The 144,179-nt window shown below is 45.9% G+C and overlaps 4 protein-coding genes and 2 long non-coding RNA genes across 6 annotated transcripts; 3 read left to right on the top strand and 3 right to left on the bottom strand.

Moving 5' to 3' along the window:
* The first annotated feature begins 29,310 nt into the window (after window positions 1-29,310).
* LOC132385919 (gastrula zinc finger protein XlCGF8.2DB-like) lies at window positions 29,311-30,928 on the top strand. The gene has a single exon (XM_059958154.1). It carries the CDS (start codon window positions 29,676-29,678, stop codon window positions 30,651-30,653), a length of 978 nt encoding a protein of 325 aa, XP_059814137.1. The 5' UTR covers window positions 29,311-29,675; the 3' UTR covers window positions 30,654-30,928.
* A 13,919-nt stretch (window positions 30,929-44,847) lies between these two features.
* LOC132385922 (uncharacterized) lies at window positions 44,848-55,725 on the bottom strand. Its single transcript, XR_009509338.1, has 3 exons — window positions 55,671-55,725; window positions 45,682-45,780; window positions 44,848-44,939 (listed from the first exon to the last, which is right to left on the bottom strand). It is a non-coding gene; the product is annotated as an uncharacterized LOC132385922 (long non-coding RNA).
* Window positions 51,994-53,606, bottom strand: LOC132385916 (zinc finger protein 229-like). The gene has a single exon (XM_059958152.1). It carries the CDS (start codon window positions 53,395-53,397, stop codon window positions 52,297-52,299), a length of 1,101 nt encoding a protein of 366 aa, XP_059814135.1. The 5' UTR covers window positions 53,398-53,606; the 3' UTR covers window positions 51,994-52,296.
* A 19,639-nt stretch (window positions 55,726-75,364) lies between the features above and the next one.
* Window positions 75,365-76,536, bottom strand: LOC132385921 (uncharacterized). The gene is made up of 2 exons (XR_009509337.1): window positions 76,261-76,536; window positions 75,365-75,544 (listed from the first exon to the last, which is right to left on the bottom strand). It is a non-coding gene; the product is annotated as an uncharacterized LOC132385921 (long non-coding RNA).
* Window positions 76,537-79,190: 2,654 nt separating this feature from the next.
* Window positions 79,191-95,907, top strand: LOC132385920 (E3 ubiquitin-protein ligase TRIM39-like). The gene is made up of 4 exons (XM_059958155.1): window positions 79,191-79,409; window positions 81,218-81,240; window positions 81,327-81,445; window positions 92,017-95,907. The coding sequence occupies exons 1-4, from the start codon at window positions 79,302-79,304 to the stop codon at window positions 92,607-92,609; spliced, it is 843 nt and encodes a 280-aa protein (XP_059814138.1). The 5' UTR covers window positions 79,191-79,301; the 3' UTR covers window positions 92,610-95,907.
* Window positions 95,908-124,078: 28,171 nt separating this feature from the next.
* On the top strand, window positions 124,079-140,127 carry LOC132385913 (zinc-binding protein A33-like). The gene is made up of 6 exons (XM_059958150.1): window positions 124,079-124,719; window positions 125,410-125,505; window positions 125,921-126,154; window positions 127,431-127,453; window positions 127,541-127,659; window positions 139,464-140,127. The coding sequence occupies exons 1-6, from the start codon at window positions 124,309-124,311 to the stop codon at window positions 140,012-140,014; spliced, it is 1,434 nt and encodes a 477-aa protein (XP_059814133.1). The 5' UTR covers window positions 124,079-124,308; the 3' UTR covers window positions 140,015-140,127.
* The last annotated feature ends 4,052 nt before the right edge of the window (window positions 140,128-144,179 follow it).

The raw sequence follows: 144,179 nt of genomic DNA, 5'->3' as shown, positions 1-144,179 counted from the left end.
ATTAGAGAGGAGTTCGCAGCCACACGCACTTGGGGCGTAAGGTAGCCAGCTCCCAATCTGTCAGGTCACAGAGGTCATATTTATACCCCAAAATGGGGCACTACATTCTTAAATATGGTTACCGAATCAAATTCATCGATTGATTGGCTAAGCACACAAAATACTCGGGAGTAAGTATAGACACAAGCAAAATACTTGGAATAATTATGGACGCAAGCAAAACACTCGACATAGTTATATAGCTCAGATACTTTGCCAGACACATTGTCTTGCAGTGACAATGTTCCCCTTTCTTTGTGGTTGCCATTTCCGTTTGGTACACTAATTTAGTTACACGTTCCCTGTCCTCCTACGCTTCCTCCAGTACATACCGGCTCCAGTCCTCTATGCATATTTTACTACACTTACCCCTCGTTCCCCCCCGCACGTAGCCCTTACCCTCTCCACATTCTCATCACAGGTTGGATTAACATGAGAATAAAATCGAGCGAGTTTATCCTCTCACATGTGACCCCTATGAACAACCTGAAATTGTATTAAGCATGTTTAGCACAAAGAGAGGAAGAATTGACTATTTTTAAAATTTTCTCCCACTGCTCTGTGGGTATAAGACAGTGAAGTTCTTTTTCGCATTCCTTCTTAATTTTTTCTGATACTCCTGGCTGTATTTTCATGATATTACTATAAGTGATGGCTACCTAACCCTTCTGGCAAGGATTCAGAGCCAGAATTTTTTTATGTAATGTCCATTCGACATAATTTCGGAAAAGACTGTAACATTCAAGAAATTTCTAACTTGCAAGTATCTAAAAAATGAGTTTTAGGCTGGATAGCTGTTCAAAGGACATAAAACTGTTATCTAAAAATAGATCACAAAAACATGTTATACCTTTTGTTTTCCATAACAAAGGCTTGGCTGATAAAAGAGGGCTGGACAAAAAAGTTAGATATAATAGGGGTTGATAAGATAAACTCATTCAAGCTGAAGAATTTACGAAATTGAAACCATGTTCTTAATGTATGTTTAACTATAGGATTAGTTATTTGTTTATTCAGTTTAGATAAAGCAAAAGCAGGCAAAGATCCTAAAATAGAAAACAATGAGAAGTCTTGTACAGATTTACACTCGAAATTTACCCATTGTTGGCAAGGTACTATGACCGATTATTGTGTCCATAATATTAACTATCTGATGTTAACTGCCCAGTAGTAAAATCTTAGGTTTGGCAAAGACAAACCACCTTCCTTCTTAGGCTTCTGTAAATATTTCTTACTTAATCTGGGATTTCTATTCTGCTACACATACGAGGATATTTTGGAATCAATAATATCAAAGAAAAATTTAGGAATAAAAATTGGTAATGCTTGAAATAAATATAAAAATTTGGGTAATACTATTATCTTGATAGTATTAATTCGACCAACCAATGACAAAGATGATGGGGGCCACCTGGTAATAAGTTGCTTGATTTGATCAATTTAAAAAAAAATTAACTTTAAATAAATCCTTATGTCTCTTGGTAATTTTAATACCCAAATAAATACAATGATCTGTGACAACTTTAAATGGTATGTGTTTATAGATTGAAACTTGCATATTTAATGGAAATAATTCACTCTTATTAAAATTCAGTTTGTAGCCAGGAAAGCTACTAAACTGAGCAAGGAAGGATAAAATAGCAGGAATAGATCTCTCGGGGTCAGATATGTCTAGTAACAAATCATCAGCATAAAATGATAACATGTCCCTTCCCTACAGGTAATTCCAAAACTGTTAGGTGATTCACGAATGGCAACGGCTAAAGGTTCCAAAGCAATGTCAAATACTAGAGGACTTAAAGGGCAGCCATGTGACAAACAAAGAAAAGGAGATCTTTGATTATTGGTGAGAACCAAAGTCAAAGGTTTATAATATATTAATTTAATCCACGATATAAATTTCAAGCTAAAATTAAAATTCTGCAACATATTTAATAAATATGGCCATTCAACTCTCTCGAATGCTTTTTCTGGTATTTTAGATGAAGAAGTATAAATTATATTAATTAATTTTCTAATGTTAAAAATGACTAACAGTTTTTAATACATCCGGTCTGATACACAGAGATAATTTGAGGTAAAATATTTTCTAAACTAATGGCCAGAATTTTGATAAAAATCTTAGAATCCGTATTCAGCAAGGATATTGGCTGATAGGATGCACATTCAGTAGGGTCTTTATCTTTTTTAAGAATTGGAGAAATGGAGGCATCATAAAAAGATTGCGGTAATTCACCTACAATTAACATATCTTTAAAAATTTTACAAAGCCAAGGAGCAAGTATAGAAGAAAAGGAGTTAATTCAGCAGTATAACCGTCCGGACCAGAGGCTTTACCTGAATTCATTGAAAAATAGCCTCTTTTATTTCGGTTTCCATAATAGATGAGTCTAGAAATACACAATCTTCTGCTGTTAATTTTGGGATATTCAATCTTCTTAAAAATTCATCCATTATGGAAGAATCCTCAACAAATTCTAATTGATAGAAAAATTATAAAAATCTTGAAAGGCTTTATTTATCTCTTTATGATCAATCGTCAAAGTGCCATGTTGTTTATGAATGTTAATGATTTGTCGTTTAACCGAAGCAGTTTTCAATTGATTAGCCAATAATTTGCCAGATTTATCTCTACTTACAGAAAACATGGGTTTTGGATTTAATTACCTGATTTTCAATCGAGGAGGATAATGACAAACTGTGCTCCATTTGAAGTTCAATCCTCTTTTTATGAATTTCTTTACTGGTGGTCACTGAATAAAGAGATGGGTTTCAATCAGTAATTCATCCTTGTGTCGCCATATCAAGCTTTGACTCATTGCGAATGGGAGAGATCAGAAGCTTGAGAGGACCTAATTCACTCAGGTTCGCCAAAGGTGGTTCAGGTTATTTTTGAGCTTTCAGCAGTGGCCACTCAACAGTCAGGATGGATTATCAAGAAAACCTTCATTAGCAGGAGCAAGTGGAGCGGTCGTTGTTGGAGTGGACAGAGTTGGAGCGGAGACTTTGAGGCTTTAATTCTTTGAGGTTTCAGTGGGGAGAGCAGTCAGTCAGAGAAGGCAAAATCATGATGGAGGTAGAATTTTTTTTGCCCCTTCTTTACATTTTTCCAGTTGGAACAGTGGAGATGACAGGCGGGGTGGTGGAAAGCTGCTTTGTGGAATGTGGGAAGGCAGGGGACCCTCCTGTGTCCCTGATAACCACACCTGTGAGAAGGGCATCCGGCTTCAGCTCCGAACAATCCACATTACGGAGTTGGAGCTGGAACTGGATGAACTCCAGATCATTCGGGAGGCTGAAGAGGTGATAGGTAGGACATTTGAAAGGTAGTTGCAACCAAGGTGCACGGCACAGGAAACTGGATGACAGTGACGAAGGGGAAGGGGGAAATAGAGAGTGCAGTTCCACTGTGTTCATCCCTCTGAACAACACAGATATCACTTTAGGTACAGTCGGGGATGGTGGATTGACCTGGCAAAGGAAAGTCACAGCAGTAGGGTCTCTCTGGCTCTGAGACTGAGAAGGGAAAGGAGGAGACGAGGTGAGCTGTGGTGATACGTGGCTTGTTAGCTCAGGGACCTGACTGGATGTTCTGTGGGTGAGAATGAAATTCCAGGATGGTGTGTTCCCTCCTGCATGCTGGCATCTGGGTCATCTCCGGTCGAGTGCTCAGCATTCCTCAGGAGGGTGGACAGTGAGGGTCGTGGTCCATGTGGGTAACAATGATATGGGCTGGTAGAGTAATGAGGTTCTGTAAAGCGAGTTCAGAGAGTGAGGTGCTAATTGAAAGGGCAGCTCCTCCAGGCTTGTGATCTCAGGACTGCCATCAGTGTGATGTGGCAGGAATCAGAAGATTATACAGTTTAACACGTGGCTAAAGAGTTGGTGCAGGAGGGAGGGGATAAGATTTTTGGATCATTCGAGCTGGTGAGGATTGCTGTGTACAGAGGAGTGTGAGTGTGTTGGTGGGGAGAGCACATCGTTGATGCAGTGTGACCATGGGGGGTAAAGGGGGGTCATGCAGAGACAATGGGTACCCACACACACCACACACACACACACACACACACACACACACACACACACACACACACACACACACAGTGGAGTGGCAGAGAGAAGGGAAAAGTGGAATGAGGAGGATGGACAACTCACACAAAATTCTGGTGGAACTCAGCAGGCCAGACAGCATCTATGAGGAGGATGGAGTTAGGAGTCCTTCACAAAGTCCCAAACTCAAACAAACCCTACCCCTCTGGAATTGGTCCCATTCCCTCCCCCAGGCTGGGGGTGAGCGTTAAGTTGCCTTGCCAACAAGAAAAGGAATTATTCGATAACATTTGCTTAACACACTTTGATAATAAATTTACTTTGAACTTGAACATTGAAATGTACTGTTGGTAAAACATGTACTGTTGGGAAATGGTCTCAGTGAAGGTCCGAGAGTGGAAAACGAACCGGTGTTCAGCCCCACTGCTCCGTGCCAGACAAGAACCCCTATCGGAGTCTGTCCCATCTGTCTGTGCTTGACACGTCTCACTCTCATGATTCCTCTTTCTGTACCTGTCCCAGTGTCTTTTAACTTCCTTCTCAACCCCGTTCCCTGCCTTCCCCCCATGACCTTTGACACCTTTACTGATCAAGCACTGATCAGCCTCTGTTTTAAATAAACCCGATGACTTGGCCTCCGAGCCGTCCGTGGCAATAAACTCCACAGGTCCCTCACCTCTCCAAATGCATGCTGTCTGGGATTAGACATTCTGACGCAGAAGGTTACAAATGGCAGCTGTCTACTCTCTCCATCCCTCTTGTAATCTGATCAAGCTCTTTCCGGTCACACTGAGCCTCCTCCACTCCAGGGAAAACAGCCCAAGTTTGTCCGAACTCTCCTTACACAGCAGCTCAGACAACATCCCGGTGAACCTCTTCGTTGCTGCCCTGAACACCAGCGGCGTAACGGGCTTTGAGTAGTACCGGGTGGGTTGTTGATCAATAAAGGTGTCGGAGCTGACGTGGAGAAAGCAGCAGTATGGAGTTGAGAGGGAAATTCCAATGGTGGAGAAGACTCGATGGACGGAATGAGTATTTCAGTTCCTACGCCGAGCGGTACAGAGGTGGGATGGCGAAGCGATGCGGAGGAAGCTGCGGGTGCAGGTAAGAGTGAGTGTCCAGGTAGGAGATGGTGTTCAGCAGCTTTTCACTGCTTCTTCCAACCAACAACAATTAACTCCGAGTGGATCGATCATAAGTGTTGTCATTTTCACTTGCAGAAGGGACGATTAGCAGTGCAAAACAACTGGTAATAGCTTTGTCCAAAAAAATACACAGACAGTACTGTCATTCCTTCAGACACAAGTGCAAGGCCAGGGTGCACTCTGTTGTTTGTGGAATTAGTGTGTTTGGCATTAAACATCTGCAAAATGTTGCACGAAGATTATTAGCAAAGCACTCTGATACAATCCAGGTTCCAGCTCGTTACAGTCAAAAATACCATTTTGGTACTGAGTGTACATTTCCACAGAGGTGGAGTAGCATTCCTACATCCCTTGCCCCCTGTGAAAACTATTCCAACCCAGATACCACTCCCCATTTCTGTTAACACCGCCGATCCTTGCAGCCCCCACCATCTGTGAAAACCCTTCTAACCATGCACTCATCACTATTATGTAAACCCACCTGAACCTTACACAACTCGACATCCCCGTAAAACCCTCCGCCATCCACCCTGGTGCATTCAGGTGACAGCTGACCCGAGAAAGACACCGACCGTGGCAGGTGGCAGAGCTCACAAAACACATTCACACTGGCTGATTCAGTAAACCTATCGATTTGCATGGTAATCTTCACTAAACCTCTTCCTACCTTCCCATCTTTACTTCTCCCCTCCACTTTCTGCTTTCCACAATGATTCCATTCGTCTCTTCCCACTAATCTCCCTCCTGGAACATATCCTTGCAAGCGAGGGAAGTTCTACACGCTCCCATTTTCTTTCCCTCTCAGCTCCATTCGTCCTTCCAGGTGAGGCAACACTTCACCTGCGAGTCTGTCAGGTTGATCTACTCTACCTGATGCTGCTGGTTCAGCCTCCGCTACGTCCGTGAGGCCCAATGTAGATCGGGAGTCCACTTTGTCAAGTACCTTTTCTCTGTCCACAACAAACGGAATTTCCCGGTCACAAACAGGTGAAACTCTGCAGATGCTGGAAGTCCAAGCAACACAGGAGAAATTATTCAATGATTTCAAGTTCCCTGGCCACGATCATCTTACTATCACTGTGGATGATCATTTTCATTCATGTACACCTCCCCCTCCCACCAGGAAAGTCACAGAGCTCTCCGTTTCCTTCTGGACACCAGGCCCAACGAGTCCCCCCCCCCCACCACCACTCTCCTGCTCTTTGTTTCACTTGTATTATTTGTTTGAGCTGAGCTCTACTCTCACTTCTTTCTGTCACCTTGCAGTGAACTGGTGCTGGTCACGGGTGTGAATGATTTGTAAGGGAATGCAGATCGAACAATTAGTGAGATTGTGGATGACACCAGAACTGGTGTGTGGGGGAAGTGAGGGTGGTCTGAGGTTACAGTGGGATGGAGACCAGCTGGGGAAGTGGGCAGCGGAACATGACTGTTACTCAAGTACAGGTCTTCAGGAGGTCAAAAAGACCATCATTCAGATGGAGAGACAGCTTCCCTTGGGTCTCTGGATTCACCAGACAAGACCGGTGCTATGGTTCAGCTCATCAGGTTGGAGGGAACCAGGAATATCAGGTGTTGCTCCTCCCTCCTGAGCATCAGCTCATCAATTAGGGGAGCAATTCGTGGGGCAGCTTTGCACCATCCGTCCCGAGCAGAACCTCCCAGTGCCAAACATTTCAATACTGATTCCCATCCCTGTTCTGACATGTTGATCGATGGCCTCCTCTTGTGCCGGGATGAATTCCCCCGTCAGGGTGGAGGTGCAACATCTTATATTCGGTCTGAGAACTCCAACCTGATGCGTGAATATTGATCTCACCTTCTGATAGACCAAACCCACCACCACCCCTGTCTTCCTCTATTCCACACTCTTACTTCTCACCTGCCTATTACATCCGCCGGCCCCCTCCTCTCTCCCCTCATGTGCACTCTCCTCACCGACCAGATTATTTCTTCTCCAACCCTTGACCATTCCCACCCACCTGCCACCTTCCAGCTAGCCTCTTTCCCCTCCCCATATTTTTATTCTGGCTTCTTCTGGGTACATCCAGCACCCAGGGCATGTCCTTTTCTTACTGACACTGTCAGGTAGGAGGTACAGGAGCCTGAAGGCACTCACTAGGCGATTCAGCAACAGCTTCTTCCCTTCTGCCATCCGATTCCTGAATGGACGTTGTACCCTTGGACAATACCTCACTTTTTTAACATAATGTATTTCTGTTTTTGCAAGTTTTTAAAATCTATTCAATACAAGAATATTGTAATTGGTTTATTTATTTATTACTATTATTTTTATTTCATTTATTATTACTACATTAACAAAAGGAACTTTACTCCTCATGTATGAGAGTACATACATGAGAAGGATGTAAGAAATAAAGTGAATTCATTCATCCGGATCGTGGGGCCGAGAGAGAGGGAAAGGACCCGGACTGTCCCGGGATGCGGATCCATGGTGTGTCGGCATCTCACAGTAATTGCCCTCAGTCGCGGGAAATCTCCGCCCGTAGCGCCGCTCCGACATGCTGCCAGGTCAATGAGCCTTTCATTTACCGAGCGCAGGCGTGATTTTCGGGAAGGTTTCGACCCTTACACTTGCCTATGTGATCTCCTGGTCACGGTGAATCCTGGAGCGAACACGAGAGAGTCTGTGAATGTTGGAAATTCAAAGCCACTCGCTCAAAACACAGAAGGAACTCAGCAGCTCAGGCAGCATCTATGCAAAAGAATAAACTGCCAGCGGTTCGGGACGAGTCCCTTCTTCAGCACTGAGAAGGACGGGGGAAATGCCAGAATCAAATGGTGTGCAGTATAATCAGAGGGGAAAGGGATTAGCTAGAATGTGATAGTTGAAGCCAGGCGGGTGGTAAAGGTCAAGGGCTGGAGAAGAAAAATCTGATAGCAGCGGAGAGTGACCATAGAACATAGTAATCCACAGCTCATTGCAGGCGCTTCTGCCCTCAATGTTGTGCCGACCATGTATCCTAATTCAGAATTTCCCTACCGTATAGTCCTCTATTTTTAAGCTTCGTGTCTGGTACCTATATGAGAGTCTCTTAACAGACCCTATTGTATCCGCCTCTACCACCTTCACTGGAAATGCGTCCCATGCTCCCTTCTGTGTGTAAAACGTACCTCTGACTTCTCCCCTTGTACCTATTTCCAAGCACTTTAAAATGATGCCCCCTCATGTTAGCCATTTCAACAGTGGGAAAAAGCCTCTGGCTATCCACACTATCAAACCCCTCATAATCTTATACGCCTCTGTCAGGTCACCTCTCGTCCGCCGTCGCTCCAAGAAGGAAAGGCCAAGTTCACTCAGTCTACTCTCATTAGGCATGCTCTCCAATCCAGGCAAGATCTTTGTTACGGTGCTCTGCCCTCTCTCTATAGTATCCACATCCTTCCTGCAGTGAGGTGTCCAGAAATGAACAGAGTGCTCCAAGTGGTGTGGAACTAAGGTTTCATATACCTGGAACATTGCCTCATGGCTCTGGAATTCAATCCCACAGTTGATGAAGTCCAGCACACTATACGCCTTTCTAACAACACGTTCAAACTGCGGAGCAGCTTTGAGCTCCTATTGGACACAGATCCTCGACACTGCCAAGGGTTTCACCATTAATATTTGGTTGGTCAAATTTGAAGACAGAATTTGCTAACTTGCAGTCCTCTGGTACTTCTCAAGTCCTGGTTGATAATGCAAAGATCATCGCCGGAGGCTCTGCAATTTTCTCCCTCTCTTCCCACAGTAGCCTGGGGTATATCTCAACTGGCCCCAGCGACTTGTCTAATTTATATCTTTCCAGTGCTCCAGCACGTCCTCCTTCTTAATGTCTATATGCTCAAGCATTTCAATCCGCTGTAAGTCATCCCCACAATTGTGAAGGCCCCCTTCCCTGGTGAATACTGAAGCAAACTATTCATTCAGTTCCAACGCTACCTGATCTAACTCGGGTATCGCATCCTTTTGGTCCTGTGATCACATTGCTCATCCTCTTGCTCTTCACAAACTTGGAGAATGCCTTCGTGTTTTCCTTAATCCTGCTCGCCAAGGGCTTCTCATGGCCCCTTCTGGCTCTAATTCACACTTACACTCCTTCCAGGTAACCTTGTAATTCTCTAGAAATCCATCTGTACTCAGATTATAGGAGCTTCCATAAGCTTTTCTGTTCTTCTTAACTGAATTTTCTACATCCTTTGTACACTGTGGTTCTTCTACCCCACCGTGTGCTCCCTGCCTCAATGGAACATACCTGTGTAGAACGCCATGTCAGTGTTCGCTGAACATTTGCGACATTTCTGCCGTGCATTTCCCTGAAAACACCTGCCCACAATGATTTGCAGGCAGTGATCCTGTGAAATTCATTGTCATGGCCGGCTCGGAGGCCAAGTCATCGGTTTGTCACGTACCCCGTGACCGGGTTACCGAACCAGCGGAAATGAAAAACACTTTGGAGTCTGGTATTACTGTAGCTAATAGTGTTTATTAGTAAACTAAGCAATACAGTACTATAAAATGCAAATATGTGAAACAGGTTAGCAATGATATGTACAGAAGTGTGGAAATAGGAATCAAAACCTAGCTCTTTCAAAGTCTAGATGTAAATGGTTAGTTTTACGATGGTGAAGAGTTCAGTTCAGTTCAGGTGGAGGGAGGAGGGGGGAGAGAGACACACACACGTTACCATCGAACTGTCCGTTGGCTTCCTGTCCTGTTGTAGTCATCGACCATGACCATGTACGACCGTTCTTCAGTGGTTGACCTGTCACGCAGGCAAGGGTGGACACACAAACAAGCCCCCACCGGTCGCACCTTTCACACACTGTGAGCCCCTGATCGATCCTACAAACCCCCACCTTCACATGGGTGCACAACGCTCTTTCAGTGTCCCGTGGTGTGTCTGCCTGTGTCTCAGCAGAGCTGCTTTTTATCATCACTTGCTGGACACCAGCTGGAATCTGGAGACTAGACTGGACAGGGCCCCGGAACCTGGGTCTTGACTTGGGCTCGGACTCCGGATCCAGACGAGGACTGGACGTGGCAAGGTAACAGGACTGGGAAACTCCTCGGAGCCTTGAACATGGAGTGGAAACCTCCTCGGAGACTTTGACCCGGACTGGACTTGACTCGAAGCCTGAGACTTGGACTGGACTTGGACACGGAACGACAAACAACGACAGTCCACTCGAGTAGCGGCAAACAGTCTTCCTACTGAGCATTGGACTCGAGCACAGGAACACAGAACACAGAGCCAGGACCCCTCCTTGGGGACAGGACGTAGGGCCGGGGCTTTACATAGAGTCAGGACCCCTCCTTGGGGACAGGACGTAGGGCCGGGGCTTTACATAGAGTCAGGACCCCTCCTTGGTGACAGGACGTAGGGCCGGGGCTTTACATAGAGTCAGGACCCCTCCTTGGGGACAGGAAGTAGGGCCGGGGATTTACACAGAGTCAGGACCCCTCCTTGGGGACAGGACGTAGGGCCGGGGCTTTACATAGTGTCAGGACCCCTCCTTGGGGACAGGACGTAGGGTCGGGGCTTTACTCAGAGTCAGGACCCCTCCTTGGGGACAGGACGTAGGGCCGGGGCTTTACATAGAGTCAGGAACCCTCCTTGGGGAAAGGACGTAGGGCCGGGGCTTTACATAGAGTCAGGACCCCTCCTTGGGGACAGGACGTAGGGCCGGGGCTTTACATAGAGTCAGGACCCCTCCTTAGGGACAGGACGTAGGTCCGGGGCTTTACATAGAGTCAGGACCCCTCCTTGGGGACAGGACGTAGGGCCGGGACTCATACACGGACACTAAACACGGGGACACAAAGAGACAGTTCCAAGCTCATCGATAAACAGTTCCTTCTGTTGGCATGACAAGGCTCCAGTCTCACTCTAGCGGTTAAACTTGATGGTGATTCAGGCGATGACACAGGCGAGGTTGCAGGCAAGGCTTCAGGAGTGGGTTGCTGAAAGATGGGGAAGGGATGTAAGGGAAGGGAAGGGAACAGTCCAGGGAAGGGTAACGGCAAAGCCGGCCTGTCTTACCCAACGGAGGCGAGGACAGGGAGGGACAGAATCAACCGCAGGGCAATGGCAAAGACGGCCTGACCTACCCCACAGTGGCGAGGACAGGATACTGACAAGACCAACCCGAACCTACAGTCGAACCCAGGGCCACTGATATTCCAGCCCCAATTTGAGAATCAGTGCCTGTGATTAAACAATGAAACAATGGACAGCCAGAAGACCCGGAGTCCAGAGTCCACGGACCGGACCGTGAACCGGAACGCAGACGTCATGGACTGGACCATGACAAGCTGAATGGTAGGAGGCAAAGACTGGGAATAAAGGGAGCCATCTCTGGTTGGCTGCCAGTCACTAGTGGTGTTCCTCAGGGCTCTGTGTTCGGACTGGTGATTTTTGTAATATTCCAATAGTTTGGAAGACAGAATTGCTGGCTTTGTTACAAGGTTTGCAGATGATATGAAGACATGAGGAGGGGCAGGTAGTTTTCGGTAGAGAGGGTGCAGAAGGACTGAGATAGATTTAGAGAATGGGAAAAAAAAACAGCAGATGGGATACAGTGCCGGGAAGTGTATGTTCATGCATTTTGGTAGAAGAAATGAAAGTGTTAACTTCTTCGAAATGGACAGAAAATACCGAACAACTGAGGTGCAAAGGGTCACGGGGAGTCCATGTTCAGGATTCCCTGAAGGTTAATTTGCAGGTCGAGTCTGTGGTGTGGAAGGCAAACGCAACGTCAGCATTCATTTCGAGAGATCTACAATATATCAGCGAGGATGTAATTTGGGAAGTTGGTCATCACTGGTGAGGCCTCACTTGGAGGGCAGGTCTGGGCCCCTGATCTTGGAAACGATGTGCCGAAACTGGAGAAGGTTCAGAGTATGTTCACAAAAACAGATTCCAGGATTGAATGGATTGTCATATGAAGAGCGTTCAATGGGCCTGAGCCTGGATCAGCAGAGGAATTAGGGCTGACCTCATGGAAACTTATCAAACTGTGGAAGGGCTTGATAGAGTGGATGTGGAAAGGATGCTTCCTGTGGTGGAAGAGTCTGCGACCAGGGAACAGAGCTTCAGAATAGAGGGGTGTCCTTTTAGAACGGAGATGACAGAGAACAGACTGACAGTGGTGAATCTGGGGAATTCCGTGCCACAGACAGCTGTAGAGGCCAATTCTTTATGTACATTTAGGGCAGAGGTGGATAGAATCTTGATTGATCCGGGCATGAAGTGATACAGGGACAAGACAGGAGATTGGAGTGGAGAGCAAATTTGGATCAGCCATGATAAAATGACAGAACAGACTCGATGGGGTAAACAGCCTTATTCTGGTCTTAAGTCTTATAGTCTGACGGTCTGTCCCCAGTGTGAACTCGCTGATGTAGCTTCAAGTCAGATGACTAAGTGAATCCCTTCCCACAATCTGAGAAAGTGAATGGTTTCTCCCCAGTATGAACTAACTGGTGTCTCTGTAGCTTGGATGACCGAGTGAATCCCTTCCCACATTCAGGGCCTCTCCCCAGTGTGGATTCGCTGGTGTGACAAAAGGGTGGATGAGTGAGCGAATGCCTTCCCACAATCTGAGCAGATGAACGGCCTCTCCCCAGTGTGGATTCGCTGGTGTGACAAAAGGTTGGATGACTGAGTGAATCCCTTCCCACATTCAGAATAAGTGAATGGCCTCTCCCCAGTGTGAACCAGCTGGTGTCTCTGTAGGGTGGATGAGTGAGTGAATCCCTTCCCACACACAGAGCAGGTGAACGGCCTCTCCCCAATGTGAACTCGCAGATGTATTTTCAAATCCGATGACCCAGCAAACTCCTTTCCACAGTCTGAGCAGGTGAACGGCCTCTCCCCAGTGTGAACTCGCTGATGTATTTTCAAGCCAGATGATCGAGCGAACTCCTTTCCACAGTCTGAGCAGATGAACGGTTTCTCCCCAGTGTGAACTAACTGGTGCCTCAGTAGGCGAAATGACAGAGTGAATCTTTTCCCACAGTCTGAGCAAATGAACGGTTTCTCCCCAGTGTGAAAGCACTGATGTGTGTTCAGTTGAGATGACCGAATGAATCGCTTCCCACAGTGCGAGCAGGTGAATGGCCTCTCCCCAGTGTGAACTCGCTGATGTACTTTCAAGTCAGATGACAGAGTGAATCTCTTCCCACATTCAGAGCAGCTGAACGGTTTCTCCCCGGTGTGAAATCGTTGATGGACGCTCAGCTGAGCTGCACGAGCGAACTCCTTCCCACAGTCTGAGCAGGTGAACGGTTTCTCCCCAGTGTGAACTCGCCGATGTTCCTTCAGTTGAGATGACCGTGTGAATCCCTTCTCACATACTGAGCAGGCAAACGGTTTCTCCCCAGTGTGAACCAGCCAGTGTGTCTGTAGTTTGGATGACTGAGTGAATCCCTTCCCACACTCAGAGCAGGTGAATGGCCTCTCCCCAGTGTGAACCAGCAAGTGTCTCCGTAGTTTGGATGAGTGCATGAAACCTTTCCCACATTCTGAGCAGGTGAACGGACTCACCCCAGAATGAACTTGCTGATGTACCTTCAGGTCAGTTGACCGAGTGAATCCCTTCCCACATTCTGAGCAGCTGAACGGTTTCTCCCCAGTGTGAGTTTGCTGATGTTCCTGTAGTTGAGATGACCGAGTGAATGCCTTCCCACATTCTGAGCAGCTGAACGGTTTCTCCCCAGTGTGAACCAGCTGGTGTCTCAGTAGGTGAGATGACCGAGTGAATCGCTTCCCACATTCTGAGCAGCTGAACGGTTTCTCCCCAGTGTGAACCAGCTGGTGTCTCAGTAGGTGAGATGACCGAGTGAATGCCTCTCCACATTCTGAGCAGGTGAACGGCCTCTCCCCAGTGTGAACTCGCCGATGTACCTTCAGTTGAGATAATGAAGTGAACTCCTTCCCACAGTCTGAGCAGGTGAGCGGCATCTTCTCAGTGTGAACTGGTGACGTTCGTTCATTTGAGATGACTAAATGAATCTGTTTCGACATTCAGAGGTGGGGAAAGGCCATGGCACCATGTGAATTTGCTGGTGTCTCTGTAGTGTGGTTGATGGTGTCAGTGCCTTCCTGCACTCTGAGAAACGTCTCCTCACTGGTGAATTTTTGGATATATCTTCAGCATCAATGACAGAATGAATTGCTTCCCGCTGTCAGAACAGGTGGAGCATCTCACTGTGGTGTGAACTTGCTGATGTATCTTCAGGCTGGTTGACTGAGTAGTTCCCCTCCCTCACACAGAGCAGGTGAATGGCCTCTCCTCACTGTGAACTCACTGGCGTGTCTGTGGGTAGGCTGTGAGTGAATCCTTTCCCACACTGAGAGAAGGAGAATGATATCTCACTGCGATCAATCATCTGGCAATTCAGACAGTCAGATGTTTGAATCCCTTGTACAATCAATGAGTTGAAGAACTGATCTCCAGTGAACAAATGCTGGTATGTTCTCAGCACCCCAGTTCCTGTGGATAACACGGAGTTACAACAGAAATCTTCCCTTCAGACACAGATACAACTCCAACTGGATCAACAACAATGCAAAATACATCAATGGGAGAAGGACAATATCCATCCGACCTTATCTCAAACACATTTACTGAGGTCGCCTTCACTGCTTCATTAGGCAGAGAAATCCACAGATTCACCACCCTCAGGGAAAAGCAGTTCCTCCTCATCTCCGTCCCACATCCCCCAATCTTGAGGCAATGTCCTCTCGTACTAAGCCTCACCTACCAGTGGAAGCAACTTTCCTGCCTCTGGCTTATCTACCCCTTTCATAACTTTACATGTTTCTGTAAAATCTCCTCTCAATGTGAGCGCTGGAATCACAATTTTACCCAATTCAACTCAAGCTGGAGCAACTCAACCTGAGATATACAGTGGGAAGCGAGGGAGGAGATTGCTGAGCCTCTGGCGATGACCTTTATATTACCACTCAGGAAGGGAGATGTACCAGAGGATTGGAAGACCTTGTCCCCTTGTTAGGGAATGGAGTAGAGGGAACCCAGGAATTATAGACCAGTGAGTGGAGAGTGCCCCAGTGGCCATCTCCCTCAGTAATTGTTACCTCACTTTGGATGCGGTTGAGGGGATGACCTGACAGAGGACGACCACGACGATCGGGTCTCTGGCACTGACCCTGGTTCCGTGGTGCAGAAGGGAAAGAGGAAGTTGAGGAATGCAGTAGTCATAGGATTCAATAGTGAGGGGAATGGACAGGAGGTTCTGCACGCCTGATAGAGATACGCGCTTGGTGTGTTGCCTCCCAGGTGCCAGGGTACGGGATCTCTCAGATCGGGTGCAAGGTATTCTGAAGGGAGCAGGTGACCAGCCAGAAGTCTTGGTACACGTTGGTATATATGACACAGGTAGACAAAGAGAGGAGGGCGTGAGGAGAGAATTCAGGGAGTTCGGTAGGAAGCTGAAAGGCAGGACATCTAGGGTAGTAACCTTGGGATTGCTGCCTGTGCCACGTGCTGGTGAGAGCAATACTAGCATGATTAGGTATATTAATGTGTGGCTGAGGGACTGGTGTAGGGGGCAGGGCTTTAGATTCCTTGATCATTGGGTTCTCCTCTGGGGGAGGTATGACCTGTACAAAAAGGACGGGTTACACCTGAACCCAAAGGGGTCCAATATCCTAGCCGGCACATTTAATAGAGCTGTTAGGGAGGGTTTAAACTGATTTGGCGTGGGGATGGGAATCGGAGTGATGGGGCTGAAGAAACGGGAAACAGAAATAAATCGAAGATAGTGTGCAACAGAGACAGTAGAAAGAACGGTCAGGAGATGAGGCTTAATCAAAGCCAGTGGCATGAGGAACAGGGCAACAGAGATGTGGGGCATTGAAAATAGAAAGCAACAAATCCTGGGCTGAGAGAGTTATTTGAATGTACAGAGCAATAGGATTAAAATGGACGATCTTGAAATTCAGCTGCAAATTGGCAAACTGGACAATCTCTGAAACTTGGATAAAAGGTGGCTGCTGATGGGAGTTGAATGTCCAAGAATACACGGTGTATCAGAATGATAGGTGACTGGGCAGAGAGGATAAAAAAATATTAAATCATTGGAAAGAGATGACATAGGATTGTAAGGTGTGACAGTCTAACCATATAACAATTACAGCATGGAAACAGGCCATCTCGGCCCTTCTAGTGAACGCTTACACTCACCTAGTCCCACTGGCCCGCACTCAGCCCATAACCCTCCATTCCTTCCCTGTCCATATACCTATCCAACTTTACTTTAAATGACAATATCGAACCTGCCTCTACCACTTCTACTGGAAGCTCATTCCACACAGCTACCACTCTCTGAGTAAAGAATTTCCCTCCTTAAGCTTTTGCCCCCAACTCTCAAATCATGTCCTCTTGTTTGAATCTCCCCTATTCACAATGGAAAAAGCCTATCCACGTCAACTCAATATATCCCCCTCATTATTTTAAATACCTCTATCAAGTTCCCTCTCAACCTTCTATGCTCCAAAGAATAAAGACCTAACTTGTTCAGCCTTTCCCTGTGACTTAGGTGCTGAAACCCAGGTAACATTCTAGTAAATCTTCTCTGTACTCTCTCTATTTTGTTGATATCGTTCCTATAATTCAGTGACCGGAACTGTACACAATACTCCAAATTCAGCCTTACGAATGCCATGTACAGTTTTAACACTACATCCCAACTCCTATACTCAATGCTCTTATTTATAAAGGCCAGCATAACAAAAGCTTTCTTCACCACCCTATCCACATGATGGGGTCATGGGTCTCTACGGGTTGAGTTACGAAATGGGGAGGGGAATGGCAGTTGTATACAGATCTCCATACAGCAGTCGGGATGTGGATTACAAATTACAGCAGGAGATAGAAAAGGCCTGTCAGAAAGGCAATGATAACATTGATAATCATTGGCAATTTTAACATGAAAGTGAATTGGGAGGACCTCGAGAGAAAGAATTTGTAGAATATCTAAGGGATTGCTTTTTAGAACAGCTGGTTGTTGAGCCCACGAGGGGATCGGCTATCATGGACTGGGTGATCCCAATATGATCAAATTCACATTGAAATTTGAGAGGGAAAAAATAAAACCAATGTGTCAGTATTTCAGTGGAATAAAGGAAATTGCAATGGATGAGAGGGGAACTGGCTGAAGTCGACTGAAAAGGGACATTTGCAGGAAGGACAGCAGAGCAGAATGGGTGGATTTTCTGCAAATAATGAGGGAAATACAAGACAGATATATTCCAAATAAGAAGAAATTTTCAAAGGGAAGAAGGACACTACTGTGGCTGACAAGTGAAGTCAGAGCCAAAGTAAATTTAGATTTAGGACCAATACAATATATCGCTGGACTTATTGTAATGAGAGTTGCTGAGAAGTAAGAGGAACTGAATGCGTACCAGACATTCAGGGAAGTGAAGTTTGTGCACTGACAATTACGACTCAGAAGGTGTTCTGGAAGTTTAATGGTCTGAGGGTGGGTAAATCTCCAGGACCTGATGCAATGCACCCTCCGGTTCTGAAGAAAATAGCTGGAAAGATTGTGGAGGCATTAACAATGATCTTTGAAGAATCAATAAATTCTGGCATTGTACCAGATGACTGGAAAATAGCAAATGTTACTCCGCTATTTAAGAAGGGTCAGAGGCAACAGAAAGGGAACTATAGACCTGTTAGCATGACATCAATGGTTGGCGGTTGATGGAATCGATTGTTAGGGATGAGATTATGGAGTACCTGGAGGCGAATGACAAGATAGGCCAAAGCCAGCATGGTTTCTTGAAAGGAAAATCCTGCCTGACAAAACTACTGCAATTCTTTGAGGAAATTACAAGCAGGGTAGACAAAGGAGATGCAGTAGACGTGGTGTACTTGGATGTTCAGAAGGCCTTTGACAATGTGCTGCACATGAGGCTGCTTAGCAAGATAAAAGCCCATGGTATGACAGGGAAGTTATTAAAGTGGGTGGAGCATTGGCTGGTCGGCAGAAAACAGAGAGTGGGAATAATGGGATCCTATTCTGGCTGGCTTCCTGCTACCAGTGGAGTTCCACAGGGGTCAGAGTTGGGACCACTGCTTTTTACAATACCTGTCAATGATTTTGACTATGATATGAAAGGATTTATGGCTAAATTTGCCGATGATAAAAAAATAGGTGGAGGAGCGGGTAGTGTTGAGGAAACAGAGAGCCTGCAAAGAGACATAGATAGTTTAGGGGAATAGCAAAGAAGTGGTAAATGTAATACAATGTTGGAAAGTGTGTGGTGATGCAATCTGGTGGAAGAAATAAGTGGACAGACTATGATTTCAATGGGGAGAGAATTCAAAATGCAGAAATGCAAAGAGACTTGGGAATCCTTGTGCTAGATGCACTAAAGGTGAACCTCCAGGTTGAGCCGGTTGTGAATAAGGGAAAATTCTAGAGGTATAGGATATAAGAGCAGTGATGTGATGTTGTGGCTTTATAAGGCACTCGGGAGACCACACTTGGAGTATTGTGTACAGGATTGGGCTACTCATTTTGGGAAGGATATATTGACATTGGTGAATGCTCAGCGAAGATTCACGAGAATGATCCCAGGTATGAAATGGTTATTGCGATGAAATCTTAAGTTTTATTCATTATGGACTGTGCCTTTAAGAATCACGCCTGTAAGAGAGAGAGAGAGAAGTACAGTGCAAGTAGAGGGAGAGGGAGTGAGGGGGAGAGAGAGGGGGAAAGGGGAGAGAGAGGGAGTGATGAAGGTAGAGCATTGGATGCAGTGGACGTGGCTTTCAGTAAGACTTTCAATAAGGTTCCTCAAGCAAAGCTCATTGAGAAATTAATGAGGCAAGGATCCAAGGTGACCTTGCTTTGTGGATCCAGAATTGGCTTGCCCACAGAAGGCAAAGGGTGGATGTAGATGCTGTATGAAGGACGGTGACCAGTGCAGTTCAGCAGGGATCTTTTCCGGGACCCCTCCTCTTTGTAACTTTTACAAATGACCTTGATGAGGAAGTAGTGTATAAGATGATGAGAGGCATGATAGTGTGGATAGTCAGAGGCTTTTACCCAGGTCGGAAATGGTTGCCACAAGAGGACACAGGTCTAAGGTGCTGGGGAGTAGGTACAGAGGAGTTGTCAGTCGTAAAGTCTTTTACTCAGAGAGTAGTGAGTGTGTGGAATGGGCTGCTGGCAACGGTGGTGAAGGCAGATATGATAGTGTCTTTTAAGAGACTTTTGGATAGGTACATGGAGCTTAGTAAAATAGAGGGTTAAGTGGGCCGAATGCCTGTATCGTGCTGTAGGTTTCCTACGTTTCTAGAAGGGTGGGTTTGTAAGTTTGTCGATTACACAAATGTTGAGGTTGTTGTGGATAGTCTGGAGGTTACCGCCGGACATCAATAGGATGCAGAACTGGGCTGAGAAGTGACAGATCGAGTTCAACCCAGTGGCTCCTTTCAGTAGGTAACATTTGAAGACAGAATACAACAATAATGTTAGGACTCTTGACAGGGTGGAGGATCAGTGAGATCTTGGGGTCTGTGTCAATCGTGCACACAAAGCTGCTGGGTAGGTTGACAGTGTTGCTAAGAAGGCCTTCATCAACAATGAGACCGAGTTCAAATGCCAGAGGTAACTTTACAGATATAAGGACATAGTTGGACCTCACTTTTGGTACAGTGTTCAGTTCTGGTCCCCTCAATACAGGAAGGAAGTGGATACTATAGACAGAGGGCAGAGGAGATTTACAGATATAAGGCCTTAGTTAGACCTCACTTTTGGTACTGTGTTCAGTTCTGGTCCCCTCAATACAGGAAGGACGTGGATACTATAGACAGAGGGCAGAGGAGATTTACAGATATAAGGCCTTAGTTAGACCTCACTTTTGGTACTGTGTTCAGTTCTGGTCCCCTCAATACAGGAAGGATGTGGATACTACAGACAGAGGAGATTTACAGATATAAGGACTTAGTTAGACCTCACTTTTGCTGCTGTGTTCAGTTCTGGTCCCTCAATACAGGAAGGACGTGGATACTATAGACAGAGGGCAGAGGAGATTTACAAGGATGTTGCATGGATTGGAGAATATGCCTCATGTGAATAGGTTGAGTGAACTTCGGAGCGAAGGAAGATGAGAGGTGACCTGATAGAGGTGAATAAGATGATGAGGGGCATTGATCGTGTGGATAGCAAGAAGCTTTTTCCCAAGAGTGAAATGGCTGACATGGGTGGGGGGCATAGTTTTATGGTGCTTGGAAGTAGGTACAAGGGTGATGTCAGAGGTATGTTTTTCACACAAAGGGTGGGTACAATAGGAACTTTTCAGAGACTTTTAGATAGGTACATGGGCGATGTGGTAGGGAAATTGTAATTACACTGTGGATTTCTGTCTCTATATGAACTCCTCATCTTCTAACAAGGCACGGATCAGTTATCCTGGCTGACCATTAAATTCTCTGTATTCCTGTCTGTACGAGGATGTTTCTGCGTTCAATCAACCTATGACTTGGCTCAATTTGTCTCTGTCCTTTGGGATTATTTCAAGTTCTGGCCATGCTCCACAACACTACCAAGATCACTTGTCACAACATATAGAATCCCAGAGATTACCTAATTACTCAGATCCCCACCCCAGCTGATTGATAGTGATGAATCCATTAATGTCAATGCCAGCAATCCTGAATGGGAGGGCAGCAGTTATTCTCATTGGAGTGTGGCACTTTTGTGATGTGAAAGCCACAAGTCACTTGTCCTCGAGGACAAAGGGGTTACTTACCCAGAGGGAACTAAATCTGACGGAAGGATTTTTTTTTGCCATACAGCACTAATTGACAATTTAATTGATTGGAAGGCAGGCTTTTCATCCAAGATTAACTAGAAAACATATTTTTGTTCCGAATTACTAATCCTTGCATGTATACAGCTGGACCTCGGCAGAGTTTGAGAGAGACATTCGCTCTCATTTCCTCCGACTGTACTGGGACAACGCTGGCAGAGTCACACATGGCTGCCGCTTTACCCAGAAGGCCGCACGAACGAGAAACCGGTCTGTCAGCCACCGAACGTTCTCGCGATGCGCATGCGCCGCAGAGATGGCGGCGGCTCCAGCGCTCGTCAGCTCCCCGAGGCCCGGGTACGGATCGTGGGGCTGAGGAAGAGGCACCGGACCGGGGCTGTCCTGGGATGCAGGACCAGTGCGGCAAGAGCTCACAGTAATAGCCCTTCAATCGCGTTTCAGACACGATTAATTCCCTCCCGGAGACCCTCCTACCTGCAGCCGGTCCTTGTGAGCCTCACGCCGACTGAGCGCATGCGCGATAGGTCGTACCGCCTCAGACCTCTGCGCATGCGCATTTGAGCAAACGAGAAAATCTGCAGATGCGGAAATCCAAAGCAAAAGAGGGGAAATACTGGAGGAAATTCAAAGGGGCCGGCAGCAACTATGGAGAGGAGAGAACAGTCGGCGTTTCAGACCGAGACCCTTCTTCAGGACTGGAAAGGAAGGGAGGGAGTAAGAATCTGGGGGAAGGTGAGGTGATAGGGTAAACAGGGAGACGGGGAGGAGTGAAGAGCTGAGAAGTTGATTGGTGAGAGTGATAAAGGGGTGGAGAATTATTATTATTAAATACTATTAATCCAGAGTGGGGAATTCTTTCGTTACAGCAGCAACATTTAAAAACATACTTAGCACTGTGCAGACTTTACTAAAAATAAAGATTTACAATATACACAATAATTATATATTAAATAATAACGCAGAGACTATTGAACTACGATGTGTGTTCTCCTGTTGCAGTAAATGAACGGTTGTATTCTGATTACATTTGGTGGGAAAGAGTTTCTGTAACAATCCTTGTGATGTCGTGGTTTTTCGTGCCTCACAAGTGACCAGGAGACGCAGAAGATTCTTCAAGAAGGGTTAAACTTTAATTTGCAAATCAAAACTGAGACAGTCATTGAGCTAGTCGCTGATTGCCCACCGATCCCCGGACACAGCATTTTTATATCAATCCCCTGGTCCAGTTTCACACGTACTAAACGTACGTCCCATTGACCCAATCGTGTTCTAATCTACATCTCTTAGCTGCCTCTCGTTAACACACCATTGTCTTCTACATTCTTAAGATTTCATTCTCCTACTAAATTGGGTACATGTATAGCAAATAGCAAACTCAGAACGGACCAATGTTCTAATCTACATCTCTTTAGCTACCTCTCATTAACACACCATTGTCTTCTGCATTTTTAGGATACATGCATAGCAATTAGTCGTCCTAGGATTATGTGACTTAATTATGTTCGAATCTACATCTCTTTAGCTACTTCTCATTAACACACCATTGTCTTCTACATACTTAAGATTTCATTCTACTAGGAGAATAGCAAATAGCAAGTTTCAAAACTGACTTCATAGTTTTGGTTACACAGCAAAATTTATACTTTTATACTCCAATAGTGACATCGGAGCTGAGTACATGTACCCAATTTAGTAGGAGAATGAAATCTTAAGAATGTAGAAGACAATGGTGTGTTAATGAGAGGCGAGCTAAGAGATGTAGCTTAGAACATGATTAAATCAATGGGTAGAAACAATAGTGGTGGACGTACTTGTGATACGCAACTGTAGACCGATCGGATATGCTAATGCAACTAAACCAAGAGATTGCTATAAAAATGTTATGTACAAGGATCGGTGGGCAATCAGCGACTAGCTCAATGACTGTCTCAGCTTTGATTTGCAAATTAAAGTTTAACCCTTCTTGAAGAATCTTCTGCGTCTCTTGGTCATTTCTGGGGCAGGAGAAACCACGAAATCTCCTACCCTGAGCTGCGGTCACTGTCAGATGGGTCAGTAGATGTAGTCTCTCCGGCTGTCTCCTACCCTGACCTGCGGTCACTGTCAGACGGGTCAGCAGATGTGGTCTCTCCGGCTGTCTCCTACCCTGACCAGTCACTGTCAGACGGGTCAGCAGATGTAGTCTCTCCGGCTGTCTCCTACCCTGACCAGTCACTGTCAGACGTGTCAGCAGATGCAGTCTCCCCGGCTGTCTCCTACCCTGACCAGTCACTGTCAGACGGGTCAGCAGATGTAGTCTCTCCGGCTGTCTCCTACCCTGACCAGTCACTGTCAGACGGGTCAGCAGATGTAGTCTCTCCGGCTGTCTCCTACCCTGACCAGTCACTGTCAGACGGGTCAGCAGATGTAGCCTCTCCGGATGTCTCCTACCCTGACCAGTCACTGTCAGACGGGTCAGCAGATGTAGTCTCTCCGGCTGTCCCCTACCCTGACCAGTCACTGCCAGACGGGTCAGCAGATGTAGTCTCTCCGGCTGTCTCCTACCCTGACCTGCGGTCACTGTCAGACGGGACAGCAGATGTAGTCTCTCCGGCTATCTCCTACCCTGACCAGTCACTGTCAGACGGGTCAGCAGATGTAGTCTCTCCGGCTGTCTCCTACCCTGACCAGTCACTGTCAGACGGGTCAGCAGATGTAGTCTCTCCGGCTGTCTCCTACCCTGACCAGTCACTGTCAGACGGGTCAGCAGATGTAGTCTCTCCGGCTGTCTCCTACCCTGACCAGTCACTGTCAGACGGGTCAGCAGATATAGTCTCTCCGGCTGTCTCCTACCCTGACCAGTCACTGTCAGACGGGACACTCCAGGCTACTCACACTCTAAGATGGTGCTGCGCTTGTGACGGCTCGTTGCTGCAGCTCCTACGTTTCGCCGTTTTTTTTCTGTGTTCTGTGAGTCATTCTGGATTACTGTGTGTCAGGAGTGGACAATCCCATGTGCTGGAGCTTTTGGAAAGCATCTGTTGGATAAGTCACCGGCACCCAATGGGATGTACCCCAGGACACTGTGGGAAGTGAGGGAGGAGATTGCTGAGCCTCTGGCGATGATCTTTACATCATCAATGAGGACGGGAGACGTTTCAGACGATTGGAGGGATGCAGATGCTGTTCCCTTTTCCAAGAAAGAGAGTGGAGATCGCCCTGGAATGTCACAGCTTACAACGGGACATTGATCGGATGCAAAACTGGGCTGAGAAGAGGCAGATGCAGTTCAACCCAGAGAAGTGTGAGGTAGTTCATCTGGTAGGTCAAATATGATGGCAGAACGTAGAATCAATGGTAAGACTCTAGGCAGTGTGGAGGATCAGAGGGATCTTGGGATCCGGGTCCACGGGACACTCAAAGCTGCTACACAAGTTGGATTTGTGGTAAAGAAGGCACGCGGTGCATGAGTTTAAGAGCTGAGAGGTAATGCTGCACCTATATATGACCCTGGTCAGACCTCACTCTGATTACTCTGCTCATTTCTGGTCGCCTCACTACAGGAAGGATGTGAAAACCATAGACAGGGTGCAGAGGAGATTTACAAGGATGTTGCCTGGATTGGGGAGCATGCCTTATGAGAATCGGTTGAGTGAACCTGGCTTTTCTCCTTGGAGCGACGGAGGATGAGAGGTGACCTGATGGAGGTGTACAAGATAATGAGAGGCATTGATCATGTGGATAGTCAGAGGCTTTTCCCCAGGGCGAGCACGAATGGAGGTATTCTGAAGGTGCTTGGAAGTAGATACAGAGGAGATGTCAGGGACCTGTGTTTTTTTACGCAGAGAGTGGTGAGTGCGTGGAATGGGCTACCGGCGACCGTGGTGGAGGTGGAAACGGTAGGGTCTTTTCAGAGACTCCTGGACCGGTACATGGAGCTATGGGCAAGCCTAGGCAGTTCTACGATAAGGACATGTTGGGCTCAGCTTTGTGGGCCGGAGGGCCTGTGTTGTGCTGCAGATTCTCTTTGGTTCTGTGTTCTGTCATCCACCTGTTGCTGTGAGCTTACTCCCACCGGAATGATGCTGGTGGCATTGTGAGAATCATAATTTTAAATCGCTCTAGTGCCTTCAGTGTAATCCATCCAGTCTTCTGAGCAAGAAATTGCAAAGAATGGGTGTACACAAATCCACTCTCTCCTGGATCACTGCCTTCCTGGCAGACAGACCCCAGTTTGTACCGCTGGGTGTTCTGTGCCTGAGGTGGAGGTGAGTGTCACTGGAGCCCCACAAGGGACTGTCCTGTCTCCTTTTCTGTACACACTGCACTCCTCAGACTTTCAGTCCAACTCTGAGTCTGGCCAGTTGCAGAAGTTCTCTGATGACTCTGCGGTAGTTGGGTGCATCAGAGATGGGCAGGAGTCGGAGAACAGAGGACTGGTGGACAGGATTGTGGAATAATGAGGGAGGAATCACCTGCTCCTGAATGTGGCCGAAACCAGGGAAATGGTGATTGATTTTAGGGGGAAGAGGACAGTGACGAGTCCTGTACACATTCTGGGAGAAGAGGTCACTGTGTTGGAGGACAATTAGTTGGGTGTTCACCTCGGGTAAAGACATGACTGAAAAACCAACAGAAAGGTTGTTTTGAAGAAGGGGATGAGTAGACTTTGTCTTCTATGAAGCCGAGATGCTTTAATGTGTGAGGCAGGTTGGTGCAGATCTTTTACCAGTCTGTTGTAGCGAGTGCAGTCTTCTTTGCTGCTTTCTGTTGGGGGAGCAGCATCGGTGCAAAATGACAAAATAAACTCATCAGGAGACATGGATCCATTCTTTGATAAACTTACCGATTATGGACAATCTGTCATATCCTCTCCATCACCTACCCGACAGGCAGCAGATTCCCCATCCCTCTTTCTAACAGACTCACTCAACCCCGCCCTCTCAAGCATAGTTACAGAAATTGTTTCTTACCAAATGCAAGAGTTCATCTTTCTGCGATAGGTGAACACACATCTTAGTTCAATAATCCCTGCATTATTATTTTATACAATATTATTGCACATTGGTACAGTATTACTGTGTATATTATTATTTTCTACTTTCTTATTAGTAAACTCTGCACACTGTTAAGTGTGTTTCTAAATGTCGCTGCTGTAACGGAATGAATTTCCCACTCAGGATCAATAAAATATTATTGTTCTCCAGCCCTTTATCTCTCTCACTCATTAACTTCTCAGCTCTTTACTCTTCCCGTCTCCCGGTTTACCCTATCACTTCATCTCCCCCCACATACTGACTCCCTACCTTCCTTTCCAGTCCTGAAGAAGGGTGTGGGTCTGAAACGCCTACTGTTCTCTCCTCTCCATAGTTGCTTTCTGCCCCCCTGAGTTCCTCCAGGTGTTGCTTTGGATTTCCGCGTCTGCAGATTTTTTATCCTGTTTAAACCAATGCGCATGCGTGGGCGGCACAGCCCGTCGTGAACATTGCGCATGCGCTCAGCAGACGCGAGGCTCTCGGGGATCGGACGCAGGTAGGAGCGGGGCCGCGGGTGGGAACTTAATCACCGGCGTCTGAACCGCGATTGAAGAAAAATTACTATAAGCTCCGTCCACACTGGTCCCGCACCTCAGGACAGTCCCAGTCCTTTCCGTCTCTCTCAGCCCCACGATTTACCCGAGCCACGGGGAGTTTACGGCGGTTGAGAGCTGGCGGCGCCGCCATTTCTCCGGCGCATGCGCATCGCTGGGTCCTTCGATGGCTGATGGACAGGTTTCTCCGCCGTGGTGTCTTCTGGGTAAGGAGGCAGCCATGGTTGACAGGCCAGCGTTGTCCCCATAGAGATTGTCCCTAACGCAGCGACTTCCAGCCATGCAAATCCGAGGATCAGAACCTCGGAACAAAAATATAGTGTCCAGTTACTCTCAGATAAAGAGTCTACCTCCCAGTCAGTGAGAATGTCAATTACTATTGTATAGCATAAAAAAATCCACCGGTCAGCTTTAGTTCTCTCTGGGTAAATAACGATATGAAACACCTTTGTCCTCGATGACAGGTGACTTGTAGCTTTCACATCACAAAAGTGCCACACTCCAATGAGAGTAACTACTGCCCACCCCTTCATAGTCATTGGCATTGCCATCGATGGGTTCATCACTGTCACTCAGCTGGGGGGAGGGGATCCCAGTAATTAGAAAATCTCCAGGATCAGACATGTAGTAACAAGTTCACTTTGTCGTGTTGTGGAACATGAACTTGAAATAATACCAAAGGACAGAGACAGACTGAGCCAAGTCATAGGTTGATTGAAGGCAGAAGTAGAGCCCTTTCTCATACAGACAGGAATACAATCAGAGATTTTGTTGGTCAGTCAAGATACTTGATCCATGCCTTGTTAGAAGATGGGGAGTTCACATAGAAACACAGAAACATAAGTCTGCAATTCATTACAGGCCCTTCGGATGACAACCTCATGCCGACGATATAACCAACATCTAGAATCTGCCTAGAGTTTCACTACCAAATATCCCTCTATTATTCCCAGCTCCACGTACCTACTGAACAGTCTCTGAAAAGACCCTTATTGTATCCACCTTTTCCACCGTCGCTGGCAGTGCATTCCATGTACCTGACACTCTCTGTGTGAAAAGAGAGTGAAAAAAAAGCTTACCTCTGGTATCCCCCTTGTACCTACTTCCAAGCACCTTAAAACTATGCCCCCTCATGTTGGCTCGTTCAGCCCTGGGGAGAAACCTCTGGCTATCCACACGATCAATGCCTCTCATCATCTTATACAACTCTCTCAGGTCCCCTCTCATCTTCCATCGCTCCAAAGTTTACTCAGCCTACTCCTGTAAGGCATGCTCTCCAATTCAAGCAACATCCTTGTCAAACTCCTCTGCACCCTATTTAGAGTGTTTTTTCCTGTAGTGAGGTAATCAGAATTGAACACAGTGCTAAAAGTAGGGCCTAACGAAGGCCTTTTATATCTGTAGTAGTACCTCACCACTTTTGAATTCAGTCCCATGGCTGATGAAGGCCTTCTTAAAAACATTGTCCAGCTGCGTAGCAGCTTTGCATGAACTATTGACACAGATCCCACGATCTAGCTGCTCCTCGAAACTGCCAAGAGTCCTATCATTAATATTGTATTCTGTCTTCAAATTGGACCTACCGAAATGAACCACCAGGTTGAACTCCATCTGCTTCCCACAGTCACCTGTGGTATATCTCAACATGAGATGAACTGGGTGATATTCTGATGCCAGAGCTCACATTGAGAGATGATCTTATAGAAACATGCAAAATTATGATTCAGATAGTTAAGGTAGAGGTAGAAAAGTTGTTTCCACTGGTAGTTGAGAGTAGAACTAGAGGACATCACTTTAACTTTCGGGGCATTTGGGATGGAGATGAAGATTTCCCCCAAGAGTTGGGAATCTATAGATTTCTCCGCCCAATAAAGCAGTGGAGGCTACCTCAGTAAATGCATTTGAGACGAGGTTGGATAGATGTTTGCAAAGAAGGGGAATGAAGGGCGATGGGGAAAAGGCAGGTTGGTGGAGACGGGCCAGATGATGTTCTCCTGCTCCTTTTTCTTATGTTCTCACCACAGACCAAAATCTCACCTGAAAAACTGTCCTTCACCTATTGATGTCCTTTCAAATATTTTTACAGGTTTGAAATGGCAGAACACTTGTGCATGGGCTGTCTATTTACGGATATATAAGGATTGGCCAAATATTTTCTTTGCAAGACGGACACATCTATTGTCAATCCTTGGAGATGAAGAATTATCTCATCCCAGCTGGAAATGTGTTTTGTGTCTGAAATGAAGTTTTCTGTTGTAACTCAGTGTTATCCACTGGAACCGGGAGCTGAGAACACACCAGCATTTGCTCACTGGAGATCAGTTCTTCAACCCATTGATTGTAGAAGGGATTCAAACATCTGACTGTCTGAATTGCCAGATGATTGATCGCAGTGAGATATCATTCTCCTTCTCTCAGTGTGGGAGGGGATTCACTCACAGCCTACCCACAGACACACCAGTGAGTTCACAGTGGGGAGAGGCCATTCACCTGCTCTGTGTGAGGGAGGGGATTCACTCACAGCCTACCCACAGACACGCCAGTGAGTTCACAGTGGGGAGAGGCCATTCACCTGCTCTGTGTGAGGGAGGGGATTCACTCACAGCCTACCCACAGACACGCCAGTGAGTTCACAGTGGGGAGAGGCCATTCACCTGCTCTGTGTGTGGGAGGGGATTCACTCACAGCCTACCCACAGACACACCGGTGAGTTCACAGTGAGGAGAGGCCATTCACCTGCTCTGTGTGAGGGAGGGGAACTACTCAGTCATCCAGCCTGAAGATACATCAGCAAGTTCACACCACAGTGAGATGCTCCACCTGTTCTGACAGCAGGAAGCAATTCATTCTGTCGTCGGTGCTAAATATACATCTGAAAATTCCCCAGTGAGAAGACAGTAACCTGTTTACATGGTGAGAAGGCATTCACACACTCAACCATGCCACAGTGACACCAGCAAGTTCACACCGGGGAGAGGCCAATCACCTGCTCTGTGTGCGAAAGGATTCACTGAATCATCTCAACTGAATGAACACCAGTGAGTTCACACTGAAAAGATGTCGTTCACCTGCTTAGACTGTGGGAAGGGATTCACTCGTTCATCCACACTACAGAGACACCAGCGAGTTCACACCGGGGAGAGGCCATTCACTTGCTCTGAATGTGGGAAGGGATTCAGTGACTCATCCAAACTTGTGAGACACTACCGAGTTCACACTGGGGAGAGGCCGTTCACTTGCTCTGAATGTGGGAAAGGATTTGCTCGGTCATCTCAACTGACTGAACATCAGCGAGTTCACACTGGGGAGAAACCGTTCAGCTGCTTTCAATGTGGCAAGGGGTTCACCCAGTCATCTCATCTGAAAGTACATCAGCGAATTCACACTGGGGAGAAACCGTTCAGCTGCACTGAATGTGGGAAGGGATTCACTGATTCATACTCCCTTGTGAAGCACTGCCGAATTCACACTGGGGAGAAGCCATTCACATGCTCTGAATGTGGGAAGGGATTCACTGACTCATCCCACCTTGTGAAGCACTGCCGAATTCACACTGGGGAGAAGCCGTTCACATGCTCTGAATGTGGGAAGGGATTCACTCAGTCGTCTCATCTGAATGTACATCAGCGAATTCACACTGGGGAGAAGCCGTTCAGCTGCTCTGAATGTAGGAAGGGATTCACTGATTCATACTCCCTCGTGAAGCACATTCGAATTCACACTGGGGAGAAGCCATTCACATGCTCTGAATGTGGGAAGGGATTCACTGACTCATCCCACCTTGTGAAGCACTGCCGAATTCACACTGGGGAGAAGCCGTTCACGTGCTGTGAATGTGGGAAGGGGTTCACTGCGTCATCCAACCTGCTGAGGCACTGCCGAATTCACACTGGGGAGAAACCGTTCACCTGCTTAGATTGTGGAAAGGGATTCACTCGGTCATCAGGCTTGAAAGTCCATCAGCGAGTTCACACTGGGCGATGCCAGTCACCTGTTCTGATTGTGGGAATGAATTCGCTCAGACATCTCAACTGACTGAACATCAACTGCTCAGACTGTGGGAAGGCATTCACACACTGATCCACACTGCAGAGACAGTGGTGGGTTCACACTGTGGGGAGGGTGGTCACCTGCTCAGACTGTGGGAAGGCATTCACACACTGATCCACACTGCAGAGACAGTGACGGGTTCACACTGTGGGGAGGGTGGTCACCTGCTCAGACTGTGGGAAGGCATTCACACACTGATCCACACTGCAGAGACAGTGGTGGGTTCACACTGTGGGGAGGGTGGTCACCTGCTCAGACTGTGGGAAGGCATTCACACACTGATCCACACTGCAGAGACAGTGGTGGGTTCACACTGTGATGAGGGTGGTCACCTGCTCAGACTGTGGGAAGGCATTCACACACTGATCCACACTGCAGAGACAGTGGTGGGTTCACACTGTGATGAGGGTGGTCACCTGCTCAGACTGTGGGAAGGCATTCACACACTGATCCACACTGCAGAGACAGTGGTGGGTTCACACTGTGATGAGGGTGGTCACCTGCTCTGACTGGGATGGGTTTCAATCAGTCATTCATCCTTGTGTCACCGTATCAAGCTTTGACCCAACGTGAATCTGAGAGATCATAAGCTTCAGAGGACGTAATTCACTCAGGTTCACCAATGGAGTATTAAAGGCAGTGGTTCAGGGCTGGTTATTTTTGAGCTTTCAGCGGTGGCCACTCCACAGTCAGGATGGATTATCAAGAAAACCTTCATTAGCTGGAGCAAATGGAGCTGTCACTGTTGGAGTGGACAGAGTTGGAGCGGAGACTTTGAGGCTTTAATTCTTTGAGGTTTCAGTGGGGAGAGCAGTCAGTCAGAGAAGGCAAAATCATGATGGATGTAGAATTTTTTTTGCCCCTTCTTTACATTTTCTCAGTTGAAACAGTGGAGATGACAGGCGGGGTGGTGGAAAGCTGCTTTCTGGGATGTGGGAAGGCAGAGGACCCTGCTGTGTCCCTGATAACTACACCTGTGAGAAAGGCATCCAGCTTCAGCTCCGAACAATCCACATTACGGAGTTGCAGCTGGAACTGGATGAACTCCAGATCATTCAGGAGGCTGAAGGGGTGATAGGTAGGACATTTGAGAGGTATTTGCACCCAAGGTGCACGGCACAGGGAACTGGGTGACAGTGAGGAAGAAACTGGACTCTCTGTTTCCCCCTGTGCCCATCCCTCTGAACAACACAGGTATCACTTTAGGTACAGTCGGGGATGGTGGGATGACCTGGCAAAGAAAAGTCACAGCAATAGGGTCTCTGGCACTGAGCATGGCTCTGAGACTGAGAAGGGCAGGGAGGAGAAGAGGTGAGCTGTGTTGATACGTGGCTTGTTAGCTCAGGGAACTGACAGGATGTTCTGTAGGTGAGAATGAAATTCCAGGATGAATGAAATTCCCTCCTGCATGCTGGCATCTGGGTCATCTCAGGTTGAGTGCTCAGCATTCCTCAGGAGGGTGAACAGTGAAGGTCGTGGTCCATGTGGGTAACAATGATATGGGCTGGTAGAGTAACAAGGTTAAGTTAAGGGAGTTCAGGGAGTGAGGTGCTAATTGAAAGGACAACTCCTCCAGGCCTGTGATCTCAGGACTGCTGTCCGTGTGATGTGGCAGGGATCAGAAGATTATACAGTTTAACACGTGGCTAAAGAGTTGGTGCAGGAGGGAGGGGATAAGATTTTTGGATCATTTAAGCTTGTGAGGATTGCTGTGTACAGAGGAGTGTGAGTGTGTAGGTAGGGACAGCACATCACTAACGGAATGTGACTGGGCACACAGGTCTCTCTGTCTCTCTCACAAACACATCAGTGGAGTGGGAGGGAGGGGAGTGAGAAGGGGAAGGGGAATGAGGAGGATGGAGTTCGGACTCCTTCACAAAGTCCCACACTCACCCAACCCTCCCCTCTGGAATTGGTCCCATTCCCTCCCCAAGATTGGGGGTGAGCATTGAGTCACCTTGCCAACAAGAAAAGGAATTGTTCGATAACATCTGCTTAACACGCTTTGATAATAAATTTACATTGAACTTGAACATTGAAATGTACTGTTGGTAAAACATGTACTGATGGGAAATGGTCTCAGTGAAGGTCCGATAGTGGAAAACGGTGTTCAGCCCCACTGCTCCGTGCCAGACAAGAGCCCCTAAATGAGTCTGCCCGTGTGTCTTTTATTTCCCTTCTCAACCCCATTCCCTGCCCTCTCCCCATGACCTTTGATGCCTTTACTGATCAAGCACTGATCAACCTCTGCTTTAAATAATGACTTGGCAACTGTGCCGTCAGTGGCAATAAATTCCACAGGCCCCTCATCTACCTAAATGCATGCTGTCTGGTATTAGGTATTTTGACCCGAAGATTTACAATGGCAGCTATCTACTCTATCTATATCTCTTTTAATCTTATCAAGCCGTGTCGGGGCACCCTGAGCCTCCTCCACGTCAGAGAAGCAGCCCAAGTTTGTCCGAACTCTCCTTACACAGTAGCTCATGCCTCTAATCCAGCCAACATCCTGGTGATCCTCTTCTGCAATCTCTCTAAATGCATGATCTCTGCTATTGGACATTTTGACGCAGAAGGTTAAAAGTGGCAGCTCTCTACTCTGTCTATACCTCTGGTAATCTGATCAAGCTCTCTCAGCTCACCCTGAGCCGCCCCCACACCAGAGAAAACAGCCCAAGTTTGTCCGAACTCTCCTTACACAGCAGCTCATGCCTCTAATCCAGACAACATCCTGGTGAACCTCTGCATTGCTGTCCTAAACCCAGCGGAGTAATAGGCTTTAAGTAAATAAATGGTGCGTTGTTGATTAATACGAGTGTCGAAGGTGACGGGGCAGCGGCAGCAGAACGGGGTTTAGAGGGATAATCCAATAGTCGTGATCGAATGGTGGAGGAGACTCAACGGACGGAATGAGTATTTCAGTTCCTATGACTTGTGGTATTGTGGTGAGATGGTGGAGCGGTGGGGAGTAAGGTGAGTGTCAAGTCAAACTTGAGTTTCTAGAAAGCATTGGGACACAGAGGCAAAAGAAAATAATATTTAAATGGTTAAAAGCAAGAACAAGAATTTACTGATAGACCAGACAGAACCTACTGCCTGAAACAGTTTGGCGGACCCTGCATCATCACGCCGGCAGTCCGAGAGCAGCGTTGGAATCTGCGGTAAGATGCCGAACTTTAAATAACTGGAGCCCGTTTCATGGAAAAGAGCACCGCTGTCACTGCGTTTGAGTTAACTCCGACACGGGGCCCATCGCGCGCAGGCGCTTCTTGGAGATGACGTGGGGCTTAAGAGCTCGCGAACCTTCGAGAGAGTTCGCCCGGTCGGAGGCCATAGCGGTTCAGTAGAGAAACCGAGGTGCAGGTCCGAATTCGTCTACAAAATCCGAGAGGCAGCCAGTTTTTCACCTCAACCTTAACCTTAACCTAATGAAAACTTATGACTGATTACTTATGACATTTTTTATGACTTATGACTAAGAACTAACGGAACTTTAAAACTGCCGCAGTTGCGAAAAATATAAGGAAACGTTGTTTGGTCATTGAGTGGAATCCAGTTAAAAACCTTTAGGTAGGCGCATTCAATCTCTTTCAAGTGGGGAAGCTGCACATGTTCAAACAACAGAACAAGAACTCCGACTTGACAGTGAAAAACTGGTTGACAGTGAAAAGGCAAACACGAGGAAATCTGCAGATGCTGGAAATTCAAGCAACACACAGCGCTTCTCCTTATAGTTGCTGCCAGGCCTGCTGCGTTCCACCAGCGTTTTGTGTGTGTTGACAGTGAAAACACTGCTTTACAGTGAAAATGCTGCTTGTCAGTGGGGAAAAATAAAACTTTTTGACCGGGAAGCTGGAGGACCAAGAAACAGAAATCTGGGAGCCTTGAGCTGGAGCAGTAGGAGCAATAACTTGGAATCCTCAAAAAGGAAGAAAATCAAGTTGAGATAAAACAACATCAAAGCGCCATTAAAAAGTTGTACTTGCCCTTTCACCTGTTATCAGCCTGCAGGTGGAATCAAACATGGCTGATCAGGCTATTGGGAAATCAGTTGAGCAACTCAAGGTAATGCGAACGACAGCAAAATGAGTATTTTCTCGTCTGGCCAACAGTATTACCAGGGCCCATCAAAACATGTCTGAAGAGGATCTCAGAGTCAGTTTCAATAAACTCACAACAGAAGCCGAGAAAGTCATGGAAGCCAATGATGATGTGGAGGCCGGATTCATTGTGGAACGGGAGGCGGAGCTGAACGCAGAGAAAGTAGCCGTGTTAACTGAACAGTAAAAAGCCGACCTGGCAAAGACGGCAAATGAGTCTGAGTTGAAACTGAAGGAGATCAGAAACGTAATCCAGGAGACTCTTTGGAATAACTTTGGAAATGTTGAACTGTTCACAGCACTACAAGCAGCAGAGGATGAATGTGAAAACGTCGCTGCTGTACAACCCGATGGCCACTAGGAGGCGTATGACATCTTGCTTAACCACCTGCAAGGACTGGTACAGACAGCGAAGGAGGTGCATGGTCGGTGGAAATGATGGATCCCGCCAGGTGATCGGAAGCACCTTCTGAATCGCCTAAAGTGGCTCGAACTCCACATCCCCAAGTTGGTTTCCAAGAAAGAAAGGAGAAATGAGGATGCTGAAAGACTAACCCCAACGGCGTTGGGCTTTTCCTCCTATTTTCCCACGCCCGCCAGCAGACTGAAACCGACGGCCCTTCCCAAGTTTACTGGGAGAAAACGTGATTTTCACAGATGGAAAAAGGGCTGGGAAGCACTGCAGAGGCAGGGAGAGCCGACCTGTTCAAGAGAGGTGATAGAGATTCAACCACCGGACAGTCTTGACCACAAAATCAGAAGAGACCTTCGCCTCTCTACTTATCACACTGCTGATGACATCTTCCGTGTTCTCGAAAACCGCTATGGGAATCGAACGCGCATTGCTGTTGAAATAGTGGAGGAGTTACAGAAAATGCCAGAAATCGTCAGCCACGGAAAATATTGGAATTAATTCAAACTGTGGAGTAGGCACGACAAGACTTGAGTGGCCTTGGAGACACGGGTGCTATCAAAAATCCACTGGTGACAAGTTCAATTGAAAGTAAACTTACAGAAACTGTCAAAAAGGAATAGCTGGTCTATGTCGCTGACGGGGGAAATGCTGTGGCACCTTATAATCGGTTTGACAGTCTCTTGGAATTCCCCAAAGAGCAAGAGAGCGTATATGAGCAGCTGCAGCAACTGAGGGATGAAGATCCGAGTAGAAGAGAAACCAGGGCTGAGCCAAGTCTACCAAGTCAGGCGACGACCATGCACGGTGTGTCGTCTGCGGTGATGGAAAGCACAAAAGGAAGCTCCACTTTTGCAAACGGTTTCGAGCGCCAAAGCTACGAGAGAAAAAGGCTGCAGTAAGAAAGGTGGCGGCATGCAAGAGGTGTCTCGAGGTCCATGATGACTGTTCATACTGCAAACCCGCCTGTCTGTGTAAAGACCAAGACTGCAAGGATGAGCGTACTCCCGAGCATCATTACTATCTGTGCCCCAATGCTGAAATAAAGAAAAGCAGCGCAGGTCAGGGAAAGAGCAGATTCGTTCCAGAGGAAGATAAAGGCAGGAAGAAATATAGAGAGGATCAAGAGGAGTTCTTCAGTAAACTTTCACCGGAATTGGCCAAACAGTGTTGCGATGTATTTTCAAACACTGCATCCTGAGCCTTCAGCACTGTGAAAGATAAGCCGGGCCTTCCGGTGGAAAGTGGATTGTAAGAGATGCCAGTGACTTCTCGAAGTCACAGCTGATGCTGGACAAAAAATAGGGACGTTAATTGACTTGGCTTCAGACAGCAATTATACAACCCAGAAGGCTGCAAGTGGACTGAACCTCAGGAGTGAGGAAATCACTCTCGTCGTCCATGGGGTTGCGGGGATGAAGATTCAGGTGGAGACAAAGCGGTACCTTCTAAACGTCACACCCAAGGGCACTCTCAAATCACAGCAATCGGTTTGTTATTGTCTAGACTCCACAAATCTCCACAAACTTGTGACACCGAAGCAACTGCAGAAATTCTTCCCAGACATACCGCCTGATGAACTTGTGCGACCCAGAGAAATAGATTTACTCATAAGCCATAGAGAAGGTCAGCTGGCGTCTCAGAGAGTCGGAGCTGTTGGAGACCTCGTGCTGTGGGACGGACCCCTGGGGAAGATGGCCAGAGGAGCACATCCTGCCCTCTTTGAGGAGCTGTCTGTGTCGGTCCCCATGTCCAAGTCACAGTTTGCAAGGTCAATGAGAGCGGCTGCTGTCCAGTACGAGGAGCTCACCAGCAGAGTCTCAGAGCAACTTCCACCAAACAGACAGGATGGCATCAAGCTCCAGGAGTCAGGTACTTCAACCACCAACCGGGACTTCCTGGAGTGGAGGAAGTGGGATCGTATTGGCGCAGCATGCGAGCCAAGATGCCGGGGTTGCCGCTGCGGAAACTGCCAGCCGGGCGGCAAAGGAATGAATGACTCTGGCTGAAGAGAGGGAACCTGAAGTTGTAAGAAGAGGCCTCACCTATGTCACAGGTGACCGCCACAGCAAGGAACCACGTTGACACGCCAGGTATCCTTGGTTGGAAGACCCAGCTTCCTTGCCAAACAATAAAAGAACAGTCGAAGCTACGTTTCTCCGGACGGAAAAGCAACGAGCCAAAGAACCGAGTGGAAACCTAAGTACACTGCTCAAGTGCGCGACATGGTTGATCGAAGGGTTGAAATGAAATTGTCCGAGGACACGGTGTTCAGCTGGAACGGGCCAGTTCCAGTCACCTTATTGCTCCGAACCCGCCCTCTGTCACGACCCCAGTGAGACTCGTGTGGAACAGCAGCCAAACGTTCAGAGGCGTGAGCTTGTACGACCTGCTAATGAAAGGTCCAGATGTCCTCAACCAGATTCGATCTGTCCGACTCGGATTTAGGGCTGGAATATACGCTGCTCTGGGTGACATTAAAAAGATGTACAATTCGATTTGGTTGGAAGACCGGGAAGTGCACCTGCATAGATTCCTCTGGCGAGACTCCGAGGACGAGGAGCTGGGAGAATATGCAAACACAAGAGTGAACATCTGAGACAAACCAGCAGGGGGCATTGCGCAGCTAGCAATGCGCGAAACTGCTAACCTCCCTCCTTTCACCCAACTCAAGGAGGAGCGGCAGGTGCTCCAACACGACAGATACGTCAATGACATTCTCACCTCCCACAACAACCTTGACCAGCTAAAATCCATTACGGCGAATGTGGAGCAGATCCCGAAGGCCGGAGGGTTGAAGCTCAAGCCTTGGGTCTTTTCTGGGCAAAGTGGGAGGAAAGAGTGCAATGACAAGCTGGGCCAAGGCAGGAACCATGGTCATGTCAAACTTGGAGGCGACGCTACGTTGTATAAAAACCAACAACCCATCTACCAGCAGTGACCACCTCGCGTGGGTTGAGTACGCCCACAACTCTCTGGTTAATGCGGCCTTCGGAAGATCTCCCTTCGCGTGCTCCTTTGGGAAACAACCCCCGCTGTTCCCCGAGCAAGATCGTGGTGCCGTCTGTTCCGGCCCATATCTATAGGTGCCGCGACTTTGGGAGGACACACGCACGACCCTGCTCAGATCAGCCGATCGCAAGAGGAGGATTGTCGATCGATACCGGACTCCTGCGCCTGAGTATCGACCTGGGCAGATGGTGTGGCTTTCATCCAAAGACATCCCTCTCAAAAACGAGGCTAAGAAACTCGCCCCTCGCTTCCTGGAACCTTTAGGAGTCTAAAGTATCATCAACCTCACAGCGGTCCTACTTAAACTACCAAGATCTATGCACGTTTCCCAGTTAAATCCACTTTCCGTCAGCCCCTTGTGTCCTCCGACTGAAACCCCTACACGATCCCGGATCATTGCCAACCATCCGGCGGCTACTAGATGTGAAACGTCGGGACAGGGGTCGACTGGGCCCAGTGTTCCTAGGTTTCCAGTTCCTTTATCCTGGACACTTCCCTCATCCAACACTTCCACCGGGACCATCAGGACAATCATGGAGGAACTTGTCTGGAGGCTTCCGTTGAGGGGAAGGGTACTGTCATTGTTCCTTCGGGTAATTCCCCATCTTGCTACTACCTCCTTAATTGGGCCTGATCGCTATGTATCCGTCTGGGGCGGCCAGAATGAGCATAACACTGACCACGGTCGATGCCCTCTGATCCTTTGTATGGAAGGTTTGAGCACATCCGGTGTGGTGTTCAGTATTAACCAAGATCGCCGTGTTGCTGGAACCAGACTCTATTGATAGGAAATCCATACACACCAGAACAAGTGGCCCCACTCTCTGCAAATGAGATAACGGAATGGGCCTTGTAGGCAGCGTCTTCCTCCGAACACATCGAATGCGCGGTTTACACAGTCTTTACGCAGTCACGGGTTACAGTTCTCTTCGACCATAGTTTTCATTCGGGGTCAGTAGAAACGATCCAATCCCTAGATCTTTTCAACCCCCAATTAACCTGAATTATCATCAAATGACTTCAACACAATCCTCGATACTTCCCAGACTGAAGCAACTGGGAACGCGGAGAACTTTCTGGAGCAGACGTGACCCGGCACAGAATCTGGTTCCTCAACTGCCGTTTCGGCCAGTCTCTCCGCAGTAGAGATACGGCAGGGTGTTTCTTCATTTCAGCTTGGGCCATTTCCGCTTCCGCAGCAGCCGAGCAAACAGTGATTACACAAGGGTCATCTCGCTGAGCGGAGGTCACTCCCTCTGGAAGCAGCTCAGAGAACTGCTTTGCATCCAGAGTGGTCAGGCTTGTGGAATGGCGCAACCAGAAGTTCCCAAATGACCCACCGCTCAAACCAGCCCCGTGATGAATCCAGGCACGGGAACGCCCATCCACTCTCAGTCCATTTCCAGACCTTCATGCACACATGGGAGAAAACAACTGGATCAATGTTCCGGCCGCCCGGCCGGTACTTCAGGCTGAAATCATAGGCAGACAACGCGACGAACCAACGATGAACTTTGGCATCCAACTTTGCCAAGGTCAGGATGTAAGTCAATAGATCGGCTTCACAGACTGCCTCAATGTCAGAAACTCTAATTTTTGCGTGAAGCGCCCCCTTTCTGCCCGGGCGTCTCAGGAAACATCTCGCTGGCAGAACCCCAGTTCAGGACGTGCATGTAAATGAATTTAGGGGTGTCGGTAGATTTGGTTGAGTAATAAATATAAAGGTTGTTTCCTGTACGTTGATAATGAATGTACACAGCTTTTTGAAGGTGGTGGAAGCTATTCTGAGAACTGCTTGAAACCATTCTAATGTGCGTGTCAGATTTTTAGCGGGTTTGTGGTGCCCTCTTGGTGATGTGCACATATTTGAGGGTGCGCACCCACATGTTCGCAGATTTAGTGTGCGTTGTCGAACATGGGAACACGCGGATTTAGTGATGTCCGCTTTCAAATATCGGGGTGCATACGTGGCAGCACGTGATGGTCTTGCACATCAAGATTTCCACACGGGTTTTGGACTGGGTTCGGAGTTTTTACGTCGAGGCAGATTTTCAATGCGACTCATTTTTTGTTCTGAGATAATCTCATGCACATATGGGGTTGTCAGCAGGTCTGTTGTGGGGACTGATTTGGAACGACAATCGTGGTCCTTGGTGGTGCGCATGCGTTTAGGGATGCGCACGAGTTCATGGCTGTATTCCCGAACATGTGGGGGCGCACTTACCTGGGGACCAGATTTAGCGGTTTGTCGGCAACTATGGAGGGCACACGGCTTTGGGTGGGGGGATTTGGATTTGGGGGTGCACGCAGATTTAGGGTTGTGCTGTCGGAGGTAGGACTGCACACGGATTTAAGGTTGCATCCAGATTTGGGGTTTCGGCCGATCTGGAGGTGCAAACAAACAACTGGGTGGCTGGGGATTTTTTTTTAATGTTGATACAGCCATTTTCTAAACTGTTGAAATGATTCTTGCTCTGAGACAAGATATTATGCATGTGAGGTGTTTGGGTGCGCACTGATTTGGGGCTGGCACAGATTTTCATTACTTTCGGGCTTTATGGCGATGTTTACCGATTTCGGTGTTCTCACAGATTTTTTGGAGACTGCGGATTTGGAGTTGTGACGGGTTTTAATTTCCGATACGTTTATAACCCCTGTACTTTGTCCTTTCAACGGGTGCACATAGATTTTGTGGTGCTCTCTTATTTCTGTGTTGTCGAATATGGGATCAGCGTACGCCAGCGGATTTGGATTTACACAAGAATTGTGGGTTGCGTGCGAGTGCTTATTATCGAGTCAGCCGTTTTGTGTACTGTTTGAAAATGATGCTTTGGGATTAGATGATCTGCATGTGGAGCTTTCACCTGGTTGGTGTGCAAAATGATTATGGAGTGCGCTCCTGTTTCAGAATGTGCGCAGATTTGTGGGTGCACACGGATTTGGGTGTTCACACTGATTTGCGGGTTGCTTGCGCATTTGGAGGGGCACACAGATTTGGGGTTGAACATGGATTTGGGATGTACACAGATTACGGAATGCGTCGCCCAATATGGGATGCACAGTAATTTGCAGATGTACACAGTACGGGGTACACACCGATTTGCGGATGTGAGCAATTGTGGTTCATTTGTCGAATATTGTGGTTCACTTGGATTGGGCGTCCATTCAGAATTGGGTGTGAATGAACGGGTTGACTATTTCGCTGCAAAAGCTGTTGAAGATTCAACTGTAGATTCAAACCTTCCACTTTGCAAATCAGGTTTTGAAAGGTTAAGAATTAAGGGCTTATTATAAATTTCGTGGGATACTGGGCACAAGGGGAGGCACCTTTAGAGAACCCCTGTGTTCGGTTCATGGGAGATCCGGGTAAAAACAAGAAGGGAAGGAATTATATTGATACGAGCTGAATTAGCCCGATTATAATGAATTATTCCTTATGTCGTGTTCGAAAACTTCATACTGGGTCATGTAGTTTTTGTCATTATGAAGCACTTGAACACACACTATTCAGGGTGAAGGTGATCAGGTAGACAGAAATGAAATACAGATTTCATTCCAATCGTTGGGGGCGGATATCTTTCATTTCAGTAGTGGGAATGAGTTTAATTTGATTCTCTCTATTGGGCTTCACGTGATACAATCTGTAGGATTTTTGGACTGTAATTCAGTTTTCATTAGAACAAAGAAGCAGCAAGGGTTTTATTTCCCAATCCTCTACACCATATTCCAGTCCAGTTAGTGGCGGGAACGTGCATTAGTTTGGAGTACCAACCACAATGTATCCAATACCCGCCCTATTTATATGCACGTTAGCCAATCATTCAAGCGGAAGGCGGAAACTGGTGTGTTTGACATTTGATTATCCTACCAGCATCAGACTAGAACACCAGCTGTCTTGTGGGAAAGTCGGTCTGTGAGGTTGGTGGGCGGGAATAGGGATAAATGGACATATTCCCAGACCAATGGATAGCTGGCATTTCAAAGTAGTTCGTTGACTAACATCTGGCGAGTCCAGGACAGTGCTTTGCCCCTCCCCAGAAACACACTATCCTAATGTCCCAGACCTGCTGGTCAGTCGGACAGTCGGCCCCGGAATAACAACTGCGAGATCAGGCGGTGAATGTGAGAAGTTTGCCTCCGGACTGGAGAAATTGTGGTCGCGTCCGGCTTGGGCTCAGGACGCAGCTTTATTAATAAAATGAAGCACCGAGGGGACAGAATATTTCACCAACCTAATTATCTGTTCCCTGAATTTTGACTGAGTCACCGCGTAAATAAATGTGTTGGTGCAGCAGCTGAAATCACTCAGCAAAACCCCGACGTAGATAAAGATCCATTCAGAATCATTGAAACTGAATCCTTCCCCTGAGACCTGATAATATATAAAATTTACAACCACTGTCATCCACAGGAGGATGAAGCTGCCGGAGATGGTGAAGAGTAAAATCACAGACCTCCTCCTGCTCTCCATCTCCGGGTCACTGCAGTTCTCCCCCTTGCTCTGACCCTTTAGCCCCTTACGGACCCGACTGGCCACTAAAATGTGTCTAACTGTCAGAGCGTTGAGCAGCAGGATCCCAGCGAAAGGGAGGAATGGAACTAAAATCGTATCGACCCAGTCATATCCTATCCACCTGGGGTCAGTGAAAACATTGTCCCTGAGATCACAAAACCACGGTACATTGTCGATGATCACCCTGGGTTGCCGTGTGAAGTATCGGGGAACATTTTCCAGATAGAACAGTGCGCCGATTGTTGTTAGAACCACAGCTGCAGTTTCCCCGGTGCAATATTTTGTTTTCAGCTTCTGACAGCAAATGGCGACAAACCGGTCAAAGGTGAAAGCGACGGTGAACCAGACAGAACAGTTTGTGGCTGTGAACAACAGAACATCGATAACACTGCACACAGGAGTGATGTCCAGAAAACTCCACCGGAAGTAATAGGATTTGATTTGCCACAGAATGACCGCGGTGACAATGGACAGTAGATCCGCCGCTGCCATGGCCACCAGGTAGCGAGTGGTGCAGGTAGAGAGGCCGCACTTTCCCCGAGACAGGATCACAATTGCCAATAAATTCACTGCGTGTGGGAAAGGGGGAGAAAAGGAGGGAGAGGGGGAGGGAGACCAGGGAGAGGGGAGGTGGGAGGGCGAGGGAGCAGAGAGAGTGAGGGAGAGAGAGATAACAGACAGTGGGCATTACTGAACGCATTCCTCAAGGGATCGGGTTTCAGCTGAAGACCAGGCGTTGTGGAGTCAGTGCACGGCTGCTAACCTAACATGGAACACTGGTCACACTGTCTCTGACCTGCCTTCTTCAGTGTGGTGATAAGACAATGTGTGGACAATCGTCGGCGATAAAAGCGATCTTCATGAACAACATAGGTCGGTGCTGATCCCGATTCCTGTCCCTGACCTGGCCGGTTTCACTGATTTAACCGTGACTGACCTGGCCCCTGGGAACTCGAAAATGAGGGGGGCGATAAGGCATACAGAGGACAGGAACAGACACAAAACACTGGAGGGACTCAGCAGGCCAGGCAGCATTCTGTACATGGAATTGAACAAACTTTGGTATTGGGCCGAGACTTTTCTCCAGGATGAAGAGGTGTCCTGGTGAAAATTTACGACGCGTCTCAGAGGGAAAGCAGGAACAACTGAGCAACCTGAGGCTGAGCGGCTCCGTTAATGGATTAATTCCACAGCGCAGTTCAATTCGATAACTATCGTCAGCAGATCCGTGGACCCTGGTTCAGATGATCAGACCCAATTATTGACCGACAGGCAGTGAGATCCGAGTGTGACAGACTCCACAGGGAGACATGAAACACAGGACCAGGGGTTCTCTCTGATCGATAACTCAGAAACAGTGAACTTTACAATGTAAACACATCCCAGTCACAGCTTGCGGGAGAGCTGCCTGTCCCCACACTGGGACAACTCCGGACAGGGTGTCATTGAAGGCAAGAACAACGTTCGAGTCGATCCCGTGAGTTTGATGAGAGACAGGAGTTTAGCTCCGCTTGTCATTAAATATGAAAAGTCAGAGTGTTGAACTGACAGGATCAATATCTCTAACGGATATTTCTACAATGATCATCAAGTTAGAAGCTTGTCAGATTCACATGGTTAACACACAGAAATACCAGACATGAATTGCTCTGTTCACTCACCAGGAACTCCAATGACGGCGATGAACACGTACAGTATTTTCTCCACACTTCTGTACCTATCCAAAATTGCCGGCATTTTCTCTGTCCAATGACCTGTCCCCACTGTGCTACAGGCGATCTCTTGGAATGAAATGTAAAGGCAGCCATGCCTACGGTTTTTAATACCATTTAGCGACTCCACAGGGACACATTTTAACAGATTTAAAAATAGCTGTTTTAAAATTATTTACAAACCAATTACGTCAGGCAGATGCAATCTCCGTGGTGACAGATTGCGATTAAATAATTAACTAGTGCAATGTTTGGACTGTTTGTGTGAATTAGTTTGTCCCAACAAAGGTGACTGAACCTTCAGTGGTTTCTTATCAATTCAATATTCTCCCACTCTAAATATGTACTTCAATGGAGCCAATTGAGAAACATTATACTGAAGTAAATTATGTCATTGTAGCTTGTCAAATTGTATTGAATCACCTACTATTATCATTCTCCTCGAGAGTATGAACTCTTGGATTAGTTTGTGTTTGGGGGACTCTAACCAAGTTGTCAAAAGTCTTGAACATCTTTTCTGTTCTATAAAAGAAAAATATCTTGTTAGTTAAGCAATTTTTAGGATTGCTCTCAAATTATTCCAGTCTTAACAAAATTGTTAATTTCAAATTCCCAAACGTAACGGTACACCAATGAGTAACTTTCTCCTGAAATGTAGGCATCTATCTCTGAATACAGATGCACGGATTTCCATCTGCTCAACCAGGATTTCACATTGCCAGTGTGGAATTCGGGTGTCCTTAATATCAATTACATGGAAAACAAATAAGGAAACACAACGAAACACACACGCACGCGCGCGCGCACCCACCCACCCACACACACACACACACACACACACACACACACACACACACACACACACAAACACTCTCTCTCTCTCACACACACAAGACAGTACAAAAATCCATGTTTGTATCATTCTTTCATTCCTTCATTTCATTATATTTATTATCAGAATATGTATGCAGTACACAATCCTGTGATTCTTCTTCACCATATAGCCTCGAAACCAAGAAAAAAACATCAACAACTCCTCTTCCGCACGAAATGCACAAAAACAAATAAAAACGCAACAGAAATATTGTCCCCAATTCCACAGCTGTTTCGTGCCACAAAATAATTGCAAAACTTAAAATAAACAGTGCACTTTCACACGTTACAAAGAAACGTGGGGGTGGGGGTGGATACAGCTGCGTGGGAGACTGACACAAAAATGCATTTTCAACACAAAAGTGAATTCAGGTCATAATAACATATTTACTTTGATCATCTTATTTTTTGTCCTTCGAAGCCAAAGTCACACGCCTCCTTCCACGTCCTCAGTTAGCATACAGCAAAGCAATCTGGGATAATGCAGGGTCTATTGAGCACATTACAAGATTAAATATATTAAAAAATCTCAAAGTTTCGAATGTATATCAACGGTACTCCCACACGTGAGTGTCACGTAAATTCATTCATAATAACTGCATCTTCTGTTTCCCAATGTGTTGCATTAAAAGCCAATTTAGGGTGGTTCGAGACTCTCCTGCATTATTAACCATATGTATATATATACACTACTATTTCTACTTCTACAGGAAGCTCATTCCACACAGCTACCACTCTCTGAGTAAAGAAATACCCCCTAGTGTTACCCTTAAACTTTTGTCCCTTAACTCTCAAATCATGTCCTCTTGTTTGAATCCCCCTTACTCTCAATGGAAAAAGCCTATCCTCGTCACCTCTATCTATCCCCCTCATAATTTTAAATACCTCTATCAAGTCCCCACTCAAACCTCTATGCTCCAAAGTGGGGGTCGGCAACCCGCGGCTCCGGAGCCACATGTGGCTCTTTTACGTCTGTGCTGCGGCTCCCTGTTGCTTTGGGAAATAATTGGTTGTGGCGACCCTTTTCCTGGCACATCTGAACCGACTCACAATTAGATAGTCTACGGGGGTTTGCGAGCACAGAGCTTTGGAGCCTCTGCGCCATGGGGGGCAGGTTGAGGGAGGCTTAAAAGTGAGGCTGAAGTTTTCGAATAAAGTTTTTTCCTACGACTGCAGTTACCGACTCCGTGTCGTAATTTTAGCGCTGCGTGTAGCACACCGCTACATGGTCAGTATTTAATTAAAATGTATTTTATGTTAGTTTGTTAGTTTTTGAAATGTAATTCTAAATTTGAAGATTATGGTGATCTTGTACAATCTAAATAAGACGTTGTGGCGACCCATTTCCTGACACATCCGAACCGGCTCACAATTAGCCAGTGTTCAGGCTGAGGGAGATAGCCTACGGGGGTTTGTGAGTACGTGTCTTTTGCAGCATCCGCGCCCATGGGGGGTGGGTTGAGGGAGGCTTAAAAGCAAGGCTGTTTAGTTCGAATAAAGCTATCTTTGACTGCAGTTTACTGACACCGCTACAACGTGTTTTTATCGCTGGCTGTCCAGAGGGAAGGTGCTGAAACGCTTTGTCGCGTGTCTGGAAGAAGTGAAAACTTTCCTGGGCAGCAAAGGGCTCAACTTTCCTGAGCTGGAACAGCCAGAGTGGCTGGAAAAGCTACACTTCATGGTAGACATGACAGCGCACCTGAACACGCTGAACACAGCTCTTCAGGGGAAAGGACGTACAGCCCTGCACATGTTGGAGGATGTTTTGGCATTCGAGCGCAAGTTGACGTTGCTTGCCAGAGATTTACAGAAAGGCACATTGTCTCACTTCCCCAATTTGAGAGAGTTCAAACAAGGTCACGACATGATAAATTCGGAGTATTTACATTCTGCAATCATCGCAATGCAAACATCGTTTGGGAAACGCTTTTGTGAGTTCAGAGAGGAAAAAAACACATTATCCTTCCCGGTCACTCCCCTAAGCATCGATTCATCTCTACTGAATACGACTGCATTGTCAGGTGTGAGTCAACCTGAACAAGTATGATAAATATTTTAATTGCCTATTATTTTACGTATATTCATATGTTTTCATTGTTCAGTGAAATAGTCCTTTTATTTTTCAGGTTGACAGCTGGCTGACGTTATTTTTGGTTTGCTGCTGGCGGCAAATTTAAGTTTGGCGTTTTTCATAAATACAAGAAGGACTCAAATAGACGTTGAGTATTTTACTTAAAAGTAACCTTCAACCCAACGTCTTTTTTTCGGAGTTCAAAATGTTTTTGTTGCATGCAGAAATGTAATTTCGTTTTCTCTGCAGGAGTTCATCAATTTCATAAATGCAACACATTATAGTTTGTTTATACATAGCATAAAGGCAAAACAAAACTTTGTATGCAGTGTTATTTCATTTTAAATGTCAAACGGGTTTTGCGGCTCCCAGTGGTTTCTTTTCTGTGGGAAACGGGTCCAAGTGGCTCTTTCAGTGGTAAAGGTTGCTGACCCCTGCTCCAAAGAATAAAGACGTAACTTGTTCAACCTTTCCGTGTAAATAAGGTGCTGAAACCCAGGTAACATTCTAATAAATATGCTCTGTTCTCTGTCTATTTTGTTGATTTCTTTCCTATAATTCGGAGACCAGAACTGTACACAATGCTCCAAATTCGGCCTTACTAATGCATTGCACAATTTTAACATTACTCAATGCTCTGATTTATAAAGGCCAGCATACCAAAAGCTTTCTTCACCACCCGATCCACATGAGATTCCACCTTCAGCGAACTATGCACCATTATTCCTTGGTTCTACAGGTTCTACTGCATTCCTCAATGTCCTGCCATTTATCATTTATGTCCTATTTGGATTATTCCTACCCAAATATAGGATCTCACACTTATCAGCATTAAACTCCATCTGCCATCGTTCAGCCCACTCTTCTAACTGACCGAAATCACTCCGCAAGCTTTGAAACAAGCTTTCCACAACGCCATCTACCTTATTATCATCTACAAGAAATTTTATGGGGCGGATTCCTACTTTAGTTTCAACAAGGGGTCCAGCTGCATCATCCGACCATGTGGTGAACACACATGTAACTTGGAGACCCCGTAGGTAACTCTGGATTCAAGTCGTGGCTTTTCGTCAGCACCATGGGCATTATATTAACACAATTGACCTTCTTGGGGCAATAGGCCATCGTTACATGCTGACAAGTCCCAACCCACCTGGGTTGTGGGCAATCAATGCCAAAATAAACTTCGTGTCCAGAATTGCATCATTTCTTTGTGGATCCAGTATTCACAACAGGGGGAACGTAGATATTCCAACCACGTCTTTGACTACTCAGCCATTAGATGGCGTTGTTGAGCTCATCCTGATTGGCCATCCCCACCCCCTTCTCCCTTCATTCTGCCACTGCAAACTTTGTTCTGTTATCGGGTCGTTTTCGAACCCTGTTTCCCCTTATCCTCCTCAGTACCTTTCTCCCTCACTCCCTTTCCCTCATTCGCATCATCCTTCTGAGAGCCCATGCTTCAGCATGTGTGGGATTTGAATGGATCAATCATTTCACACACCCTTCTGCTTTCCTCGGTACTGTGCGATACCAAGTTCCTCGGCCAGTTCCTACTCTGTCACGGCGTCAAATTCTGCGTATCCAAAGTAGGACCAAAAACATTCGAGAAAACCGGCCACAACCTCATCACAAATATAGAAGGTTCCTTCCTTTTCACTGTCTGCAGTTATGCAAAACCCCCACTGTCACCTCTATTAGTCCAGCAGCTTCTAATGGTGCCTTCTGAACATCACCCCGTGTCCCCTGGGAGGGTGCCTGTTCCTCCGGCAGGGCTGAAGGGAAAGCTGAAGTTAGACAAAGAAGGGTTAGCTTCCCTTCCTCCGTTTCATACAAACCGTGAGCTATCCTGTCTGCTGAATGCACTGGAAAAGTTTCCGAGAATCATCTCATTCACCACTCCAGCACTCAATTGGGCCACGTCAAAGGGTCAGAATACCGTGTCACACACGCCCCACACCCCCGGCTCTGGTGTGTCCTGCAGTCCCTCCATTACTACAGGTACCATTGGGGCACCCACTCTCGGAAAAACCTGCTGGGAGGCGGGCCACTTCCCCAGTAATCCTGGCTTTGACACTGTTAGTCCCGGAGTGCAGGGACAAAGGATGGCGGACGTGGCTGTTCCTCATGGAGATCGACTGTAGTGGGTTCCCAGCACGGCCAGCATGGAGGTTGCTGTCTGTGCTGGGCCTTGATGAAAAGAACAACAAGGAAGCAGGATGGGGGAGGGAGCAGAAAGAGCCCCATACTGGGTATGGAGCTGGAGAGAGGGGTTGAGCTCGAGGTCAGGAACAGATGGGAGGAATGGACAGGAAAGGAGTGGAGGGTTATGGGCTGAGTGCGGGTAGGTGGGACTAGGTGAGATTAAGGGTTCAGCACGGACTAGGAGGGCCAAGATGGCCTGTTTCCGTGCTGTGATTGTTATATGGTTATATGGTTATATGGGCAGTGACTTGGCCCTGACTTCTGATCCACCAGCTGAACAGTGTAGAGGTTAAGGGTTGAAACACTCTATGAAATTTGGACACTACCTGACCATATCTGACCCAGGCCAAAGGCTACGATTACCTCATCAGGTGACTGAAGTAAGCAATCCGGTGTGTGATACAAGCGTCTCTTCATACGTTAATTCACCCCAATCTGCATCACCATCATCGTCAATCCTCGCAGATATCACTCCTCTCCGAGCTGAGAGTTCACTTTGCAGATTTTCCATCTGCTTAAACACTTGCGATCAGCGCAGCCTTTCCTCTCATCTGCCGATTTCTTCATGACATTCACAACAGCCGTAAATCCCGACCCTGACTTTTCCTTTCTCTACTTCTGTATCCGCCTGTTTATACACCTCTTCAGTTTTCTCATTTTCTCTTGTTAATGTTCTCATGTTCTCATGTGGATCAAATTCCCCTGATCCTACTCTGTCAGAATTTCTAACTCTTCCCTACACTTGCACAATTCCTCCGCCAGTTTCAGTTTTTTCTCCCTTCACTTCAATTGGATCATCCAACAAACATCACATTACAATATTTTTAATCCCCTGTAATTTCTTTAATTTATTTTCACTAACTACTTTTCACAATTCTTTCTCCACAGTCCCGGACCCTTGGCTGTCAAACTTTTCTAACCACTCCTCATAATCTGACCAGTTCCTTCATAATTAACCATGAAAGTAATCTCTGAAATCCTCTGAATCCCTGGGTTCTGCCTGTCCTTTCGCTTTCACATTTTAATATCCTAACCTACTGTGTGGTTCAACTCGTCACCAGGGTCCCAGACCACTTTTCTTTCTTTTCGAGTTCACCCAGGGCGCGAAAATATGTTCACTGTTCATCAACTGAGATCAGTTTGGAAACTCACCAGGCAACTCGTAATTAATGACAGCTCGCATTTTATTTTTCCTACACAAACAACAAAATAACTACGTTGACCCCAGGCTAACATCTTAAAACATGAATACCACTGCTCCCTCTGTACTAATACACACCCTGACCACTTCTCAAATTCACAACACTGAAACAGGAGATCCCACTGTATCCAAATGATCGATCATTTCTTCTCCACTCCCTTCCTTGGGGGTTCTTCCTTGTGATAGTTAGTCTCAGGAGTTATCACACCTTTGCATTTGAAACTCTTTACTTGTTTTGAACCAAGTCTTATTTGAAACATTTGCAATAACTCTTATCAGTTCAGAAGACGCGTCTCATTCTTGTTGGCTGAGGTCCATCAGGCTGATGACTAACAGATTTCCATTGGATGTAGTCCAAGGGCTAAACAACTTCATGCCAAAGGTAATTTCTTTTGTTCTCCTCCACTATGGTTCCAAACAGACAAACTGTGTCGCTCAGACTCTCAGCAGAAATATCGAGATTCCTTCTGCAGAACTGCCACTGTACGTAATACACACCTTATCTCAGAGAGACTTCAGGTTCAGAGATAACGAGATTGCTTCTGCAGACCTGACAGTGTACATAATACACAGATTATGTGAGAGTGATTTCAGGCTTACAATGGGAATACCAGTAACTTCTTGTGTAAAGTTGATCTGATCAGGTTATCCCATAGCAATCAGTTCACAGAATGGGGGTTACAGAGCAGCTTCACAAAATGGCAGCCTCTATTCCTTCGACCTCATGGCAAAAACACAGACAGTTGAAAACTATACTTCCACTGTCATTGACCCATTCACGTTCGATGTTTTCTTGCATATGTTAATTCATTCAGACAGTGGTGTATTTTGGTGCAGAGCAGTCAGGATGGGATGCTCCCCCAGTCAGATGTGGGAACTCTGGACATCCGACAGTTTTCCGATGACTATTTGCAGTAAGTGCACCCAATCACAGCGCCGGACTGACTGGTTCAGGGAGTTGGATGTACTCAGGATCATTCGGGAGCCTGAAGATACTATCAATGAAACATCTGAAGAGATGGCCACACCCAGAGTACAAGCTTCGGACGGGAGAAGCGTGACCACCAGCAGAGGTAAGGGTCATTAGGAAGACAGTGCAGGGCTGTCCTGTGGGCGGTCTCCTCAACAGAACACCTTGTTGGATACTGCTGAGTGGGTGGGAGTTGATCCATTGGGGCATGGAAGTAACAGAAAGGCCGGCAGCACTGTCCACTCTGATAGGGAAGTGTACATTTTGGCCTTGTGGCAGTTATAAGAGATGATATTCTGGGGAGAGAAAGGAGATTCTGTAGGTGTGGACAGGATTTAAATTAGAACTGATTTCTGCGTCACAGATCCAAACCATTAAACTCCAGTCCCATTAAACGGGAACATTAGCCGAGGAATACCTCCCACGCCCAGTGACCAGAGTGCAGAACTGGGTTTGTTAAATAGCAGCAGTTATTGCCGAGTTCGGCACCAACAGTCACTTTTGAACTTGATTCAGCAACTGTGATGGTGAAATATCCAGCCTGTAGCCTGTCGCCTGTTTAAACAGTTTCCCCAGTGTGAACTCGGTAGTGCGTCACAAGGTGGGATGACTGAGAGAATCTCTTCCCACATTGGGAGCAGGAAAATGGCCTTTCTCCAGTGTGGACTCGTCGGTGTGTCTGTAAGTCAGATGACTGACTGAATCTCTTTCCACAATCAGAACAGGCGTACGGTCTCTCCCCAGTGTGAATACGCTGATGTATCATCAGTTGAGATGACTGAATAAATCCCCTTCCACAGTCTGAGCAGGTGAACGGTCTCTCCCCAGTGTGAACTCGTTGATGCACCTTCAGTTGATATGACCGAATAAACCCTTTCCCACAGTCTGAGCAGATGAACAGCCTCTCCCCAGTGTGAATTCGCTGATGTGTCTTCAGTTCAACTGACCGAGTAAATGCCTTCCCACAATCTGAGCAGGTGAACGGCCTCTCTCCAGTGTGGACTTGCTGGTGCACCTGCAGGTCAGATAAATGAATAAATCTCTTCCCACATTCAGAGCAGGAAAATGGCCTCTCCCCAGTGTGAATCCGCTGATGTACCATCACTTGAGATGACCGAGTAAATGCCTTCCCACAGTCTGAACAGGTGAACGGCCTCTCTCCAGTATGAACTCGCTGGTGGGCCTGTAGCCTGGATGAGTCAGTGAATTTCTTCCCACAGTCTGAGCAGGTGAACGGCCTCTCCCCAGTGTGAATTCTCTGATGCACCTTCAGTACAGATGAATGAGTGTATCCTTTCCCACAGACTGAGCAGGTGAACGGCCTCTCCCCAGTGTGAACTCGCTGATGTACCTTCAGTTGAGATGACCGAATAAACCCTTTCCCACAGTCTGAACAGGTGAATGGCCTCTCCCCAGTGTGAGTTCGCTGATGTATCTTCAGTTCAGATGACCAAGTGAATCCCTTCCCACAGTCTGAGCAGGCGAATGGCTTCTCCCCAGTGTGAAGTGACTGGTGTCTCCGCAGTTGCGATGACTGAGTGAATCCCTTCCCACAGTCTGAGCAGGTGAACGGCTTCTCACCAGTGTGAACTCGCTGGTGTGTCAGTAGGCTGGATGACCGAGGGAATCCCTTCCCACAATCAGCGCAGGTGAACGACATCTTATCAGTGTGAACTCGCTGTTGTGCATGCAGGTGAGATGAGTGAGTGAAGAGTGAATCCCTTCCCACAGTTCTTTGTCAATTCATAAATCAAATATCAGATGTAGTAAACCCCTTGCACAATCAATGTAGTTGAAGAACTGATCTCCAGTGAACAAATGCTGGTGTGTTCTCAGCTCCCCGGTTCCAGTGGATTTCAGTGAGTTACAACAGAAATCTTCATTTCAGACACAAAGCACTTTTCCAGCTGTGATGACAAAATTCTTCATCTCCAAGGATCAACAGTGGTACATTGTTAAGTATCTAGTAACTCCTTAAATATCTGGGCAGAGACAGCAAACTGACATGTTGTTCTGTTTAAAATTCCCGTACACAATTTTTGTCATTTCTAACCTGTAAAAAAGATTTACAAAAGACATCAATGAGTGAAAGTCATCATTCAGAGAAGTGTATGGTCATCCACTTTGTTAGAGGCAATGAGAGTGCAGACTGTTTTCTCAATAGAGAGGAAATAATGTTGAAGAGTAGGAGAATATAAAAGCAAGGATGTGATGTTGAGTATTTATAAAGTGTGGCCTCACTTGGACTGTTGAGAGCAGATTCAGGCCCCTTAAGTAGAACAGATGTACTTACATTGCAGAGCGTTCAAAGGAAATTTACAAAAATATTTCAGGATTCATAAGGTTTGTCTGATGAAGAACATTTGAATGCTCGGGGCCTCTACTCACTGGAGTTCAGAATAATGAAGGGGCCCTCATTGAAATCTATCGAACATTGAAAAGTCTCGATAGAGTGGATGTGGAGAGTATGTTGACAAGAGTGGGGGAGTCGAAAACCAGTGGACGCAGCATCAAAATCGAGCTTTGTTCTTTCAGAATGGAGATGAGGAGGAATTTCTTTAACTGGAGTGTGGTGACTCTGTGGGATTTGCTGCTATGAGTTGCTCTGGAGTCCAAGTAATTGGGTCTATTTTTGGGAAGAGGGTGATGGATTCTTGATTAGTTAGGGCAGGAAGGGATATGGGGAGAAGGCAGGAAAGTGCGGCTGAGATGGAAATGGATCAGCTGTAATGAAATGGTGGAGCAGACTCGATGGGCCAAACGACCTCATTCTGCTCCTGTATCTGATTAATTTTCACAGCCGATATATTATGAAATAATTTTAATCTCCTTTCTGAACTCTGACATCACACTGTTACAGCGAGGATCAACCCAAGTTGGGGGAAAAACTCTCCTTCCAACTGCTCATGATGCCGGCAACTGGTCTGTCCATCTAATTCCCCAACAGTTTTCCTGTCTGTGTGAGAATGGGAATTTCAATCTGTGACTTAGCTCAGGCTGATTCCTTCCATTAGTATTATTCTCTGTCCCATATTATTCTGAGCTGCGCAGTAACTGAAATGTTCCCACACAAACAGCCTTTGCTGCTGCACAGCTGGTGTTTTGTTGATGCCGTGCTGTTTTCATGATGTTTAAACATTTAACTTTCAGACAAATACTCGGTCCATACGTTCTGAGAAAAATAAATTAGAGAAAACATTGGTATTATTTCAAGTTCTGGTCATGTACGACAGCACTACAAAGAGCATGTGATGTTACATGGCAAACCCTGGAGAGTTTCAAATTACTCTGCCCCTCCGCACAGGTGATTGACGGTGGAGAGCCCATCAGAGGCAATGCCAATGAACATGATGGGGAGGGCAGTCCTTGTTCTCATTGGAGTGTGGCATATTTGTGATGAGAACGCTACAGGTCACTTGGCACCCAGACCAAAGGTAATTGGTATCATTATGTACCCAAAACGAATGGTACTAAACATGTTCTCACAGGTAGAAAGGTCCAGATCAAGATGGAACAAAGGTGATTTCCACAAGGACTAAAGCTGATGTAAGGATTTTGTTTCCTTCTTTTCATACAGTAAAAACTGACATTTTCATTGACTGGAAGGTCAGCTCCTCAGTGCTCGGTGGTGCCCGAGTGATCCATCTACTCCCCTTTCCTCCCCTTGCGATTCCAAATACGGCCTACGGACTAACGGGGAAAACGCTGGCCATGTCATCAATGGCTGCCTCTTTACCCAGAAACCGACACGAAGAAGAGACCCATCTATCCGCCACGGCTCCAGCGTCTGCGCTCCTCAGCAGCAAGTTCCCCGGAGCCCGCGTAGAGAGAGGGGTAAGCACTTGGACTGTCCCGGGATGCGGAGGAAAAGTGTGGCCGGTCGAGGTTCGGACGCCGGTACCGATAATAATCCGCCCGGATCCCCGCTCCTACCTGCCGCCGAGTCACCGAGCCTTTTGTCCACCGTGCGCACGCGCGAAACCCCTGCGACCCTTACGCATGCGCATGTGTGCGCCTGGTCGCCGATGGCGATTTCTGGAACAAACAGGTGAAAGTCTGCAAATGCTGGAAATCCAAAGCGACTCACACAAAACGCTGCAGGAACGCAGCACCTCAGGCAGCATCTGTAGAAAATCATAAACAGACGGCGTTTTTTGGCAGAAAGCCTTCTGCAGGGCAGAGAAGCACGGGGGAAGATGCCAGAATAGAAATATGGTGGGGGAGAGGAAGAGGCGAGCTGGAAGCTGATGCCGGGTGGGTAGGGAATGTCAAGAAAGGGTGGGCTGGAGAATAAAGAATCTTATAGGAAGGAGGGTGGACCAGAGAGAGGGTAGGAGGAGGGTTCCGGGAGGAGTGGAGGAAGGTGAGAAGTACAAGGTCAGAGTGAGGCATAGAGGAGGGTGACGGTAATTTGTTCTCCTGAGTGGAAATTGATGTTCATGCCATCAGATTGGAGGGTACCCAGACAGAATAGCTCATCTTGGCATAAGAGGAGTCCACGGATCGACACGGCGGAACAGGACTGGGAATGAAGAATTAAAATGCTTGCTGACTGGTAAGTCAGACTTGTGGAAGATGGTGCGAAGTTGCTCCTAGTTGATGACTGCACCCTCAGGGTGGCGGAGCAACAACTTATATTCTGCCTTGGTACGAGTGCACCAGTCTTGTCTGTTTGAATCCAGAGCCCAAGAAAAGCTCTCTTTCGTGTCTCAGTCGTCTTTGACCCCCTGAAGAACTGTTTCTGAGTGACAGCTAAGATCCACCTGCAATTCCTCGGCCCACTTTCCCAACTGGTCTCGATCCCACTGGAACCTTAGACAACCCTCACTTTCTCCACACACCGGTTTTGGTGACATCCACAACCTCACTAATTGTTTGATCTGCATTCTCCAAATAATGAACACATATCATTGTCCAGTTGTAAGCGGATGAATTTAACTTCTCTTTCATCTCCCAGGGGGACGAGACTGCCTGGATCCGGGGTGGGGGGGGGGGGGGTGCAGGGAAACACGGTCTGAGCCGGTGAGGAAGCCGTAAGTGGCCAGTTCACAAGACAAGACAGCAGATCCCCTTGGCAATTAAACCGACCCTCATCAGGCCTGTCCCTCCGTGTCCAATCCCCCTCTCAGTGCGAACTCAATCGCCACTGCCACTCCTTCAATGGGGCGACTGAGTCGTGCAGACGGTGTGAAACCACCTCATTTGCGTCGGGACCATTTCCATTCCACCCATCCCCAGGCAAAGGAGCTGGTTTTAAATTTGTTTTTACATTGGTTTATTTCTGATTTTAAAAGTTGTCATTTCTGTTTGTCATCCTGACCAGTTCTGCCTGAAGTTGTTTGGCCTGATTGTTTTTGGTGAAATTTGACACTGGCGTCACCCCGGATTTGGACCTTCATGTCCGTAACCCAACAGGAACCGTCCCTGCTCCCACTCCAGGCTCAGCTGAGAGTGACTGTACTGGCACTGGAGACGGCCCAGTCACTGACCTCCCAGACGTCACCGTCGGGTAAACCCCGTTACAACTGGTACCAGGACCTCCCAGAATAAAGGACGAGCCCTTGTGTGGAATCTGCTGGCTCTGAGATATCTCTACCCACCCGTACAAGTACAACGCTGACACACCCACCCCCCCCCCCCCAGCGCCGACACCTACCGTCAGTGTGTCCATCACCAGGGGCACACATCATGTTCTCTGGTGGCAACAAACCAGCCCGAAGACCCCGGTCTCCGGTTGGCAGCAGCTCATTTGAGGGACCCGCCATTAGGGCTCCACCTCATTCGGGGGCAGACGTTGTGGGTGGGTGAAGCTCATTTCACACTCCTGTGACCCTCTGAGTGAAGAGGTATCCCCTCATGTGCCCCATAAACTCCCCACCTTTCACACTTAACCCCCCCCCCCCCCTGTCAAGTATCTCTCTGCTGAGACTCACAGAACACAATCCCAACACTGAGTGTTTCTTCATCAAGCAGCTTTATTCTTTATTACCTGCCGGGGGTAAGTCCACCTCCATTCTCACCACGGATGGGAGGGGACTTCAAACACAGCGTTTACAAAATATTCCTTCTGTCCCCTCGTTTCGGTCACATGTAAGAGTAAAACAATCATAATCTGATTATTATTACTCTAATGGTTATTCCATAATGTAAAACCGTATTCTCTCATCCAGATTCCAAAAATGGCTTCCTGAGGGGTTATCATTGCGGAAATGTACAATGTAAACCAGTATCCCACCATCCTCCCAGAGTCCCAAATGGCCACCGGCTTCCTGAGGGTTTATCATTGTGGAACTGTACAATGTAAACCAGTATCCCACCATCGTCCCAGAGTCCCAAATGGCCACTGACTTACTGAGGGGTTATCATTGTGGAACTGCCCTCCGACTTCTCTCATTCTATCTGCTGCCTCTCAAATATAGTCCATCAGATGAGTTACATTTTCAGATTTGTCTGGTGTGTTGGTGCAACATTCTTGCCCAATTAAAGCACACGCACCCACTTTTTATCTAATATAAAGTCTCGGGTGGCTGGAAAACGATGCTGGAGAGGCAGTGACGGGAGACAAAGAAATGGTAGACAGACTGAATAAGTATGTTGTGTCTGTCTTCACAGAGGAAGACACCAGCAGAATGGTGGAACTTCCGGGTGTCAGGAGTCAGAAGTGTGCAAAGTTACCAGAACCAGAGTGAAGGTTCTTGAGGAACTGGAAGGCCAAGTTAGATAAGTCACGTGACCCAGATGGTGTACACCCCAGCTTTCTGAAAGAGGTGGCTAAAAAGATTGTGGCCCCATTAGTAATGAACATTCAGGAATCACAATGTTCCGGAATGGTTCCTCAAGAATGTAATATTGCCAATGTCACACCACTTTTCAAGAAGGGAGAGAGGCAGAAGAAAGGAATCTATAGGGCAGTTAGTCTGTCCGCAGTGATTGGGAAGATGTTGGAGTCGATTATTAATGATGAGCTCTGAGAGTACCGTGTCACAAGATAAAATAGGCCACAGTCAGCATGGTTTCCTGAAGGGACAACCTTGCCTGACCAACCTGTAGAAATTATTTTAAGAAATAACAAGCAGGACAGACAAAGGAGAATCGATTGATGTTGTTCACCTGGATTTTCAGACGGCTTCTGACATGATGCCACACACGAAACTGCTTTAACAACCCACGAGCCCATGGTATTACCGGAAAGATTCCAGCATGGACAAAGCCGTGGCTGACTGAGAGGAAGCAAAGAGTGGGTATAAACGGAGCCTCTTGATGAGTGGGTTCCACAGTCGTCTGTGTTGGGACTGATACTCTTTCTGTTAAATGTCACTGATGTGCATGATGATATTGATAACCTTGCTGCAAAGTTTACAGGTGCTATGAAGATGGTTGAGGGTCAGGTCGTTTTGAGGAAATAGAGAGACTATGGAAGGTCTTCAACAGATGAGGAGAATGGGCGAAGAAGTGGGAGATGGAATACAGTGTCAGCCAAGGGTATCAGCTTGCACTTTGGTAGAAGAAATGAAAGGGCTGACTATTTTCCAAATACTTCCTAAAGGTCAATTTGCAGATTGAGTCTGTGGTGAAGAAGGCAAATGTAATGTCATAATTCATTTCAAGAGGAATTGAATATAAACGCAGGGATGTAATGTTGAAATTTTTGTAAGCACTGGTGAGGCCTCACTGGGAGTACTGTGAGCAGTTTTGGACTCCTTATCTGAGAAAAAGATGTGCTGAAACAGGAGAGTATCCAAAAGAGGTTCACGTAAATGATTCCCAAATTAAATATGTTGTCATATGAGGAGTATTTGATGGCTCTGGGCCTGTGTTGAGTGGAATTCAAAAGAATGAGAGCAGACCTAATTGAAATATATCAAATAGTGAAAGGATTTTAAAGTGAATACGGAGAGGATGTTTCCTATTTTGGGACAGTCTAAGACCAAAGGACACAGCCTCAGAATAGAGGGGTGTCTTTAGAATGGAGATGAGGGGGAATTTCTTTAGCCAGAGAGTAATGAATCTATGGATTCTATGGATAGTGAATCATAGGCAGCTGTGGAGGCCAAATCTTCATGTACATTTAAGGCAGAGGTTGATAGTTTCTTGACTGGTCAGGGCATGATGGGCTACCAGAAGAAGGCAGGGGATTGGGGCCAAGAGGGAAATTGGATCCGCTAAAATGAAATGGCGGAGAAGACTCGATGGGCCAAATGGCCTAGTTCTGCTCCTATATCTGATGGTCTTATGGCAATCATCAGCAAGAGCCAGGAGCTAATTATTGACTTCAGGAGGAGGAACCAGGAGATCTGTGAGCCTGTCCTCATCAGAGATCAAAGGCGGAGAGGGTCAGCAACCTTAAATTCCTCAGTGGCATCACTTTCCAGGATGTGTCTTGAGCCCAGCATGGAAGTGTAATTACGAAGAAAGCACAGCAACATCTCCATTTCCTTAGAAGCTTGCAAAGATTCAGCATGACATCTACAACCTTGACTAACTTCTGCAGGTGTGTGTGGAGAATATGTTCAGTGGTTGCATCATGGCCTGGTATGGAAACACCAAAGCCCTTGAAAGGAAAATCCTGCAGAAAGTAGTGGATACGGCCCAGTACATCACGGGTAAAACCCTCCCCACCACTGCGCACATTTCTCTGGTGTGCTGTCATAGGAAAGCTACAACTATCATCAAGGAACCCACCATGTGAAACATGATCTCTTCTCACTGATGCCATCAGGAAGAAAGTGCAGGAGTCTCTGGACCCACACCACCAGGTTCAGGAACTGTTATCACCCTTCAAACATCAAGTTCTTCAAACAGAGGAGATAATCTTACTCAAATTCAATTGCTCCATCACTGAACTGTTCCTATAACCCGTGGACACATTCACAGATTCTTCATCACCTGTTCATGGTAATTATTTATTACTTTTTTTTTTCTTTTGTATTTGCACAGTTTGTTGTCTTTTGCACATTGTATTTTGTCTACAATGTTGGGTTCGGGCTTTCATTGATTCAATCATGATTCTTTGAGTTACTGAGTTTGTCCGAAAAAAAAATATCTCAGGATTGAACATGGTGACATGCGTAAAAATCGATAATAAACTTACTTTGTAAATTTTGAATTCTACATTTAAATTACTCTCTCAAACACACATGTGCTTTGTAATTTCTAAAGGTTCAGCATCGACTGGCTAAATGATTTGGCTCTGATCAGAATGATCGTCCCATCACAATGACCCCTCTTCTGAGGTACCCCAGCTACAGGAAAGATTCCTGAATCAAACTGGGATCACTGTTTCAAGCGTGTACGCACACACACAGACACACAGCTGTGATGAAGAGCTTTGAGGGGGTTGGTCCTGACTGGAATCAACTCCTGTCTGTGCATGGACCTGGACCCACTGCAATTTGCCGATCACCACAATCTGTCTACAGCAAATGCAATCTCACAGGCTCTCTTCTCAGCCTTAGATCACCCGGACAAAAGCAATGCACAAGTCAGGCTGCTGATTACAGCTCAGCGTTCAACACAATCAGACCCTCAATTGTAATCAACAAGCTCCAAAACCTGGGCCTCTGCACCTCCTTCTGCAACTGGATCCTCACCAGGAGACCCCAGTCTGTGTGGATCAGAAATAACATCTCCTCCTTGCTGACAATCAATACCGGCACAACTCAACAATGCGTGCTCAGCCCACTGCTCTACTCTCTCTGCACCACGTCTGTGTGTCTAGACTCATCTACAAACTTGCTGACAACCCAACTATTGTTGGTGGAATTTCAGATGGTGACGAGGAGGAGTACAGGAGTGAGATAGATCAGCAAGTTGAGTGGTGTCACAGCAACAACCTTGCACTCAGCATCATGAAGACAAAGAATTGATTGTGGATTCAGGAATGGGAAGTCAAGGGAGCACACACCAGTCCTCATTGTGGGATCAGAAGTGAAAAGTGTGAGCAGTTTCCATTTCCTGCATGTCATCATCTCTGAGGAACCATCCTGGGACCAACATATTGATGCAGTTACAATGAAGGCACAACATCCGCTATATTTCATTCGGAGATTGAGGGGAATCGGTCTGTCACTAAAGACACTTGCAAATTTCTACAGATGTACTGTGGAGAGCATTCTAACTGGTTGCATCACTGCCTGGTGTGGAGAGGCCACTGCACCGGATTGGAAAATCCTGCAGAAAGTTGTAAACTCAGCCAGCTCCTTCATGGGCACCACAGCATCCAGGACACATTCAAAAGATGAGGCCACAAAAAGGTGGCATCCATCATTACGGACCCCCATCACCCAGGACATGCCTTCGGCTCATTGCTACAGGACCGTGAAGAGACACTCAATGTCTCAGGAACAGCTTCTTCCCTCCACCGTCAGATTTCTAAAAGGACAATGAACTCTCGAATACTTCCTCAGTATTTTCCCTCACGTTTGCCACTACATTTCAAATTTAATTTTATAAATACTTGTTCTAATTTATAGTTTTTATTACTATGTATTGCAATGTACTGCAGACACAAAGGAACAAATTTCACCACATATGCGGATGATATTAAACCTGATTCTGATACACCAACACACACAGCTGGGCTCAGAATACAACACTCCCACATTCCTCCCTTTGTGACACCCTGCTTGCTCCATGGCCCCCGGTATGAAGCTCAAACTGTTGCAACACCTGCCCTTTAAATTCATGGCTGAGGCTGTGTTGTGTCTGTTCACTGTTTGAGTTCGATATTAAATGAAGAGCATTGAATGGGAAGTAAGGTTTGAATAGAAGAATAACGATCTCCTCTGAAGGTATATGGGGTCCTGGTGAGAGCGTACATGGAACACTGCACAGGTCTGGTCTCCCTCCCGGAGTCAGCTTGTGGGATGAAGGGAATGAAGGGATTTCCCAGATTGATTTAGGAGGTGAGGTAGTGTCCTTGGAGAGATTATACTAACCGGGCCTGTCTCAGAATTAGAGAAATAAAAGGCCGTCTGACTGAGACAGACAGAGTCTCACAGGGTATTGACAGTGTTGAGGGAGAAATGATGTTTCCTTTGGCTGTGGTGAGGAATGGGGGTCACAGAATCCGAGTACACCTCAGCACGACTGAAATGAGGAGGAATTTCCTCATCCAGAGGGCAGTGAAACTTTGGAATTTTCTCCACAAGGTTTCTAAATTTGAAGGACAAATTTTAGGGCTCTGCGATGCTGGGAACGTTGCGTGAAAGTGGCGCTGAGGTCAAAGATCAGGCATGTTCTGTGTGAAAGGCGGAAAAGACGGAAAGTCTGTTTATTTGTTCCTAAAGTCCGAGTTTACCTTTGCGCCTGGTTCTCCCTTGACCTTCAGCCTGTCCTTTTGCACAGGGGAGCGCTCACACACCGGAGTTCCATCGGCAGCCGCTGCGGGCCAGCTCCCGGATCCCAGCAGCAGGAGATAGGACCGGGAGGAAACTCCGGACAACAGGCCCCGATCCACGGCGGGTAAAGACCGGGCACCCCCTGTGTGATTGAAACATCTCACGGTGTCTCCGCCCGAATCTTCACCTCCACCATCGGAAGGATTCAAAACTCCGGCCGCTGTTGCAGCCTTTACCCGGGGATCTGCTCCCAATCTCGGGTCTCTCACCGGGTCCACTCGTTCCCGGTTCCAAACTTCGGTCCGCCCAGCATCCCACCCACTGACACTCCTCAGCCAATGGAGGCAAGAGTCTCTCAGGGGTGTTCTCTGATTGGCTGTGAGTGTGTCCGAGGACGGGCTGCTGCCGGTTGCTGGATATGTCAGTCAAGGTTTGATATCAGAAACAAAACAAGTTCCCAAAGGCTCAAAGTTCAAAGTAAAATTAGTAAACCCAGATAAGACATTTTCAAAACAGAAAGTAAAATCCACATTAATATAATGATCTATAAATTGACAAACATCAACCCAAAATGTTTTAACATATTCACAATCCCAAAACAGATGAAAAAAATCCTCTGGTTATAAACCACAAAAATAACAGTTAGTTTCAATATCAGAATTAACCCGTCAGATAAACACTATTTGGATAATATCTATGCATAGTTTTAAATAAGCCCCAAATACTCCTCCACCTCAGATTACCCAAGCGACTGTTCCAAAAACTAACAGTGTACATATAAGTCACCACATACAACACCTACAAACATACAGAGCAAAGCTACAGAACGGTAACTATATCTGGATCACTGAAAGATCAGCCAGAGTGCAGAAGACAACAAACTTCGCCAATGCAAATAAACAACGAGAACATGAAATAACGGCAGCGGCTGCCGATAGATGTCCGGTGCTCTCAGCACTCCCTGTTCAACCTGACAGGACAAGAAATAGTGAGGCGCAAAGGTAAACTCGTGTTTCAGAAAATAAGAAATAGAGAAGGTGTGGCCATTCGGCCCCTTGCGCCTCTTCTGCCCTTCACTCAGAACATGCTTGACTTTTGACCTCAGCACCACTTTCCTGCAACTTCCCATCACCGCTGAGCCCCAGGATATGTCCATTCAATTCCGAAACCTTGTGGAGATAATTGCAGTGATTCACTGCACTCTGGGTGAGGAAATTACTCCTCATCTCAGTCCTGCTGAATTGTTCTCGGATTTTGAGTCTGTGCCCGCTGGTTTCACACCTTATGGGAAACATCATTCCAGCCCTTCCGCTGTAAATATCCTGTGAGATTGTATTTCTCTAATTCTGAGACAGGAATGCGATCTGTCTCTGTCAAACCACCTCCTATTTCACTCATTTTGAGACAGTCCCAGTACGATGATTTGTTGTGGGAGCCTCTCGATGGACAGCAGGTGAGTGCAGTTGTCCTGTGTTGTTCCACACCCTGATGGTTGAGGGGTAGTAACTGTTCCTGACCCTGGTGGGGCGAGTCCTGAGGCTCTTGTACCTTCTACCTGATCACAGCAGTGAGAAAAGAGCCTGCCTGTGTGGTGAGCCTGATCACAGCTGCCTGTATCACCGTCCCCTCTGACCTGTCCTATCCGGGACCAAAGAGATTGTGGAGAGTAAATGTGGTACTCTGTCGAGTATCACTGTGATCCGTCCCCTCGGGCCTGTCCTATCCGGGACCAAAGGTATTGTGGAGAGTAAATGTGGAACTCTGTCGAGTATCAGTGTGACAAGTGTCCTCTTCATCTGCACCATACGCACGATCCTGTTACCCGTTCTGGGTTATTCGTCAGGACCCGAACTCCATCTCCTCTCTACCGGATCTCTGTGCTCACTCTCACTTTTCCCCAGTCCCGTTAAAGAGTCAATTGTGCTCCATATTCATCAGAATTTATGTCACCCGGGGCCAGGTCTGACATGGCGAATTGAGATTAGTTAACTTACAGGAGTGGGCAGGCTTGGGTCTGAGAAGGTTTAGAAAAGTCTGCACTGCCAGCAGGACACACTGATCTGTCCAGGGGTTTGCCGGCATTGGAATCTCACGTATCCTTAAAACGAGCTATAAAGTATGCAAGGGATTCTCCTTTTTTCTGTAGTTATCGGGTAAATTCACCAAAATCCGCTTCCAGTCGTGCTGTCATTCAAATGGGTTCCCTTACCTCAGCGACCCACCGTGCCAGGGCTTGTATTACATCAGCCCCACTGGTGGCTTCCGGTCACCTTCGGGCGTCTGCCTGGGAAAGGGGAACCCACTCCCTGTCCCTGCCCGAGAGTTTCCATATACAACCCTGAGGAGTGGCACAAGTCCCCTGACAGGGTCAGGAAAGGGGAACCCACTCCCTGTCCCTGCCCGAGAGGTTCCATATATAACCCTGAGGAGTGGCAGAGGACCCCGGGCAGGGTCTGGAAAGGGGAACCCACTCCCTGTCCCTGTCCGAGAGGTTCCATATATAACCCTGTGGAGTGGCACAAGTCCCCGGGCAGGGTCTGGAAAGGGGAACCCACTCTCTGTCCCCGTCCGAGAGGTTCCATATATAACCCTGAGGAGTGGCACAAGTCCCCGGGCAGGGTCTGGAAAGGGGAACCCACTCCCTGTCCCTGTCCGAGAGGTTCCAGATATACCCTGAGGAGTGGCACAAGTCCCCGGGCAGGGTCTGGAAAGGGGAACCCACTCCCTGTCCCTGTCTGAGAGGTTCCATATATAACCCTGAGGAGTGGTACAAGTCCCCGGGCAGGGTCTGGAAAGGGGAACCCATTCCATGTCCCTGACCGAGAGGTTCTATATATAACCCTGAGCAGTAACACAAGTCCCCGGGCAGGGTCTGGAAAGGGGAACCCGCTCCCTGTCCCTGTCCGAGAGGTTCCATATACAACCCTGAGGAGTGGCACAAGTCCCCGGGCAGGGTCCGGAAAGGGGAACCCACTCCCTGTCCCTGCCCGAGAGTTTCCATATACAACCCTGAGGAGTGGCACAAGTCCCCTGACAGGGTCAGGAAAGGGGAACCCACTCCCTGTCCCTGCCCGAGAGGTTCCATATATAACCCTGAGGAGTGGCAGAGGACCCCGGGCAGGGTCTGGAAAGGGGAACCCACTCCCTGTCCCCGTCCGAGAGGTTCCATATATAACCCTGAGGAGTGGCAGAGGACCCCGGGCAGGGTCTGGAAAGGGGAACCCACTCCCTGTCCCTGTCCGAGAGGTTCCATATATAACCCTGTGGAGTGGCACAAGTCCCCGGGCAGGGTCTGGAAAGGGGAACCCACTCTCTGTCCCCGTCCGAGAGGTTCCATATATAACCCTGAGGAGTGGCACAAGTCCCCGGGCAGGGTCTGGAAAGGGGAACCCACTCTCTGTCCCCGTCCGAGAGGTTCCATATATAACCCTGAGGAGTGGCACAAGTCCCCGGGCAGGGTCTGGAAAGGGGAACCCACTCCCTGTCCCTGTCCGAGAGGTTCCATATACAACCCTGAGGAGTGGCACAAGTCCCCGGGCAGGGTCCGGAAAGGGGAACCCACTCCCTGTCCCTGCCCGAGAGTTTCCATATACAACCCTGAGGAGTGCAGGCAAGTCCCCGGGCAGGGTCTGGAAAGGGGAACCCACTCCCTGTCCCTGTCCGAGAGGTTCCATATATAACCCTGAGGAGTGGCACAAGTCCCCGGGCAGGGTCTGGAAAGGGGAACCCACTCCCTGTCCCTGTCCGAGAAGTTCCATATATAACCCTGAGTAGTGGCACAAGTCCCCGGGCAGGGTCCAGAAAGGGAAACCCACTTCCTGTCCCTGTCCGAGAGGTTCCATATATAACCCTGAGTAGTGGCACAAGTCCCCGGGCAGGGTCCGGAAAGGGAAACCCACTTCCTGTCCCTGTCCGACAGTTTCCATATATAACCCTGAGGAGTGGCACAAGACCCCGGGCAGGGTCTGGAAAGGGGAACCCATTCCCTGTCACTGCCCGAGAGTTTCCATATACAACCCTGAGGAGTGGCACAAGTCCCCTGACAGGGTCTGGAAAGGGGAACCCACTCCCTGTCCCTGTCTGAGAGGTTCCATATCTCACCCTGAGGAGTGTTACAAGTCCCCGGGCAGGGTCTGGAAAGGGGAACCCACTCCCTGTCCCTGTCCGAGAGGTTCCATACATAACCCTGAGGAGTGGCACAAGTCCCCGGGCAGGGTCTGGAAAGGGGAACCCACTCCCTGTCCCTGTCCGAGAGGTTCCATACATAACCCTGAGGAGTGGCACAAGTCCCCGGGCAGGGTCTGGAAAGGGGAACCCACTCCCTGTCCCTGTCCGAGAGGTTCTATATATAACCCTGAGCAGTAACACAAGTCCCCGTGCAGGGTCTGCAAAGGGGAACCCACTCCCTGTCCCTGTCCGAGAGGTTCCATATATAACCCTGAGGAGTGGTACAAGTCCCCGGGCAGGGTCTGGAAAGGGGAACCCACTCCCTGTCCCCGTCCGAGAGGTTCCGTATATAACCCTGAGGAGTGGTACAAGTCCCCGGGCGGGGTCTGGAAGGGAGAACTAACTCCCTGTCCCTGCCCGAGTGGTTCTATATGTAACCCTGAGGAGTGCAGGCAAGTCCCCGGTCAGGGTCTGGAAAGGGGAACCCACTCCCTTTTTCAATGAATTCAGGTAATGCCCCTGGTCCGGACGGTTATACTGCCGAATTTTTAAAATCCTTTTCTTCTGTACTTGGTCCTTGGCTTTGTAAAAATTTTAAAGATGCGTTAACTGTAGGTAAATAACCACAAACTTTTTATGATGCCTCCATTTCTCCAATTCTTCAAAAAGATAAAGACCCCACTGAATGTGAATCCTATCGGCCAATATCCTTGCTGAATACGGATTCTAAGATTTTTCCTAAAATTCTTGCCACCAGATTAGAAAATGCATTACCTCAAATTATCTCGGAAGATCAGACCAGATTTATTAAAAACTGTTATTCATCTTTTAACATTAGAAAATTTATTAATATAATTTATAGTTCTTCATCTAAAATACCAGAATGTCATTTTTTTAGATGCTGAAAAAGCGTTTGATAGAGTTGAATGGCTATATTCGTTTTATACATTGCAGAATTTTAATTTTAGCTTGAAATTTATATCATGGATTAAATTAATGTATTATAAACCTTTGGCTTTGTTTCTTACCAATAATCAAAGACCTCCTTTTTTTCAGTTGTCCCGTGGGACCAGGCAAGGTTGCCCTTTAAGTCCTCTATTATTTGACATTGCTTTGGAACCTTTAGCCGTTGCCATTCGTGAATCACCTAATATTTTTGGTATTACCCGTGGGTAAGGGACTTATAATTTATTATTATATGCTGATGATTTGTTACTATACATATCTGACCCTGAGAGATCTATTCCTGCTGTTTCATCCTTGCTTGCTCAGTTTAGTAGCTATTCTGGCTACAAACTGAATTTTAATAAGTGTGAATTATTTCCATTAATTATGCAAGTTCCAATTTATAAACACTTACTGTTTTAAGTTGTCACAGATCATTTTACTTATTTGGGTATTAAAATTACCAAGAAACATAAGGGTTTATTTAAAGTTAATTTTTTACCTTTAATTGATCAAATCAAGCAACTTGTTACCAGGTGGTCCCCATTATCTCTGTCATTGGTCAAATTAATACTATCAAGATGATATTATTACCCAAATTTTTATATTTATTCCAAGCATTACCAATTTTTATTCCTAAATCTTTTTTTGATATTATTGACTCCAAAATATCCTCGTATGTATGGCAGAATATAAATCCTAGATTAAGTAAAAAATATTTACAAAGCCTAAGAAGGAAGGTGGTTTTGCTTTGCTAAACCTGAGATTTTACAATTGGGCAGTTAATATTCAATATTTAATATTTTGGACACAAGAATTGGTCGTAGTACCTTGCCCACAATGGGTAAATTTGGAGTGTAAATCTGTACAAGACTTCTCATTGTTTTCTATTTTAGGATCTTCGCTTCCTTTTGCTTTATCTAAACCAAATAAACAAATAGCTAATCCTATAGCTAAACATATATTAAGAATATGGTTTCAGTTTCATAAATTCTTTGGCTTGAATAATCAAGCCCTATTATATCTAAATTCTTTTTCCAGCCCTCTTTTATGGACTAAGCCTTTGTGTTATGGAAAACAAAAGCTACAACATGTTTTCGTGATCTATTTTTAGATAACAGTTTTATGTCCTTTGAACAGCTATCCAGACTAAAACTCTTTTTTTTTCAGATACCAGCAAGTTAGAAATTTCTTGAATGTGAGTATTTTCTGCAATTATGTCCAATGGATATTATAGAAAAAATTCTGGCTCTGAATCCTTGCCAGAAGGGTTAAGTAGCCATCATTTATCATATGATCATGAAAATACAGCCAGGAGTATCAGAAATAATTAAGAAGGAATGGGAAAAAGAACTTCACTCTCTTATACCCACAGTGCAGTGGGAGAAAATTTTACAATTAGTCAACTCTTCTTCTATTTGTGCTAAACATGCCTAATACAATTTAAGGTTGTTCATAGGGGTCACATGTCCAAGGATAAACTCGCTCAATTTTATTCTTATGTTAATCCAACCAGTGACAGATGTCAGTCTGAAGTCACTTCATTGACCCACATGTTCTGGTCTTGCCCCTATTTTCAAAATTACTGGAAAGATATTTTTGGTATTATTTCAACAGTTCTGAATATCAAATTGCAACCGCATCCTATTACTGCAATTTTAGGTTTACCAATGGTGGATAATAGTCGTTTATCCCCCCCCCCCCCAGCTTGGTGGATAATTGCATTTGTTACATTAATGGCGAGAAGATCTATCCTACTGAATTGGAAATAAATTAGTCCTCCAACTATATTTCAGTGGTTTTCTCAAACTATTTCTTGTTTGAGTTTAGAAAATATTACAAGTGTTGTCTTTGACCCTTCAGTTAAATATGAAGAAACTTGGAGACCATTTATTCAACATTTTCATATAAGCTAAACTGACTTTTCCTAAACCTTACTTTTAATATCCTTAATTATTTGGATGGAGGTGCGGAGTTATTGACGCTACTGTGTATAATTGATATAATGCAATGGCCCATGTCGGTTAGGATTTTTTCCTTTTTTTTGGGGGGGGGGAGGGTTCCTTATTTTATCCATTTTTTGTAACCACTATGAGTTTGGGAGGTTAATATCATGTATTTATATTTATACCTTAACCTATTATGTACTCTCAAGCTCATGTATTCATGTTTCATTTATGTCTGTTTAAAATCAATAAAAAGATTTAAAAAGAAAGGACTACTCTGAGGAAAAGGTGGAATAGGCGCAACGGGCCGAGTGGCCTGCTCCTGTTTCCTTTTTCTAAAGTCCGAGTTTACCTTTGCGCCTGGTTCTCCCTTGACCTTCAGCCTGTCCTTTTGCACAGGGGAGCGCTCACACACCGGAGCTCCATCGGCAGCCGCTGCGGGCCAGTTCCCGGATCCCAGCAGCAGGAGACAGGACCGGGAGGAAACTCCGGACAACAGGCCCCGATCCACGGCGGGGAAAGGTCTGTGTGGCTGAAACATCTCACGGAATCTCCGCCCGAATCTTCACCTCCGCCATCGGAAGGGTTCAAAACTCCGGCCGCTGTTGCAGCCTTTACCCGGGGAGCTGCTCCCAATCTCGGGTCTCTCACCGGGTCCACTCGTTCCCGGTTCCAAACTTCGGTCCGCCCACTGACACTCCTCAGCCAATGGAGGCAAGAGTCTCCCAGTGGTGTTCGCTGATTGGCTGTGAGTGTGTCCGAGGGCGGACTGCTGCCGGGAACTGGAGATGTCAGTCACCGTTTGTTCTCAGACTCATAGCAAGTTCCCCGAGGCTCAAAGTTCAAAGTAAATTTTATAATTACTTTTTAATATTTTAAATTTTTATTGAACACAAAGACAGAAACACTAAACATATGCTAACAAAGCCAGGGAATCACATAAAAGCAGCAACGAATATATAACCATTAACTTTAAATATACAAATAAACAAGGAAATCCGCTCTAAATACTGTTGGACAGAAGGGACTGTATCTAAGAGGAGTCACAAAACAAGAACGTTTACAGAGATAACACAAAATATTGACAGATTTGTACAGTCTTTACAGGTTTCTGGTTAAGGGAAGTGTTCAGAGTATAAACGTATAGTTTGAAGTCTGAGGTAAAAATCTAAATGAAGGTTTCTTATTGCTGTGTTTGCATTTATGGATACAAAATTTGCTGTAAATTAACAAAAGATTTATGATAGAGAAATGATCCCTGTGAGATTTGGTATTACTAGTAAACCCAATAAGACATTTTCAAAACAAAAAGTAAAATCCACATTAATAAATTAATCTATAAATTGACAAACATCAAACCAAAATGTTTTAACATATTCACAATCCCAAAACAGATGAAATAAATCCTCTGGATATCAACCACAAAAAGAACAGTTAGTCTCAATATCAGAATTAACCCTTGTCAAATAAACATTATTTGGATAATATCTATGTATAATTTAAAATAAGCCCCAAATACTCCTCCACCTCAGATTCCCCAAGTGACGATTCCAAAAACTAACAGAGTACATATAAGTCGCCACAAACAACTCCTGCAAACATGCAGAGCAAAGCTACAGAATGGTAACTATATCTGGATCACTGAAAGATCAACCAGAGTGCAGAAGACAACAAACTTCGCCAATGCAAGTAAACAATGAGAACATGAAATAACCGCAGCGGCTGCCGATAGATGTCCGGTGCTCTCAGCTCTCCCTGTTCAATCTGACAGGACAAGAAACAGTGAGGCACAAAGGTAACCGAGTGTTTCAGAAAACAAGAAATCGAGAAGGCGTGGCCATTCGGCCCTTGCGCTACCACTGTCCTTCAACTCAGAACATGCTTGACTTTTGACCTCAGCACCACTTTCCTGCAACTTTCCATCACCGCTGAGCCCCAGGATATGTCTATTCAATTTCGAAACCTTGTGGAGATAATTGCAATGATTCACTGCACTCTGGGTGAGGACATTTCTCCTAACCTCAGTCCTGCTCAGTTCTCCTCGTATTCTGAGTTTGTGAGTGCTGGTTCCATACCTTCTGGGAAACATCATTCCAGCACATCCACTTTAAATATCTTGTGAGATTATATTTCTCTAATTCTGAGACAGGAATACAATCTGTCTCAGTTAAACCACCTCTTGTTTCACTCATTTTGAGACAGTCCCAGTACGATCATTTGTTGTGGGAGCAACTCTATGGACATCAAGTGAGTGCAGTTATCCTGTGTTGTTCCACAGCCTGATGGTTGAGGGGTAGTAACTGTTCCTGACCCTGGTGGGGCGAGTCCTGAGGCTCTTGTACCTTCTACCTGATTACAGCAGTGAGAAAAGAGCCTGCCTGTATGGTGAGCCTGATCACAGCCGCCTGTATCACCGTCCCCTCTGGCCTGTCCTATCCGGGACCAAAGGGATTGTGGAGAGTAAATGTGGTACTCTGTCGAGTATCACTGTGATCCGTCCCCTCTGGCCTGCACTATCCGGGACCAAAGGGATTGTGGACAGTAAATGTGGTACTCTGTCGAGTATCACTGTGATCTGTCCCCTCTGGCCTGCCCTATCCGGGATCGAAGGAATTGTGGATAGTAAATGTGGTACACTATCGAGTATCACTGTCACCCAGAATCACTTCCTGCCCCTTATTATTCTTGTCTGTGATTCCAGTGCGACAGTCTCCGGCCTAATGTCCCCTCTTTCTACAAACTCCTTTTCTGTCCTTAGCCAAGTGTCCTCTTCATCTGCACCATCCGCACGATCCTGCCACCCGTTCTGGGTTCTTCGTCGGGACCCGAACTCCATCTCCTCACTACCGGTTCTCTGTGCACACTCTCGCTTTTCCACAGTCCCTTTAAAGAGTCAATTGCGCTCCCTATTCATCAGAATTTATGTCACCCGGGGCCAGGTCTGACACAGCGAATTGAGATTAGTTTACTTAATGGAGTGGGCAGGCTTGGGCCTGAGACAGTTTAAAAAAGTCTGCACTGCCAGCTGGACACACTGATCTGTCCAGGGATTTGCCGGCATTGGACTCTCACGTATCCTTAAAACGAGCTATAAAGTACGCAAGGGATTCTCCTTTTCTCTGCAGTTATCAGATAAATTCTCAAAATCCGCATGCAGTCGGGCTGTCATTCAAATGGGTTCCCTTACCTCAGTGACCCACCGTGCCAGGGCCTGTATTACATCAGCCCCTCTGGTGGCTCCCGGTCACCATCGAGCGTCCGCCTGTGAAAGGGGAACCCACTCCCTGTCCGTGTCCGAGAAGTTCCATATATAACCCTGAGGAGTGGCACAAGTCCCCGGGCAGGGTCTGGAAAGGGGAACCCACTCCCGTTTTCAATGAATTCAGGTAAAGCCCCTCGTCCAGACGGTTATACTGCTGAATATTTTTAAATTCTTTTCTTCTATACTCGCTCCTTGGCTTTGTAAAATTTTTAAAGATGCGTTAACTGTAGGTAAATAACCACAATCTTTTTATGATGCCTCCATTAATCCAATTGTTAAAAAAGATAAAGACCCCTCTGAATTTGCATCCTATTGGCCAATATCCTTGCTGAATACGGATTCTAAGATTTTTACCAAAATTTTGGCCACTACATGAGAAAATGTATTATCTCAAATTATCTCTGAAGATCAGACCGGATTTATTAAAATCTGTTATACATCTTTTAACATTAGAAAATAAATTAAAATAATTTATACTTCTTCATCTAAAATACTAGAATGTCATTTCTTTAGGTGCTGAAAAAGCGTTTGATAGATTTGAATGGCTATATTTAGTTAATACATTGCAGAATTTTAATTTTAGCTTGAAATTTATATCATGGATTAAATTAATGTATTATAAACCTTTGGCTTCACTTCTTACCAATAATCAAAGATCTCCTTTTTTTCAGTTGTCCCGTGGTACGAGGCAAGGCTGCCCTTTAAGTGCTCTATTATTTGACATTGCTTTGGAACCTTTAGCCATTGCCATTCGTGAATCACCTAATATTTTTGGTATTACCCGTGGGTAAGGGACTTATAAGATATTATTATATGCTAATCATTTGCTACTATACATGTCTGACCCTGAGAGATCTATTCCTGCTGTTTCATCCTTGCTTGCTCAGTTTAGTAGCTTTTCTGGCTACAAACTGAATTTTAATAAGTGTGAATTATTTCCATTAAATATGCAAGTTCCAATTTATAAACACTTACTGTTTTAAGTTGTCACAGATCATTTTACTTATTTGGGTATTAAAATTACCAAGAAACATAAGGGTTTATTTAAAGTTAATTTTTTACCTTTAATTGAACAAATCAAGCAACTCGTTACCAGGTGGTCCCCATTATCTCCGTAATTGGTTGGTTGAATTAATACTATCAAGATAATAGTATTACCCAAATTTTTATATTTATTCCAAGCATTAACAATTTTTATTCCTAAATCTTCTTTTGATATTATTGACTCCAAAATACCCTCGTATGTCTGGCAGAATAAAAATCCTAGATTAAGTAAAATATATTTACAGAAGCCTAAGAAGGAAGGTGGTTTTGCTTTGCCAAACCTGAGATTTTACTATTGGACAGTTAATATTCAATATTTAATATTTTGGACACGAGAATTGGTTGTAGTACCTTGCCCACAATGGGTAAATTTGGAGTGTAAATCTGTACAAGACTTCTCATTGTTTTCTATTTTAGGATCTTTGCCTCCTTTTGCTTTATCTAAACCAAATAAACAAATAACTAATCCTGTAGTTAAACATACACTAAGAATATGGTTTCAATTTCGTAAATTCTTCAGCTTGAATAAGTTTATCTTATCAACCCCTATTATATCTAACTTTTTGTCCAGCCCTCTTTTATGGACTAAGCCTTTGTGTTATGGAAAACAAAACGTATAACATGTTTTCGTGATCTATTTTTAGATAACAGTTTTATGTCCTTTGAACAGCTATCCAGCCTAAAACTCATTTTTTTTTTTTAGATACTTGCAAGTTAGCAATTTCTTGAATGTTAGTCTTTTCTGAAATTATGTCCAATGGACATTACAGAAAAAAATTCTGGCTCTGAATCCTTGTCAGAAGGGTTTAGTAGCTATTATTTATAATATGATCATGAAAATACAGCCAGGAGTATCAGAAACAATTAAGAAGGAATGGGAAAAAGAACTTCATAGTCTTATACCCACAGGGCAGTGGGAGAACATTTTACAATTAATCAATTCTTCTTTTATTTGTGCTAAACATGCCTAATACAATTTCAGGTTGTTCATAGGGCTCACATGTCCAAGGATAAACTCGCTCGATTTTATTCTTATGTTAATCCAGCCTGTCACAGATGTCATTCTGAAGTCGCTTTATTGACCCACATGTTCTGGTCTTGCCCCTGTTTGCAAAATTATTGGAAAGATATTTTTGGTATTATTTCAACAGTTCTGAATATCAAATTTGCAACCACATCCTATTACTGCAATTTTCGGTTTACCAATGGTGGATAATAGTCGTTTATCACCTCCCCCCCAGCCCGGCAGATGATTGCATTTGTTACATTAATGGCTAGAAGTTCTATCCTATTGAATTGGAAAGAAATTAATCCTCCAACTATATTTCAGTGGTTTTCTCAAACTATTTCTTGTTCAAGTTTAGAAAAAAATTACAAGTGTTGTCTTTGACCCTTCAGTTAAATATGAAGAAACTTGGAGACCATTTATTCAACATTTTCATGTAAACTAAACTGACTTTTCCTGAACCTGACTTTTATTGTCCTTAATTATTTGGGTGGAGGTGCGGAGTTATTGACGCTACTGTGTATAATCGATATAATGCAATGGCCCATGTCGGTTAGGATTCTTTTTCATTTTTTTCCTCTTTTTTTGTAACCACTATGAGTTTGGGAGGTTATTATCATCTATTTCTATTTATACCTTAACCTATTAATTACGTACTCTCAAGCTCTTTGTATTCGTGTTTCATTTATGTTTGTTTAAACTCAAAAAAAAGATTTAAAAATAAAGGACTATTCTGAGGAAAGGGTGGAATAGGCGGAACGGGCCGAATGGCCAGACATGCTCCTGTTCGTTATTTTCTAAAGCACGAGTTTACCTTTGCCCCTTGTTCTCCCTTGGTTTTCAGCCGTTCGGATTGCACAGGGGAGCGGTGAGAGCTCCGGAGATCCACCGGCAGCCGCTGCGGGGCAGCTCCCGTCTCCCAGCAGGAAGGGACGGGTCTGGGAGACAACTCCAGACAACAGGCCCCGATCCTCGACGGGGAAAGGCCGGGCGCCCTCCGTGTAGCTGAAACATCTCACGGAATCTCCGCCGGTCGCTTCAGCTCTGCCTTCGAAAGGATTCACGACCCGCCGGTGGTGCAGCCGAAACCCGAGGCTCAGCTCCCGGTCTCCGGCCCACTCGGTCCCGGTCCAAACAGCGTCCCGCCCACTGACACCCCTCAGCCAATGAGAGCATCCCTCTACCAGCGGTGATCGCTGATTGGCTGTGTATGTGTGAGAACGGGCTGCTGCTGGGAGCTGGAGATGTCAGTCACAGTTTGTCCCCAGAATTAAAGGAAAATCCCCGAAACTCAAATTTCAAAGTAAATTTTATTATCAGAGTACAGATAAATCACCACATTCAACCCCGAGAAGCATTTTCCTGCGGACGTACTTAGAAAAAGTATAGAATAGTAACCATAACAGAAGCAGGCAGTGAAAGATCAGCCAGAGTGCTGAAGGTAACAAACTGTGCAAAAACAGAGAAACACCGATAAAATAACGAGAGCATGAAATAACCGCAGCGGCTGCTGATGGATCTCCGGAGCTCTCACCGCTCCCCTGTGCAATCCGACAGGCGGAAGGCCAAGGGAGAACAAGGCGCAAAGGTAAATTCGTGATTTAGAAAATAAGAAACAGGAGCAGGCGTTGCCACTCGGCCCGTTGCACTGTTCTGCCCCTCACTCAGAACATGTTGAACTTTGACCTCAGCGCCACTTTCCTGAAACGTTCCCAACATCGCCGAGCTCCTAAATATGTCCGTTTACTTTAGGAAACTTGTGGAGAAAACTCCAAATATTCACTGCACTGTGTTGGGGAAATTTCTCCTCATCTCAGTCCTGCTGAGGTGGCCTCGGATTTTGAGTCTGCGATCCCTGGTTCCACTGCCCAGCCAGGAAAAACATCATTCCTGCCCCTACCCTGTAAATACCCCATGAGACTGTGTCTGTCTCAGTCGGGAAGCTTCTCCATGTGAACCTTGTGTTAATGAAATTGGTGACAGTTCTTTCAGACCAGCAGCTTTGACCACAAGAACACCAGACAGTGGTCAGCACGGAATGTCCTGCAGTTACTGCAGGAGAAGGACTGGATGGACACAGTGGAGTGGTTCCCTGAGCAGACAGTCCAGACCATCTGGCAGAATGCCTCATCACCAGATCTCTCCAACGGGCAGCACGATTACTGCTGTCCTGATGAAGGGTCTCGGCCCGAAACGTCGACAGTGCTTCTCCCTACAGATGCTGCCTGGCCTGCTGTGTTCCACCAGCATTGTGTGTGTTGTGTGATTCCCCGAGTCTGCAGCGCGCGTAGTGGACAATCCCGGTACTGCAGGGGATCAGCAGCTCCCCGAAAGTGAAAGCATTCTGAATCAGGAAGTGCCGGAGTTAACATGGCTTCGAAAGGAGAGACCGAGAGTTTGAGCGAGGAGGTAATTTGCCCCGTCTGCCTGGATTTCTTCACCGATCCGGTTATACTGGAGTGTGGACACAACTTCTGTCGCTCTTGTATCACACGGTATTGGGAAAGGGAGCAGAGAAACTCCTGCCCGGAATGTAGAGAGGAGTTTGCTGACCGCACCCTCAGGGTGAATCGGGCCTTAGCAAATCTGACACAAAAAGTTCGGAATCTAAGCCTGAATCCGAAAGGGAAGGAAAGTAAACGTCACTGCGAGGAACATGAGGAAGAATTGAAGCTGTTTTGTGAAACGGACAAGACACTGATCTGTCTGATCTGTAGAGACGCGCAGGAGCACAGAGAGCACCGCTTCAGGCCGATTAAAGAAGCTGTTAAAATCTACAAGGTAAAAACTAACGTTAACTTAACATATTTCCTTTGTCCTTTGCTACACCTGACTCCTAACCTCCTCCCTCGTCACCATTCAGGGCCGCAAACAGCCCAGTTCCATGGTCGATTGTCCTCTCGTATTAGATTCCTACTTCTCCAGCCCTTTACCTCTTCCACCTGTCCCCTCCCAGTTTCTCACTTCATCACCCTCCCCCACGTCCCCCTCACGCTATCTCACCCGTCACCTGTCAGCTGGTTCTCATCCCCAACCATTTTATTCTGGCTCCTGTCACATTCCTTCCCAGTCCTAATGAAGGGTCTCATCCCGAAACACCGACTGTTTATTTCCCCTGAATAGATGATGCCTGACTCACTGAGTTCCTCCGGCATTTTGTGTGATAATCGGGTTTGATCACCTGTTTATTTTGATGCATCTTTGTTTCTATTTCCTTCACTCTCTGACTTCCAGGATCAGCTAAAATCTTCCTTAGACTCTCTCACAAAAAAGGAATCAGACTTCCAGGAAAAGGAGCAGCAACAGAAAGAGAGTTCAGGTGAGGCTTCCTGAGCGGAATTTCTGATTTTACTGTCGAGTTTTGCTCCCTTTAATGCAGAATAGCCGAGTGTCGCAGCTCCAGTGACCTGGGTTCGATCCTGACCTCTGCTGCTGTCTGTGTGGAGTTTGCATGCTCCCCCTGTGACCACGAAAGATTCCGACACGTCCCAAGGACATGCCGAATGAATGGCTAATTACCGTTAACCCTGTGAAGGTGGGGAGGGTGTGTGTGAATCAGATGGGAGTTTATGGGTCAATAAGTGAGAGTAGGTTTCAGGAAAACGTGAGGGAATGGTGTTGACGGGAATGCTCTCAGAATTAGCATAGACTCTAATAGACCGAACTTAACGACAAAAGGAAACAGAGCACAGCAATGCAGTATATTAATCTTCACCTTTCCTTCGACAGGAACAGTCACACAGCCTTCAGTCCCACATCACATCCCAGTTTGCTGAACTGCGCCAGATTATCACTGAGAAAGAGCAGAGCTTACTCAGGGATCTCAGGGAAGAAGAGAAGAGGATTCTCAACCCAATGGAGAAAAATCTTCTAGCACTTCAAGAGAATATAAGGAGTATTCAGGAGGAAATCACTAAGTTAAAGGAACAGATGGATCAGAAAGATGGTGTGATATTTCTCAAGGTGAGGGATTATATTTCAATTTGTTTCTGTCAAAGGGCACGAAATAAACAGTGGTATATTTGAAATAAACACAGCACAGCGGCCAATTCTAACAAATCAATTGCCGCTGCTGGCGACCTCACACAAGCTGTTATACCTGCATGATGCACCCTCCCATCACTCCAATAATGACATTTCAAAATGTCCACGATATGCTTTCAGTCCTTCATTAGCAAAATATAATCTTGAAGCGATGAAACTTCAGGGTAATTCATTGTAAAGTAAGCTGCAACACAGCGGTCAAGAACAGAATGACATCCACCCGTCCCCAGCTCAAAACTGTGCAGAACAAAGTACAGATACGGAACTTTTTCCCTTCGCTTTTACCACGTCCCCACTCACGTGACGAGTTACCATAATAAACACGTAACACAGAATACAATGCAGACAGAAAACAGACGTGTTGCTCCTACACACAGCATTTACAAATGGCAGTAAACTGTTTCTCACCAGACCATTGATGTAACTATTCAGGGTTGTTGTTGTCCCATAATAATATTATTAAGGGATTGGACACGCTGGAGGCAGGAAGCATGTTCCCGCTGATGGGTGAGTCCAGAACTAGAGGCCACAGTTTAAGAATAAGGGGTAACCCATTTAGAACAGTGATGCAGAAAAACTTTTTCACGCAGAGAGTGGTGGATACGTGGAATACTCTGCCCCAGAAGGCAGTGGAGGCCAAGTCTCTGGATGCTTTCAAGAGAGAGTTAGATAGAGCTCTTATAGATAGCGGGGTCAAGGGATATGGGGAGAGGGCAGGTACGAGGTACTGATTGTGTATGATCAGCCATGATCACAGTGAATGGCCGTGCTGGCTAGAAGGGCCGAATGGCCTACTGCTGCACCTATTGTCTATTGTCCCAAAACTCAGCTTCCACAACTTCTGTACATCCCAGGACAGAATGCAAATCTCTCTGAAATTATTTACTCCGATCATAACACAGAGCTGCTGACTGTTTCCTTAAATACCGCATTAAATATCCTCCAAAACTCCCATTAACACCCGGTTCCAGTCACAGGCTGTGAGTGTGTCTGATGCAGTGGGTGTGAGGGTCTCTCTGTCAATCAGTGAGAACAAAGAATTTGACCCACACATCAGACTTATCTCCTGTATCCGGTTTCCGTCAGATTATGGAAACTTTCACTGTCTCTTTATTTTTTGGATACATTTCACATGGGATTATATCCCATTCTCTATCATAAACAGGCCATTAGGTCCATCTTCTATCAGTATCCCTGCTTCACAAGCCCCCTGCCACCTACTCACCGCACCCAGCAACAGTGCCCCGAACTCCCTAGTCCCTCAACTGTTTATCCAGCCTCCCCATTACAGTCAGTCTCTGCTGTTCCATTTCATCCACTCCTGTGACAGCGAGTTTCACATCCTCCTCACTAAATTTCTTGTGGAATTTGTTAAAATCCATCTGGAATTACATCTCCCCACGAGTCTCCCCATAAATAGAGGTACTTCCTCCACCTGCACACAATCACATACATCACTGATCTTAAATTCCTCCATCCTATCACACTGACGTCATATCCAGATAATAATGCACAGCCTGTCCTGTCCTCCCTGTAAGTTTCTTCCTCTCAGTAATGGTCTGACATTCATAAACTTTCCCTGTCATTTACCCCATGGTTCTGTATTGTCCGTGTGTCTGAGTGATTGTGGGAGTGGGAATTTTCAACACCTTGTAATGATTTGGATGAAATTCAGGATGTGGACAGTAAGTCCAAGTCTAATCAGATTTGTGTTTTATTTATTTCAGGAGGAAGCTCGTCGGAACAGAAGGTAGGACAGGCTCTTTACTGAAACCCTGAATGGATTTGAAAATAGTTCAGAATAGCAATTTATAACCAGCAGTTTAATATTTACAGGATTAATGACGATGTCCAGGAATTGTCAGTGACAGATGAGACCCTACCGGTTGAAAAATTCGATCACCTCTATTTGTTGAACACAGTGCTGAGAGAAATGCTTGATGCTATTAATCGAGGTAAAACTTACAAAGATTCATTTCTCCTTGTTTATGAAGATCAATTTACTTCCAATTTGAGGCAAAGATTGTCTATAATACTGGGGTGCAGGGGAACTGAAGTTTATTCCACATCAACCCCACTGACTGGGAGGCATCACTGTCACATGGTCAGCTGGAGATGTCAGACCCCTGGACACACCAGCACAGGGTCACAATACAATCAATACACGGGACTGGCAGATGAACCACTGTGTTCCAATCCCAGGCGAATGCACTAACACACCAGTACATAAGTTTGGATCTAACCAGAGGAACTGGGAATTTAATACTGACAATAATATTGTAGGGAATAAAAATGAGTATCAGTGTGGTGACCGGGATTGTCAGGAAAATACACAAGTCCTTCATGTGCCCTGTGAGTGCAGACCCTGACTGACACAGGTCTTCCCCCTTCCGGATCAGCAACTCTCACTGTTGTTAGAGGCCGAAGAGGGGAGTGGTCGTGATCGGGGACTGAATCACCAGGGGAACAGACAGGAGAATCTATTGATGTGAACGGGACACCCGAATGGTATGTTGCCTCCTGGGTGCCAGGGTCAGGGATGCCTCGAATCGTGTCCGCAGCATTTTAGAGAGGGAGGCCAAAGAGCCAGATATCTTGGTAAATTTATGACAATGACATTGGAAGTAAAAGCAAAGAGGTCCTGAAAATAGAATTTGGAGAGCTTGGTAGAAAGCTCAGAAGCAGTACCCCCAGTGTTGTAATTTCTGGATTGCTGCCTGTGCCACGTGCTGGTGAGGGTAGAAACAGGATAATGTGACAGATAAACATGGCTGAGAAGATGGTGCTGGGGACAGGGATTCAGGTTCTTGGATCATCGGGATCTGTTCTGGTGGAGGAACGAACTGCTCAAAAGGGATAGGTCGCACCTCGACCCGAGGGAGAACAATATTCTCACAGAGAGGTTTGATAGAGCTGTTGGGGAGGGTCTGAACTAATTTGTTGGGGGGGAGGTCGGGAACTGGAGTGAAGGGATAGGACTGATGGTAAAATGCAAAGATAGCGTGCAGTCAGACTGTCAGATATGGCGGACAGATGCGAGGACAAAATGTCAGCCAGCAGGGTGAGTGTCAGTGCATTAGAGATGCAGATTTAAAAAGGGTAGCAGATACAGTACACAAAGTGTTATATCTCAATGCATGGAGTATGAGAAATAAGGTGGATGATCTTGTTGCACTATTACCGATTGTCAGGTGTGATATTGTGGCCATTACAGAATCATGGTTGTAGTTGGGATCTGAATGTCCAAGGTTACACAATGTATCGGTGGTGTAGGAAGGTCGGGTGAGGGGGTGGTGTGGCTCTGCTGGCAAATCAGCAGCTAGATGTGACATAGGATTGGAAGATGTTGAATCCTTGTGGGTTGAGGTAAGGAACTGCAAAAGTAAAAATGACACTGACACCAGTCATATACAGGCCTCCCAACAGTCAGTGGGTTGAGGCCCACAGATTACAACTGGAAATAGAAAAAGCTGATGAAAAGGACAATGTTATGATAATCATGGGAGATTTCAACATGCAGGTCAATTGGGGAAATCAGGTTGGTAAAGGATTTCAAGAGAGTGAGTTTGTTGAATGCAATGTGATGGCTTTCTAGAGCAGTTTGTCGTTGAGCCTACTCGGGGAACAGCTCTACTGGATTGGGTGTTATGTATTGAACCAGAGGTGAGTAGTTAAAAGAAACCTTAGGAGGCAGAGCTCACAACATGACTGAGTTCAACTTGAAATCTGATAAGGAGACAGTAAAGTCTGACTTTGTAGTATTTCAGAGGAGTAAAAGAAATTACAGTGGTCTGAGAGAGGAGTTGGCCAAAGCAAATTGGAAGGAGATGCTGCCAGGGATGAGAGCAGAGCAGAAATGGTGTCAGTTTCTGGGAAAATGAGGATAGATGTACTCCAAAAATAAATAAATACTCAAATGGCGAAATAGTACAACCATGGCTGACAAGTTAATGTAAAGGCAAAGGAGAGTGCATACAACTAAACAAAAATTATTCGGAAGAGAGAGGATTGGGAAGCTTTTAAATATCTACAGAGAGGAACTAAAAGGTGGGAAAAAATAAACAAGAAATTGATTTGAATTGAACTGGCCTGGTTGAAGAAGCTGTCCCGGAGCCTGTTGCTCCCGGCTTTTATGCTGCGGTACCGTATCCCGGATGGCAGCAACTGGTACAGTTTGTGGTTGGAGTGACTCTGGTATCCAATGATCCTTCTGGCCCTTTTTACACACCTATCTTTGGAAGACAAGATAGCAAACAATATCAAATTATTTTTCAAGTATTGTAAAAAAAATAAAACAGAGATGAGAGTGGATATAGGACAGCTAGAAAATGAGGCTGGATGCATAATAACAGAGGATAAAGAGATGGCAGATCAGCCAAATATTTTGCACCAGTATTCACCGTGGAAGACACCAGCACTGTGCCCGGTGTTGAAGAGTGCGAGGGAAGAGAAGTGAGTGCAGTTACTGTTACAAGGGACAAGCTGCTCAAAAAGCTGAAAGCCCCAAAGATACATAAGTCACCCAGACCAGATGAACTGCACCCCAGTGTTCTGAAAGAGGTCGCAGTAGAAATTATGGAGGCATTCCAAATGATCTTTCAAAATCACTGGACCCTGGCATGGTGCCAGAGGACTGGAAAATGGCAAATGTCACTTGACTCTTTAAGTAAGGAGGAAGGCAGCAGAAAGGAAATTATTGACCAGTTTGCCTCACCTCTGTGGTTGGGAAGAAATTGGAGTCAGTTGTTAAGTATGAGGCTATGGAATACTTGGTGACACTGGACAAGATAGGACAAGTCAGCATGGCTTCGTTAGGGAATATTCTGCCTGACAAACCTGTTGGGATTCTTTGAGGAGATTACAAGCAGGATCGATAAAGGGGATGCAGTGGATGTTGTATACTTGGAATCTCGGAAGGCCTTTGACAAAGTGCCACGCATGAAGGTGGTAACCAGGTTAAGAGGCCATGGTATTACAGAAAAGTTACAGGCATGGTTAGAACATTGGCTGATTGGTAGGAAACAGCGAATGGGAGTAAACGGAACCTTTCCTGGTTGGCTGCCAGTGACTCGTGTTCCTCAGGGACACAGGTGTTAGGACACCTTCATTTTATGCTGTATATCAAGATTTAGCTGATGGAATAGACAATAAGATATAGGAGCAGAAATAGGCCATTCGGCCCATTGAGTTTGCTCCAATATTCAGTCATGGGAAGACCCAATTCTTCCGGACATCCCCACTCCCCTGCTTTCACCCCATACCATTTGATGCCCTGGCTAAATGAGAACCGGTACATCTCTGCCTTAAATATGCCTTGGCCTCCACAGCCACATGTCGCAACAAATTCCACAGATTCTCCACACACACTGACTAAAGTAATTTCTCCGCATCTCAGTTCTAAAAGGACGTCCTTCAATCATGAAGTCATACCCTCTTGTCCTAGAGTAAATGGCTTTGTTTCCAGGCTTTGCAGATGATACGAAGATTGGCGGAGGGGCCGGTAGTGTTGAGGAAACAGTTAGGCTGGACAAGGACTTGGATGAGGAGAATGGGAAAGAAATTGGCAAATTATATACAATGTTGGAAAATACATGGTCCTGCACTTTGGTCGTAGAAATAATGTGCAGATTTTTTTTTCAAATGGGGAGAAAATCAAAAAATCTGAGCCGAAATTGGATTCAGCAGTCATTCTGCAGAACTCCCTAAAGGTTAACTTGAAGGTAGAGTCACTGGTGAGGAAGGCAAATCCAATGTTAGCATTGAATTCAATCGGTTTAAATAGCATTCATTTCAAGAGCAGGGATGTGATGCTGAGGATTTATAAGGCACTGCTGAAGACTCACCTTGAGTATTGTGAACAATTTTGGGCTCCTCGTCTAAGAAAAGATGTGCTGGCATTGCAGAAGGTTCATTTCATAAGGATGATTCCAGGAATGAAAGGGTTATCATACGAGGAACGTTTGATAGCTCTGTGTCTGCACTCGCTGGAATTTAGAAAGATGAGGGGGAATCTCATTGAAACCTTTCAAATGTTGAAATTCCTAGAAACCTTTCGAATGTTGAAAGTCTCAGACAGAGTAGATGTGGAAGGGATGTTTCCCATGGTGGTGGAGTTTAGGACAAGAGGGCACAGCCTCAAGACAGAGGGGGAATCTATTTAAAACATGCGGAGAAATTTGTGCCAGCAGCTAGTGAATTTGTGGAACCTGTTGGGTGTATTTAAGGCAGAGCTTGATAGGTTCTAGATTGGACACAGCATCAAAGGTTACGGGGAGAAGACCAAGTAGTGGGGCTGAGGAGGGAAAAAAAGGATCATCAATTATTGAATGGCGGAGCAGACTCGATAGGAAAATGGCCTAATTCTGCTCCTATGTTTTATGGTGATCAGACCACTTCATTGAAGCATTGTGAGAATCAGCTCGGACACACCAACAAGCATTGACATGAGTCAAGATTTCATCTCGGGAGAAGCACACACAGCATAACCGGCCTGGCAAAGCTCCCTCACACACATACACAGGAAGGACTGGCAGATTGTAGTCAGAGCCTCAGCAATGTACATTGTTATTTCCCTCAGTAACCTGGAAACCAGTCTCTTCAGAGACAGTAATTTATTCATTTAAACAACTCAATCACGTGTGACACATTGTCAACACACACCAGACATGTGATGACACACTGTAACATACAAATTCTTCAATGTGCACACTATCCTTCAATGTGTATACACACCACACGGATATTTACCACAATCAACACACACACACACACACACACACACACACACACACACACACACACACACACACACACACACACACACACACACACACAGATATACTATTAGAGTGTGACACACGGCCACAGTTATAGGCACAAATTCCCATTTAGGATTGAAATCTGCCGTCCTTACCCAGTCTGTCTGTTCTGTGTCACTGAGCTGCCCTCTGACGTGACGTCACATCAACACTTCACAGACAGACTCCAGGGTGAGATTCCTCAGGAGGATGATCTGGGAGGGTTTGATGGATGTTGAACTCACGGCCCACTTCATCAATCTGCAAGACTAAGATGTCTTCTTGAGCATGGCCCATTTGTGTGTTTGCCCCCCCCCCCATCCCTCTAACCATTCCCCATCTGTGTATTTATTTTAAAATATGTTATTTTTTACCTGTTTCTACAGCGTCTGAGGGCAAATTCCGTTCAACAACCTCCCTCTCTCTGAGAATGTTACCCGATTTCCCATCTCACTTTCCATCTGAGGCCTCTGGTTCTGTACTCCCATTTCTTGGAAAAAGAACGTTATTTAAGCTCCTTAGAATTATTTACCTTGATAAGGGGTCACACCTGAACATCCTACACTACAGCTGAATAGCCCAAGCTTACCCACTCTCTGATTTTAACCCAAGCCCCCAGTCCTGGTAACATCCTCCTGAAGCCTCCTGTCCAGTGTAATGACATCCTCCCCATATTCGGGAACCGGAAAAGCAGACAATACTCCAAGTATGGTCTGACATCGACATCAAAGGCCTTGCTGAATTTCATGTGGACAGTGTGGAATAAGCTGATGAATACACGACTGAAGGTGTTTTTTTAGATTGGGACAAGAAGGGCGGCGTGGGAGCTAAATTCTGAAGGAAGACAGTGTAAAAAAAAAACTTTGTGTACAAGAACGGCGAGACTGCACAGGACAGCGCGGAGAGTTTAAAAAGATGACCACCCTATACAGCGGGCAGCGGAGTGGGTGGCAGCAGAGTGTAGGGCTTTGGCTCAACGGGCTTAGGCGGTAACGGGAAGAGCTGAGAGCGAGGAACCGACTCTTTTTCTCCCCTTGGCAAATCGGCCTGGACGGACGGGGGAACAGCAGGGCACATTAGTTAACCGTTTAAAAAGTCCGTGTGCTTGGTGAAGTAAGTGGGTGAGTAGACCCATCTTTCTTTGTGTCATTCCTGTAGAATTAGGTAGCATGTCTGCAGGGTCTGTGCTTTGTTCAGGGTGTCAGATGTGGGAATCCTGGGAGACCTCCAGCCTCCCTGATAGCCACATCTGCACCAGGTGAACCGAGATTCAGCTCCTCGGAGACCGTGTTAGGGATCTGGAGCTGCAGCTTGATGACCTACTGCTTATTAGAGAAAATGAAGAGGTGATAGACAGGAGCTACAGGGCGGTAGTTATCCCTAGGCTACAGGGGTCAGAAAACTGGGTGACTGTCAGGAGAGGGAAGGGAAATGCCCAGATAGTGGAGAGCACCCCTGTGGCTGCCCCCCTCAGCAACAAGTATATCGTTTTGGACGCTGTTGAGGGGGATGACCTTACAGGGGACGGCTACGGTGACCGGGTCTCTGGCACTGAGCCTGGCGCTGTTGTGCAGGAGGGAAGGAGGGAGAAGAGGAATGCGGTAGTCATAGGGGATTCCATAGTCAGTGGAACAGACAGGAGATTCTGTGCGCCTGGCAGAGATACCCACATGGTGTGCTGCCTCCCAGGTGCCAGGGTACAGGATGTCTCGGATCGGGTCCAGAATATCCTGAAGGGAGAGGGCGAGCAGCCAGCTGTCTTGGTACATGTTGGTACCAATGACATAGAGAGGAAAAGGGAGGAGGTCCTGAAGAGAGATTTCCGGGAGTTAGGAAGGAAGCAGGGAAGCAGGACCTCCAGGGTAGTAATCTCAGGATTGCCACCTGTGCCACGTGCTAGCGAGGGCAAGAATAGTAGGATCAGGCTGATGAATGTGTGGCTGAGAGACTGGTGCAGGGGGCAGGGCTTCAGATTCTTGGATCATTGGGATCTCTTCTGGGGGAAGTATTACCTGTTCAAAAAGGACGGGTTACACCTGAACCCGAAGGGGATCAATATCATCGCAGGAATGTTTAATAGAGCTGTTAGGGAGGGTTTAAACTAATTTGGCAGGAAGGTGGTAAACCGGAATGATAGAGTGGAGGAGAGGGAATCTATAAATCTAAGATAGTGAGCAGTAAAGATGTCAGGAAGGACAGGCAGGTGATGGGGCAAATTTGCAGCCACTGGGATGAGTTGCAGTGCAATCAAAGCAAAACTGACCAAATACTGGACTTAAGGTGTTATACTTAAATACACACAGCATAAGGCATAAGGTGGATGATCGTGTCGTACAGCTACAGATTGGCAGGTATAATTTTGTGGCCATCACTGAAACGTGGCTAAAGGATGCATGGCTGTGAGAGCTGAACATCCAAGGATACACGGTGTATCGGAAGGATAGGCAGGTAGGCAGAGGGGGTGGCGTGGCTTTATTGGTATGAAATGATATTAAATCATTAGAAAGAGGTGACATAGGATCGGAAGTGCAGAATCTTTCTGGGTTGAGCCAAGAAATCGCCGGGGTAAAAGGACCCTGATGGCAGTTATCTACAGGCCTCCTAACAGCTGCAGTGATGTGGATTACAAATTACAACAGAAAATAGAAAAGGCTTGCCAGAAGGGCAGTGTTATGATAATTGTGGGGATTTTAACATGCGAGTGGATTGGGAAAATCAGGTCGACACTGGATCTCAAGAGAGAGAATTTGTAGAATGTCTACGAGATGGCTTTTCAGAACAGCTTGTTGTTGAGCCCACTAGGGGATCAGAGATACTGGATTGGATATTGTGTAATGACCCAGAGGAGATTAAAGAGATTGAGGTGAAGGAACCGTTAGGAGGCAGTGATCGTAACATGATTGAGTTCACTGTGAAATTTGAGAAAGAGAAGCCGAAATCCGATGTGTCGGTATTGCAGTAGAGTAAAGGAAATTACAGTGGCACGAGAGAGGAACTGGCCAAATTTGACTTGAAAGGGACATTAGGGGGAAGGACGGCCTAGCAGCAGTGGCTGGAGTTTATGTGAGGAGTGAGGAATGTGCAAGACAGATATATTCCAAAAAAGAAGAATTTTTCAAATGGAAAAAGAGAAGTCAAAGCCAAAGTAAAAGCAAAGGAGAGGGCATTCAAAGAAGCAAAAATTAGTGGGAAGACAGAGGATTGGGAAGTTTTTAAAAGCTTACAAAAGGAAACTAAGAAGGCCATTAAGAGGGAAAAGATGAACTATGAAAGGAAGCTTGCAAATTATATCAAAGAAGATACGAAAAGCTTTGTCAAGTATATAAAGAATAAAAAACGGGTGAGAGTGGATATTAGACAGATAGAAAATGATGCTGGAGAAATTGTAATGGGAGATAAGGAGATGGCTGAGGAACTGAACGAGTATTTGCATCAGTCCTCACTGAGGAAGACATCAGCAGTATACCGGACACTCAAGGGTGTCAGGGAAGAGAAGTGTGCGCAGTCACAATTACGACAGAGAAAGTACTCAGGACGCTGAATAGTCTCAGGGTAGATAAATCTCCAGGACCAGACGGAATGCACACTTGTGTTTTGAAGGAAGTAGCTGTGGAGATCGCGGAGGCATTAGCAATGATCTTTCAAAAGTCAATAGATTCTGGCATGGTTCCGGAGGAGTGGAAGATTGTACATGCCACTCTGGTATTTAAGAAAGGGGCAAGGAAGCAAAAAGTAAATTATAGACCTGTTAGATTGAGAAATGGTTGTAAAGTTTCTGGAGTCAATTGTCAAGGATGAGGTTACGGAGTACCTGGACGCATATGACAAGATAGGCCAAACTCAGCATGGTTTCCTTAAAGGAAAATCCTGCCTGACAAACCCATTGAAATTATTTGAGGAGATTACAAGTAGGCTAGACAAGGGAGATGCACTGGATGTTGTGTATTTGGATTTTCAGAAGGCTTTTGACAAGGTGCCACACATGAGGCTGCTAAACAAGATAAGAGCCCATGGAATTATGGGAAATTTACATTTGTGGATAGAGCGTTGGCTGATTGGCAGGAAACAGAGAGTGGGAATAAAGGATCCCATTCTGGTTGTCTGCCAGTTACCAGTGGTGTTCCACAGGGGTCCATGTTGGGGCCACTTCTTTTTACATTGTATATCAACGATTTGGATTATGGAATAGATGGCTTTGTGGCTAAGTTTGCTGATGATACAAAGATAGGTACAGGGGACGGTAGTGCTGAGGAAACAGAGAGTCTGCAGAGAGACTTGGATAGATTGGGAGAATGGTCAAAGAAGTGGCAAATGAAATACAATGTTTAAAAGTGTATGGTCATGCACGTTGGTAGAAGAAATAAACGGGCTGACTATTATTGAAATGGAGAGAGAATTCAAAATTCTGAGATGCAATTGTACTTGGAAGTGCTCGTGCAGGATACCCTTAAGGTTAACCTCCAGGTTGAGTCGGTGGTGAAGAAGGTGAATGCAATATTGGCATTCATTTCTAGAGGAATAGAAAATAAGAGCAGGGATGTGATGTTGAGGCACTATAAGGAACTGGTAAGACCTCACTTGGAATACTGTGTGCAGTTTTGGGCTCCTTATTTACGAAAGGATGTTCTGACATTGGAGAGGGTTCAGAGAAGATTCACGAGAATGATTCCTGGAATAAGAGTGTTAACATGTGAGGAATGTTTGACCGCTCTTGGACTGTACTCCGTGGAGTTTAGAATGAGGGGGAACCTCACAGAAGCATTTCGGATGTTAAAAGGCATGGACAGAGTGGATGTGGCAAAGTTGTTTCCCATGGTGGGGGAGTCTAGTACGAGAGCATGACTTAAGGATTGAAGGGCGCCCATTCAGAACGGAGATGCAAAGAAATTTTTTTAGCCAGAGGGTGGGGAATCTCTGAATTTCTTGCAGCAGTGGAAGCCAAGTCATTGGGTGTATTTAAGACAGAGATTGATAGGTATGTGAGTAGACAGGTCATGGTGAGAGGGTGGGAGAGTAGGACTAAATGAGAGAATGGGAAAATGGATCAGCTCATGATAAAATAACTTCTGCTTTAAAAATCAAACACAAGAAACTCTACAGATGCTGGTAATCCAAGCTGCACAGGTCCTGATGAAGGGTCTCGCCAGATCTCTCTGACACCTGTCTGGAGAGAGTTGATGTTGGGAGGATGTGGGTGGGTCGAGAACGGTAAGCACAGCCTCCGACTATAGGGATGTCCATTTAGGACAGAGATGAGGAGGAATTCCTTTATCCACAGGATAGTGAATCTGCCACAGGCAGCTTTGGAGTCCAAAAAATTGAGTATATTTAAAGCAGAGTAACACACACAAATTGTTGGGTGAACAGCAGGCCGGTAAGTTTCTATGGAAACGAGTAAACAGTCTCGGGTTCAGACTGAAATAATTCCTCAATACCTGTGTTGCTTAAGGGTTCCTGCAAATTCATCCCCAGTCCTAATGAGGGGCTGTGGGGGATGGGGTTGTGGGAAAGGGGACAAAGTCATCCTCATCTGCCATCTTTGTCCCCTCCAGCTTCTCATTACGTCTACACACACAGTTCACCCACAGGGTTTCCACCCCTCCCCCTCCTGGTCCAATCTGCCATTCATCTCTCCCCCACTGGTTCCCATTGTCACCTCCTTTACTGTCTCAAACCATCACACTGCCCCCTTCACACTCACAGATGAAATTCTCTGCTTCTCCCCCCAGTCTCTGTCACCCTGGATGTGGAAACGGCGAGTCCGTGGCTCGAGGTGTCTGAGGATCGGAAGAGTGTGAGACGGACCCGGACCTGGAGAGATCTCCCTGACACCGGGAAGAGATTCACACACTGGGCTTGTGTGCTGGGATCGGAGGGATTCACATCGGGGAGACATTACTGGGAGGTGGAGGTGACGGGGAATCGGTTCTGGTGTCTGGGAGTCGCCGCAGAGTCTGTGAAGAGGAAGGGACCGGTCAGACTGAGTCCGGAGACCGGATTCTGGGTCATCGGGCGGGTTGGTGACGTGTTACAGCGGTTTGGTGACGTGTTACAGCGGTTTGGTGACGTGTTACATCGGGATTGTGACGTCTCCGGTCGCCCCTCCCCCGGGTCCCGTCTCCCTGCCGGTCCCATCCCCGGGAGGGTGGGAGTTTATCTCAGTTACGAGTCCGGGACAGTTTCATTTTACAACGAGGAGACCAAGTCCCATCTCCACACCTTCACTGGGAATAAATTCACGGGGAAACTTTATCCTTTCTTCCGGACCTGGGGTGTGAACCAGTGGCTGAGAATCTGCTCCGGTTCCGCTCCGGGTCTGTAAACGGGTCGGGTCCCGGGACCGGCGTCAGGAGTAAAGTCCCTGTAAATATAAATGTGCGGAGAGTGCAGCTAAATACGTGGCTAAGGGGATGGTGCAGGAGGGAGGGCTTCATGTTTCTGGACAATTGGGCTTTGTTCCCGGGAAGGTGGGGCCTGTTCCGACGGGACGGTTTGCCCCTAAACTGGAGGGGGGGGGGCAATAACATTCTTGCGGGTAGATTTGCCAGTGCTGCTCCGGGGAATTTAATCCAGATTTGCAGAGGGAGGGGAACCAGAGTGTCAGAGCAGATAGTGAGGTGCAGGAGGATAAGGAACATGAGAGGACTGCATGTATAAACGGAAATGAAAAAAAAGCAGATGATATACATATTCTCAGGTACATCTATTTCAATGCACGGAGTATTGTCGGTAAAACAGATGAGTTTAGGGCTTGGGTTGACACGTGGGATAACGACATTACTGCTATCAGTGAGGGGCAGAACTGGCAGCTTAATGTTCTGGTAAAATTGGAGAACGGCCAATTTTGTGGAAATGAAAAAGGATCTAGGAAGAGTGGATTGGGATAAGTTTTTTTTCTGGCAAGGATGTGTTCAGTAAGTTCACAGGCATAAGAAATTAAATAGAGATTGGGTTGGAAATGTTATAGCAACTTCATTTAATTCAAAATCGAGAGGAGTTGCAATTTCGGTTAATAAATCTTTACCAATTAAAATACAAAATGTAATAATTGATTCTGTGGGGAGATACGAGATTATACATTGTCAAATTTTTTCAGAATTATGGAATTTTATGAACATTTATGCACCAAATGAAAATGATGCAAAATTCATACAAGAAGATTTTTTGAACTTGGCTGACGCAAATGATAAAATATTAATAGGCAGAGATTTTAATTTTTGTTTAGATCCAGTTTTGGAAAGGTCAACTACAGTTGTTACAAAATTAAAAGAAATAAAACTAACTTTATCAAAGAGATTATTCATTTTATTCAAATAGACATAAAGCTTAGATGGAGATTTAATACAATTTTATTAAAACGTCAAGATTTTTGTGATTTTATGAAAAAACAGATTCAATTTTTTTTGGATACAAATTTACATTCAGTTGAGGGTAAAATTGTATTATAGGAAGCGATGAAAGCATATTTAAGGGGTCAGATTATAAGTTATACATCTAAAATTAAGAAGGAAAATTGGGAAAAGATATAAAGTTAGAAAAAGAATCTCAAAGATATATGACAGAACAAAAACAAAGACAACTTGTTAATAAAAAACTACAATATAATATCGTACATATCGTACAGAAAAAGTAATTATGAGAACTAAACAGAAATATTACGAATTAGGTGAAAGATCACATAAAATTCTTGCTTGGCAGTTGAAAACAGAACAGGCTTTTAAAACAATAAATGCAATTAGAACAAGTGTAAATAAGGTTGCTGATAAACCTTTGGAAATTCATGAAACTTTATTTTTTTTTTATATACTGAACTATATCAATCAGAATCACAAAATAAGATTACTGAGATGGATAAATTTTTATCACAAATAACCCTTCCGAAATTTAATTTGGAAGAACAGAAAGGATTAGATATGCCCTTTACATTAAAAGAGGTTGAAGAAGCTGTAGGATCACTTGAGAGTAACAAATCCCCAGAAGAAGATGGTTTTCCTCCTGAATTTTATAAAAAAAATTAAAGATATATTAATTCCTCCCTCTATGGAATTAATATACCAAGTGGAAAGAATGCATAAACTCCCACAATCTTTTTTAACAGCGATCATAACTGTATTGCCAAAAAAAGAGATCCTCTAAAACCAACATCATATAGGCCTATTTCTTTGTTGAATACAGATTATAAGATAATAGCAAAAATTTTATCTAATAGAATATTTAAATATTTACCAAAATTAATGCATATGGATCAAACAGATTTTATTACAATCAATGGATAATCTAACCTGGTTACTTAGTATAATTCATCTGGCACAAAAAAGAGAGGAAATGAGTGTGGCATTTGCTTTGGATGCAGAAAAAGCATTTGATAGATTGGAATGGGATTTTTTTGTTTAAGGTATTGGAAAAATATGAGCGAGGAAAATCTTTTATACAATGGATTAAAACCTTAAATACTAATCCTCAAGCTGAAGTAGTTACAAATGCTCAGATTTCAACACCATTTTGCTTAACGAGGTCAACTGGACAAGGCTGCCCGTTATCACCTGCTTTATTTGTATTGGCAAAAGAACCATTAGCTGAATTAATTAGAACAGATTCAGATATTGGCGGTTTTAGAGTTAATCAAGAAGAATATAAAATTAATTTATTTGCTGATGATGTTTTGATTTATTTTACAAACCTATTACAATCTTTGCAAAGATTATCTTTTAAATTGGAAGAATACGGGAAAGTATCAGGGTATAAATTAAATTGGAATAAAAGTGAAATTTTACCCCTTACAAAAGGAAATTATAATCAATGTCGATTAGTAACTCAATTTCGATGGTCAATAAATGGGATAAAATATTTAGGTATCAGAGTTGACAATGATGTAAAAAATTTATATAAACAAAATTATTTGCCATGATTAAAAAAAAATAAAAGAGGATCTTGATAAATGGATGATGTTACCAATAACATTAATAGGTAGAGTTAATGCTGTAAAAATGAATATATTCCATAGATTGCAATATATATTCCAAACTTTACCAATACAATTACCGCAGAAGTTTTTTCAAGAACTAAATAAATATGTAAGGAAATTTCTTTGGAAAGGAAAGATGTCAAGAATATCATTGGAAAAATTGAGATGTAAATTTGATTTAGGAGGGTTACAACTTCCAAATTTTAACAATTATGATAAAGCAATTCAACTTAGATTTATTGCATCTTTTTTTGATGAAAAAAAAACCCGGCATGGATTAGAATAAAATTAGATAAGATAGGAGAAAACATACCAGAAGATTTTACATATAAATGGGAATCCAAATTGATACGGGAAAAAAAAAAGAATCTCCTATATTAAGACACTTGAATGATTTATGGAATAAGGTAAATATGGACGATAAGATAAAGAAATCTTTATTAGCAAAAATAAACTTTAATTCAAAATAGGCTTATTCCTTTTACAATGGATAATAAACTTTTACATAATTGGTTCCAAAAGGGGATTAAATATATTCGTAATTGTTTTGAAGGAGGTATATTGATGTCGTTTGATCAATGAAAAAATAAATATAAAATATCAAACAACACTCTTTTCTCTTATTTTCAATTAAAGGACAATTACGAGAAAAGCTGGGTCAAACAATGTTGATGCCAAAAATAGTGAAATAGAAATATTAATTCAAAAAGGAAAAATTTAAAAAATTACATCTTGTATGTACAATTTGATTCAAAAACAGACTGAATCTGGAATTCATAAATCAAGACAAAAATGGGAAACTGATTTGAATGTTAAAATTGTTGGAAAAAGTTGGTCAAGATTATGTTCTGATAGTATGATAAATACAATAAATGTTCAAATTAGATTAATACAATATAATTTTTACATCAATTATATATAACACCACAGAAAATAAATAGATTAAATTCAAATATGTCTGACCAATGCTTTCGATGTAATCAAGAAATTGGTACTTTTTTACATTCTACTTGGTCTTGTTTTAAAATTCAACCATTTTCGATATATCTGACTTTTATTGGAACAAAGTACTGGAGTTCAACTCCCAAATAGTCCAATATTATTTTTATTAGGAGATATTGAAGGGACAATACCGAAAATTAAATTGAATATGTATCAGAAAAAAATTATAAATATTGATTGGCAGTAGCTAAAAAAGTTATCGCAATTACTTGGAAATCTGAGTTATATTTAACTATGGATTATTGGAATAATGAAATATATAGTTGTATTCCACTTGAAAAAATTACATATAATCTAAGAAATGAATATGATATATTTTTCAAAATTTGGCTCCCATACCTACAAAAGATAGGATTAAATATATAGGTCCTTTGAAGATAAAATTATAATGTAATTGGGGAAAGTAAGAATAAATATTAAAATTATTTTGAACTCCATGGAGCATGTGGGTATCCTCCAATATCGAGGCAATCTTTTTCTTCTTTATTTCTTTCTTTAGATAAGGGTTAAGGTGGGGATGGGGAGGAGGACTAATATTATTTTTCTTTTTCTTACTAATTTTTCATTACATTTATTCTTTGTAATTTTCTAAAAAATTAATAAATAAATAAAAAGAGCATCTCAGTAATCCAACAGCCCACTCACCTTTGCTACCCTTTATGTTATTTCCTTACGTTTAACACAATTATTACGTGCCTTTTCCAGCTCAAACTGTGAATTGATTTAAAGTCAGTCCCATAATTTAATAGCTTTTATTTGAAAACTATCTACCCTCGCAAAGATTGTACTGAAGACTGCATTTGATTTTTCTTCAGCCTTGTACGCTTCACATTGAAATAGTATGTGTTTCGACGGTTTCATAATGACAAAATGTACACGACACAGAATGAAGTTTTCCAATTAGTTACAAGGCATAATTAAGCATAGTGTGGATATTTCTGTCATGTGAATATCATTCCTTCCCTTGTTTTAAGCCCTTCTTCTATAAACCCAACAGGTTTATGTATTCTGGAAAGGTGTCTGTCTTTACGTCCATTATCCTACGTCTTGCCGTAAGCCCCTAATTCTTAACACTACCAACCCTTTAGCTTCTAATTTGCTAAGTGGAAGGTCTATATCCACAGCTTAACATTTAACAGCTTTTGGTGCTAAACAGTCAACATCATCATTTCCCTCAACAGTGTGATATGCAGGCCCCATAATGTGCAGACATATAAATCAAACTTTATATATGAAATACCGTTTGTCAAGTTTCCAACAGTCAATCTGACCTACTGCCAGAATGACCTGTTTAAGACTCATCAAAACTGAAATGTATTCTGAGCAAATTATAAGGACCAATTTCCTCCATCCACTGTAAGCCTAAACTGTTGGCAAAGAATTCTGCTTTCTATGCTGATAAATGGCTATAAGTCATTTCTTTATCATTACCTGCTATTCAGGCACACAAAAACAGCCACACCAACATCCCCAATTAAATTATCTTTTGATTCATCTGTAAAAATGGTTACTGTATGATAATAACTTTCATTAATATACTGATGACCAACAGACTCTCAGGCAGAACCGAATCCGATCGTGTAAAAAGTAAAATCACCTGAAGTCAATGGAAAAAACAATGTGGGGTTACAGAGAACGCTACAGTGGGACATACTGTGTCATCAAATACACCCATATTCGCAGCATGGTAAGAACCCAGCCACCCAAAACAAAAAACACTCTTCTAGTGATGTTCCCAACCGTCCTCTAGCACAACTTTAACAGGATGATCATTTCCTTGACCCGCAAATTAATCCAGTATGTTGACATCAACTTGAACCTCTGTTACTTTGAGGGCAATTGTCCCATTGCAATCAGTAAAGCCAAAGCAGGAGACAACATTACCGCACCAGAACACAATTAAAAGTCTGTAATTGTATCACATACAAACACTTTTAATTTGAAGATGAAGGTGATCCACAAGCCACACAGACATAATCATGAACAGATCAAATTAAACAAATATAATTGGTCAACAAAGATTTTCATGTTGCACCCAAGAATACCCACATAGATGTCTGAGGAGATTTAAAGCTCCTTTATATTTATCAATTATTTTACTGACAGGTGCTTCCCCATCAGCTTATTATTCATCCACATACTGAGAAATCTTACCACTGACACTTCCTCGAGACATTAATCCCATAAGTTAAAATCAAGTGCAAGTCTATTAATGCTGTTTGTAAACCACGTAATGTGTTTTAACGACTGAAAGCTTACAATCCTCATCAATCTGCCCACTGTTTGATCTATTAATTGTAAATTGCAGTTAATACCTCAAATCCATAAAGCTAAGTCATCTGTATATTGTGATTTACCCAGGGAATCCCATTTTCCCATCTCACAGAAAATATCATTAATCATAATATTAAATAATGAAGGGCTACAAATACTGCCTTGTGGGATTCCATTCTCTATCTCATAGACACAAACATGCCGACCGTTACTTGGACAGTCCATACAAAAAAAAACTCAGAAAAAAATACAATGACCCCCTTACTCCTAATTTAATCAAAAGTCCTTTCTTCCATATCATTTCCCTTTTCAGTCTCAATACTGCTATTACAACATCTTTATTTAATTGTGCTTTCCGAATATCATCTTCCAAACCTAAAACTGAATCTAATGTCATTTCACACTTCCAAAATCCACTCTAATAAAACACTTTATCACCACTCTTTCCAAAATATAACTCAAGCGCTTGATTACCATACATTCCATAAGTTTACATAAATGAGACTTTCACGATATAGGCCCTTAACTAGAAGGATCAAATGGGGATCTACCAGGTTTTCAGGCACTACTATTTCCATTTTCCATGAGGAAAGTGGATGCACAATTCAAATATTTAATATTTTACAAATGCAAATTATATACAATTACAATTTCAAATATCACTCTTTCCTGGAGACACCTGACCTGCATTATTAATAGACTTCTTAAATTCATACAAAGAAATCTCTCCATCTGTGATACTATCATTGCTGCAGCAGACTTCCAACACATCAGGGTATTCACTGAAAAAACATATCCCTACATTGTTTAACTTCTTAACTTAAATTATCCTGATTATGAATCTCATCAAATGACCCAGCCAGTAACACAACCTTCCCTGTTTCAGTAACAATCATTTTGCCCTCAATAATCAACACAGGAATATTATGATCCCCACAAATCCCCCCATTTTCTAAATCATATCCCAAACAATTCCAAGTTTGATATCCCTTCCAATATTATCTCCATATAACCTCCAGTAAATCACCTCCTTCCTCACCACGGCCTTGGCCCTTTTATTGTTAATAATGTCACTCGGAGACTGATGCACCATCACATAAAAATTCACATTTCTCCCAATTTGCTTCCTGTCCCGTTATAAATCCAAATCCAAACTCATAAAGACAGGAAGGCTGACTGACGTTCACATAAACTAATCACCCTCCGAGTTCCCATTTGAGCGACAGGCACTGCAGCCAATGACAGCAGGCGTCAGTGTTAGGTCTGAGCTGCGATAGGCTGGAGGAAATCGGCCCATGACCAGCCCCTCCTCTTCCGCTCCGTCGCCATGGCGGAGATCAGCGAGTCGCTTCTGTCGGTGTCGCCGGCCTCGGCGCCCACAAGGACGGGTGTGATTCCCCTTCGCGCCTCGGTGGGTCTGTTTCGGTGGCGTCTGTGGTGGCTGACGAAACATGCTTTGTCAGAGAGCGAGGAACAATGACTACAACTCCCAGAAGGCCCCACTGATGACGTTGTGGTGTTGTTTAGGGGTAAGGTATAAAACCAAAATGGAGGAAAATGTAATGCATTACGTTTTCTGGACTGTGTCGTGCCTTCAATAAACAATTAAACTAAAAGAGAGATTCCAGCGAGAAATAGATAGAACATAGAACCCTTCGGCCCACAATGTTGTGCCGACCCTTAAACTCTGCCTCCCAATCTTAACTTCCTCCATATACCTGTCTAGTTGGCACTTAAACTTCACCAGTGTATCTGCCTCCACCACTGTCTCGGGCAGTGCATTCCACGCACCAACCACTCTCTGAGTATAAAATCTTCCCCCTTGAACTTCCCTCCCCTTACCTTAAAGCCATGTCCTCTTGTATTGAGAGTGGCGCCCTGGGGAAGAGGCGCTGGCTCTCCACTCTATCTATTCCCCTTAATATCAACTATACCTCTATCATTTCTCCTCTCATCAGCCTTCTCTCCAGAGAGTAAAGCCTTAGCTCCCTTAATCTCTGATCATAATCCATACTCTCTAAACCACACAGCATTCTGGTAAATCTCCTCTGTACCCTTCCACAACATTCTTATAGTGAGGTGACCAGAACTGGACAGAGTACTCCAAGTGTGGCCCAACCAGAGTTTTACAGAGCTGCATCATTACATCGCGACTCTTAAACTCTATCCCTCGACTTATAAACGTTAACACCCCATAAGCTTTCTCAACTACTTTGTCTACATGTAGCCCCAGATCCCTCTGCTCCTCCACACTTCCAAGTATCCTGCCATTTACTTTGTACTCTGCCTTGGAGTTTGTACTTCCAAAGTGTACCACCTCACACTTCTCCAGGTTGAACTCTATCTGCCTCTTCTCAGCCCACTTCTGCATCCTATCAATGTTTTTCTGCAATCTTTGACAATCCTCTTCTCTATCTGCAACATCACCAACCTTTCTGTCTTCTGCAAACTTGCCAACCCATCCTTCTACTCCCACATCCCGGTCGTTAATAAAAATCACAAAAATTAGGGATCCCAGAATTGAAACTTGTGGGACACCACTAGTCACAACCCTCCAATCCGAATGTACACCCTCCACCACAACTCTCTTTCTGCCGGCAAGCCAATACTGAATCTACCTGGTCAAACATTCCTGGGTCCCATACCTTCTGATTTTATGAATAAGCCTACCGTGTGGAACCTTGTCAAATGCATTACTAAAATCCATGTAGATCACATCCACTGCACTACCCTCATCTATATGCCTGGTCACCTCTTAAAAAATCTCCATCAGGCTTGTTAGACACGATCTGCCCTTCAGAAAGCCATGCTGACTGTCACTGATCAGACCATGGTTCTCTAAATGCCATCCACCTCTGCGTGTTTCCCATTCCCCAGTGTACTATGACAGGTATATGTAGCCTCAGGTCCCCCGGGCGGGAGGGGGCAAGAGAGCAAATGCTCCGGGGGCCCTGGCCTTCATCCTATGGGGGGGGGGGGGGAGAAGGTCTGTCACCCCTGTGGTGAGGCGCCTTGGTGGCTGAGGTGGGGCATTTCCTGTCTCAGGAAATCTCTGAGTTCTGCCCTCAGGCAGTTTCAGGTAAGGAAGGTGCAGAGGGTGGGTTGGTGTGGGCATAATCTGGCTGGGTGGGGCGGTCTGGGTGGTCTTGTTGCAGCTAGATTTGCCCCTGTAATGCAGAGAACGAAGTGAGATTGGGGAGAAAGACGGGGGAGTGGGGAGAGGAAAGAAGGGGGAGTGGGGCCTGTGAGAGAGAGGGAGAGAGGGCAATAGAAGGGAGTGTGGGGACCGGGAGAGAGACGGGGAGTGGATATGAAGAGACGGGGTAGTAAAAGAGAAAAGGGATTGTAGGGGGAAAGAGAGAGAGAGAGAAGGGAGAGTGTGGATTGAAAGAGGTAGAAGTCCGAGTGGGGAGATGAAGAGAGATAAGGAAGAATAGGGAATAAGTGACGAGTAAGGGCAAGTGTGTTGTGGAAGAGGGATTCCGGAGAAAGGGGAGTACAACAGTGTCACTCCACTCTTCAGGAAGCGAGAGAGGCAGAGGGAAGGAAACTGAAGGCCAGTTGGTCTGACCTCAGTGTTTGGGAAATGTTGGATTCGATTGTTAAGGATGATGTCTCAGTGCTCTTTGGGCAAATGATAAAAAGGGCCGTAGTCAGCATAGTTTCCTGACAAATCTGTTGAAATTCATTGAAGAAATAACAAGCGGGATCGACAAAAGACAATCGGTTGATGTTGTGTGTTTTGAATTTCAGGCCTTTAAAAAGGTGGCAGACATGAGGCTGTTTAACACGCTACGAGCCCATGGTATTACAGAAAGAGCCCAGCACAGATAAAGCAGTGGCTGATTGACAGGAGGCAGAATGTGTGAATAAATGGAGCGTTTTCTGTCTGGCTGCAGATGTCCAATGGCATTCCACAGGGGTCTGTGATGGGACCCATTCTTCTCTGCTATATGGCAATGACTTGGATGATGTATTTGATGGTTTTGCTGCAAAATCTGCAGAGGACATGAACAGAGATGGAGGGAAAGGTAGTTCTGAGGACGTAGAGAGGCCACAGAAGGAGCTAGACAGATTAGGATTGGAAACGGCAGATGGTATACAGAGCATTCATTTCATGAGGACTAAAAGGTAAAAGTAGGGACGAAATGTTGAAACATTAAAAAGCTCTGGTGAGGCCTCACTTGTAGTATTTTGAGCAGGTTTGAGCTGCTTGTCTTAGAAAGCATGTGCTGAATCTCGAGGGGGTTCAGAGGTGGGGCACGAAAATGGTTCCAGTATTGAACAGGTTGTCATATCACCATTGATGTCTCTGGGCCAGAATTCAGAAAAATAAGGGGTGAACTCGTTGAAGGAGGAGCCTTGATAGAGTGGATGTGGGCAGGGTTTTTCCTGTGATTGGTGGGTCTAAGACCGGATGAGACATGAGGGCATCCTGTTAGAACAGAAATGAGGAGGAGTTTCTTTAGCAAGAGTGGAGAATCTATGGGATTCTTTGCCACAGGCAGTGGTGGAGGCCGAGTCTCTCTGTACATTTACTACAGATGGTCATATATTACTGATTGTTCAGGGTGTTAAAGGATACGGGGAGAAGACAGGAGATTGGGTCTGTTGCGAAATTGGATCAACCAGGATGATATGCTGATATATTGAAACAGAGTGGATGGGCCGAATGTCCTAACCTGCTCCAGCACCTCATGGTCTTATGGACTTTCTGCCTTTTGAACACTTCTGTCTCTTTGGGATGTGTATATCCTGCGCTTTCTGAATTGCTTCCCGAAATTCCACCCATTGTTGCTTTGACGTTATCGGTGCCAAAGGTCTTTTCCAATCACTTTTGGCCAGCTCCTCTCTCAGGCCTCTGCAGTTTCCTTCATTCCACTGCAACACTGCATCTCCGTTGTGCTTCCCCTTCTCAAATTGCAAATTCAATCCCGGTTCATTGCATCACACCCTAACCAGAATAGCAGATCCCTTAGTGCAGTGGTCCCCAGCCACCAGGCCGCAATGCATGTTCTACTGGGCCGCGAGGAACCGAAATGATTTGGCGATAGTGGGTTTAACCACGAGCTGCTCTCTGAAGCCACCTCGCAGGCATTCTAGAAATTCTCCCCCGGGGCATCCAGCAGCAACCGGGCTTTCCCAATCTATTTGTGTACTGAAATCCCACATGACTATTGTAACGTTGACCCGCTGACTTGCATTTTCTATCTCCCGTTGTAGTTTGTAGACTACGTCCTTACTACTGTTTGGGGGTCTGCACATACCTTCCACCAGGATTTCTTTGCACTTGCAGTTCCTCAGCTCTCCCCACAGCGACTCAGCACCTTCCGACCCTATGCCAGCTCTTTCTGATGGTTTGATTTTGTTATGTTTACCAACAGGGCCACGCTGTCAGTGATGCCCACAACCTCATGTATGCCAGTCCGCAGCTCTTCCTCCACGTCAGTTCGCACAATGCGTGCATTCAAATGTAATGTGTTCAGCCTTTTAGATTCTGTGTGTCTTTTCCATCGCAACTCATCCTGTCGACTGCCAGGTTGCCCTATCAGCAGCCTTTCATTGCCAGCAGTCTCACAACATACTGTCTCTGTCTACAAACCAACGACCTCATCCTCGGCGGTAGCACATCGGTTCCCAAACCCCTTACCTAACTCACAAAATATCTTTTTTAGGGCCTGCTGACATTTTTAACTGTCATTGGTGCCAATATTTACCAACAAGTCTGGTTGCTCGCCCTCCCCCTTTAGAATGCCAGGGGCCTGATCGGAGTCATCCCTGTCCCTGGCACCTGGACACATCTCACCATCCGGGTGACTCTATCGCCAGCACAGAACCGCTGGTCGTTGGTTGACAACAGGAGGAACTCTAACCCTGTTACGGCGGAGGGAGGATCGGGTGAGAGTTAATGTTCTGGAAATGGAGGGGTTGTCTCATGGATCAGAGGGAATGAAAGGTTGGAGAGGCTTCAGTTGTTTGCTCTGTAGCGATGGGGGCTGAGGGGAGACCAGAGGCAGACTGACGCTGAGTAGAGATCTGAGAGAAGAGAACCAACATTGTTTGTTCACCAGGTGAATATCTCAATTACCAGAGGATGTGATTTCAAGGTGAGCGTGGGACAGTTCAAAGATGATGTTTACCTGTGTCCCGGTACTCTACTCTGCTCCACAGTCCTGTCCTCTTTCTCTCCCTTTCTCCCTCCCTCCCTCCCTCTCTCCCTCTCCCCCCTCTCTCTCTCTCTCTCTCTCTCTCTCTCTCTCTCTCTCTATGTATATATATATACATATACAATTCCTCAATTTCTCTGTCTCCTCTTATCCTCATCCGTACTCTTTTACACCCTCCCACTCTTTCCTCCAAACATTCTTCCCTACACAGTCACTAACCTGCATCTTTCCCTTATTGTCTCTTACTCCGTTTTTGCCTAACCTTTCGCTTGCCGATCTTTCTCCCCAATTCCCCCTTTCCTGTAGCTGGCTGTCTCCGCCACCCACCCGTCCAGACCAGCACCACTCCCCCACCCGCCACTGTGATGACGGTTTTACACACTCAGTGGATTACACATGTTGTATAATTTCTCATCGGTTGGAAAGATTCAATGTTCTCTCAGAAGATAAAGGCTTGTGGTTTCCAGGAGAGGCCTGTATGTTTCCGTTTAGTGTGCTACAGAACAGGCGGTGGAGGAGTGTGGAGAAGGGGGGAGAGAGAGGGTAAGTGAGGACGTAAGAGAGGGGGAAAAAGAGGGGAAAGGAGAGGGGTAGAGAGAAAAGGAAGAGAGAGAGGGAGAGAGAGCGAGAGAAAGAGAGAGAGGATAGGCACAAAGAATGAGAGAGGGGGGAGAGAGAAGAGGAGAGGTGAGGAGAGGACAGTTGCTTTCAATGAATCAAAGTACAGTGATAACCTTTGATTCGCAAGCCGCCCATAAAGATTAATTCTTCACCTCGTGACTGGGAGTGCGGGGTCGCGAAATGTGAGGGCCAATTAATTAACTTAACGAATCATACATCCATGAGGTACTGAACTTGTTCACAGCTCTCTGCAATGTTTCCGGTGGTGGCCAGTGCTGTTGCCGTGACAACACGACTAGTTTCCGCACAGGATGTGTTCTGTAAAAACAGATGATGGTCGTCCAGGAGGCGCCGATTTTCTTCAGCCTCTGGAAGAAGCAGAGAGGCCGCTGAGCTTTCTTGGCGATAGTGTCCTTGTGGCTGGACAAGGACAGGCTGTTTGTGGTGTTCACTCTCAGGAGATTGGAGCTCTCAACCCCCTTATCCTCTGCCGTTGATGTAAACAGGAATGTCTGCATCGCCCCGGCTGACTTCCTGTTGTCAGTAACCAGCTCTATTGTGTTGGTGAAATGGAGGGGGTGGGGAGTGTTGATACCAGGTCACAAAGCTCTCCAGCTCCGACCCGACACGCGGGTGGAGAAGGTTTACTGGAGTAAATTCCAACCGTGTGAAAACAGCACTGGCTCTGTGAACACGGGTGGAACTGTCCAGACGGACTGAAGGGTCTATTTCCGCGCTTTCCCCGAAACTCGTCCTTCTCTCTTACTTTTCTCACTCTCACCTTCCTCTCTTTCTACTCTCTCATCCCAAACTCTACTATCCCTCCCCTTATTCTCCTCCATTACTCCCCACTCCCTCCGCCTTACACCACTCTCACACTGACCCCTCACCCTCTGCTTACTCCCTCCCTTCCTGAATCCTACATCACTCATATGAAACATATTCCTCCCGCGCCCTCCTCATCCAGCCGAAAGGCTTTATCTGCTGTCGCTTCCGCAGGACACGGATTTAATCAACTTCCGGTGACTCTGATTCACTGTCAAACCCTCAGCTGATTTACTGTCAAAGATAGAACAGGTAAAGAGCTCGGGGGAAGTTGAGAGGCAGCAGTTACTGGGAAGTTGGAGAAACAGGACTGAATGGAACCAGACAGGAGAGGAATTTCACTCTCACCCTTTCCATCTCCCTATACGTCTCCATCTCTCTCTCTCTCACTCTTTCTCTCTCTCTCTTTCTGTCGCCCTCCCTCTCTCTCACACTCTCTCTACTCGCTGTCGCTCTCTCTCACTCTCTCCACACCCTCTCTCTCCCCTCACTCTCTGTCTCCGTCTCTCACTCACTCACTCTCCCCATCTCATTCTCTCTACCTTTCTGTCTCTCTCCCTCTCTGTCTCTCCATCTCTCCCCCTCTCACTTTCTGTTCTCTCCCTCTCTTTCTCTCTCTCTCTCTCTCTCTGTCTCTCCCTCTCTCCCCACCATCTCTCTGTCTTCCTCTCTCTCTATCTCTCTCACTTTCTCCCCACCCTCTCTCTCTGCCTGTCTCTCTGACTCTCCTCTCTCTCTCTGTCTCTCGCTCTCCCTCTCTCCATCTCTCCCTCTGTCTCACTCTCTGTTCCTCTCTCCCTCTCTCTCTCTTTCTGTCTCTCTCCCTCTGTCCCTCTCTCTCTGTCTCACCCTCTCACTCTCTGCACCTCTCTCTTTCTCACTCTCTTACTCTCTCTCTGTCTCTCTCCTGCTCTCTCTCTCACTCCCTCTCTCTCTCTCACTCCTCACCCTCTGTCTCTCCGCCCCCCTCTCTCGGTCTCACTCTCTCACCACACCCTCTCTCTCTGCCTCTCTCTCTGTCTCTGTCACTCTCTCTGTTTCCCACTTTTTTTCTCAGTCACTGTCTCTCTCACTCTGTTCCTCTCTCTCCCGCTCTCTTTCTGTCACTCTGTCTCTCCCTCCATTTCTCTCAGTCTCTGCCCACCCTCTCTCTCTGTCTGTCGCTCTCCCTCCCTCTCTCTTTTCCTCTCCCTCTGTCTGTCTCTGTCTCTCGCTCTCCCTCTCTTTCTCTTTCCATCTCTCCCTCTCTGTCTCTCCCTCTCTCTGTTCCTCTCTCTCTCCCTCTCTCTCACTCTGTTCTCTCTCTCCCCCGCTCTTGCTGTCCCTCAGTCTCTCTCACTCTTTCTCTCTCACTCTCTGTTTCTCTGTCTCTCTCCCTCTCTCTCACTCTCCTCTCTTCTGTCTCTCTCTCTCTGTTCCTCTCTGTCTGCCTCTCTCCCGCACTCTCTCTCTTGCTCTCCCTCTCTGTCTCTCTCACTGTTCCTCTCTCTCAATTCCTCTCTCTCTTCCACTCCCTCTCCCACCCTCTCTCTCTCCCTCTCTGCCTCCCTCCCTCTCTGCCTCTCTCTCTCACTCTCTGTTTCTCTCTGCCTCTCTCCCCCTTCTGTCTCACTCTCTCTCCCCCTCTGTCTAGCTCCCTCTCTCTCTCTCACACACTCTCCCCACCCTCTCTCTCTCCCTCTCACTTCCCACCCTCCCTCTCTCTCTCTCTCCCTCTCTTTCTCTCTCTCCCGCTGTCTTTCTCCCTCACTCTCTCCCACCCTCTCTCTCTGTCTGTTTCTCTCTCTCTCTCTGTTCCACTATCTCTCTCCCTCTCTCTCTTGCTCTCCCTCTCTCTCTCCCCCCTCTCCCTCCCTCTCTGTCTTTCTCTCTCACTGATACTCTCTGCCTCTCTCTTTCTATCTCTCTCTCACTCTCGGTCTATCTCCCTCTCTCTGTCTCTCACTCTCTCCCCACACTCTCTCTCTCTCTGCCTGCCTCTCCTTCTCTCCCTCTGTCTCTCTCCCCCAGTCTATCTCCCTCTCTCTCTCACACACAATCTCCCCACCCACTCTCTCTCCCTCTCACTCTCTCACTCCCTCTCTCTTTGTCTCTCCCCCTCTCCATCTCTCCCTCTGTCTCTCTCTCTCTCTCTCTCTCCCCCTCTCTGTCTCTCTCACTCGGTATCACTCTTTCTCTTTCTGTCTATCTTCCTCTCTCTCTCTCTCTCTCTCTCCCTCTCTCCCGCTGTCTTTCTCCCTCTCTCTCTCACTCTCTGCACGCCCTCTCTCTCTGTCTCTCTCTCCCTCTCCGCCCCTTTCTCTGTCTCACTCTCTCCCCACACCCTCCCTCTCTGTCTTGTCTCTCTCTATTCCTCTCTCTCCCTCTCTCCCCACCCACTCTCTCTCTCTGTCTCTCCCCCTCTCTCTCTCCCTCTCTGTTCTCTCTGTCTCCCTCTCTCTCTTGCTCTCCCTCTCTCCCCTCTCTCTCTCTTCCTCCCTCTCTGTCTTTCTCTCTCTCCCTCTCTCTGCCTCTCTCTTTCTATCTCTCTCTCTCACTCGGTCTCTCTAACCCTCTGTCTATCTCCCTCTGTCTAACTCTCCCCACACTCGCTCTCTGCTTGTCTCTGTCTCTCCTTCTCTCTCTCTCTATCTCTCCCTCTCCAACCCTCTCTGTCTCTCTGTCTGTTCCTCTCTGCCTCGCTCCCCCTTTCTCTATCTCTCTCACTCTCTCTTTCTCTCTCCCTGTCTCTCTCACACTCTCCCCACTCTCTCTCCCCCTCACTCACTCTCTTCCCACACTCCCTCTTTCTCCCTTTCTCTCTGTCTCTCTCCCTCTCCATCTCTCCCTCTGTCTCTCTCTCACTCTCTATCCCTCTCTCTCTTTCTGTCTCTCTCCCTCTCTCTGTCTCTCCCACTCTTTCTGTCTCTCTCCCTCTCTCTGTCTCTTTCACTCTTGGTACCTCTCTTTCTCTTTCTGTCTCTCTTCCTCCCTCTCTGTCTCTCTCTCTCTCCCGCTGTCTTTCTCCCTCTCTCTGTCTCGCACTCTCTCCGCACCCTCTGTCTGCCTCTTGTCTCTCTCTGTTCCTCTCTCTCTCTCCCCCTCTCCCTCTCTCTCCCTCTCTCCCCACCCACTCTCTGTCTCTCTCCCCCTCTCTCTCTTCCTGTCTCTCTCCCTCTCTCTCTTGCTCCCTTCTCTCTCCCTCCCTCTCTCTTTCTCACTTCCTCTCTCTGCCTCTCTCCCCCCTCTCTCTCACTCTCTCTCCCCCGCTCTGTCTATCTCCCTCTCTCCCCACCCTCTCTCTCTGCCTCTCTCTGTCTCTTTCTCTCAGTCTCTGTCTCTCTCTCACTGTTCCTGTCTCTCCCTCCCCACCCTCTCGCTCTGCCTGCCTCTCTCTTTTCCTCTCCCTCTGCCTGTCTCTTGCTTTCCTTCTCTCTCTGTCTCTCTCCCTCCCTCTCTCTGTCTCCCTCTTTCTCTCACTCTCTCGCCACCCTCTCTCTCTGTCTATCTCTCTCTGTCTCTCTTTTCCTCTCCCTCTGTCTCTCTTGCCCTCCCTCTCTCTCTGTCTCTCTCCCTCTCTCTAGCCCTCTCCCTCTGCCTGTCTCTCTTGCTCCCTCTCTCTTTGTCTCTCTCTCTATCTCCCTCTCTCCCTTGCTCCCTCTCTCTCTCTCCCTCTGCCTGTCTCTGTCTCTTGCTCCCTCTCTCTCCCTCTCTCTGTCTTTCTCCCTCTGTCTCCCTCCCTCCCCCTCTCTCTTCCGCTCCCTCTGCCTTTGTATCCGTCTCTTGATCTCCCTCTGTCTCTCTCTCTCTCTCTCTCTCACTCTCTGTTCCTCTTTCTCCCTCTCTCTCCGTCTCTCTCACTCTCTCTATACATGTACAATTCCTCAACTTCTCTATCTCCTCTTTTCCTCTTCCGTATTCTTTTGCACCCTCCCAGTCTTTCCTCCAAACATTCTTCCCGACACAGTCACTAACCTGCATCTTACTGTTCTCTTACTTGTCTCTTACTCCGTTTATGCCTAACCTTTCGCTTGCCTCTCGTTTTCTCCCCAATACCCCCTTTCCTGTAGCTTGCTATCTCCACCACCCACCCGTCCAGACCAGCACCCCACCCCCACCCCGCACTGTGATGACGGTTTTACAAACTCAGTGGATTACAGATGTTGTATAATTTCTCGTCGGTTGGAAAGATTCAACGTTCTCTCAGAAGATAAAGGCTTGTGGTTTCCAGGAGAGGCCTGTTTGTTTCCGTTTAGTGTGCTACAGAACAGGCGGCGGAGGAGTGTGGAGAAGGGGGGAGAGAGAGGGTAAGTGAGGAGGTAAGAGAGGGGGAAGGAGAGGGGTAAAGGGACGTGAAAGAGAGGGGGAAGAGAGAGACGAGAGAGACAGAGAGAAAGAGACAGTGACAGGCATAGGGGGGGGGGGAGAGAAGAGGGGAGCAGAGATGAGCGTAAATTGGGACATTTGCTTTCAATTAATCAAGGTACAGTGATAACTTTTGATTCGCAGCCCGTCCATAGAGATCAATTCATCTTCTCGAGACTGGGAATTCGGGGTCGCGAAATATGAGTCGCTTTGGGCACCATGTGCAGGGGGGAAGCCCAGGGGCTGTCGGACCGCCGGATGATCCCCAATTCCTCCATTCTCTGGAACTCCTCCTTCGCCAGTCGGAGCTTGTCCGGGGGAAGCCGCCGAGCACGGGCATGGAGGGGTGGTCCCTGTGTCGGGATGTGGTGCTGTACGCCGTGCCTGGGCATGGCTGCCGTGAACTGCGGTGCCAGAACCGATGGGAACTCCGCCAGGACCCTGGTGAAGTCGTTGTCGGACAGCGAGATGGAGCCGAGGTGAGGGGCTGGCAACTGGGCCGCGCCCAGGGAGAAAGTCTGAAAGGTCTCGGCGTGTACCAGTCTCTTCCTGGGCAGGTCAACCAGCAGGCCGTGAGCTCGCAAAAAATCCGCACCCAGAAGCGGTTGGGCTACGGCGGCCAGTGTGAAGTCCCACGTGAACTGGCTGGGGCCGAACAGTAGCTGCACCTGACGGGTGCCATAGGTCCTTACTGTGCTGCCATTCGCGGCCCTCAGGGGGGGACCCGGTGCCCTGCTGCGGGTGTCGTAACTCGTCGGAGGTAAAACGCTGATCTCAGCCCCAGTATCGACCAAAAACCGGCGTCCCGACCTTCTATCCCACACATACAGGAGGCTATCCCGATGGCCAGCCGCCGTAGCCATCAGCGGCGGCTGGCCCTGGCGTTTCCCGGGAACTTGCAGGGCGGGCGGCAACGGCGGGCTTCTGCGCCCCACCGCTGGTGGTAGAAGCACCAGTGGTCATTGGGCCGGGGGTTAGTGGGCTCTGCGGCCGGGCCTGGACTGGTTTGCTGCCGGGAGCGTGGCTGGGAGATCTGTGCGATGGACGCCCCGCTCACCTTTTTGGCGTTCCACAGCAAGTCCGCCCGGGCTGCCACCTTCCGGGGGTCACTGAAATCCGCGTCGGACAGCAGCAGGCGTATGTCCTCGGGCAGCTGCTCCAGGAATGCCTGCTCAAACATGAGGCAGGGTGAGTGTTCGTCGGCCAGAGACAACATCTCATTCATTAAAGCCGATGGAGGTCTGTCGCCCAAGCCATCCAGGTGCAGTAAACGGGCAGCCCGCTCGCGCCGTGAGAGTCCGAAAGTCCTGAGGAGCAGGGCTTTGAATTCCGTGTACTTGCCGTCTGCCGGGGGCGACTGTACGAACTCCGCGACCTGGGCAGCTGTGTCCTGGTCGAGGGAGCCCACCACGTAGTAGTAGCGGGTGTCTTCTGAGGTGATCCGGCGAACGTGGAATTGGGCTTCGGCTTGCTGGAACCATAGGTCCGGACGCTGTGTCCAGAAACCCGGCAGTTTCAACGAAACCGCATGAACAGAGGCGGCGTCGGTCATTTCTGGTTCAAAAATCGTTTGGACCGTCGGGGTCACCAATTGTAGCGGTGCGCTACAAGCAGCGCTAAAATTACGACACGGAGTCGGTAACTGCAGTCGAAGGAAAAACTTTATTCGAAAACTTCAGCCTCACTTTTAAGCCTCTGTCAACCGGCCCCCCATGGCGAAGAGGCTCCAAAGCTCTGTGCTCGCAAACCTCCGTAGGCTATCTAATTGTGAGTCGGTTCGGATACGCTAGGAAATGAGGCGCTACAAGGGGACAATTAATTAACTTAACGAATCATACAGACCATTTAATCACAACACTGCATTAGGGAGATTGTGAAGTTAGTGGCCCATCTCTCAGGAAGTCAGGATGTTTGACGTGTGTGGGGTCTTTGATAACGTGGACTGTTTTATTGAGGCAGAGAGATGTGTAAACAGTGTCCACAGTTCCCATGATGTACTGAACTTGTTCACAGCTCTCTGCAGTGTTTCCGGTGGTGGCCAGTGCTGTTGCCGTGACAACACGACTAGTTTCCGCACAGGATGTGTTCTTTACAAATAGATTATTGTCGTCCAGGAGGCGCCGATTTTCTGCAGCCTCTGGAAGAAGCAGAGAGGCCGCTGAGCTTTCTTGGCGATAGTGTCCTTGTGGCTGAACAAGGACAGGCTGTCAGTGGTGTTCACTCTCAGGAGATTGGAGCTCTCAACCCCCTTATCCTCTGCCGTTGATGTAAACAGGAATGTCTGCATCGCCCCGGCTGACTTCCTGTTGTCAGTAACCAGCTCTACTGTGTTGGTGAAATGGAGGGGGTGGGGAGGAGAGAGACTAAAGGATGATGAGATAAGGGGAGAAGTAAGTGTGTAGAAGGAGGAGAGATAGAACAGATAATGAGCGGGGGAAGTTGAGAAGCAGGAGATACCGGGAGGATGGAGAAACAGGACTAAATGGAACCAGACAGGAGAGGAATTTCACTCTCACCCTCTACATCTCCCTCTCCCTATCCGTCCCCCTCCTCTCTCTTTCTCTGTCTCACTCTCTCCCTCTCACTCTCCCTCTCTCTCTCCTCTCCCCCTCTCTGTCTTCCTCTCACCCTCTCTCTCACACTCTCTCTCTTTCTCTCTCTCTGTCTGTCTGTCTCTCACTCTCCACACCCTCTCTTCCCTTCTCTCTGTCTCCCTCTCCCTCTATCTCAATCTCTCACTCCCTCTCTCTCTCCCTCTCTTTCTCTCTGTCTGTCTCTCCGTCTCTCTTTCCCTCTCTCGCTCACTCTCCCCACCCTCTCTCTGTCTCTCTCCCTCTCTCTCTCTCTGCCTGTCTCTCTCTTTCCCTCTGTCTGTCTCTCTCTCACTCTCTTTCTGTCTCTGTCTCTCTCCCTCATTCTGCCTCTCTCTCTGTCTCTCCCTCTCACTCTCTCCCCACCCTCTGACTGTCTCTCTCCCTCTGTTCCTCTCCCTGCCTGTCTCTCTCCATCTCTCCCTCTCTCTGTCTCTCTCTCTCACCCACTCTCTCTCTGTGCCTGTCTGTCTCTTTCCCTTTCTCCATCTCTCCCTCTATCTTTCTGCCTGTCTCTCTCTCTGTCTCTCACTCTCACTCTCCCTCCCTCTCTCTCTTTCTCTCCCTCTCTTTGTCTCTCTCCCTCTCCTCTCTCTGTCTCTCTCTCTTCCTCTCTCTGTCTCTTTCTCTCTCAGTGTACTATAAAGGCATGGATGAAGGATATGCAGTCTGGGAGAAAGGCGGAGCTGGGTCACTGAACGAAGCCAATGCTGATACAATCAATACGAACAATCTATTAAACAAGTGTAAACAGAGCACAGAATCATTGATCTGTGAGGGGGGTGTAGAGGGGGAGATAGGGTGGGAGGGGGAGAGTGGGGGAGACTGGAGAGGGGTGGAGAAAGGGGAACAGGGAAGGGGGAGAGGGAGGGAAGAGAGTGAAAGAAAGGGAACGTGGGAAGAGAGGGTTCAAGAGTAGGACAATGGGGTATACTGGGGAGGAAAGAGTGAAGCAGAGAGTTGGGAGAGAGTGGGAAGTGTGGGGAGAGAGTGTGGAAGAGGGGAGTAGAGTGTGTGAGAGAGGAGAGAGTTGAGAAAGTTGAGGAAGGGGAGGGAGAGAGAGAGAGAAGTGGTAAGCAGTGAAAGTGAGGTTTGTAGGCAAGAGAGTGGGGAGGGGGAGGGACAGAAATGTATGGGTAAGGAGTGGTAGGTGCCTCACCTCATCTTGCCTTGCTGACGGATGCTGCTTTTCCTTTTGCTAAGGCAGAGGTTGATGGACTTTCGATCGGTCAAGGCATGAAAGGATACGCAGTGAAGGCAAGAAAATGGGGCTGGGAGGAAAAATGGATTTACCCTGATGAAGCGGCAGAGCAGTTTTGATGGGCCAAATGGCCTAATTCTGCTTCTGTCTCTCATGGTCTTATGGTCCAAGAGCATCCTCTCCTTCAATGAGAGCAAGAGCAATGAGCTGGTTCTGGACTTTGGAGGAGGAAACAGGAACCCATGAGGCAATCCTCATTGGGGCTCAAAGGTGGAGACGTTCAGCAACTTTAAATTCCACAGTGTGAACATTTCAGAGGATCTGTCCCGAGCCCGGGACACAAGCGCAATTACAAGAAAGCAGAAACTGTCTGTCCTCAGTAGAATGGCCCAGCATATCATAGTGGATATGGCCCAGCACATCACGGGTAAAACTCTCCTCATAACTGAGCACATCTCTGTGGAGTGCTGTCGCAGGAAATCAGCATCCATCATCAAGGACCCCCACCACCCAGGCCATGCTCTCTTCTCAATGCTGCCATCAGGAAGAAGGTGCATGAGTCTCAGGAGCATCAACCCCAGGTTCAGGAACAGTTATTACAGTCAACCAACAGGCCCTTTCTTTTTACAATATTTTTATTCAGAAGAAAAAATAAGATTTACAGAGTGCAACACATAGATACATTTCAACATAACTTGTGTACATTCATATATTGTAATAAAATTGATCAAAATGTTATAGCATAACACATAAAGGTATACCACTCTGAATTCAAATATTTAAAGATAGGTCATACATCATAAAATAAATTTTGTGTATATATATATATATATCGATAATTAGAAAAAATGTATTCACAAGAAGAGAAGATAAAAATATACATAAAATTCTGTGCACTGTTAAACTTTATAAATTGGAAATGTACTTTAGGAAAGGCCCCCAAGTATCATAAAAAGATCATTTCGAATTTAAGACTGAGCAGCGGATCTTTTCTAAATTTAAATAAGACATAATATCACGTAGCCATTGAAGATGTGTAGGCTGGGTAGACTCCTTCCATTTAAGCAAGATTGCTCTTCTTGTTAAAAGAGAGGTAAAAACTAAAACCTGTAGGTTAGGAGTATTTAAAGTTATATCTTCATTTGCAATAATAGCAAACAAGGCAGTAAGGCAGTAAGGGCCCTAAATTAGTCAAATTGGACCCTAAAATGTTGAGATAAGGTATGAAATACTTCCCGCCAAAACTTTTCAATTGTAGGGCAAAACCAAAACATATGAATTAAAGAGGCATCAGCAGAGTTGCATTTATTACGAAGTGGAGAAACATTCGGGTAAAAACTGGAGAGCTTCTGTTTAGAAACGTAAGCTCTATGAACCACTTTAAATTGTGTTAGAGAATGACGAGCACAGAAAGATGATTTATTAACCCGTTTAAGGATTTTATTCCATCTATCATCAGAAATCTGACAATTTAGGTCATCCTCCCAAGCTTTTTTTTAATTTTATCTAAAAAGTCCTAACTAGAATCAATCAACAAGTTATAGATACCGGTAATAGAACCATTAAGAAAATGTTTTAAATTTAAAAGATCGTCCAGTAGATTTTTATCAGGACCTATAGGAAAAGTAGCTAATTGGAAATGTAGAAAATCTCTAATTTGAAGGTATCTGTAAAAATGAGATTTTGGGAGTGCAAATTTATTTGGCAATTGGTCAGATGATGCAAGAGATCCTGTGATAAACAAGTCCCAAAAACATTTAATACCTAGTTCATCCCAATCCTTAAAGACTTTGTCAGTCATGGAAGGGATTAAAAAAATAATAATTAAGGAGAATGGGACTTGAGAATGAAAAATTTGCTAAACCAAAAAATTTTCTAAATTGTGACCAGATCCTTAGACTTTGCTATTCCCACAACCAATGGACACAATCAACAGCTCTTCATCTCAAGTTCTGGATGTTTCTTTCTGGGTTTTTTATTTGTTTTATTTCTTTTGTATTTGAATTTTGTTGTCTTTTGCACATGGTTGTTTTGTTTGTCCTGTTGGCGGCGATCTTTCATTTATCGTACAATTGTTCTTGAGTTTACTGAATTTACAATATAATCAAATCCCCGGATTATAAATGTTGACATGCCTATACTTTGATTATAAAAGCAATACACAAGTCAGGCGGCTGATATCAGCTGAGCGTCCAACACAATCAGACCATCAATTGTAATCAAAAAGCTCCAAAACCTGGGTCTCTGTACCTCCTTCTGCAACTGGATCCTCACCGGGAGACCACAGTCTGTGCGGATCAGAAATAACATCTCCTCCTTGCTGACAATCAACACTGGCACACCTCAACGATACGGGCTCAGCCCACTGCTCTACTCTTTCTACACCCACGTCTGGGTGTCTGGGCTCATCTATAAACTTGCTGATGACACAACTATTGTTGGTGGAATTTCAGACGCTGATGAGGAGGAGTACAGGAGTGAGATAGATCAGCAAGTTGAGTCGTGTCACAGCAACAATCTTGCACTCAGCATCATGAAGACAAAGGAATTGATTGTGGATACAGGAAGGGGAAGTCTAGGGAACAAACACCAGTCCTCATCGTGGGATCAGAAGTGAAAAGGGTGAGCAGTTTCCATTTCCTGCCTGTCAACATCTCTGAGGAACTGTCCTGGGCCCAACATATTGATGCAGTTACAATGAAGGCACAACATCGGCTATATTTCATTCGGAGATTGAGGGGAATCGGTCTGTCACTAAAGACACTTGCAAATTTCTACAGATGTACTGTGGAGAGCATTCTAACCGGTTGCATCACTGCCTGGTGTGGAGAGGCCACTGCACAGGATCGGAAAATGCTGCAGAAAGTTGTAAACTCAGCCAGCTCCTTCATGGGCACTGGACTCCACAGCATCCAGGACACATTCAGATGATGTTGCCACAAAAACAGGGCATCCATCATTAAGGACCCCCATCAGCCAGGACATGCCTTTGTCTCATTGCTACCATCAAGGAGAATGTACAGGACCCTGGAGACACACTCACTGGTTCAGGAACAGCTTCTTCCCCACTGTCAGATTTCCGAATGGACAAAGAACCCATGAACACCCCGTCAGTATTTTCCCACTTGTTTTGCACTGCATTTTAAATATAATTTTACACATTCTAATTGTAATCTGTTGTTTTTATTACTAAATATTGCAATGTACTGCAGACACAAAGGAACAGATTTCACCACATATGCCGGTGATATTAAACCTGATTCTGATACACAAACACACACAGCGGGGCTCAGACATACAACACTCCCACATTCCTCCCTTTGTGACACCCTGCTTGCTCCGTGGCCCCCGGTATGAAGCTCAAATTGTTGCAACACCTGCCCTTTAAATTCAAGGCTGAGGCTGTGTTGTGTCTGTTCACTGTTTGAGTTCGATATTAAATGAAGAGCATTGAATGGGAAGGAAGGTCTGAATAGAAGAATAAAGATCTCCTCTGAAAGTATATGGGGTCCTGGTGAAAGGCCTAGGCAGTGTAGATATAGAAAGGATGTTTCCCATGGTGGGAGAGTCCAGGACAATAGGGCAGGGCCTCAGGATAGAGAGGAGTCCTTTCAAAACAGAGATGCAAATAAATTTCTTTAGCCAAAGGGTCGTGAATTTGTGGCCACATGAAGCTGTGGAGGCCAGTTCGTTGGGTGTATTTAATGCAGAGATTGACAGCTTCTTGTTTGGACATGCCATCAAAGATTACGGGGAGAAGGCCGGGATCTGGGGTTGAGGAGGAGATATAAAACAAGGGATCAGCCATGATTGATGGTGGAGTAGACTCGATGGGCCAGATGGCCTCATTCTGCTCTTCTGTCTCACGGTTCTTATGGTCTTATGGACTATTTTCTAAATGGGGAGAAATTTCTAAAACTGAGATGCAGAGGGATTTGGGAGTCCTTGTGCAGGTTAACTTCCCGAAGGTTAATTCCCCGAAGGTTAACTTTCAGGAGTCTGTGGTGAGGAAGGCATTTGCGATGTCACCATTCATTTGAAGAGGACAAGACTATAAATGCAAAGATGTAAGTTGAGTCTTTATAAAGCACTGGTGAGACCTCACTTGGGAGTATTGAGAGCAGTTTTGTGCCCCTTATCTTGGAAAGGGTGTGTTGAAACTGGAAATATTTCAAATGTGGTTCATGAAAATGATTCCAGGATTAAATGGCTTGTTATATGAAGATCGTTCGATGGCTCTGGGTCTGAATTCACTGGAATTCAGAAGAATGAGGGGTGACCTAATTGAAACCTATTGAATACTGAGAGAGCTTGATGGAGTGAATGTGGAGAAGGTGTTTCCTCTGGTGGGCATGTCTAAGGACACAGCCTCAGAATAGAAGGCTGTCCTTTTGAAAAAGAGATGAGGAGAATTCCTGTAGCAGGGAGAATTGAATCTGTGGAAATCTTTGCCTAAGGCAGCTTGTGAGGCTAATTCATTATGTATTGTTAAGACAGCGGTTGATTGATTCTTGATTGGTCAGGGCATGACGAGGATACGGGGGAAGACAGGCGATTGCTGCAGAGAGGAGAAATGGATCGGCCATGATGAAATGGCTGAGCAGATGTGATAGGGAATATGGTCTTATGATCTAATACACGAATAAACATCTCCTCTGAAGGTATATGGGGTCCTGTTGAGAGCCTGCATGGAACACTGTGCTCAGGTCTGGTCCCCGTCTCAGAGGCCGTCTGTCGGATAAAGGGAATGAAGAAGTTTCCCAAGTTGATTTTGGGTTGTGGTAGTGTCCTCAGAGAGAGTACAGTATTTGGGCCTGTCTCAAAACTAGAGAAATAAGAGGTGGTCTGACTGAAACAGACACAGACTCACAGGGTAGGGGCAGGAATCATGTTTTCGCCGGCGGGAGTGGGGGGGGGGGGTGTTGGCGGTGGAGATGTTGAACAAGGGTTGACAGACTCGAAATCAGAGGTCACCTTAGCAGGGCTGAGATCCGGCGAAATTTCCTCACCCAGACTGTAGTGCATACGTGGAATTTTCCTCCACAAGTTTTTTTTTTAATTTAAAGTCAAATTTAGGGGCTCAGAGATGATGGGAACGTTGTTGGAAAGTGGCGCTGATGTCAAAGATCGGGTATTCTGAGGAAAGGGTAGAATAGGAGCAACGGGTCGAATGGCCTTGCACGCTCCTATTTCTTATTTTCAAAAGCACGAGTTTACCTTTGCGCCTTGTTCTCCCTTGGTTTTCAGCCGTTCGGATTGCACAGGGGAGCGGTGAGAGCTCCGGAGATCCATCGGCAGCCGCTGCTGGGCAACTCCCGTCTCCCAGCAGGAAGGGACGGGTCTGGGAGACAACTCCAGACAACAGGCCCCGATCCTCGGCGGGGAAAGGCCGGGCGCCTCCGTGTAGCTGAAACATCTCACGGAATCTCCGCCGGTCGCTTCAGCTCTGCCTTCGAAAGGATTCCCGACCCGCCGGTGGTGCAGCCGAAACCCGAGGCGCAGCTCCCGATCTCCGGCCTCACTCGGTTCCGGTCCCAAACTCCGGCCCGGCCGGGTGCTCAGCCTCCCGCCCACTGACACTCCTCAACCAATGAGCGCATCCTTCTCCCAGAGCTGGTCGCTGATTGGCTGTGTGTGTGTGTGAGGACGGGCTGCTGCTAGGAGCTGGAGATGTCAGTCACAGTTTGTTCTCAGAATCAAAGTACAGATTAAAATACAGGTAAAATACAAAGTAAAAATGTACAGATTAAAGTACAGGGAAGTCATCAGATTCAAACGATATACATGAACTGACAGACACTGTGACACCCTCCATCAGTTTTTGTGCGGATGCATGTGTACCCACAAAAACTTTCCGGACCTTCGCCAACAATAAGCCATGGTTTAGCCCCAAACTCAGATATCTTCGCTAAGCTAAGGAGGACGCCCACAGGAGTGGGTATAGGGCCCTGTACAGGCTGGCCAGAAATGCGCTGACCAGAGAAATCAGAGTGGCCATGCGGCTCTACTCCGAAAAGTTGAGGAATAATTTCTCAGCTAACGACTCATTGTCGGTGTGGAGAGGCCTGCAGGAGGTCACTGGCTACAGGAGACGCACTGCCCCTCCCCCCTTACTGAGGTTAACAAAGCTTTGGCTGACGACCTTAATACCTTTTACTGTAGATTTGAGAGGGTCCATTTTACACCTGTCCCTCCCCCCTCTTCGGACTCTCTTCCTGCCTTCCCTCGACCATCACTCGATGGCACTCATCCCCCAATTACTGCAATCACCTCCCCACCATTTCTGCCCAGCCCCCCTAGATCACAGCTTAGAATCAGTGAAGGAGAAGTACGTCGACTGTTCCAGCGACATAAGACCCGAAAATCTCCAGGCCCAGATGGGGTCTCCCCCTCCTGTCTACGAGCCTGTGCTGATCAGCTGGCTCCCATCTTCACTCAGCTCTTTAACAGATCTCTGGAGCTGAGTGAGGTTCTGACTTGCTTCAAGCGCTCTGCCATCATCCCGGTCCCCAAGAATCCCACCATCACAGGACTGAACGACTACAGACCTGTCGCATTGACATCTGTGGTCATGAAATCCTTTGAACGCTTGGTGTTGAACCACCTGAAGACCCTCACCAGCAGCCTGCTGGATCCCCTGCAGTTTGCCTACCGGGCGAATAGGTCAGTAGACGATGCAGTCAACCTGGATTGCACTATATCCTGCAACATCTGGATCGTTCTGGGACCTATGCTCGGATGCTGTTTGTGGATTTCAGTTCGGCGTTTAACACCATCGTCCCTCATACCCTCTGCTCCAAATTGTCTCACCTCACTGTGCCACCTGACCTCTGCGATTGGATTTACAGCTTCCTGACCAACAGAAGTCAGCAGGTAAGGATGGGACAGGTCACCTCGGATACTCGAATCACCAACACCGGCGCCCCCCAGGGGTGTGTCTTCTCTCCCTCTACACCAATGACTGCACCTCTTCCAACCCCTATGAGAAGCTTTTGAAGTTTGCAGACGACACCACCGTCATCGGACTAATCCAGAACAGTGATGAGTCTGCATATCGACAGCAGGTGGACCAACTGGCGCTCTGGTGCGGTCGGAACAGTCTGGAGCTGAACACGCTCAAGCCAAAGGAGATGATAGTGGATTTCAGGAGACATCCCCCCGTTATGTCCCCCTCACAGTCCTCGGCAGCCCTGTGTCCACCGTGGAGAACTTCAGGTTCCTGGGAACCACCATCTCTCAGGATCTGAAGTGGGAGCAGTACATCAGCTCCATCCTGGGACAGCAGCGGATGTACTTCCTGCGGCTCTTGAGGAAATATGGTCTGCCTCAGGAAATGCAGCTGCAGTTCTACACTGCAGTCATTGAGTCTGTCCTGTGCACCTCCATCACTGTGTTGTTTGGAGCCGCCACCAAGCAGGATAGAACCAGACTGCAGCGCACAGTGAGGACTGCCGAGCCCATCATTGGAGCCTCCCTGCCCTCTATTGTGGACCTGTACTCTTCCAGGTTGAAGAAGAGGGCGGGGAACATCATAAAGGACTCCTTCCATCCTGCGCACGGACTGTTTGAACTGCTTCCGTCTGGTAGGCGCTTCAGATCCCTCCAGACTAAGACTAATAGACTCAGGAGAAGTTTTCTCCCTACTGCGGTCACTTTGCTGAACAGTTAACTGCCGGTTAACTGTCGACTAACTATTACTTGGATTGCACTACCTGTTTGTATAATCTATATTTTCATTTATATTTATCATCATTATTGTTATGAGCAGAGAGACAACACCTGCCGGAAGTAAATTCCTTGTGTGTGCACAGGGACTTGGCGATTAAAGTCTGATTCTGATTCTGAGAAGCATTTTCCTGCAGACATACCTGGAAAAAGTATAGAATAGTAACCATAACAGAAGCAGGCAGTGAAAGATCAGCCAGAGTGCTGAAGGTAACAAACTGTGCAAAAACAGAGAAACACCGATAAAATAACAAGAGCATGAAATAACCGCAGCGGCTGCTGATGGATCTCCGGAGCTCTCACCGCTCCCCTGTGCAATCCGACAGGCTGAAGGCCAAGGGAGAACAGGCGCAAAGGTCAACTCGTGATTTAGAAAATAAGAAGCAGGATCAGGCGCTCCCATTCGGCCTGTTGCGCTGTTCTGCCCCTCACTCAGAACATGTCTGATCTTTGGCCTCAGCGCCACTTTCCTGCAACGTTCCGAAGTTTGCCGAGCCCCTAAATATGTCCGTTTAATTTAGAAAACTTGTGGAGAAAACTCCAAATATTCACTGCACTGTGTTGGGGACATTTCTCCTCATCTCAGTCCTGCTGAGGTGATCTCGGATTTTGAGTCTGTGATCCCTGGTTCAACTACCCAGCCAGGAGAAACATCATTCCTGCCCCTACCCTGTAAATACCCTGTGAGACTGTGTCTGTCTCAATCAGGAGGCTTCTCCATGTGAACCTTGTGTTAACGAAATTGGTGGCAGTTCTTTCAGACCAGCAGCTTTGACCACAAGAACACCAGAAAGTTGTCAGCACGGAATGTCCTGCAGTTACTGCAGGAGAAGGACTGGATGGACACAGTGGAGAGGTTCCCTGAGCAGACAGCCCAGACCATCTGGCAGAATGCCTCATCACCAGATCTCACCAACAGGCACCAAGACCTCACCTGTCTGGAGACGAGAGGGCCCCTCCCAGTCTGATCCTTGCTGCAAGCCCGGAGTCACTCCCACAGCGTGCTGCCCCGAGATTACTGCAGTGGAGACGAGAGGGCCCCTCCCAGTCTGATCCTTGCTGCATGCCCGGAGTCACTCCCACAGCGTGCTGCCCCGAGATTACTGCAGTGGAGACGAGAGGGCCCCTCCCAGTCTGATCCTTGCTGCATGCCCGGAGATCACTCCCACAGCGCGCTGCCCCGAGATTACTGCAGTGGAGACGAGAGTGCCCCTCCCAGTCTGATCCTTGCTGCATGCCCGGAGATCACTCCCACAGCGCGCTGCCCCGAGATTACTGCAGTGGAGACGAGAGGGCCCCTCCCAGTCTGATCCTTGCTGCATGCCCGGAGATCACTCACACAGCGCGCTGCCCCGAGATTACTGCAGTGGAGACGAGACGGTCACTCACCTCTTTGCGGACAGTGGGCTGGCGAAGATCTGTGGAGAGAGATGCAAGGGCCTGTGCCACAGCAGCTGCGTGACAGAAGGCTCACTGATCCTCGGGCTGTTCCCAGGACGCGCAGGAAAACGGACAGCGAGTGCTGCTGGAAGATCATCAACTCGGGGAAAGATGCAAGGGCCTGTGCCACAGCAGCTGCGTGACAGAAGGCTCACTGATCTTCGGGCTGTTCCCAGGATCCAAAGAAAATCGGACAGCGAGTGCTGCTGGAAGATCATCAGCTCGGGGAAAGACACTCTAAACTTTTTGGCCTGCCATCACACCGAGATGTCCGGAGAGCAGGGGTTCCCAACCTGGGGTTCACGGTTACTGGTATTGGTCTTTGGCACAAAAAAAGTTTCGGAACTGCTTTCGTACAGGAATGCTGCCGACTGACACATTCCAGTCTATAGGGACACCATTGGATATACAGGGATTCTCTACACAGGACAGGGAGTGGCCGGGTTGGCTGAGGAATCCTCAAGGTTATTGTAGTAGTGAACCACCCCAGGGGGGCAGACGGCTTCTCCTTTCAGCGCAGGACTTCAATCGTCTTCCAGGGGAAGGTCCTTCCGACCGCAGGGATGGGGCCTTTTGAGATTCAGCTGACGTTTTTGTCGCTCTAGGTTGTTAATAGCTGGGTTTGCAAGCCATATGGCCATCTCTCCTCCGCTCGTAGCCAGGCTTAGACAGACCATGTCCACGTTTTCTTATCTGTTGCACTTTTAATGTCTTTTTGATCCCACATTAACCAAAATTTCCACTGAACACATCCAGCATCAGAATCTGCAGCTCTCGTAGTGGACAATCGCGGTACTACAATCGCAGGGGTTCAGCAGATCCCCGAAAGTGAAAGCATTCTGAATCAGGAAGTGCCGGGAGTTAACATGGCTTCGAAAAGAAAAGCCGAGAGTTGGACCGAGGAGGTATTTTGTTCCATCTGCCTGGATTTCTTCACCGATCCGGTTATTCTGGAGTGTGGACACAACTTCTGTCGCTCTTGTATCACACAGTATTGGGAAAGGGAGGAGAGAAACTCCTGCCCGGAATGTAGAGAGGAGTTTGCTGACCGCACCCTCAGGGTGAATCGGGCCTTAGCAAATCTGGCTGAAAAAGCTCGAAATCTAAACCTGAATCGGAAAGGGAAGGAAAGTGAACGTCACTGCGAGGAACATGAGGAAGAACTGAAGCTGTTTTGTGAAACGGACAAGACACTGATCTGTGTGATCTGTGCAGTGGCGGAGGAACACAGAGAGCACCGCTTCCTGCCGATTAAAGAAGCTGTTAAAATCTACAAGGTAAAAACTAACGTTAGTTCAATACTTAAAATATTTCCTTTGTCCTACATATCATCACACGAGCCTTTATAACTAACACATGATTCTCTGCAACTTCCGCCTTTTCCAACGGGATTCTAGCATCTCTCCGTCCCACAGCCCACCTCCTCACCCCGCAACTCTCCGCTCTCTGTACGCATCGCTCACCATACTGTATCGCCCTGATCCACTCGCTCCTCCCCACTGATCTCCCTCCTGGCACCGACACCTGCAGGCGGGACAAGTGCTACACCTGACTCCTAACCTCTTCCCTCGTCGCCATTCAGGAGGGCAAACAGCCCAGTTCCTCCCGTTTCTTCCCTGGTCGATTGTCCTCTCGTATTTGATTCCTTCTTCTCCAGCTCTTTATCTCTTCCACATGCCCCCTCTCAGCTTCTCACTTCATCACCCTCCCCCACGTTCCCCCTCACGTTGTCTCACCCGTCACCTGTCAGCTGGTTCTCGTCCCCAACCTTTATATTCTGGCTTCTGTCCCATTCCTTCCCAGTCCTATTGAAGAGTCTCATCCTGAAACACCGACTGTTTATTTCCCCTGAATAGATGCTGCCTGACTCACTGAGTTCCTCCGGTATTTTGTGTGATAATCGGGTTTGATCACCTGTTTCTTTTGATGCATCTTTGTCTCTATTTCCTTCACTCTCTGACTTCCAGGATCAGCTAAAATCTTCCTTAGACTCTCTCACAAAAAAGATATCAGACTTCCAGGAAAAGGAGCAGCAACAGAAAGAGAAGATTTCCGGAGTTCGGGTGAGGCTTCCTGAGCGGAATTTCTGATATTACTGTCGAGTTTTGCTCCATTTAATGCAGAATAGCCGAGTATTGCAGCTCCAGTGACCTGGTTTCGATCTTGACCTCTGCTGCTGTCGGTGTGGAGTTTGCATGCTCTCCCTGTAGCCATGACAGTTTCAGACACATTTCAAGGACATGCTGGATGAATGGTTAATTACAATTAACCCAGTGAAGGTGGGGAGGGTGTATGTGAATCTGCTGGGAGTTAATGGGTCAATGAAGGAGAATAATTTCAGGAAAATGTGAGGGAAAGAGGTTGACGGGAATGTCTCAGAAGTAGTATGGACCCCAATGAACCGAATGGTCAATTTTTTGTCATAAGGAAATACAACACAGCAATGTAGTAAACTAATCTTCGCCTTTCATTCGACAGAAACAGTCACACAGCGTTCAGAACCACATCGCATACCAGTTTGCTGAACTGCGCCAGATTATCACTGAGAAAGAGCAGAGCTTACTCAGGGATCTCAGGGAAGAAGAGAAGAGGATTCTCAACCCAATGGAGAAAAATCTTCTGGCTCTTCAAGAGAATATAAGGATTATTCAGGAGGAAATCACAAAGTTAAAGGAACAGATAGATCAAAAAGACAGTGTGATGTTTCTCAAGGTGAGGGATGATATTTCAATTTATTTCTGTCAAATTGAACCAAATGAACAGTGGTATATTTGAAATAAACACAGCACAGCGGCCAATTCTACCAAATCAATTGCCACTGCTGGTGACCTTACACAGAGTGTTCTCCTTGCATGAGGAACCTCCAATCAGTCTGCTAATGACATTCTAAATATCGGAGATTGATATTCGATCCTTTATTAGCAATATACAATATTAAGCATAATTAATTTCAGCATAATTTGAACATAATTAATCATAAATTAAACTGCAATTAATTGGTCAACAAAAGATATGGCATCTGCCAGTCCCAGGATCAAAACAGCCCAGAACAAAGTACGAATCCGTACCTTATTCCCTTCACTTTTACCACGTCCCCACTCACGTGACTGGTTATCGTAATAAACACATAACACAGAATACAATGCAGACAGAAAACAGACGTGTTGCTCCTGCACACAGCATTTACAAATGGCAGTCAACTGTTTCTCACCAGACAATTGATGCAACTATTCAGGGTTGCTGTTGCCCAAAACTGGTCTTCCACAACTTCTGTACATCCCAGGACAGAATGCAATCTTTTCTGAAATGATTTACTCTGATCATAACACAGAGCTGCTGATTGTTTCCTTAATTACCGCATTAAATATCCTCTAAAACTCTCATTAACTCCCGGTTCCAGTCACAGGCTGTGAGTGTGTCTGGTGCGGTGGGTGTGAGGGTCTCTCTGTCAATCAGTGAGAACAATGGGTGGTCATAACCCACACATCAGACTTATCCTCCATATCCGGTTTCCATCAGATTAGAGAAACTTTTACTGCTCTACTTTTTCGGATTGGTTTTTCATCGGATTGTGTCCCATTCTCCGCTCATTCCGCCCATTCCAAAAAACTTACCCCTAACATCTCCTCTGTACTACTTGCAAGCACTTTAAAACTGTCCTCTCGTGTTAGCCATGAATGAGATACTTTTTTCCAACTGCACACAATCAAATCCATCACTAATCTTAAATTGTTCCATTTTATCATTCTGATGTCTTATCCAGATGGTAATGCACAGCCTGTCCTGTCTTTCCTGTAAGTATCATCCTCTCAGTAATGGTCTAATTTTCAGCAACTTTCCCTGTAATTTTCCCCGTGGTTCTGTATTGCTGGTGTGTATTTGTGATTGTGGGAGTGGGAATTTTCAACACCTTGTAATGATTTGGATGAAATTCAGGATGTGGTCAGTAAGTCCAAGTCTAATCAGATTTGTGTTTTATTTATTTCAGGAGGAAGCTCATCGAAACAGGAGGTAGGACAGGCTCTTTACTGAAACCCTGTATGGATTTGTAAAATAGTTCAAAATTCCAGTTCATCACCAGCAGTTTAAAATTTACAGTATCAGCCACGATGTCCAGGAATTGTCAGTGACAGATGAGGCCCTACCGGTTGAAAAATTCGTTCGCTTCTATTTGCTGAACACAGTGCTGAGTGAAACACTTGATGCCATTAACCGAGGTAAAACTTACAAAGATTCATTTTTCCTTGTTCATGAAACACAATTAATTTATAAGCTGAAGCAAAGATTGGCTGTGATAATGGACTGAAGGGGAACTGAAATGTATTTCACATCAACCCCACCCACTGGGAGACATTACTTTCACATGATCAGCTGGAGATGTCAGACCCCTGGACACACCAGCACAGGGTCACAATACAACCAGTACATGGGACTGGCAGATGAACCACTGTGTCCTGATCCCAGGCAAATGCACTAACACACCAGGACATGCATTTGAATCCTTCCTCAGGAGCGGGGAATTTAATACTGACTTGATGATATTGTAGTGAATAAAAGTGGGTATCAGAGTGGTGACCAGGATTGTCAGGAAAATACACAAGCCCTTCGTGCACTGTGAGTGCAGAGTCTGACTGACACAGGTCTTCCCCCTTTTGGATCCACAACTCTCACTGTTGTTAAGAGAGAGAAGAGGGGAGCAGTAGTGACAGGAGACTCAATCGTCAGGAGACAGACAGGAAAATCTATGGACATGTATGGGGCCCCTGAATGATATCTTGCTCCCTAGGTGCCAAGGTCAGGGATATCTCAGATCCTGTCTGCAGCATTTTGCAGAGGGAGGGTGAAGAGTCAGCCATATTGTTGCATTTTGGGACCAATTACATTGGAAGTAAAAGGAAAGAGGTCCCGAAAATGGAATTTGGAGAGCTTGGTCGACAGCTCTGAAGCAGTGCCTCCAGGGTTGTGATTTCTGGATTGCTGCCTGTGCCACGTGCTGGTGAGGGTAGAAACAGGATAATTTGACAGATAGAGCATGGCTGAGAAGACGGTGCTGGGGACAGGGATTCAGGTTCTTGGATCACTGGGATTTCTTCTGGTGGATGAATGACCTGCTCAAAAGGGATGGATTGCACCTGGACCCAAGGGAGAAGAATATTCTCAGACAGAGGTTCGATAGAGCTGTTGGGGAGGGTTTAATCTAATTTGGTGGGGTTTAGAACTGGAGTGAAGGGATAGGACTGATGGTAAAAATGCAAAGATAGCGTGCAGTCAGACTGTCAGATAGGGCGGACAGATGAGAGGAGAAAATTGCAGCCAGCAAGGTGAGTATCAGTGCATCAGGGATGCAGAATTAAAAAGGGTAGCAGACACAGTACAGAAATTGTTATATCTCAATGCATGGACTATGAGAAATAAGGTGGATGATCTTGTTGCACTATTACCGATTGTCAGGTATGATGTTGTGGCCATCACGGAACCGTGGCTGAAGGATGGTTGTAGTTGGGAGCTGAATGTTCAAGATTACACAATGTATCAGAGGAAGGAAGGAAGATCTGATGGGGTGGTGTGGCTCTGCTGGTAAATCAGCAGCAAGATGTGACATAGGATTGGAAGATGTTGAATCTTGTGGGTTGAGGTAAGGAGCTGCAAAAGTAAAAATGACACTGACACTAGTCATACACAGGCCTCCCAACAGTCAGTGGGTTGAGGCCCACAGATTACAACTGGAAATAAAAACGGCTGATGAAAAGGACAATGTTATGATAATCATGGGAGATTTCAACATGCAGGGCAATTGGGAAAATCAGTTTGATAAAGGATCTCAAGAGAGTGAGTTTGTTGAATGCAATGTGATGGCTTTCTAGAGCAGTTTGTCGTTGAGCTTACTCGGGGAACAGCTCTAATGGATTGGGTTTTATGTATTGAACCAGAGGTGAGTAGTTAAAAGAAACCCTTAGGAGGCAGTGCTCACAACATGACCGAGTTCAACTTGAAATCTGATAAGGAGACAGTAAAGTCTGACATTGTAGTATTTCAGAGGAGTAAAAGAAATTACAGTGGTCTGAGAGAGGAGTTTGCCAAAGCAAATTGCAAGGAGATGCAGGCAGGGATGAGAGCAGAGCAGAAATGGTGTCCGTTTCTGGGAAAATGAGGAAGGTGAAGGATAGATGTATTCCAAAAATAAATAAATACTCAAATGGCAAAATAGTACAACCCTGGCTGACAAGGGAAAACAAGTTAATGTAAAGGAAAAAGAGAGGGGATACAACTAAACAAAAATTAGTAGGAAGACAGAGGATTGGGAAGCTTTTAAATATCTACAGAGAGGAACTAAAATAATGATTTGGAGGGGAAAAATAAACAACAAATTGATTTGAATTGAATTGACTTTATTTCTTACATCCTTCATCTACATAAGGATTAAAAATCTTTATGTCTCCACCTAAATGTGCAATGTGCAATCTATTATAATTTATAATGAATAATATGTACAACAGGCCAGTCAATATAACATAGAAATACAGTTGTGTCAGCATTAGTTAATCAGTCTGATGGCCTGGTTGAAGAAGCTGTCCCGGAGCCTGTTGCTCCTGGATTTTAATCTGTGGTACTGTACCCCGGACGGTAGCAACTGGTACAGTTTGTGCTTGGGGTGACTCTGGTTTCCAATGATCCTTCAGGCCCTTTTTACACACCTGTCTTTGTAAAACAAGTTAGCAAACAATATCAAATTGTTTTTCAAGTATTGTAAAAAATAAAACAGAGATGAGAGTGGATATAGGACCGCTTGAAAATGAGGCCGGATATATAATAACGCGGGATAAAGAGATGGCAGATAAACCAAATATTTTGCACCAGTCTTCACCGTGGAAGACACTAGCACAGTGCCCGGTGTTGAAGAGTGCGAGGGAAGAGAAGTGAGTGCAGTTGCTGTTACAAGGGAGAAGGTGTTCAAAAAGCTGAAAGACCTAAAGGTACATAAGTCACCCGGACCAGATGAACTGCACCCTAGTGTTCTGAAAGAGGTTGTGATAGACATTTTGGAGGCATTTCAAATGATCATTCAAAAGTCATTGGACCCTGGCGTGGTGCCAGAGGGCTGGAAAATGGCAAATGTCACTTGACTGTTTAAGTAAGGAGGAAGGCAGCAGAAAGGAAATTACAGACCAGTTAGCCTCACCTCTGTGGTTGGGAAGAAATTGGAGTCAGTTGTTAAGTCTGAGGCTATGGAATACTTGGTGACACTGGACAAGATAGGACAAGTCAGCATGGCTTCGTTAAGGGAATATCCTGCCTGACAAACCTGTTGGGATTCTTTGAGGAGATTACAAGCAGGATAGATAAAGGGGATGCAGTGTATGTTGTATATTTGGAATCTCAGAAGGCCTTTGACAAGGTGCCACACATGAAGGTGGTAACCAGGTTAAGAGGCCATGGTATTACAGAAAAGTTACAGGAATGGTTAGAACATTGGCTGATTGGTAGGAAACAGTGAATGAGAGTAAAGGTATCATTTTCTGGTTGGCTGCCAGTGACTCATGTTCCAAAGTGGTCAGCGTTAGGACACCTTCATTTTATGCTGTATATAAAGATCCAGCTGATGGAATAGACAATAAGATATAGGAACAGAAGTGGGTTATTCGGCCCATCGGGTCTGCTCCACCATTCAGTTATGAGCAGATCCAATTCTTCCAGTCATCCCCACTCCCCTGCTTTCACCCCATGCCCTTTGATGCCCTGGTTAATCAAGAACCTATCTATCTTTCCCTTAAACATGACTTGGCCTCAACAGCCACTTGTGGCAACACACTTTCCACACAATGACTAAAGTAATTTCTCCGCATCTCAGTTCTAAAAGGTCCTCCTTCAATCCTGAAGTCATGCTCTCTTGTCCTAGAATAGATGGCTTTGTTTCCAAGTTTGCAGATGACACAAAGTTTGGTGGAGGGGTCGGTAGTGTTGAGGAAACAGTTAGGCTGGACAGGTCTTGAATGAGGAGAATGGGAAAGAAAGTGGGAAATGATATACAATGTTGGAAAGTGCATAGCCATGCACTTTGGTCGTAGAAATAATGTGCAGATTTTTTTTCAAATGGGAAGAAAACCCAAAAAGCTGAGTTGAAAATGGACTTAGCAGTCATTCTGGAGAACACAGTGGTGAGGAAGGCAAATCCAACGTTAGCATTCAATTCAAGGGGTTTAGATAGCATTCAGTCCAAGAGCAGGGATGTGATGCTGAGGCTTTATAAGGCACTGGTGAAGCCTCACCTTGAGTATTGTGAAGTTGGGTTCCTCGTCTAAGAAAAGATGTGCTGCCATTGCAGAAGGTTCATTTCATAAGGATGATTCCAGGAATGAAAGGGTTATCATACGAGGAAAGTTTGATAGCTCTGTCTCTGTACTCGCTGGAATATAGAAAGATGAGGGGGGATCTCATTGAAAACTTTCGAATATTGAAAGGCCCAGACAGTGTAGATGTGGAAAGGATGTTTCCCATGGTGGTGGAGTTTAGTACAAGAGGGCACAGCTTCAAGATAGAAGGGCGTCTATTTAAAACAGATGCAAAGAAATTTGAGCCAATGGCTGGTGAATTTGTGGAACCTGTTTGGTGTATTTAAGGCAGAGCTTGATAGGTTCTAGATTGGACACAGCATCAAAGGTTATGGGGAGAAGACCAGGTAGTGGGGCTGAGGAGGGAAACGTGGATCAGCCATGATTGAATGGCAGAGCAGACTCGATAGGAAAATGGCCTAATTCTGCTCCTGTGTCTTATGGTGATCAGACCACTACATTGAAGCATTGTGAGAATGAGCTCGGACACACCAACAAGAATTGACATTGGTCAAGATTTCATCTCGGGAGAAGCACACACAGCCTGGCAAAGCTCCCTCACACACACACACAGGAAGAACTGGCAGATTGTAGTCAGAGCCTCAGCAATGTACGTTGTTATTTCCCTCAGTAACCTGGAAACCAGTCTGTTCAGAGACAGTCATTTATTCATTTAAACAACTCAATCACGCGTGACACATTGTCAACACACACCAGACATGTGATGACACACTGTAACATACAAATTCTTCAACGTGCACACTGTCCTTCAATGTGTATACACACCACACGGATATTTACCACAATCAACACACACACACACACACACACACACACACACACACACACACACGTTCTATCAGAGTGTAACATACAGCGACAGAAAAAGGCACAAATTCCCATTTAGGATTGAAATCTGCCGTCCTTACCCAGTCTGTCTGTTCTGTGGCACTGAGCTGCCCTCTGACGTGACGTCACATCAACACTTCACAGACAGACTCCGGGGTGAGATTCCTCAGGAGGATGATCTGGGAGGGTTTGATGGATGTTGAACCCACGGCCCACTTCATCAATCTGCAAGAGTAAAATGTCTTCTTGAGCATGGCCCATATGTGTGTGAGATCTTGGGTACAAGTTTATTTTCACCTTTTTCCACAGAATTTGAGGTCAAATTCCATTTACCCACCTCCCTCTCTGTGACAATATTACCCAATAGACCACTCAAAAAATTTCCCATTTCACTTTCAATCCGAGGCCTCTGGTTCTGTACTCCCATTTCTTGGAAAAAGAAACATTATTTAAGCCCCTTATGAATTATTTACCTTGATAAGGGGTCATACCTGAACATCCTACACTACAGCTGAATAGCCCAAGCTTATCCACCCTCTGATTTTAACCCAAGCCCCCAGTCCTGGTAACATCCTCCTGAAGCCTCCTGTCCAGTGTAATGACATCCTCCCCATATTCGGGAACCGGAAATGCAGACAATGCTCCAAGTGTGGCCTATCATCGACATCAAAGGCCTTGCTGAATTTTATGTGGACAGTGTGGAATAGGCTGATGAATACAGTACTGAAGGAGTTTTGTTTAGATTGGGACAAGAAGGGCGGCGTGGGAGCTAAATTCTGAAGGAAGGCAGTTCTGTAAAAAACTTTGCGGACAAGAACGGCGAGACTGCGCAGGACAGCGCGGAGAGTTTAAAAAGATGACCACCCTATACAGCGGGCAGCGGAGGGGGTGGCAGCAGAGTGTAGGGCTTTGGCTCAACGGGCTTAGGCGGTAACGGGAAGAGCCGAGAGCGAAGCACCAACTCTTTTTCTCCCCTTGGCAAATCGGCCCGACGGACGGGGGAGCAGCAGGGCACATTAGCGAATGGTTTAAGAAGTTTGTGTGTTTGGCGAAGTAAGTGGGTGAGTAGACCCATCTTTCTTTGTTTCATTCCTTTGTTTCATTAGGTAGCATGTCTGCAGGGTTAGTGCTTTGTTCAGCTTGATGGCCTACTGCTTATCAGAGAAAATGAAGAGGTGATAGACAGGAGCTACAGGGAGGTAGTCATCCCTAGGCTACAGGGGTCAGAAAACTGGGTGACTGTCAGGAGAGGGAAGGGAAATGCCCGGATAGTGGAGAGCACCTCTGTGGCTGCCCCCTTCAGCAACAAGTATATCATTTCGGATGCTGTTGAGGGGGACGTCCTGACAGGGGACGGTCACGGTGACCGGGTCTCTGGCACTGAGCCTGGCGCTGTTGTGCAGGAGGGAAGGAGGGAGAAGAGGAATGCGGTAGTCATAGGGGATTCCATAGTCAGGGGAACAGACAGGAGATTCTGTGAGCCTGGTAGAGATACCCACATGGTGTGCTGCCTCCCAGGTGCCAGGGTACAGGATGTCTCGAACCGGGACCAGAAGATATTGAAGGGAGAGGGCGAGCAGCCAGCTGTCTTGGTACATGTTGGTACCAATGACATAGAGAGGAAAGGGAAGGAGGTCCTGAAAAGAGATTTCCGGGAGTTAGGAAGGAAGCTGAGAAGCAGGACCTCCAGGGTAGTAATCTCAGGATTGCTGCCTGTGCCACGTGCTAGCGAGGGCAAGAATAGTAGGATCAGGCAGAAGACTGCGTGGCTGAGAGACTGGTGCAGGGGGCAGGGCTTCAGATTCTTGGATCATTGGGATCTCTTCTGAGGGCAGTATTAACTGTTCAAAAAGGACGGGTTACACCTGAATCTCGGCGGGAATGTTTAATAGAGCTGTTAGGGAGGGTTTAAAGTAATTTGGCAGGGGAATGGGAAACCGTAATGATAGAGCGGAGGAGGGGGAAAACAGAAATAAATCTAAGATAGAGAGCAGTGAAGATGTCAGGAAGGACAGGCAGCTGATGGGGCAAATTTGCAGCCACTGGGATGAGTTGCAGTGCAATCAAAACAAAAAGTAGCAAATACTGGACTTAAGGTGTCATACTTAAATACACACAGCATAAGGAATAAGGTGGATGATCTTGTCGTACAGCTACAGATTGGCAGGTATAATTTTGTGGCCATCACTGAGACGTGGCTAAAGGATGCATGGCTGTGAGAGCTGAACGTCCAAGGATACACGGTGTATCGGAAGGATAGGCAGGTAGGCAGAGGGGGTGACGTGGCTTTATTGGTAAGAAATGATATTAAATCATCAGAAAGAGGTGTCATAGGATCGGAAGGTGCAGAATCTTCATGGGTTGAGCTAAGAAATCGCAGGGGTGAAAGGACCCTGATGGCAGTTATCTACAGGCCTCCTAACAGCTGCAATGATGTGGACTACAAATTACAACAGGAAATAGAAAAGGCTTGCCAGAAGGGCAGTGTTATGATAATTGTGGGGGATTTTAACATGCGAGTGGATTGGGAAAATCAGGACGACACTGGATCTCAAGAGAGAGAATTTCTAGAATGTCTACGAGATGGCTTTTCAGAACAGCTTGTTGTTGAGCCAGAGCAGCATTGGCTGGAGATTATGCGAGAAGTGAGGAAGGTGCAACACAGATATATTCCAAAAAAGAAGAAATTTTCGAATGGAAAAAGGTTGCGACCGTGGCTGACAAGAGAAGTGAAAGCCAAAGTACAAGCAAAGGAGAGGGCATTCAAGGAAACAAAAATTAGTGTGAAGACAGAGGATTGGGAAGTTTTTAAAAGCTTACAAAAGGAAACTAAGAAGGCCATTAAGAGGGAAAAGATGAACTATAAAAGGAAGCTAGTATATAATATCAAAGAAGATACTAAAAGCTTTTTCAAGTATGTAAAGTGTAAAAAAACATGTCAGAGTGGAGAAAGGACTGATAGAAAATGATGCTGGAGAAATTGTAATGGGAGATAAGGAGATGGCTGAGGAACTGAACGAGTATTTGCATCAGTCCTCACTAAGGAAGATATCAGCAGTATAATGGACACTCAGGGGTGTCAGGGAAGAGAAGTGTGCGCAGTCACAATTACGACAGAGAAAGTACTAAGGAAGCTGAATAGTCTAAGGGTAGATAAATCCCCAGGACCAGATGGAATGCACCCTTGTGTTTTGAAGGAAGTAGCTGTGGAGATCGCGGAGGCATAAGCAATGATCTTTCAAAAGTCAATATATTCTGGCATGGTTCCGGAGGAGTGGAAGATTGAAAATGCCACTCTGGTATTTAAGAAAGGGGAAAGGAAGCAAAAAGTGAATTATAAACCTGTTAGCTTGAGAAATGTTGGGAAGTTTCTGGAGTCAATTGTCAAGGATGAGGTTACGGAGTACCTGCAGGCATATGACAAGATAGGCCAAACTCAGCATGGTTTCCTTAAAGGAAAATCCTGCCTGACAAACCCATTGACATTTTTTGAAGTAATTACAAGTCGGCGAGACAAGGGAGATGCAGTGGATGTTGTGTGTTTGGATTTTCAGAAGGCCTTTGACAAGGTGCCACACATGAGGCTGCTAAACAAGATAAGAGCCCATGAAATTACAGGAAAGTTACATACGTTGATAGAGCGTTGGCTGATTGGCAGGAAATAGAGAGTGGGAATAAAGGATCCCATTCTGGTTGTCTGCCAGTTACCAGTGGCGTTCCACAAGGGTCTGTGTTGGGGCCACTTCTTTTTATGTTGTATATCAATGATTTGGATTATGGAATAGATGGCTTTGTGGCTAAGTTTGCGGATGATACAAAGATAGGTGGAGGGGCCGGTAGTGCTGAGGAAACACAGAGTCTCTGCAGAGAGACTTGGATAGATTAGGAGAATGGTCAAAGAAGTGGCAAATGAAATATAATGTTTAAAAGTGTATGGTCATGCACGTTCTTAGAAGAAATAAACTGGCTGACTATTATTTAAATGGAGAGAGAATTCAAAATTCTGAGATGCAATTGTACTTGGAAGTGCTTGTGCAGGATACCCTTAAGGTTAACCTCCAAGTTGAGTCGGTGGTGAAGAAGGTGAATGCAATGTTGGCATTCATTTCTAGGGGAATAGAATATAAGAGCAGGGATGTGATGTTGAGGCACTATAAGGAACTGGTAAGACCTCACTTGGAATACTGTCTGCAGTTTTGGGCTCCTTATTTACGAAAGGATGTTCTGACATTGGAGAGGGTTCAGAGAAGATTCACGAGAATGATTCCTGGAATAAGAGTGTTAACATGTGAGGAATGTTTGACCGCTCTTGGACTGTACTCCGTGGAGTTTAGAATGAGGGGGAACCTCACAGAAGCATTTCGAATGTTAAAAGGCATGGACAGAGTGGATGTGGCAAAGTTGTTTCCCATGGTGGGGGAGTCTAGTACGAGAGCATGACTTAAGGATTGAAGGGCGCCCATTCAGAACGGAGATGCGAAGAATTTTTTTTTGCCAGAGGGTGGTGAATCTGTGAATTTCTTGCAGCAGTGGAAGCCAAGTTATTGTATGTATTTAAGACAAAGATTGATAGGTATGTGAGTGGGACCAAATGGGAGAATGGGAAAATGGATCAGCTCATGATAAAATAACTTCTGCTTTAAAAATCAAACACAAGAAAATCTCCAGATGCTGGAAATCCAAGCTGCACAGGTCCTGATGAAGGGTCTCGCCAGATCTCTGGCACCTGTCTGGAGAGAGTTGATGTTGAGAGGATGTGGGTGGGTCGAGAACGGTGAGCACAGCCTCCGACTATAGGGATGTCCATTTAGGACAGAGATGAGGAGGAATTCCTTTATCCACAGGATAGTGAATCTGCCACAGGCAGCTGTGGAGGCCAAATAATTGAGTATATTTAAAGCAGAGTAACACACACAAATTGTTGGGTGAACAGCAGGCCGGTAAGTTTCTATGGAAACGAGTAAACAGTCTACGGTTCAGACTGAAACAATTCATCAATACCTGTGTTGCTTAAGGGTTGCTGCAAATTCAACCCCTGTCTTAATGAGGGGCTGCGGGGGATGGGGTTGTGGGAAAGGGGACAAAGTCATCCTCATCTGCCATCTTTGCCCCCTCCAGCTTCTCATTACGTCTACACACACAGTTCACCCACGGGGTTTCCACCCCTCCCCCTCCTGGTTCAATCTGCCATTCATCTCTCCCCTACTGGTTCCCATTATCACCTCCTTTACTGTCTTAAACCATCACACTGCCCCACTTCCCACTCACAAATGAATGTAAACATTGTATGACTGGCCTGTTCCTGTGCTGTACTGCTCTATGTTCTCTGTTCCCTGTTCCGAAGAATGAGAGGAGATCTCATGGAAACACAAAATTCTTTCAGGGGTCAACAGGCAGGAGTGACGGAGGATGTTTCCCCTGTCTGAGGAGTCAAGGGCCAGGGGTCTCCCTGCTCTCCGTCCAGCGGAAAACCCCCGATCCCCGGGGCCCCGCTGTCCGAGTCTCCCCCCGATCCCCGGGGCCGCGCTGTCCGAGTCTCCCCCCGATCCCCGGGGCCGCGCTGTCCGAGTCTCCCCCCGATCCCCGGGGCCGCGCTGTCCGAGTCTCCCCCCGATCCCCGGGGCCGCGCTGTCCGAGTCTCCCCCCGATCCCCGGGGTCGCGATGTCCGAGTATCCCCCCGATCCCCGGGGCCGCGCTGTCCGAGTCTCCCCCCGATCCTCGGGGCCCTGCTGTCAGAGTCTCCCCCCGATCCCCGGGGCCGCGCAGTCCGAGTCTCCCCCCGATCCCCGGGGCCGCGCTGTCCGAGTCTCACCCCGATCCCCGGGGCCGCGCTGTCCGAGTCTCACCCCGATCCCCGGGGCCGCGCTGTCCGAGTCTCCCCCCGATCCCCGGGGCCGCTCTGTCTGAGTCTCACCCCGATCCCCCGGGCCCCGCTGTCCGAGTCTCCCCCCCGATCCCCGGGGCCGCGCTGTCCGAGTCTCCCCCCGATCCCCCGGGCCCCGCTGTCCGAGTCTCCCCCCGATCCCCGGGGCCGCGCTGTTCGAGTCTCCCCCCGATCCCCGGGGCTGCGCTGTCCGAGTCTCCCCCCGATCCCCGGTCCCCGCTGTCCGAGTCTCCCCCCGATCCCCGGGGCCGCGCTGTCCGAGTCTCCCCCCGATCCCCGGGGCCGCTCTGTCCGAGTCTCACCCCGATCCCCCGGGTCCCGCTGTCCGAGTCTCCCCCCCGATCCCCGGGGCCGCGCTGTCCGAGTCTCCCCCCGATCCCCCGGGCCCCGCTGTCCGAGTCTCCCCCCGATCCCCGGGGCCGCGCTGTCCGAGTCTCCCCCCGATCCCCGGGGCTGCGCTGTCCGAGTCTCCCCCCGATCCCCGGTCCCCGCTGTCCGAGTCTCCCCCCGATCCCCGGTCCCCGCTGTCCGAGTCTCCCCCCGATCCCCGGGGCCGCGCTGTCCGAGTCTCCCCCCGATCCCCGGGGCCGTGCTGTCCGAGTCTCCCCCCGATCCCCGGGGCCGCGCTGTCCGAGTCTCCCCCCAATCCCCGGGGCCGTGCTGTCCGAGTCTCCCCCCGATCCCCGGAGCCGCGCTGTCCGAGACTCCCCCCGATCCCCGGTCCCCGCTGTCCGAGTCTCCCCCCGATCCCCGGGGCCCCGCTGTCCGAGTCTCCCCCGGTCCCCGGGTTCGCGCTGCCCGAGTCGCCCCGCGATCCCCGGGGTCGCGCTGCCCGAGTCTCCCCCGATCCCCGGGGCCGCGCTGTCCGAGTCTCCCCCCGATCCCTGGGGCCGCGCTGCCCGAGTCTCCCCCCCCCCCGATCCCCGGGTCTCTCTAATTCTCTGCTTCTCCCCCCAGTCTCTGTCACCCTGGATGTGGAAACGGCGGGTCCGTGTCTCGAGGTGTCTGAGGATCGGAAGAGTGTGAGACGGACCCGGACCTGGAGAGATCTCCCTGACACCGGGAAGAGATTCACAAACCGGTCTTGTGTGCTGGGATCGGAGGGATTCACATCGGGGAGACATTACTGGGAGGTGGAGGTGACGGGGAATCGGTTCTGGTGTGTGGGAGTCGCCGCAGAGTCTGTGGAGAGGAAGAGACGGGTCAGACTGAGTCCGGAGACCGGATTCTGGGTCATCGGGCGGTTTTGTGACGTGTTACATCGGGATTATGACGTGTCCGGTCTCATCTCCCCCGAGTCCCGTCTCGCTGCCGGTCCCATCCCCGGGAGGGTGGGAGTTTATCTCAGTTACGAGTCCGGGACAGTTTCATTTTACAACGCGGAGACCAAGTCCCATCTCCACACCTTCACTGGGAATAAATTCACGGGGAAACTTTATCCTTTCTTCCGGACTGGGGATGTAAACCAGTGGCTGAGAATCTGCTCCGGTTCCGCTCCGGGTCTGTAAACGGGTCGGGTCCCGGGACCGGCGTCAGGAGTAAAGTCCCTGTAAATATAAATGTGCGGAGAGTGCAGCTAAATACGTGGCTCAGGAGATGGTGCAGGAGGGAGGGCTTCATGTTTCTGGACAATTGGGCTTTGTTCGGGGGAAGGTGGGGCCTGTTCCGACGGGACGGTTTGCCCCTGAACTGGGCGGGGGGGGGGGAACCAGAGTTTTAGAGCAGATAGTGAGGTGCAGGAGGATAAGGAACATGAGAGGACTGCATGTATAAACGGAAATGAAAAAAAAAGCAGATGATATACATATTCTCAGGTACATCTATTTCAATGCACGGAGTATTGTCGGTAAAACAGATGAGTTTAGGGCTTGGGTTGACACGTGGGATAACGTCATTACTGCTATTAGTGAGGGGCAGAACTGGCAGCTTAATGTTCCGGCAAAATTGGAGAACGGCCAATTTTGCGGAAATGGAAAAGGATCCAGGAAGAGTGGATTGGGATAAGTTTTTTTTTTCTGGCCAGGATGTGTTCAGTAAGTTCACAGGCTTAAGAAATTAAATAGAGATTGGGTTGGAAATGTTATAGCAACTTCATTTAATTCAAAATCGAGAGGAGTTGCAATTCCGGTTAATAAATCTTTACCAATTAAAATACAAAATATAATAATTGATTCTGTGTGGAGATATGTGGTTATACATTGTCAAATTTTTTTCAGAATTATGGACTTTTATGAACATTTATGCACCAAATGAAAATGATGCAAAATTCATACAAGAAGATTTTTTGAACTTGGCTGACGCAAATGATAAAATATTAATAGGCGGAGATTTTAATTTTTGTTTAGATCCAGTTTTGGATAGGTCAACTAAAGTTGTTACAAAATTAAAAGTAATAAAACTAACTTTATCATTAATGAAAGATTTAAACCTGATTGATATATGGAGAAAAATTAATCCAAGAGAAAGAGATTATTCATTTTATTCAAATAGACATAAAGCTTAGATGGAGATTTAATACAATTTTATTAAAACGTCAAGATTTTTGTGATTTTATGAAAAAACAGATTCAATTTTTTTTGGATACAAATTTACATTCAGTTGAGGGTAAAATTGTATTATAGGAAGCGATGAAAGCATATTTAAGGGGTCAGATTATAAGTTATACATCTAAAATTAAGAAGGAAAATTGGGAAAAGATATAAAGTTAGAAAAAGAATCTCAAAGATATATGACAGAACAAAAACAAAGACAACTTGTTAATAAAAAACTACAATATAATATCGTACATATCGTACAGAAAAAGTAATTATGAGAACTAAACAGAAATATTACGAATTAGGTGAAAGATCACATAAAATTCTTGCTTGGCAGTTGAAAACAGAACAGGCTTTTAAAACAATAAATGCAATTAGAACAAGTGTAAATAAGGTTGCTGATAAACCTTTGGAAATTCATGAAACTTTATTTTTTTTTTATATACTGAACTATATCAATCAGAATCACAAAATAAGATTACTGAGATGGATAAATTTTTATCACAAATAACCCTTCCGAAATTTAATTTGGAAGAACAGAAAGGATTAGATATGCCCTTTACATTAAAAGAGGTTGAAGAAGCTGTAGGATCACTTGAGAGTAACAAATCCCCAGAAGAAGATGGTTTTCCTCCTGAATTTTATAAAAAAAATTAAAGATATATTAATTCCTCCCTCTATGGAATTAATATACCAAGTGGAAAGAATGCATAAACTCCCACAATCTTTTTTAACAGCGATCATAACTGTATTGCCAAAAAAAGAGATCCTCTAAAACCAACATCATATAGGCCTATTTCTTTGTTGAATACAGATTATAAGATAATAGCAAAAATTTTATCTAATAGAATATTTAAATATTTACCAAAATTAATGCATATGGATCAAACAGATTTTATTACAATCAATGGATAATCTAACCTGGTTACTTAGTATAATTCATCTGGCACAAAAAAAGAGAGGAAATGAGTGTGGCATTTGCTTTGGATGCAGAAAAAGCATTTGATAGATTGGAATGGGATTTTTTTGTTTAAGGTATTGGAAAAATATGAGCGAGGAAAATCTTTTATACAATGGATTAAAACCTTAAATACTAATCCTCAAGCTGAAGTAGTTACAAATGCTCAGATTTCAACACCATTTTGCTTAACGAGGTCAACTGGACAAGGCTGCCCGTTATCACCTGCTTTATTTGTATTGGCAAAAGAACCATTAGCTGAATTAATTAGAACAGATTCAGATATTGGCGGTTTTAGAGTTAATCAAGAAGAATATAAAATTAATTTATTTGCTGATGATGTTTTGATTTATTTTACAAACCTATTACAATCTTTGCAAAGATTATCTTTTAAATTGGAAGAATACGGGAAAGTATCAGGGTATAAATTAAATTGGGATAAAAGTGAAATTTTACCCCTTACAAAAGGAAATTATAATCAATGTCGATTAGTAACTCAATTTCGATGGTGAATAAATGGGATAAAATATTTAGGTATCAGAGTTGTCAATGATGTAAAAAATTTATATAAACAAAATTATTTGCCATTATTAAAAAAAAAATAAAAGAGGATCTTGATAAATGGATGATGTTACCAATAACATTAATAGGTAGAGTTAATGCTGTAAAAATGAATATATTCCATAGATTGCAATATATATTCCAAACTTTACCAATACAATTACCGCAGAAGTTTTTTCAAGAACTAAATAAATATGTAAGGAAATTTCTTTGGAAAGGAAAGATGTCAAGAATATCATTGGAAAAATTGAGATGTAAATTTGATTTAGGAGGGTTACAACTTCCAAATTTAAAGAATTATGATAAAGCAAATCAACTTAGATTTATTGCATCTTTTTTTGATGAAAAAAAAACCCGGCATGGATTAGAATAAAATTAGATAAGATAGGAGAAAACATACCAGAAGATTTTACATATAAATGGGAATCCAAATTGATACGGGAAAAAAAAGAATCTCCTATATTAAGACACTTGAATGATTTATGGAATGAGGTAAATATGGCTGATAAGATAAAGAAATCTTTATTAGCAAAAATAAACTTTAATTCAAAATAGGCTTATTCCTTTTACAATGGATAATAAACTTTTACATAATTGGTTCCAAAAGGGGATTAAATATATACGTAATTGTTTTGAAGGAGGTATATTGATGTCGTTTGATCAATGAAAAAATAAATATAAAATATCAAACAACACTCTTTTCTCTTATTTTCAATTAAAGGACAATTACGAGAAAAGCTGGGTCAAACAATGTTGATGCCAAAAATAGTGAAATAGAAATATTAATTCAAAAAGGAAAAATTTAAAAAATTACATCTTGTATGTACAATTTGATTCAAAAACAGACTGAATCTGGAATTCATAAATCAAGACAAAAATGGGAAACTGATTTGAATGTTAAAATTGTTGGAAAAAGTTGATCAAGATTATGTTCTGATAGTATGATAAATACAATAAATGTTCAAATTAGATTAATACAATATAATTTTTACATCAATTATATATAACACCACAGAAAATAAATAGATTAAATTCAAATATGTCTGACCAATGCTTTCGATGTAATCAAGAAATTGGTACTTTTTTACATTCTACTTGGTCTTGTTTTAAAATTCAACCATTTTCGATATATCTGACTTTTACTGGAACAAAGTACTGGAGTTCAACTCCCAAATAGTCCAATATTATTTTTATTAGGAGATATTGAAGGGACAATACCGAAAATTAAATTGAATATGTATCAGAAAAAAATTATAAATATTGATTGGCAGTAGCTAAAAAAGTTATCGCAATTACTTGGAAATCTGAGTTATATTTAACTATGGATCATTGGAATAATGAAATATATAGTTGTATTCCACTTGAAAAAATTACATATAATCTAAGAAATGAATATGATATATTTTTCAAAATTTGGCTCCCATACCTACAAAAGATAGGATTAAATATATAGGTCCTTTGAAGATAAAATTATAATGTAATTGGGGAAAGTAAGAATAAATATTAAAATTATTTTGAACTCCATGGAGCATGTGGGTATCCTCCAATATCGAGGCAATCTTTTTCTTCTTTATTTCTTTCTTTAGATAAGGGTTAAGGTGGGGAGGGGGAGGAGGACTA

Source organism: Hypanus sabinus (assembly GCF_030144855.1).
Source record: "Hypanus sabinus isolate sHypSab1 chromosome X2 unlocalized genomic scaffold, sHypSab1.hap1 SUPER_X2_unloc_5, whole genome shotgun sequence".
Classification (NCBI taxonomy): Eukaryota; Metazoa; Chordata; class Chondrichthyes; order Myliobatiformes; family Dasyatidae; genus Hypanus; species Hypanus sabinus.
The sequence above is the reverse complement of the archived record's forward strand: the minus strand, read 5'-3'. Positions and strand labels throughout refer to the sequence as shown.

Coding starts and splice junctions, on each gene's coding strand:
- LOC132385919 (XM_059958154.1), top strand. CDS start 29,676: ATGTCGTTCACCTGCTTAGACTGTGGGAAGGGATTCACTCGTTCATCC.
- LOC132385916 (XM_059958152.1), bottom strand. CDS start 53,397: ATGTCGTTCACCTGCGCTGATTGTGGGAAGGGATTCCCTCGGTCATCC.
- LOC132385920 (XM_059958155.1), top strand. CDS start 79,302: ATGGAGAAAAATCTTCTAGCACTTCAAGAGAATATAAGGAGTATTCAG. Junction 81,241..81,326: donor GAAGCTCGTCGGAACAGAAG/GTAGGACAGGCT, acceptor TAATATTTACAG/GATTAATGACGATGTCCAGG. Junction 81,446..92,016: donor GCTTGATGCTATTAATCGAG/GTAAAACTTACA, acceptor TTCTCCCCCCAG/TCTCTGTCACCCTGGATGTG.
- LOC132385913 (XM_059958150.1), top strand. CDS start 124,309: ATGGCTTCGAAAAGAAAAGCCGAGAGTTGGACCGAGGAGGTATTTTGT. Junction 125,506..125,920: donor AGAAGATTTCCGGAGTTCGG/GTGAGGCTTCCT, acceptor TTCATTCGACAG/AAACAGTCACACAGCGTTCA. Junction 126,155..127,430: donor ACAGTGTGATGTTTCTCAAG/GTGAGGGATGAT, acceptor TATTTATTTCAG/GAGGAAGCTCATCGAAACAG.